Genomic DNA, 131140 nt, shown 5'->3' with positions numbered 1-131140 from the left:
CGACATAAGCACTGTCCTGTCTGCGCTGAGGCAGACCCGGGTGTTCTTGTCAGGAGTCCCCGGCTCTAGGTGAGCTGTCGCTGTGCACACCATGGCTGCTTCCTGCATAGTCGCTGCCCAGCCAGCGCCTGCCTCCTCCCTGTGACGTGGACTGGGCTCCCCTGCCTCATGGCCGGCTGGAGGACAGCATCCGCTTGAAATCACAGGCTCCAGGCACCGGTGGGAGGTGCACCAGGGCCAAGCCCGCCGGCTGGTGTGCTGGAAGAGGGCTGTGAACGCGGAGGGGAAGGGGCCCGAGGAATAACTCCCTCAGATGACCGCGGCCTACTTAGCTTTTTAGGTTGCAGGGGGAGCGGCGCAGAGATTTCACCGACTCCGCTCTAAGGGGCACTGAATGGTGGGGCGTGGTCTCCCCAAAGACAGAGCATCCCCCCTCCTGCCTGATGCAGCTTGTGCCCTGGAAGAGAGACGGATGCCTATATTTTGTGCATGAGCCACCCCCTCCTTTACCGTATCTCCCTTCCCCCTGCCCGGGGCGCTCCAGCACCAGCGGAGTTAATCATTAGCGGCCCACCATAAAGGGATGGGTTATGGAAAGTTCCGTTTCTGGCAGGGCCTAGGAAGGGGGATGCAATAAAGATTTATGGCTGCAGCCAACGACGTGCTCTGACCTTGACACTGTTTACCCAAAACGAGGCGTCAGCGTGCAGCTTTATTGCCCCGGCCCCCCCGCCATTGGGCGAGGGCGAGGGCACCCAGGAGTGGATTGGGTAGAGGAGAAAGAGACCGAGAGCTGATTGGCTAACAGCAAGGGAACTAAGTAACGGGGCGAGGGCTGATTGGCCGGGGGAGTTGGCGGTTAGGGCACCAAGCAGGGAGTTGAACCGATTCGCTGGCCAGCTGGGGTGTGTTTGCTGGTAGAACCAGTGCAGCGAGCTCGGGAGGGGTGGGGGGTGCAGGGCAGGCTGTGGGTCACGCAATGAGTCACACACTGCGGAGGTGGCCTCTTGCCAGCGGAGACAGGCTCACACTGCTCATTCCCACCCAAGACGGGCTGCGCCCATTGCCCTACCCCCACTCTGCTAGGGACAGGTGGGGTTCCTCAGGGATGGGAAAGGCTTGCTGCTGGCTGACTTCCACAGTTGGTGAGGTTTGATTCCCATGGGAATAGGGTGGCGATGTCCCGGATTGAGCAAACACTTCCTCCTTGCAAAGGAAGAGGCTACAAAACATTTACCCAGAGCCAGGCTCACATGTCAATTAAATATACATCACTGTTCCTCTTGGGGGTGGAGGGGAGAAAGCAAATACAACATGCCGACAGCCTGCCCCGCAGCTCACACCCTCCTGTCATTTATAGCTCCAACCCAGGCATTGGTGTGACTCTGAGATCGTTTCACACCCACACATGGCTACCCACACGCCATTAACATGGGGAGCTGGACACCCAATTCGAGACCTGGGGTCCAAATCGCATAGACAGCTTTGAACATCTCAGCCCCCAAACCCACCTGACTGGAGCACCTCTGAAAATCAGGCCCCAGATGTCGCCAGTTGGGCACCCAGAACCAGAGGCACCCAAAATTACTTGCACTTTCGAACATTCTGCCCCTCGTTCACTCAGGAATAGAGCCCAGGTCTCTGTGTCCTGATGCCCAGGCCTCTGCTTTAGGCACAAGATCACCCTTCCCGCCTAACATGCACCTTCCCCCACAAACAGGCCTCTCACAGCACACCTTTCAGCAGGGAGGTCCCATTCCCTGTGGGGCAACTCGCCAAGGACCATCTAGCTCCAAGTCTCACACACAGGCACTCCCTTGTCTCTATTTGGCTTCTGGTTACAGAAGGAGGCAGCCATCAGGAACCGGATATGGGTGAGACAGAGCAGGGGAAGAAGCTCTGGCAGGTACAGACAGCTGGGTAGAGTGGAGGATAGGAGCCCCAAACGAGTAAAGTGTGGATGTCAAACGCGGTACACTTTAAAGGGATCTGAGTTTCGGGAAGTGCTGAGCACACAGAAAGTGTCTCAAGTCGGGCACCCAAAATCATGAGTCCATTTTGAAAAGCTTGCCCACGATGTCTTTGGGGAAGCTCCTCTAGCTGAATTTGGACTGGGGGCCATTTCACCTGGGGAAACTGGTTGGTGGTGAGAACAAGCTGCTGAAGTTCAGTTCTGCATTTCGCACAGCTGTGAATTTGGAACATTTGGGTCTGAGCTTGGGCTGCAGCAGGTGCAATTTTTAAACTTGTGACTTTTTTCAGTTGCAGTGATGCACAGGTGAAAACAGCAGCGTGATGCTAATGAACTCTCTGCTTGCCTCTGGAGATCAGTGAGTTACTTAGCCATCTGACTACTTCTGTTTGCAACCACGTTTCGTGGCATGAGCACAGATGCAGCCAGAATTACTGGAGGGAGCAAAACTGACCCTGGAATAGCAGAGGTGGGGAACAATCCAGGGTAATAAGACACTTCAATGACCCTGCAAGTTTGCCAATAATGAAAGAAGCTGAGTTGGTTATTGTTGCAGGGCAGAAAGCAAATCAGCACCCAGCAGGCCAGAATTACAGACCAGGTGGAGAGCATTGCACTGGGCTTTGCTCTTTATTTCTAGCAGCCAGCATAAATCCTGAGTCCCCAGGGAACTGGCTTATTCACATTTAGTTTTCAGAGTGCAGAACAAGCCCTGTCAAGTTCTGTGACACTTGGCAAGTTCTGATCCAGTGTGTTGTCCTGATTGAAGTGCAAGAAAAAGAAAACACTTGACTTGATGGCATTTGAAAAGCTAAGTGGACGGTGATTGCAGCTCCCCTGAGTCGGAGGCTCTTATTTACAACAGGGGGCTTGGACTCTGTGGGAGCGCAGGCTTAAATCCTGGCAGGGCTGACGCAGCCTCTGTCCCTGTGAGGCATGCACAGTGGGATTGGACAGTTAACCGGGTGTGGGTCTCTCAGGTGAGGCCTGTCTTCTGCTCCTTCCGGGTACTAAAAATCCCTTGGCAATTTCCCTAAGAACAGGGGGTTTGCCCCTGTGTCCTGAGTTGGGCCAAATTTTCATCCCCACTCTCCATTTGCAACCCATTCTTGTGCTGGTCAGCTGCCACGCTATACTCCAGAGGTGGCTGCATTTCAATGATGCCACGTGCAGTTGATAAAATGCTTTTGGATATTATTAATTATTATAATAATTATTTCTGATCCTGGCCAGTAACCTCTGCACGGCAGGATTCTGGGGTAACACTTCTCCCCAGACTGCCTCTGTACAGGGCCAGCACTGTAAGCACCACAGAGTGGGAGCTTTTTTTCTCCACAGGGGCCCTTAACACCCCGTTGCAAACAGGCTGGTCCGGAGTGTCTTGGCAAAGCCAGCCCTGCTGACGCTGTCATTCCCCCATGAGACAGGAAACGAGAACCTCTTGGCTAAGCGTCCTCACGCTCTGGATAAAGAGGCCAAGCAAACTTAAATCCAAACCATGCATCTGGGGGAGACCAGAGCTTCTGACGGCTCCAGCTGCCCGCTGTGGAGCGCCACACGGATGAAGGTCTATGTCCAATGGAAGATAAGTTCACTTTCGACGGAGGAGCTGATGGAGGGAAGTCTCAGTGAGCTACTGAGCGAGTCAGCCCAATTCATGGGGTTTCCAAAGGTATCAGCCCTGTCCTGATTAGCTCCTATCCCAAAAGCCCTATTGAGAAACATTCCCTCCGTTCTCCATCTTCACACACTTTACCTGTGTGAACTAGGCAGCTGTGCAGATAGTGGTCTTTCACCGCCCCCTGGCAGACAGACTGTGGTATTGCAAGCGCGGGCTGTGAGTAGCCATAATATAAGGAAGATGACACTGGGTCACTGCCAGCCTGACTGCACATGGCCTCCTGGTCCCAGGGGTGCTGGACCTAGGGGTGCTGGGGGTTCAGCAGCTCCCCTGGCTTGAAGTGGTTTCCATCATATGCAGAGTTTACAGTTTGGTTCAATGGCTCTCAGCACCCCCCACTATTGTTCCAATGCCACTGTCTGGTCCTGTCTTGTATCCCTCTCACCAGTTCAGATCTCCTGATCAGGGGACCTGCAGTCATTCCTGCACAGGGATTTTAAATGCTCTTCCTGCAGCTTTTCCTGGCTGTGATGTTATATTATAGCACAATGCAGCACTACCCTACTCCCTGCTCTGCCAGATGGATGCAGATCTAGACCTCTCTGAGATATGCACCTATGCCCTGGCTCTCACCCTGGCCTAAGGGCAGCATGTGGTGCATACAGAGGAGCCCCCCAGGGCAAACTCCACATTCCCCATGTTGGATTGCAGACATGATAGGCTGAACCCTGCCAGTCAGCCTTTGTTCAGCTGCCTTTGGCAGGGCAGTCAAAGGCCAAGGAACTTATACAAATCTCCCAGCAGCTAAAACACCCTGTGCATCACTGGGGTCCAGCTGGCCAGCAGAGCTCAAATTCTTGTTAAAATCTTGAGTAGAAGACAGAAATCCCCTGGCCTCGTCTGTGCTGAGGCTGCCAGCTCTCATGTGGGCTAAGCTGCTAAGGACTGAAGTTCTGCCAGCTCATAATGACTTTCTGTCACTACCGATCCAGGGCAGATTGGCTCTAATGATCTAGATGTGGGAGGCTCCCTAGCTCATTCTGGGAATCCTGAGCCACCTACTCCTCCTAGGGAAAGTGTCAATAAAAACTACCACGCCCTCCCACCACGTTTTCTGCAAGGGCAGGTGCAGCTCCACCAGAGGGGTGGAGGCAGCAGGAAAGATGCAGCCCCAGCTATAGGCATTCACAGAGGAAGCAGTAAGTGGGCACTGGGGCTGTACTAAGGACAGGGCAGCTCCAGCAGGCATAGAGTTGGGAAGTCCCTTGCTGCTCACTCTAAGGGAAATCAATCAGATGGAGTCCAACATCGGCTGGAGGCTTGTGCGCATCTGCCCTGCAGCCCAGAGATAGTCCTTGTACCTCTTGGAAGGCTGAAGATGTTTGACGGGGTTTCTTTGAGGGACACAACTTGCCACCAGTTTTTATCTTTAAAGCCCTACTTTGTGATGCCTGCTTATCATATCAGGAGCTCGTTACCTGGCCGACACTGGAAAATACAGTGAAACCTGCCTTAGCCATCCCACCTCCTCTAGGCAACTCCTGGTCTAAAGGGATGATTTTAAAGTAGCCCCCAGATTTATCAATGCACCCCACCCATGAAGACCAGCTGTGCTAGGTGACTGGTTTTTCTTGGCTTAATGGATGGTAGCTTAAGACAGAGTTGACTTAAAGGGACACCATCAGCATGAGCGTTGCATTTCACTCTGAAAACGTTGTCCCTGTTAGTTATGACTAGCACCTAAGGAGACTATTGCTGAAAGAAATTAGTGTGTGTGGGGGGAGGGAGAACAGGGAAGGATTCTCTATTCTGGTTTACTTTGCAGATAGTCAGGTTCAGTATTTCTCTCTGCATTACAGGGATGGGCAAAGTACAAACCCTGAGATGGAGGCACTTAACAGGGGGAAAACGGACCAGAGCCCGGAGTCAGCAAAGCACTTAAGCACATACATAACTTTACCTTAAAAGTGAGCATTTGCTTAAATGCTTGGCTGAATCGGGGCCCCACTGAAAAAGACTCAATAGCTTTGTCAGTACCACCAGGGAGAAGAAAAACTCTTTGGAACAATTTTATTTTAGGAGGAAATCGTCACAGCCAGTGGTGTTTAAAGGGAGGGGAATAAAGTCAATCTCCCATAAATAAATATTTTGTAGCAGATCGCCTCTCTTTCAGTTACCATCCCAAAGAAGAAATAAACAAAAGGAGAGCGAGTCACACTTAGGCTGTGGGCCATCAACTTCCTTTTTGTTCTCTGCTTGTACAGCACCTAGCGCAGCATTTCTCAAACACGGCCACTGTGGCTGCATGCAGCCACCAGGGAAAGTAGCACCCCCTCCCTCTCCCTGTTGCTGCTGGATGCACCACCTTGGTGGGGGTTGCTGTGGCCACGAGCAGGGGTTAGGCCCTGCCCCCAGCTGGAGTCCGCTGGGGCACAACACCATAGGAGCAGGCAGTGAGTGAGTTCCCCACCTTCCCAGAGGTGCTGGGGCTCAGGCTTTGGACTTCAGTGCTGGGGTGGTGGGGCAGGAGGCTCTGGCCGTGGGGCTCTGGGCTCCGGCTCCGTGGCGGCAGGCCCCAGGCTCCAGCCACACGGCTTTGGGCCCTGTCCCTGGGCCCTGTCCTCCGGCCATGGGGCTTCAGGCTCCAGCCCCCTGCTGCCTCCCCCAGCCGCCCACCGTCTTCTCCCCTGACCTCCACTGCCTCCCCCGACCCTCCATTCAGCCCTTAATTTGTTCCCAGGCTTGCCAGGGCTGAGTAAGTCTGTTGTGAAAAGTGATATTAACAAACATACAAGTATCACTTTTCACAACAGACTTGCTAGCTAGCAATAAATAAATGACCATGATTTGGACATGTCTATGTGCATATTTATTTGGTTTTCCTAAAGCTAATTAAATATTTTAGGGAAAAGCGTAATGGGGACTTTGTCCATGAGTGAGACGCCTAGCGGGTCTGGTAATACAAATAAAAAATAATAAAGATCCCTTCTCTCTCCCCTCTAACCTCAATCCCAGTCTCAACGCTTTGGACTCCATGAAACAGACAGATGAAGTGGCAGATCGTCTGAGTCACTGCGGGAGAAATCATCACTTTCCATGCTCAGAAGTTTGTAGCTATTTATTGCACTTGAAACACCAAGAATAAAACTGACAATTCCCCCTCCCCCCCGCACCCCAAGTCCCCCAAAAATATAGCATAAAATTTGAGCAGTGATCATTCTGTTCACAGCCACAGGTTCAAAAAAACTGTAACAAAGAATCCAACACGGAAACGCCGCTTTACAGATCGGATTCACTTACAAAAGATACCACAAGTCTTAGAGTCCAACCACACTGAGTTACAATCAGGAGAGGACACACTGCAGCCTCTCACTGGGGTTTTCATTTGTTACATTAAAAAGCTCCCCCCTTTTTTTTATTATTTTGTTTTTTGCAGTCGTGTGAAATAAATACTTCCATAGAGATTTCCTGTATGTATATATCTATATATATCTATATATATATATATCTCATTATAGTTTTTAAACCACTGTTAACATTTTCCCTGCTTGTTCCAAAAATGTTTCAAAAGCCCTAAAATTGTGCAACAGTTAGAAAAAAGTAACAACAATCCAAAAGAAATAAGTCAATAAACAACACCCCGCTTCCCCGGAACCCCACCCTCCCTCACCGGTGTCACGGTTACAAAAAGGGTGGATGGTTCACAGCCGTGCGAGAATTGAGGAGAAGGAAGGAAGCTCAGCCGAGGGAGGGGAGCCAGGTAGGTCTACAGGGAAGGGCTGTGACCACCTGGGTCCCCTATGGCACTGAATGGGAATGGGGACAGACAGCAGGCCCTTCTTTCCAGGTTCCATCCATGGCCAGGAAGGTGTTATTACACTTTATATTAAGGTTCCCTGTATCAATAGACTATAAAGCGTTAAAAGATGTTTTAATACATGGTTCATCAATTGTAGAATTCAACAGGTAGCTTTTAAGCATCTATAACCTCTTCTGAGGAAGTGCCTACAACCTTCTATGGCATCTGTTGCTCGTGTCTGTGATGCTTGTGCTGTCTGCGGTCATTTGTTAACCCTCTATGAACAGTTTGTAAAGATGCAACCACTTATTCTTTGCATTTCACCACTGCTGTTGTGTCTGTGAAGGGTTAATTGGGGCTCACACCAAGAGTGCTTACCTTCTGGGGATCCTGGCAAATCTCCTCCCACTGATCCCCAGCCAGGCAATCTGGGGGTGGGCCCAAAGCTACTGGAATGTAGGCATATACCTCCAAACAAAGAAGTTCCTGAAAACCCAGCTGAGCGTGCCCAAGGGAATATGCCCCCAACACGGCCATGAACACCAACAGGTGTATTTCCCTGGGCTAGAAACAAGGGTTAAATATGCTCCTGGAATGTCTGCAGGAGCTAATTGCGTGATCTTCTGCATCTCTGCTGTTCTCAGGGGAAAGCTACTCCTGGGGCACATGACTACATCAGGATTGTCTTAAAGACACGTCACCATCCTCCACAGGCACTGTGGTCATGGTGCCCCACTGCAAACATTAGATATAGCATTACCTCTATCTTTAACACCTGATCAAAGAGAATTTGCACCAGCTGGACTTCCACAGCACCACTGCAGAGCCATCCTGGAAACACCAGGATGGGCCGCCACCCTATGCCTGCTGCTTGCTGACCTGTCCAGCGCCCTAGTGAAGCTGCACTAGGTGATGCCATGGTGGGTTTGGGGTCAGGAACTGGTTCTTTGCGCATCATACTGGGCAGAGTGATTGTCTTCTGCTGTAGAAAAGAGAGCCTGAAATGTCCTCCCAACAACCTACAGGGTAAATTACCAGGGAGGCGACTTTTTAACCATGTAGGTCCCCATAGACCACAGAACCTTCATGCATGAGGCTCACAGGGGTTTAATGCAGGCCATTTTCTTTCAGTGATGTGGCAAGATGCAAGCTCCAAAGACATCAGAAGACGTGATAACATTGGCGCTGCTTATGGACAGGCCGGTTTATGGTGGACTGTGACGTGATACCATCACTGCATTGCTCTTGTAACCAAAATCGATGGGATGGTGTCGTGTTACAGCCTGCAGGACAGGTCTCAGGGGAACAGGTGTTTTCCACCCCTCAGAGCATAGCTATCCACAGACAGTGCGGCAATCGGGCTAGGAGGGGGCTAAAGTTGCCTGTCTCTTTCCAGGCTGAGGGAAACAGCAACAGCAAGGACATAAGAGATGCTACCACAGACAGGCTGGCAGCTTCCCGAGACTCAGAAGGGAATTGCCACCACCACCTCCTCCAGCCTAAAAAGCAGAAACCAGAGCAGCAAATGCTGTCACCACAGCTGTTGCTTGTGGTCTCCTGTGACAGACAGGGGAAGTAGGAGGATAATGGAGTGTGGCTTGGCCCCGAGGACTGGGCTACCGGGGGAGAGATGGTGCCCTTTGTTCTGGAAGCCAAAGAAGAGCCAGTCTGCTGTGACGGAGGGTGCTTTGTCTCGGAGGAATTGGAGAGTTTGGGGAAGACCCAGGAATCCACGACCTGACCAGGGATAAAGGAATTTTGATATGGCTGCTAAAGGAAGGCAGCAGCTTAGTACTGTGCCAATGCTTACTCAGACAAAGACCAGCGCGGAGACCTATTCTAGGTGTCCGGGCCGAGCTGGGGATGGAGACCGGGGCACAAAACCAATCCATTTGTGCTAGCAGGGCCCTAAAGTGCGGGTGCTAAAAGCAGACGTGGTGGACAGGATGTGAAAGGCTGGAGCGCCCCTTCCTTGTCAGGATTCTCCTTTCCAGGGAGACGAAAAAGAGCCAAAGCCCCAGCCTCTGCAGGGAAACAGCTTCACTTGGAAATGCTCAGGTGGCTCATTATTATTACTAAAGTCCCGTGGGTGTTGTATGGCATCCATCCAGCCCAGGACTGAGGATGAGCCTTCCCCTGAGAAAGAGGTCCATGGGGAAACAGTCTGAGTAGGGACCATGCACTTCTAAGAAGTCAGGCCATAACCATGCTGGAAGCAAAGCCAAACTGGGTGCAGAAATGGGTGGGGCCTAGGTGGGTGTGGCTGTTCAGCCCTAGCAGCAGAGGGGAGTGTTACCATGGCACCCAATCAGCTTCCTCCCTTCAAAGGAGGCTCTCATCTAGTGAAAGGAGAACATTTCTGCACAAAGGTCAACGTTCTTCTGAGCTCCTCTCCACGTTCTCAAAGGTATTTGTGTTCTAAGCCTAGCCTCCGGCACCCCCTCCCCTAAGGATGACCAGAGAGCAAGTATGAAAAATCAGGACACTTTTTGTAGGAGAGGGGATGGGTATAGTTGCGTATATAAGACAAAGCCCCTAATATCAGGAAGTCTGGTCACCCTACCTCCCCGTCTGTCCAGTCCAGCCGCCCTTTACAGTCAGAACTCACCATGGGTGCAGCTCCACCATCAGTCGCAAAGGTAGAAGCTATATGTGCAGGCTGGACTCAAACTACAGCCCCCGCTGGTGGATTTCCACTGGGGGTAGATTACGACGATGGAACTTGATAGGACAGCCGCAGCCTTCATGGCTGCTCCTGCAATTAAATCACAATTTGGGTCGCGCCCCGGGAATGTTCACAACTTCCAAAATACTGCCGATGCCCAGATGGCATGGTGATTAATAGGTGGATGAGACACCTCATCAGAGTTGGCTTCACAGTAGGTTCTAGAGGAGCATAGTAAGCTGTGAAAGAGCCAACGCCCTCATTTAGACACAAATAGCTTTGGCACTAAGCAAACACAGGAAGAAAAAAACGTTGTGAAAAAGCAACCCTAAAAGGCTGATCCTCTCCACAGCATGAGAGTGCCTGTTTAAGAGAAGATTCTGGGCCAGATTCTCAGCCGGCGTAAGTCAGTGTCACTCCCTTGTAAATCAGTATAGGTCCATTGAGTTTCATGGAGAGACACTGATTTCCATCAGCAGAGAATCTGGCTGATATGTCCCTGAAAAGGCACATTCAACGCCCATTCCGCACAATAAGCTCACAATGGGGTCAGTGGAATCTCATAGAACATGCCTCCTGAAGCTTGTTAAATGCCCCGGCTGCTTGGATTTCTTCCCCTCAGGTCCAACGAGAAAATATTTTTACACTTTGCAAACATGGCTGTGTTTCAGCAGGCAGTCGTCCTGCTTTGATGGTGAGCTAAGCACTTGAAACCACGGAAAAGGCAAAATACACCATTTAGAATTTACATTGAGAATACACTGGTTTTTTTTGTCCAAAACAAGCATTTTTGTTTGTTTGTTTCTAAATACACGCACCGTCTATAAAGTTAAACGTCATGCAGATGAAGAAAGTGCAGTTAGAAAGTCCCCGGCAACGCAAGTGCACTGCAGTAACCTCACATCAAAGAGTAAAGAAGTTGCAGTTTGAAAAAAGAGAATAGGAAATGGAAGGATTACCAAAAAATAACCAGATCACACCTCTCATACCTCTACCAAAAATAGACATCTTGCCAGCCCCTCCTGATGTCATGAGACTGACATAACGGTGGCGCCGGAAGAACCACTGGATGGTTGTTTATCGTTCAAGAAAATGCACAGGCTCAGAAATGACCCATGCCTGCTGTATTCCTGCCAGCTGGCTCTGATGTCCCTTGGAGATGACCACTCTCCCTGCAGAACCTGCAACTTCAGTCCAGGGATGCCTCACTGTCCAGTTGTCTCCATTCAAATGGGCACTTCTGACATTCAAACATTTCCATTGCAAATAGAAACGACCACGTGTCCCATGTATCTTAAGGGGCCTAGCGTGGTTCACAGGAAAACCAGCTATGGAACTTTCCCCACCCTGCCTTCTTGGGGCCACCTTCACTATGACCATCGCTTTGTTGCCAAGCCACTCCCACACGTAAACAAAACAAAAACAACCTCCCCAAAATCCAACAACTCCCAAAAAATTCCCCACCCCCCCAAAAACGTTCAATATTTCTAGTTATTACATAAAGATCCATTTCAGCAAATACTCAAAATCAATTTACGAAATACACAGAAGGTTTCTTTTTCCTATAAAAAGGCATGCGCTCAAAGTAGAAGAGATAGCTAAAGGCTTGTTTGTTTCTTCGAAGCATAATCAGATTCCTCAAAGTTTTATTACTAAAGTTTACATTCGCCATCTTTGCTGGAAGGTATCCTGTGGTTGGTTTATTTTTCTCTCTCAAATGAACAGCCGGCTCTATTTCCTTAAGCACCAGTGTCGTCAATTCTGTGAATTTCCTGAAGCTGATTAATGGGGAAGGGTTTTGGTTCCTGGTTTTGGGTGGCCTTTAAAAATGAAGAGAAAATTGAGTCTTGGAGGGCAGATTGGAAGAGGAATGTGGGGGGCAAAGGGGTAGATTCAACACTAGATGTTTGGAGCTGATCTCTTAAATTGGCCGAGGGTAAAGAAGACCACCTGCAAGGTGTTGGATGATGGCAGATTGCCTAAGAGTGAAACAGTTCCTATCACTGAGTCAGGAATGGATAAATAATGCTTGCGGAAGAAGAGCCAGCTACCACACCCAACCTCTAACCCTGGCTATGACTGCCCTCTGCACAGAGGGCTGCTCTCTCAACTTTAGTTGCACTTGGATACCTTATTGTGCTGATAAAGCACTTGAAATTGTTTTCTTAATCTCTCACTCTCTTTTCCCAGCATCTCTAAGCCCCGCTCCAAAGGGAGAAGGGAGAAAGAAAGGAAAATGTTCACATTTGACCAGCATGGTCAAAATTAGCGTGAGAACTCACTGGGCCATGCATACGATCCTGCCCAGTCCAGTGAGTTCGCACGCTAATTGCCCGCCCAGCCGTTTCTAGAAAGAGAAACAAAGGATATATTTTACTCACCCATCACAATAAAACCCTACTCGCCCTAGAGTAGCAAGTGAGTAGGATATTGAAAGAGTTTAAGCAGATGTCCTTCAGCTGTTGCTGCAAAGAACTGGGAGGGCAGGAGCCCTGAGGGGGAGTGGTGTGGGGAACATGCCAAGGTCAAGGGCATCAGATCGGGTACCTAGACACCAATAAGGCAAAACCCATTGGTGCTGAGAGGATGTGGCCACAGACCTTGGTCAGCCCAAAGTAGCTTGACACTCCTCTCATGCTCCACCCTTTTGCCTTGGTCCCCAGAGACTCCCAGGCAGAGGTGAGGATGGAGGTGGAGTAGGAGTCCTACCCCGTCCTATGAGAAATGTACTGAGCCGTGAGGGAGGATGCGTGGGGATCTGAGAGTTCTGGTGAGGCAGCGGGTGGAGGTCTTCGCCTCAGACACGTTCTGTGTGTTGGTCACTTGTTTTTAATTGTCTTACCACAGATGGTTTCATGCAGAAGCAGTGGGAGCTGCGTACGGGCCCCTGACAGCGCTTGCTGTGCCCAAAGGTGACAGTATGGGGGGAGAGAGAGAGAGAGAAGTCAATTCGAAGCTCGTTCGGGCCTTGTTGTCCTTTGTTTGTTTTTGGTGAGGAGCCAGGTGGGCAGGAGGAATTCCAGCAAGAGCCAAGCAGTAGACCCAGCAGCCAAGTTCTATAGGTGAAGGATGGGGGTGGGTATTCCCTTCGCAGTGAGGCAGTGACAAACCTGGCCCGAGCGGCCAACGTTTCAGCTGGAAAACACAAGTCGGGGTGGGGGGGGGAGACTTTTCATTCAGTTTGTCCTTCTGAAGGGCCTCTTGGGCACGTCTCTTGTGTCTGCCTGTGCCCTCCCCTTCCGCAGGAGCTAACCAGCAACCACCCGCAGATCAGTCACCTAACCTGTGTTTGATTTTTCCTGCAGCCGTACACTGGGCCACACTGACTTCGATTTTGCTAACTGAGAATCTAGCCCATGCACATGATCAGGAGGGGACACAGTGCCTGCATTCCCAGCAGAGAGAGGACATGAGACACTTGACTGCAGTGGGAGTTTGCAGGGGCCAGGCACCATCAGGATCAGGCCCTAAGGCTCGTGACTGGGTCATGCACAGAATCCAGACAGAATTTCATCCCACTTCCAAGCTGGATTTTCCTGCCCCTTCCCTCCCTCCCCCCAGATGCCCCCGCTCCAATGCAGAATGGATCTAGCAGGCAGAAGCCACAAGCTGGATGTGGAAAAAGAGCTTAGCAGGCTGGAGGGGGAAAAAAGCATGAGGCATTTAACAAATATGCAGGGCCGGATCAGATAACACTTCCAAACCTGCAGTCACAGGGAGACCCTGGGTCACGCTGCAGTGCGGCGGGGGATGGAGTGTGAGCTGTGTGGTGTTGCCAGAGCTCTGTGCTCAGAACCAGAGTCCCCTGGGTAGTCAGGAAGTCTCCTCCCCACCCCCATCACAGCTCCGCCCAGGGCAGGGCAGGTTCTCCACACCTCTCTTGATCAACGAGGGGGACTGCTAGGTTTTCCCCTAACTCCCTCCATGGGCACACACGGCGTTCTGGACCTATTCCTCTTCCCACCCCTCTCCATCTGGCCTCGCACAAGAGTTTGGGGCAGATCACACACTGTGCCTTGGACCTGGCTGGGGAACCCAACTGAATGGCTCCGCGCGGGGGTGGGGGGCAAATTTGCTTGAATTAGCCCTGACACTATCTAGGATAAAATTACACTGGTGTCAGTCCTAGAGCTTCAAGGCATGAGCTAGCCCCAGCTGGGGCCAGGACAAAAGTGAACTTCCCTCCCCAAGGTGGAACTCTGCACAGATAGTTGCATTCTGTGAAGCCTATTAAGCTTCTCTAAAGCATCAGGCGTCAGCCACTGTTAAGAGACAAGGACCCGGAATGACTCTTGGTCCATTCAGCTCCCTTAGTGGGCCCTTTATCCCTTCACCCCTACTCTCCTCTCCCATTCTAGTCTCCGTGCCTGGCGAACAGGAGTCAATGGGGCCGGTGGAAAGGGCCAGCCCATAGTTTCTCATTGGCTTACTGTGGTAGAACAGAAGGTGCTCCAGATCTGTGGAAGTGAACAATTTGCCATTTGCCATCCCGGCGGTGCCAGATGCGGGTCTCCTCAGACTGGGCAGTGCGTGGGATGCCGCCTGCATCAATGTACTGTGTGATACGGATATAGGCAATGCAGGCCGACTCGTCTCCCATCAGGTGGATGTGCGGGTTCAGGATGGTAGTGTGCACCGGCTTGCTGTTCCTGGACCACACTGGACATGGGGGAAGGCAGGTGGAATTACACAGAGGCAGGGGTCCCGTGTGAGTGGGGAATCTCCTCTCTGCTTGACTAACCACCACAGGCTGTAGCCATATAGAAAGGGGAGATACTTAGCAAGCAGACTTCCTGCCAGTGCCATGGAGCATTGGATCATTTCTGCATCAACACAGCTCAGACTGGGAAGGGGTCGCTCTATAAAAAATTTACAAACCAACAACTAACCAAAACACCACTCCATGAGCCAGCCGCTCCCCATTTCAAATTATTTAACAGATTTGTTTTGCTTCCCGCCTAGATCTTTTGGGATGGCCAGGAGACAGCAGTGAGAACATCCCATCCGAGGAGATCCAGAGATGCCCCAGCCCCGCCGCCCTGCTCTTCCAAGCAACATAAAAGCACATCAACACGAGAGGTCAACAGCCTATTGGGGGGAAAGGAGCTGCTTACAGTTTTCAAAGTAGAATCGATGGAACTCCAGTCCTTCCACCAGGTTCCCCAAGGCCTCGGGCTCAAAAGCAGTCATTCCAGGATCACACATCTTCCTGAGGAAGCCAAAGCACAGAGAGAGGGGGGAGATTATCTCATTGTTTCAAACTGGAAGGTCTCCAGGAATGTTGCTACATAACAATAAATTCATCCCAGCTCTGTGGGTCTCTTCTGGAATATAGAGCACAGCATCCCCTCTCTCTGTCCCAGTTCTCTCTCACTTCACCTAAGATCTGCTCCAGCTGAGAATGACAGTTCTCTGATAGCAGGAACAATGTACCCCACTGTTTCATCTGCATGGCACCAGAGCTACACAGATGCATGTACCACCTAGCAACCTTTTAAAAGACATAGTTAAAGATCCCCAAATACTCCTCTGGATTATCCTCACATTTCCAGGATGAGAGTTAATGGCAGGAGCTGCTGGAATAAAACATCAAGAACTTTAGGGAGACATGAGTCTGTTTCTCATAGTGTTAGCTTCAGAGTCCCTGGCACAACTGTACAGAAAAGCAGCAGGGCAATATGCCAGTCACAATTCATCCCTGTGAAATGGACATAAAATGTTACCTGGGAGATAGCTTGTGGCTGGCACCAAAACCAAGCAGTGGGAAGTTCCATCATGCAGATGGGCCCAAGTCAGATCCATTTACCCAAATCCCCCTGAGCTGCGAAGGGTTCAGATAAAAGGCGCCAGATCTGCATTATGAATATGCAGAACAACAAGGTTTTGCAACACCCAAAGCACTTGTACTGAAGCTGCTAGCTGGCCCCTCCGTCTGGACCCAAGCTGGCTTTTGCACATCCCCCTTAATGAGGGATAGAAGGACTTAGCTGAAAAATCGTGTGCTCTGAGCTAATCCCAAGAATTCAGGGAGAGAATTACGGTACCTCCCTCACCATGTGGAACTGGATCTTTGTGATACACTACCTAAGCTTTTGCAGAGCTAGAATAGGCTTGTGACCTCTTTTCTGAGACAAAATAAAACCCAAATAAAAACCTAACCCTGCTCCATACCAGTAAACCCCTGCTCTTGGTCTCTGAGGCAGGAACTGAAATCTGCGTGAGCTCGGTAGTGCCTCTTAAATAGGCTTTGGACGCAGGAGCTTGTAGGAGGGAATGTCTTTGAGTAGTACTTACTCAGCGAGTAGAAACTTGCTATGTTTCAAAGTACCACAAGGCAATTCTGAGTAATAATGTGTGGAAATAACATTCCTCCCTCCATTATAAATCACAATTACAATTATTCATCCTTTAGCAATCCATAAGATGCACCCATCCATTATAGTGAGGGGAGAGCGGCATGGTACAGTGGTTTGGTTTGAGTATGGGACTGGGAAATCAGATCTCCTCTGGAGATCAGACCTCTGGAGTCTTGAAATAGTTACTTACCTTTTCTGGGTCTCACCATCTTAGCAATCTGACATTTCCCACCGAATGGCCACACAAACCAACCGACTCCTTTCTCACAGCTGAGAGCACTTGGCAGTGTTGCGGCTAACTGAACCGCACTTAGCTCACTGAGCCAAACTCCCCCTCTCCCCATTGTACAGTCAGAACCCACCCCAGATACACTCACGTGTAGGACTCAAAGTCTCCGTTGCTTATTGCTTCGATCAGTTGCTCTGTTACTTTAATAATTTCTTGTTTTCGTACTGTTGGTTTTAAAAAAAAACAAAAGCACAAATTTCAGAGGGGTCGCTGTGTGAGTCTGTATCAGCCAAAAAACCGAGGAGTCCTTGTGGCCCCTTAGAGACTAACACATTTATTTGGGCATAAGCTTTTGTGGGCTAAAACCCACTTCATCCAACGAAGTGCCAAAATTGTGCCAAAAGCACAAATGTTGAGGTCCCCATGAGAAAAAGGGCATCCCCATTCACCCATTCGCTTGAGAAAACTTGTCGGGGGAGAGGGGCCCAGAGGATGGAAAGCAGGGATTCCTGTCTGGATGGATGGGAGCAGGAAAGGGCCTGGGAACGATGAGATAGAAAAGTTCTAACAACAGCAGGTGAGGAAACTCCTTCAGAATCAGGGACACTTACAGGAATTCTTAATGTTCATCTCTTGTTACAAAAGTAGAGGGTTAGTGACCGATCTGTGGTATAAAATGGTGGTCTGGAGTCTTGAGTGACCTCAGCATCACCATCTGGCCAGTAAATCTCCACCAGTTTAACCATCTCTAAGCAAGTGAACTTTGCTCGACTCTCCCAAGACTTTTTATCCTGCTCACTAGCCAGAATGTTGTGCTGCAGACCCCTAGCCAAACACTAGGGTGGATGGAATCAGCTAACAGGTCCCTCATCTGGTGGCTGGGTGTCCATCTTGCTTGTGATCACAGCTGAGACTTAAATTGGGATCATCCTAGTCTGTGGGTGGCACTTCTCCCACGCGAGCCAAAAAAACACCCTTGCCTCTGCCCCACGGTAGGAGGAGGTGGGGTTCTTGCATGTCTCAGAGGGAGGTCTGACCTCGGAATCTCACCTGCCTCCATTCCATCGCTCACAGAAAACTCCAGGAGAGAACCAGCAAATGTAACTCTCAGCGGGGGTCAGGCTGATGTTTTGCGTCTCCACGCCTGTTCCCAGCTGGATCTGGGATAAGCCTAAACCTACTTGGGACGAGTCCAGTGATACTCGCTGGCACTTCCGAAGGAGCCTGTCTGAGCTACCCCAGGTGCTTACTAATGAAGTCCAGTTCAGATGCAGACCAGGGGTCTGTGTGACTCACAAAGTAGAGTTAATTTTTTATTATGCCAAAGGGGGAAGAGAGAGAGAAGGTCATTAATAAAAATAAGTATCTAGCTCTGGGCCTTGCTTGCATGCTCGGCCTGAAGTGTTTCCACCCTTTGAAATGTTAATTTCCATTCCCTGTCTCCTGGGATTTGTTCCCTGTGAGGACGAATTTTCAATTAATTTTAATGTCAGGCCAGAGTCCACATCACTTGCTGCTGGGTTCACTTCATTGGGGAGACTTTACAAATTAGCGCTGAACAATTATTCCCCGGGCTATTCTTGCAAGCCAGCCCGACAGGGTGGGAGGGAGGTATTTCCTCCCTAGGCTCTTACCAAAGGCTGAATAACTTTTCAGACTGTCTCCAGTGGCAGGGACAGGATCAGAAGGGACAGGAACGAAAAGGAGCTAAGCAGGGAGGGCGGCACTTGCAGAATGGGGCAAGGGATTGCTGAGCTCAAGCACTTGCAAAGACTAGGAAGATCCCTGGTGAAGTGCTGGGATGGATTCTGGCAGGGTCAGACTAACGCAAGGGCTAATTGTATATCGCCGCATAAAGAATGGCATGCTGCAGTGATGTTCTGGAGTAAAACACTGTGCATTAGAGAGGGACCAAAACTGAGGCCAGTCATCTGCCTCTCCTACAGTGATCCCTTGGGTGTGCAGATAAAACGGGCCAAATTTCTCCCTAGTGTAAGCCTAATATGTTCACAGAGACTTGGGTACCCTAGTAATAATAACACCTAACTCTGATCTAGTGCTTTTCATCTCAAAGCACTTTCAGTATCATTATCCCCATTTTACAGATGGGGAAACTGAGGCACAAGGCACAAATGAGTTTATACTGCATAGACAGTAACTATGTCTGACTTGGGAGGGGCCAGTGACAAGGGTAGGATCCCTGCACCTCTCTCCCTGACGCCTGAAGGCCATCCACTGTACCTTTGGTGTCTTCATCTTCAATGGTGGTGTTAGTGCTCTCCGAAGATTCCTGAGCAAAGAACAGAAAGGAGAGAGGAAAAGTAAGACCCACTCTACGCTGTTTGTTTGAAGGCTCCCGTGCACTCAGAAATCCGTCACACAGGTTCTACCCAACTCTGCAAATGGACCAAAACCAGGTAAAACACCAGCTGACCGAGCCAGCCATCAATCACCACTCTAGCTTAGCAACTGCAGTGTCCTCCCTGACTTTCAACCTGGTAGCCAAAGAGAAGGGGGCTGGTGTCTGTAGAAGTGGACACGCCTTTCCTGCAGCCATCTACAGTGACATACAAGGGGCGGATCTGGGGGAAGGGAGGGAGTGTCACAGGATCCTAGGACTGCAGCCAGAAAGGGCGGGGAAAGGCTGTGCAGGGGTGAAAGACATCATGTTGACTATACAATAGGAAAAGAAATGTACAAATTAACAAAGAGAGGTAACTGCGATGAGAGAGCAAGGGGACTGTGCAGGAGTGAGAGAGACCACATTGACTGCATAATAGGGAGAGAAATGGACAGTAAAACAGAGAGGGCTTCCGAGACCCACATGGACTACCAAAGGCTGAGACAAACCGCCGACCGAGACACAGATTTGCACGGGGAGGCGCCGGGGCCGCTGAACCCATCCGCTCTCCAAATTTCCCAGGAAAGATGAGACTGCCAGGTGAGCTAGAACAACTGCTCCACTAGCTCATCCCAGCCAAGGCGTATTTATGTATTACCCATAATCCACTAGAATGGGCTGGCAAGGGCTGCCATTGCTGTTATGACTCCCGTGACCACACAGTTCCAGGAAAGCCAAGTGAGGTGTTTTTTCAAGGCTCTTTGGACTGATGCAGGCTGCAGACAGGAGGACTGGGAGAAATGTGTGATAACCTGCCAGCAGGAAGCAAAGCTGGCTTCCCCTTGGCCTTGGGCACCACCAACCCTGTTCAAGGGATCTGGGGGTGATACTGCTTTGAAAATGTTCCCTCCAACCCAGTGTCCCCTCTTCCCTAACCCCCGTGTCAAAGGTAAGCTCCAAGAATGGGGTAGGTTGGCACACGTGGAGAGGCCCAGCATTAGCGGCATTGAGGAAGACGAAGGACACTCACCATTAACTGAACGCTGGAACTGGACTTTCTTTTCTGGAAAAACAAGGAGAAGAGATGGGACAGGGAGAGACACAGAGTGAGAAAGGCAGAGAGCAGCACATGGGAGACAGCAGCTCCTGAGCCACCCTTCACAGTCCTTTTGCAGGGGGGAATTTGGGGGTAAATTTGGCACTCCAGGTGAGAAACCGATGCCACTAGCTAAGGTGAAACAGTGCAGCCAATGCTATGTGAGGTCCCCAACACAGTTCCACCAATGCCTCTCAGCCCTGATCTGCCGCAACATCTGCTCCTCCAGTTCTGGATCCATGCACACCTCTGCCTATGCAACTCAGTCCTCACCTTGCTATTCCAAAACGGAGCCTCTCTGAGCAATGACAGCCAATCATGTCAAATTGTGCAGTGGTTTTACAGGGTGGACAAACATCCACTCGGAACTAGCATGAGACCACTAAACTCATTCTACTTGTGACTATACAAGGATCTGAAACCAGGTGAGATGCTACTATTCTAATCCTCTTCACCAACTAAATTTCCCTCTGCCCTGATCCTGCACGTGAGCAAGTTGTGGTTCTAAACACTGGAATTGCTCAGTTGCGGGTCCTCTATGGAGTAATTTTTACATCCAGGAGTCTGCTTCAAAGTGCTTCTTGAACAAACCACGTCAAGGTGTCCTGGATATAAATCTAGCACCTAGGCTATCTCCTTAGAACACAGCTGAGCTCCTCAAAAAAGACCTTATGCGTATACTTTGATTCCTACCCAAGAATGCTCTGGACTCCTTGGATAAAAAGACCCCTTGAACAGATTCCTGCCTATCACCCCAAAATACTCCTGCAGATTCTTGGCTTATGCACTCAGCTTCTTTTCACCTTCTCTTTGGTTTGGAGACTTCTTCAAAGGGATGGGCAAGATGACCTACCGCCTTTTTCTATCTCTAACTTCTAGGATGTGCACCAGGGTTATCAATTCCCTAAGAACACATTCCACTTTGACTTCCATGATGCGAGGTGGTGGTGGTGAAGATGGCAGGAACTGGGAATTCCCACAACAGTAAAGGCCAATGCAAAATGCATCAGATTTGGGAGGTGCCATGCCAAGGTAACAGGCTTGGTGCCAGCACATTGAATTAGGCATAGACATACCTCCCACTGCCAACGGGGCAATGGGCAAAAGCTATGCATGCCCCTTGTGAGATGAAACTCAGTGTCCCATCAGAGCTCACGATAGGCTGTGTTATAAAGAGCCATCCAAATCCACTAATGCTCATTACCACTTGTTCCTCCCTTTGCATCCTAAATGATTGCAGCCATTTCATGAGGCTCCATCCTACATTAGCATAGCTACCACCATCCTATTGGCATCACCTAAATTAGTCTCCCGGCACAAATATACATCCTCAAATACGATGTAAGGCCAGATGGTGGCGACTGCTGTATTTAGGGTGAAACCTGATGAGAAAGTGTAGTGACAGCTACCTTGAATCAGGACATAGGAAGATGCAAGGAGGGTCAAGAGCTTTCATTAATTCAGTTTGGGAGACAAGGCAGTCAGGGTAGAAATTTCAGACGGAACATGATGCAACACAAAGCAGTGACCGCATTAATTTAGGACATACAGTAACAGGATGCAACATGGGGCAGTGACTTCATTAATTTAGGACGTAACAGGATGGGACATGGGGCAGTGATTGCATTCATTTACAATGTAACAGGATGTGACACCACAAAGGGCAGTGATTGTATCGTATCCTCCAGGAAAAGGAGGACCAAAAATGGCCTCCATGCATTGTGGGTAGGGAAATTCTGGCCCTGTGAAAACTGTTTCATGGGTAAAGAACCTCTGGGGGTCACAGGTTTCCAAGCCCACAGGGCCACACTGCTGGATGTCTCCACTAGTGGGATGGGGGGGTAGCAGAAGTGGGCGGAACCCTGCTTTCAACCATTTGCAAGATAATGTGATGGCTGCATTAACTCAGGGATGGGACAGTAACTCAGGAATGGTGGGTCTGCTGCCTGGGACCAGTGTGTTGTCATGGGATGGTGAACCCCATGGGTTCCCTCAAATGAGGACACAACCCATCCAGCACCATACCAGACCACATGGCCTGAGTTACAGTGATGTTCACTGATAAACAGCACTCCCCCTCCCCACTTAGAGGGGGAAAGGGTACTCACACTCCTGTCCCCAAAGACCCCCTGGAGTTTTCAAGACACTGTCCCACTTTTGCAGCTAAGTTAAAACCACAAACCAAAGAAATGAACACATCCAGCATGTGCCCTGATTTCTGCAGATTGCTCGCAGTCTGTCACGCCAGCTTCGCCCCAGGGCATGTCCAGCTGCCAGCCTGAACATTTCACTCCTCTGTGCCCCGGAGGCTGCTGGGATGGAAGCCACAACCCCGAGAGAGAACCGTGCCTCCAGGCTGGCCAGGGCAGCGAGGTGTGAGGAATGGTGCAACTGAACGGTCCATTGGGAAAGAACTAACACCTGTGTTGTTTCGGCAGGAGCCCTTCCTCTGCCCTGCCTCCCACCTCTACCCCTCCCACGAAGTTAGTACTTCTCCCATCTTCCTGTCAAGTTGTATCATGGCACGGGGCCAGGGAGGAGAGGCTTCCAGCCACCTACCCAGGCTGTCCCTCCTTGGTGCCCAGAAAATGCAGTCATGGCAATCCAAAATCATTAAGAACTCTTCCCCAGAGTTCTCTCTCTCAAGAGCTGGGTGATAAGGTGGGGCAGACGAGCCCATTCACAGGGCCCTCGAGACAAGGTTCAGAATTGAAGGATACAAACCTAAGTGACTGATGCGGTACTGGAAATCTAAACCCTTCCCTCTTGATGGTTCCGAAGATTTAGTTGGTGTTGGTCCTGCTCTGAGCAGGAGATTGGACTAGATGACCTCCTGAGGTCTCTTCCAACCCTGATATTCTATGATTGTTTTCCTAACAATCTACCCACAATTACCCTCGAGCTCTGCTGCATACCTAGGACCGCGTTCACCCTTATGGCCACCACAAAACCAACATGAATAACCTTTATCAAAGAGGTTTCCCACCAGCACAGCCACCTTTGTGAAGTGACAGGTCTAATTCAACACTGCCCCTTAGGGATGGCTAAGGCCCTTTGTTTTCAGTTTGTAATGAATTTTAACAAAACACATTCCCAGCTTTTACAAAAGTCATTATTTTGTAATTATTTTACCATTTTTCACCCAAATTTCGGACGACTCAAGTACATGGAAATATTGATAACATTAAGCAAATCCAGTGCATTACATTATGCAGATGTGTTTAGGTTAATCAAAAGTTAGTCTAAGGGTAAATGTGAGGCTGTCTGTTAGAGTAAGGCAATGTAGTAGAAGATACACACACGTGTGTTAATATGTGTACACACTGTTAAGATATAGTTCATGAAATAAACCACAGCATTAAACTGCTTTTACTTTCAATACTCTTACTTTTCTCTATTTGTTGCTTTACATCTGTTCCCCCATCTCCCAATATTAACCCAAATATTTACCCAGAAAACGTTAACGTTATTTTTTGAACCGATTTTCATCTGTTTTCAAATGTTTGTAATAAACACCAATAAATTCCCAGCAAATTTTAAACAAACTAAAACCCAAACATGAAGGCCTTGCCCGTGGGCAATCTAACCGAGGAACGCCACTACACAGGCTTCCCGGTCCATCGCCCTCTCTTTCCACAGCTTTAGAAAGCTTCTTTCAGTTTGTCCTACTCTCCCCCAGCCCCTTGCACTGCATCAGCAATGCCTGGGGGGGGATTATTTCCCCTGGGGACCATCATAAGCTGCTGGCAGCTCTGGCAGCGCCAGAGTAGCAGAGGAGAGGCACAGGCTGACAGTGAGGTGCCCATGGTACAATCATGACTCTCCTGGTCCGCGGCCTTACTGTGTCACATCCCACAAGACTAGTGTGCAGGAGGTTAACAGAGAGAGTTCTGACCCAGGGCACCCCTACATGTGTCATGACCTCATGACACAGTGCGGCGTCTTCACGTCATGAAGCAACATTACCTCCTGATGGCAGCAGACCAAGATACAATATTCTCTGGCCTGCAGGTGAATCTCAAGAGTTAAGGAGAGAGGCTGGCAGCAGAGGTAGAATAAGCTGAGCTCATATACAGCATTTCTGTGGTTATAAATGCTCTTAACACTGTGGGCTTGGCCTCCTCCAACAGTAGCAGGGAGAGAGGAAGCAATCCATTGCCAGAGCTTCTTAGCCCATCCAGCAACTGGGTCAAAGCGGGAGGAAGGCCGGCCTGATTCTCTGGCCCTCCCAGAATCCTGGGGCCCTGCACACTCGTAAGTTTGCCCCCGGAGAAAGCCCCAGAGAGAAGAGGTCCCCATGGCGTCTGGTCCCAAGCCCTGGTGAAATCAGTGGAAAGACTCCCAATGCATCAGGCAGAGAGACCTTCCCACAGATCACATGCCCTCCTGTGGGGAGGAAGGATGACGAAGGCCCCTCTCCCCCGCCCCCATGCACACACACCAGAGGCCATTAGAACAGGTGATTAATGGAGAGAGCTGATTTCCACTGGGCTCTCACCCCAGGAGACTGCCTGGCTCTGGACGCGGGACTGAGCTCGGTAGGTACCACAAGCACATGGGGCCCCGTCGCTCACCCTGACATGTCCATACTCTTTTTAAGTAAAATGGGATTTTTTTCTTATTATTTCTAACTCTTGAATTTGGGGTAGGAGGGGGAGGGGTGCCCCCCCCCCCCAATCCCCTGGGACCAGTGCCACCTGCTGGGGAAGTGAGAGGAATGGAATTGGCAGCTGTGAAACTCTCTGCAGAGAGCCGGCTCATGCTGCTCATTTATTCATTTGAATACAGGCAGCCCCTTCCAGGTTCTTGCGCTCAGCCTCCCTTGGGTGACCCTGAATTTGCATGGGCTCTCCTGCTAATGAGCGGGGGAGATTCTGGAATGCCTCTGCTTTGAATTCCTGCTGCTCGCCTGAACCCTCGGCTCTCCCCACCAGGCATAAATTGCAAGACTGTCTTTCCCCTTCCCCTCTTCCTTTCCTGATCCCTTCTCTCCCCTTCCCATCCATTCGACTCCTCTCCTTTCCCCATCCCTCCTGCCCTCATGGGGAGAGAGTGGTGGGGGCGTGTGGAGAGGGCTGCAGGCAGCTGAGCAGCAGTAAAATCCTCGGGAGCAGGCGAATTTCGGAGTTCTCCTCATGCCACCTTCCTGCTGGGGTGTTGGAGGGGTGCATTATTCAAGCATGAGCCTGTGCATCCATTCTCTTCGCTCACGGATCTGCAAGCTGCAAGCTTTTCCCTAGAGAGCTTTGCACATTTTACAGTTTTTCCCTTTTGCTCTTGTTGCAGCTCTGCTGACTGACAGCGGGGATTGCGGGGGGACAGGGGAGGAAGGGCCCTCTGACCTAAGGACAAGGGGATGGTGGCCAAGGAGCCGGGCCAGCAATGCATGGCTACCAACCGCACTTTCAAACAGAGGAAGGCCACGGTTGGGCCCTCAGCAGAGCCGAATCCACTGCAGCCCCAAGGAGTGGCCCCCGGGGTGCTGTCCCGGTCGGGAGGGAGCGCTTACCTTCACGCCGTCATTCTTCTTGTTGCCTCCGCTTTTCCCTCCTGCGGAGACAAGGTAGGAGGTTAGCAGGGCCAGGCAAGGCGCCAAGGCCAGCAGAGTGAGGATCAGTAGCATGAGGGACGATGGAGTCAGACAAAAGAGGGGTGGGGTTCAGGAGTCCTTCCGGGTTGGCGCGCTCCAGACCCAGAGCAGAACAGCCCCAGGTGCCGCCTCTCTCCACAGCCCCTTGAGCTGCAAGGTGAACGCCTCAACTCCAGCCCTTCCTTCTCCTGCACAGAGACAAAGGCCCTGGCCGCCAGCTCCGTGGAGGAACCTTAGCAAGGGGCAGTGTTGGAAACAGCAGAGGCCTGGGCAGTTTTCTTCCTGCCGGGACTCAAGGGTCATGCAGTAGTATGGCCAGTGAGGATCCAGCGTCCTCCACGGCAGAGCATGAGCCTCAGTCCAGCCCCAGGGCTTCCCCTCCTGCCTTTGTCTTGGGGAGCTGAGTATGAAGCTCTAAGCAGTGCGCCGTGGCACTGCCTGCCTGCCTCTCTCTCTCTCTCTAATTTTAGCCCCATGCTGCCGGGGTCATGTGCTATGATTCCCTGGACCTGACAGCTGCAGCCCACATTTTGACTATGATGAAAAGCAGACGGCCTCCCTTGAGCCCACCTATCACCACAGGCCTGGCCCCATCCCCCAGGGCCACTCTGGCGCTCTCCCAGCTCGCTGCCTTTGGCAAACAGATAATGAACTTCCAGCAGCCGCCCTCCCACACGGTAGGGTCAGATGAGTGCGCTGAGGGGAGGAGACCCCTGTGAATTCCCGGGCAGAATGCGGGAAGGGAAGTGGATATGGGGTGTAGCTTTGAACATCCTGGCCTTAGATGCTCAAGGACAGCCTCTTCACCCTTAGTAGGGCCTGACAGAATATCCCCCCTGGGTGTTTAACTCTTCCAACTCCAGCACGTATTCCCACAACTACCACATGTCCGCAAAACTCTAACTACCCCCATGACAAATGCCCGGGGCTGACCCTGACCCCCAGCCGCTGGACAATCCCAATGCCCCTTGCAGGCCCCAGCGGTCCTCGACCTGACCTTCCTCCCAGCTCACCTCCTGCTCCCTCTTACCCACCCGACAAGCACCCTGCTCTGACTGTCTGCAGCTACTTCACAAACTCCCTGTGCCAACCATCCTCTGTCCAGCTCCTGAGACTTCCCTTAAGGCCCCGCCCCAGGCAAGCTTAATCACTCCTCCATCCTCTTTCAATCCCACCCTAACAGTGCCCTGTCCCAGCCCCCATCACTCCACCTGTTCAGAGAATCACAGGTTCCCAGGCCAGAAGGGACCATTGTGATCATGTACTCTGACCTCCGGTACAACCCAGGCCAGAGAACTGCCCCAGAATAGACACTGGCTCCCCCCATCCCTCAGGTGAACACCTCACAGTTCCTCCACCCTAGACCAGCGTCCGGATTCCTCCTCCCCTCCCTCACAACTTCCCCGGTTCTCCAGCTCTCCTCTGATATGCACAATCCCTTTGGCACCTGCACACCCTTCGTCCTCCCTGCCTCTCCCTGCCCAGAACTGGCATCCAGCTAACCCCCTCCATCCTGGCCTTGATTCACCCTTTGCCCTGCACCTTGTGTCAGCATTTACACCAGTGCAGAGTGTAAATCGGCCGGGCAGCATTTTGCACTGATGCAAACGACTGTGCAAGGAGGAGGTGTTGCAAACAGCTGGGGCAGGGGCACACTTTGTTAGGACTTTAAAAAAGAAAGTTAAAATGCCCCCTGGCCACTCCCAGCAGCTGCAGAGGCTGGGACTCAGCATTACGCCCCAGGGGCTTTCACAGCCCACATCATGTTCATGCAATTGCCCCTTCACAGGCCTTCAAAAACACAGATTAGCTCCAGGTATGTTTTTAGGGTTTTCCCAGAACACAAGTGATTAGCGAGAGCTCATCTGCAATGCTATTTAGATTGTCAAGACTTTAGGGTAGGAGCTGTGACTTCTAATTGCCTTTAAAGCCCCAAGCATGCTTCGGGTGCTGTGTAGCTAAAAAACAATCAAACAAGAACACTAATAGATCAGAAAACTCTTTGTGATCCCTACCCACCCGTTATCAATTTTCCAAAATTAAGTGTCTTTTCAAACGACAATCCTGCTAATAATCAGCTACAATGACCTCCGCACTGTCTGAGATGGAGAATGAAGAGGCCCCTTGCCTGGAAGAGTTTACAGTCTAGCACGGAGAAGTGGTCACCTGCTTTACCGTCACCAATACGTTGTTTTCCTAACAGAGATTTTTTTTTTTCTTCATATTGAATGAGTGTGGAACAAACCTGAGACTGGTCCAGGTCAAAACACACCTGTGGCCACAACAAATCTCACCAACCCCTTTTCTAGGCTGGCTGGGCCCCAGGGGTCAGAGACTCGCCCCACTCTGGGGGACACAGCCAGGCCAGGCCTGCAGCCCTGCACATTAAGTACCAGTGCCCTCCTCCGCCTTTTCTGCTCGGGCTCTGAGCAGGTTGCAACAGGGAGCTGCAGGGGCCTGTGATGGAGAGGGGATGCTCTCAATCCCAGTTTGAGGGTCGAGGTTCAGACTTGTTGTGAGAGATCTCGTTGGGTACCCCACACTCAGGAATCATCTGGGAATTCATGATTCCTTCATGTGAATTCCCACCTGTAGGGTTTGCTTTAAGTCTGCTGAATACCCCACGAGACAGGCGCTTTGAGAGAAAATGCTAGCTAGTTATGTCTGTGCATCCCACAGGAGTAGACAGTAGGCTACAAAAACCCCTCCCCAACTCCCTTCTTGTCTGCTTGTGTGTGCTAGCTGTGTTGTAACACCTGGGAGTAAGGGAAGGAGGTGGAGCCTTTGGGCACAGACCAGACTTCCCAGTAGCTTGAACCCTTCTTGAAACTCTGACCACAGGACTCTCCCCTAGAGAGGGAGAGAAGAAAAGGCAGAAAAAGAAAGGAGGGAAACAGACAGAGACTCCAGCCTCCGGGGGCTGCTGCGGTCTAGTTCTGACCGTACCTGGACGGCTTCCAAAGGGCTTCAAGGCAATTTTTCCATGACTCTCTAACATGCTCCCCCACACAGAGAGAGATCTTTTCAAGTAGGGCTGCACTCCAAGATCAGCCTTCAGGGAAAACAACCTAATAGCTCGCATGCCATGATGGGTAGAGTGGTGTTCTCCCCCTCACAGCAGGGCCCTCTCTTTCAGGGCCAGCCATTCGCACCTGAGGCTCTTGGGATTGCAGTTCCCATCCCAGAGGACCCTCAATGGAAGGGGAACTTACTGGGGGAACTTTACATAATTAGGTTCCACGTCTTTGTATTGATGTCTGCAGAGAGGCCCACATGACTTGGGCCATATCTGCCTCTCATTATTCACAACCTAGATAGAGGCTGAACCTAGGACCCTTCCCAAAAGGCTTTTTCTCTTTCCTTCTGCTCTCCTTGGGGCCCATCCTGGCATGGCTGCCGGAGGGGTTATTACAGTGACAGGAGCTTTCCCCTCTGGGCTGAATCTGAGCACCAGCCACTCGCCACAGAACTGTGAAACGAGAGGCTGCACCTTCTCCGCCCCAGCACCTCTCCAGGATGTGAACATGTCTGCCCGTTAACTGTGAGTAAGCAAATGCATAGAAAGGCCCTTCAGGACCAAATCTCCAGGAACTGTGATTTCCCACGCCCTCAATTCCACTCCCCTTGGACATACATCTCTCCCGCTTCCCTTCTCCAGGTCACCTTCCCCACTGCCAGCCTTGTGGTGCTTCCCAGAATGACATCCATTACGAACACGCAGCATGCGTGTTCAGCTCCCACAAGGACATGGATGGTGTAAATGCAGAGGGGCCAGTCTTTACCAGTAAGGCTTCTGGGTTTGGCTGGCTTTTGTGAGTACAAATCAGCTCCCACCTAGCACCCGAAACCCAGTGTATACAATAAATGCAAAGCAACCGAGTAAAGAGCGTGAGGTGCCAAGACAACACCTACCAGAGAAATTCCGGGTTGCCAGCATCGTAGTGAGAATAGCTCCCTGAAATACACAAAAGGCAGAAAGGAAAGAGAGATCACTGTGCTCAGAGTCAGGTCCATCTGTTTGTCCTTCTATTCAAAGGTATCCGGTGGAAAACAGAACCAGGTGGAGCTGGTGGGAGACTGCATGAATGGAGTCCAGAGATGATATTAACAGAAACAGAAACCAGTTTGTAGAAACAGGTCCTGGGTAGGGGTCCTACAATCCGAGTCTCTGGATGGTAATGGGAGGGACAGGATGATTTACAACCTTCTTGCGAAGACAATCTAGATCTCTCCCCTGGGGCTTTTTATGTGCCATGCAATGGCATCATTTCTCTGGCCCTGTGTTCCAAAGGCATCGAGACCAGACCAGCAGAGAGATTTCTATTGGGAGTTTCTGGGAAGTTTCCTTATCTTGAGATTTCTCTCAGAAATTCCCCCCACATCATCTGCCTTTCTGAGATTCTGCCAGAGTGAAAATGGCCAAAACGCCAGAACTCTGCTCACTCCAGTAACACACACTTTTACTTCTCAATAACAGCTTATTCTCCTGTACCTGCCTCCCTAACCACAGTCCCAGGGTTCCCACTGCAGGCCACTAAACTGCCTATACCCGTGAGATTAAAAGGAGTATCAGACATGCAGGGCCGTACTCTGATTTCAGATTAGTCTGTGTAAATTGTAACAAGTGGAATTACTCCAGATTGAAATGGGTGTAACAGAGGTCAGAATCAGGTTCAATGCTATTAAAGTAACTTCTTATACTAATTACAGCTGGGGGAGGGAATTGCCATCAAAACTAAACTTTGACCTAAAACAGGAAAAAAAAGTACTGCAAAAATGTTCGCCAGAAATGTTTTCCGTTTTCCAGTCGACTCTACTAGCTAGTCAAGTAGCATATAATGAGATTTGAGTAATTAGTTACAGTAACGGATTACTACTTAAAAGTGTAGACCTGAACTAATCTGATTACTTGCTGAGATGAACAGTAAATATAGATTATTGCCAGTTTCTTTTCTTGCCAATCTTGTTACCAGTCTGGAGCCACCTACTTTATGCTGCAAAGCCATCAGCCCTCCCAGGATAATGAAGGGCAGGGTAGATCCCTGCTTAGATTGGAGACCCCCATGAAACAGACGCCCATCTTGACAAGTCCCTGGCTGGGATGATTTAGTTGGGGTTGGTCCTGCTTTGAACAGGGAGTTGGACTAGATGACCTCCTGAGGTCTCTTCCAATCCTAATCTTCTCTGATTCTATGAACAGTAATACGCTGCTGGAAGTTGGTGTTAATGACTCAGTATTCTTCCCAGTATGGAAAATCAAAGTTCTGACTCCTTCCGATCCCTCGAGATCCAATAGCACTTTTTGTAAGTATATTGAGGCGTTAGCCCCAACCGCTGGGTGACATCTCTACTTCAGTATTTTGGCTACCTATAATTCCCCCGCTGTGGTGGGTAGCACTGCCATACACCATTAAAAGGGCTGCCCCCTAGTGGCAGATGTAGACACCCTGGAGCACTGTTCAGCTTTGGCATCCCTGTGGCTGAAAGGTGCTCTATATATGCCTATCACCGTTCCTACCCCAGGTGGGAATACGGATTTCCCAACTTGCTTGCAACACACCCAACAGATGACTTCCTCAAAATAATTAGCAACCCTGGTCAGACATCCTTTTGTGCCTGGTTTTTAATGTTCAGCCCCTCAGCTCAGCCTCTCCTTTCCCTGGCCAGTCTGGCTCCCCTGAAATCCAAACTCACAGAATAACACGGATTCCCACCCGGTGACACATCTCCTGTTCAGGAAAACAAACTCATCGTGCATTTCCCAACTGGTTCCCAAAGGTACCTGGGCGGCGGGGATGGGCCCTGTGAATTACCTTTAGCTTTCTTCTGGCGTTGAACTTCTTCAGGCAGTCCACTGTCTCTTGTCTGTGCATGCATGACGCCACGGTGGAGCGGTGCTAGAAGAGAGAAGGAGAGCCCGCTCAGTAGTGGTGGGAAGGGAGAAACCTGGAGACCCAAGGACCTGGGGAAGGGCACACATGTACACACACACTCTGTTGCTCTCACATGCACACATGCATGCAGTCTGGCTCTCCTGGCTGAGGCAGGCGACCATTGCTGCATGCAGCTGCGTGGGCCTCTCTGGAAGCAGCAGATAAAACTTTAATGGGTAGCGTGAGTTAGCCACCCTCTTTGTTCATTTGTTTCTCGTTCTGCTGTGCAGCGGGCTGTAAATTAGCTTGCAGAGAGTTTAGCTACGCCCTGGGCTGACTGATTTGTCTGGATGATTAACACTGCAACCCCTTGCTGTGAAGGGATGTGATGAGAGGTCTCAGGCGTGGACTATATACATGGCAGTGAGGCTAAGTTCATGGACGATTTATCACTTTGGTCGTTGATTAGACTTTTATGGGATGAAAGGTGTGTCAGTGAGTCTCAGGCTTTGGTACAATCTCTGCCATGGAAAGGAGCTCTGTTACTGGCCCCTGCCCGGGGGACTTTCCTGTTTCTAAGGCCTGGTCTACACTACACAGTTAGGTCAACGTAAGGCAGCTTACGCTGACGTAATTAGGTCAGCGTACGCACTATAGCCTTGTCCTGCTGATGTAAGTGCCCTGCTACACTGACATAATAACTCCACCTCCATGAGAGGTGTAGGACTTATGTCGGTGTAGTTAGGGCGAGGCAGTGTCTGTGTAGACACTGCGTTACTTACATCTACTTACAGGCTGTTGGCCGTCTTATCAGTTTCAGGGTTCCATGCTGGAGCTGTGAAATTGACAAGAAAGCTGGGCAGCTACAGCCTAGCTGCCCCCACTCTCGGCGGGGACAAGGGAGGCGAGAAGCCTGCGCAGCTGCCCCCAGCTCCCGGCTGGGAGGTGAGAAGCCCAGGTGGCTGCCCCCCACTCTCAGCTGGGTGTGGGGAGCTGAGAGACCGGGGGAGCAGCTGGGCTCCCAGCGAGGAGCTGCACAGAGCTGAGCACCCTGGCTCTCAGCCCCCCACACTACCCTATCTTCAGTTAGTGGAAGCACTCCTGGTGAGGACACGTACCACTGACAAGAGGGTAGTGTGGACGTCAGCCACCACTGGCTGTAAGTTGACCTAACATAGGTCAACATACGTTCGTCTGTAGACATTCCCTAACTGTTGTTTCAGCCCACACAATAGGGCCCTGTAGCCGGGAAGTAAGGGAGCATGTTGCAGATCTGAGATGAAGCATTAAAGATCCAGAAGACACTAGAGAAAGCGTATTTTTGCCATGTGAAGACAATATTATGACTATCAGAAACCTAGCTGTAAACAGAAGACAGCAGAAGAGAGTGCAGGGCAAGCTGGGGTTTGCATTTACACCAGAAGGTGCAGTGCAGGGAAGAAGAGGAGCAGCAGCGGGAGGAGGAGGAAGAAGGCATGGCACAGCCAGCAGCAATGGCAGAGCAGAGCTTAGAGATGATCTCTATGGTCAACGCTCTCAGGGAGCTGGGCAGGTGAGTCTGACATAGCCCCCCTCAAAGAGAGAAGGAATTCCCACCACCCTCCTGCAAAGGAGCCAAGAGCAGCAGGGCTCCAGCTGCCTGAGGCTCCTACGGGAGGGCGGGGGGTGAGACATTAATGAATTCACAGCATTTTTCTTGGTTTGGCTAAGATGGCACATTTCCTCCCATCACCAGGCTGTCTGGGCTCAAGCATTTAATGTGAGTTCGTATTAATGCTTCACTTGCGCTAAGGCTTAACGACACCTAAATGTCTCGTGCTGATTTAGATAAATGCCTGTCGCTGTATCAGAGGAGCGAGACCCGGGAGGAGGATTTCATTACACATCAGATAGACAGGCCACGCTCAAGGCGATGCCTATTCACCAATATGCAAAGTGAGGTGCCTCATCATTTGCATAAAACTTCCTGATTTCTGGACCTTCATCCTTAACAGAAATGTTCCTGCATCACAGAACAGGCCACATCTCCCAGCTGCATGCTAAGCTGCCTGTCCTTCTACTGTCTGGCTAGCGCCCTGAGTAGCCATGCTTACCGATATCCAGGGATGCTTCAGAGCCTCTGCTGCCGTGATACGCTTGGATGGGTTGATCGTTAACATCTTGTTGATGAGGTCTTTTGCTTCAGGAGTGACAGTATCCCACTCGGGTGAAGGGAACTGCAAAGGCAAAGGGGCCGGATGCGAGCGTGCTATCAGCAATGGCATCAGGGGCATTTCTGCTGCTGCCCAGCCCCCCAGATAAAGTTTGGCTCATTCCCGCACACTCCTCTTACAAAAGGATGAGCCTCTTCTCATGCTGGGAGGCTCTGGTGGGTTTTGGCCAAAGGGAGAGTGAACGGTTAGTTCTGCCAGCTCAGGGAGCGCGACGCCTGGAACAGTGGACACTAGGAGAAAGTCTATCCTCTACTGGAGAGGATCAGACCCTGTCGTTTTCCCCACTGTAGCCTGGAGTAGCAGCTTACAAAGAGAATATCAACTCTAACGCTGCTCTGTTGCATGGGAATTCTCCTTTGGCTCAGGTGGGGAGGGCTGAGGCAGAAAAGACTATGATCTTTGAGCTGATGACCCCAGCGTCAGTTAGATTGTCCGTAACTGTCCCCAACAGAGACTTCAGGAGCAGCAACGGCTCCAAGAAGGACTCCGGAGGAAGATCTGTCCAAGCTGCCCCACAGCTGCCCTAGCCTTTTGGTGTTGTGCTGTTTCCTCAGGGGAAACCAAACCGCACACCTTCCTCCGCACGGCCTTGAAATAGGCGTGTTGGTGATTGGTGGATATGGTCTTCCCCATGGCCACTCACAAGCACAGAAGGAACGGCGCTGTTGGTTTCCTTCAAGCCAGCAACTGGTCTCAGCTACTGGTCCTATTTGTATAAAGAGTCAAAGTGATGACTTGGAGGCCAGATGGGTGCCGGAGAGAGGAGGAGAAGAGTGTGAGAGAGACGAGTGGAGAGGAGAGAAAAACAAAGCTACTCACATCATAGGCCCCGGCTTTGATCTGCTGGTAGAGTCGGTGTTGATCCTCATCCCAAAAGGGAGGATACCCAACCAACAGAATATAGAGAATGACTCCTGTACAAGAGAGGGATAGGAGCATATTATTATCAACCTCCATCAGGCGGAAGTGGGAGAGAGTTTAGATCACTGACTTAGGAGATCTGTATGGGCCCAAGTTCTGTGTTGGTCTAAATTAGGGAAAAGAAGTTAGAGGTGAGGGTAGATTTTTATTAAGTAGGGCTCAGTCGCCTACCCAATTTCAGGCTGACATTCACACACACACAGAGTCATGATGCCTGTGCATGCAAATGACTGGTTAGACGCCATGCATGCGTGCAGCTCTCCGATCTGTGCACGCAGCCACAGCAACTGTGCACAAAAATGTAGGCCCACACTGTGCACAGGCCTCCTTGAAAAGAAGAGAGATCTGTTTCAATCTACGCCATGTGACATTCTGGAAGCCCAGACGGAGAGGAGTGCCTCTCCACGTGCCTGCGCCGTGAAATCAATTTGAAGGTGAAACTTTTAATTAACTGGGTCACTGGTGCATTGTGCTCCAGATACATGAGGCCCACTGGGTTTGGCCTCACAGGCCACTGGCACGTCCCAGGGAGAGCGCTGGCTTTTCACGAAGTGCTGGCATTATGGAGAAAACTGCCACCCAGCAGCATTTTCAGAGTTGGTCTGCAAGGAAAGGAGTCACTGCTGGAGAGCAGCCTATTCCTGAGCAGTGGTCTCTCTCGTGACATGGGTGGCCTGGAAAGCCAGCATCACACGTTGCTAACACAGGGCCGCTCTAGCTTCACTGGTGGTTTAATGTTCAGAAGAATGTAGCTGTTCAAGACTTAAGTTAACCGTACCGCGGTGCCGTCGGGTGCTAGGAGCGATGGCACATGGGCAGGGAAGATGTGGCTTACAGCATGGCAGGGGTACGTTCTGATAGAGGCCGCCCTGGCCCCCGCAGCTTCAGAATGAGCGTGCTGAAATATACACGTCTCTGATACGCTGGTGGGTGGGAAATGAGATACTTGGCTGCTTCTTCCTTCTCCCAGATGTATCTGTCCTGTTGGCTCACCTCAGTCTGACTTACCACATGCCCACAGGTCCACAGCTTTGCCATAGGGATCCTTCCGGAGCACTTCTGGAGAAAGGTACCCTGGTGTGCCTGCAAAACCTAACAAACCAAACAAAGGCGCCGACTTCCTCAGTCCCCAGGGGGTGCTCGACCCCCCGCTCGCCCCCGGCCCTGCCCCCACTCCATCCCTTCCCCCAAGCCCCCACCCCCGCCCCACCCTCACTCCATCCCAGCCCCATCCCTACTCCATCCCTTCCCCCAAGCCTCCACCCTGCCTCTTCCCGCCCCCGCCCTGCCCCACCACTTCCCACCCTGTTCTACACACTGTCCCCCACTCCTCCCGCTTCCCCCCAGCGCCTCCTGCACGCCGCTGAACAGCTGATCGGCAGCGAGCGGGCAGTGTTGTGGGGGGAGGGGCAGGCACGGATCTGCGGGCTGCTGGTGGGTGCTGAGCATCCTTTTTTTTCCCCCGTGGGTGCTCCAGCCCCGGAGCACCCCTGGAGTCGGCGCCTATGGAACCAAACCCAGACCACACTCAGTGATGTCAGCACTCGCCAGGAAGTACGGAGCTCCCAAGAGCAGACTGCGAGACAAACGTGTGACTTGGGTCTTCTGCCGCAGTTAGTCCATTGAGAACGGCCGTAACAAAGATAATTGGCCATCCAGAGGGCCCACGCTCCCATGATCTGATTACAGGTCCTCAGAGTTCAGGGCCTGTTCATGCGGGGCTGTGAGTGCACTGGGTCAGATTCTGCTTTAAGTTCTATGGGTGTCAATCCAATGAGTCAACTGCATTGACGTGGGCGCAGTTACTCCAGATTGACACTGGTGTAACTGAAAAACCAATCTGTCCTGTGGTTAGGAAGTCCTGGCCTATTTGCAGTTAATCAGATGGGTTAAGGAAGGATAGGAAAATGAGTCATGCAAGGCACGGAGCCAGCCTGCTGAGCCGGATGCTGGCACAGCATTAGGAAAGAAGTCTTGGGTTGGCATCCTACACCTGCCTTCTCCCTTTGTATTCATCTCTACGTTGGCAGGTTTGCTTATGAAGATGTATGTGACACCCTCTTCTGGTGAGCATGTAGCCCACCCCATTACTGAGGCCTCATTGGGTTTCAAGCGTTGTCCAGAAGACCAGTTTTACACATCCTTTCCCAATTGTCCTGGAAGACGGAAGTATACGGGGATTGCAGCAGTGCAGCGAAGAGGCACTCAGCGACTTCAACATGGTGTAAGCCACCGGTGGACTGGGAGCACAGCGGAGGGGACACTGGCTGTGTACCCGTCATGGAGTCATCATACCCTTAAAGTAGCTCCATGACTCAAGTTCCAGCTCTTCACATCCATTCATTGAATCCCCATTCAGTTACTTGGCTTATATCTTGCCTGTGCACCTCTGGGACCCAAGGGTGTATTCTCCCAATGGAATAAAATGGGTTATCCCAAGTACACAGTAGGGTGGTTTCACCTTGGAGCCATGAAGGCTGCCAAAACAGCTGCTTTGCAAGAGACTAGTTGCCATGTAGCTGTTGTCAAGGTTCCACACCCTCCCCCATCTCTGCTGGCCCGGCTTTGCCTTGGGAGCTCAGTGGAAATTTTTTAACCCTTTGGTTAGATTCAGGGATAAATATTCAAGGTACCCGCGTTGCTCATGACATCAATAAAACATTCCTGGACAGTGGGGGGGAGGGGAGCTGTTTAGCCACACACACAGAAACAGGAAATGCAGAATGATCCCTCCTCAATCCCCCACCTGACCATTTCCACTCACCAAACCAAGCCTGCTGATCCGCTTCCACCTCAATGGCTAGGCCGAAGTCTGCCAGCTTGACCGCAGCTCCCTTCAGTTTGGATGCCAGCAGCAGGTTCTCTGGCTACAGGAGGAAGCAAGGGATAGAGAGCAAAAGAAAAAACAACCTCCTGACACTGTATTCAAACAATGGGGGCACAAGCAGGACCCCTTTCCTAGGGCTCTCTCTGACTGGCCATGGGAATGGCTATGGCCAGCAGAACTCCCAGTCCGGATTCAGGGTATGGGACTGTCCCCCATCAGACGCCAGCTGGGAGACACTTAACTGAGAAGCCCAGGGGGTTGCTGTGTTATACTTAGACAGTCCTAGACACAGTGAGATTCCCTTAAAACTATTCCGCCCCACTGTGTGACATAGAAGGGAGCAGACCTGGAGGAGCTGGAAGAAGATGTAAGTTAGAATAAGTGGGTAGCCTGCCACCATTACCTTCTGACAGCCTCCTGTTAGTTGCTTTTCCTGCTGCATTCCTCTCTTCCAGGCCCTGGGCCTGTGAGTTACAGGTACACTAGCTTACATTGCCTTACACAGACTCAGTGGGCCAAATTCAGGAGTCATGTGTAGATGGGGAGGTTATGTTACCAGTGGTAAGTGGATGTGAGTCTAAGAGAGTCTGAGGGAGTGGAACATTCAAGTCTGCATGGCTGAAAGGAGGAGTAACCTAGACCAGCTTAGGCTCCCTCGGACTACTTGCTGAATTTGGCCCCTTGCTTCTTCAGGGAAGGGGAAACAATCGTATGTGTTACAGATCAGAGGTTCCCTCACGGACAGCTCGCCCTGATCTCTTTTTCTCTCATAGAAACAAGAGGTGTCTTGGCCAGTAAAGCCCTCAGTGCTTATGTCCTTATTAATAGGGTTGGTGGCTGCTGTTTGGGCTCCATCACTCCCTATGTTAGGGCTGATGAAGACATATGAATCCGGTTTCCACCTCCGCTGAGGCGCCCGACTCCGGGCTCCCTTTCAGTGGCAATGTTATTACATCTATTAGGGAGAGTGATAGTCTAGTTCTGCTCTTTCGACTGCATTAGCCAGCCTGGAATCAGGGCAGCTGGCTCAATAATCCCCAGACAAAGTGCGGGTGAACAAACTGATGACAGCACTGATTGATTCCCAGGTACTACCAGAGTTATTGCTGTCTTTGTAGGGAGAGACGACACTGGTTCAGACTTGGGAGTCACACTCCTCCAGCATTTGGGCCTGAATTAGGGAGGCATTTTGAGAGGAAGAGGTGGGATGAGCTTCCCCTTACAGGAGAAGCTGCTGGGCCGATCTGAGAAGAGCTCTCTCCAGTGAGAGAACATTATAGACCAGCATGTATTAAGCCAGAGCCTTAAAATCCCTCCTGGACTGCATGAAGGGAGGGTCTCTGCTGCAGGAGCTCAGTGTTACTGAATTGAATTCCCTGTATGGGACAGCTGGGGTTTTCGGGCTCCAAGACTATACCGGGATAATCAAGCCCTAAAGAACTTCCTGTTTCAGATGACATGAGACCATGGGTCATTTTTCTCCCCTGAACTGGAGGACGGGTTTGAGGAGGCCCAGGTGGGGACCTGAAGCCTCACAGTCACTTACCAATCTTCCAGCCACAGGGGACTGAATAGGTCTCCACGGAGCCCCCACCAATGGCCATCATGAAGCACTCCCTCCAAACCTACCCATGTCTTCCTCTGGGGCTGATCTTGCTCCCTCCAGAGCAGGAGAAAGGCTTTTTTAAGCAGACCAGCTGCATCCTTCTGGAAGGAAAAGTTGACCTGACAAGGGACCTCCTCATTGTTCCCTTCACCCTTGAAAGTCATGAAGTCAGTGATGCCTCCTGAAGGCCTGACTTTGCTTTGTATCCTGGGCTTTTGGTAGCTCCCACAAGTCATTCTTCTCACAATGTTACAGGAGCACCAGACCTCCGCAGAGAAGGTTACAGCACAAGGGTTCTAGGGCCATCTCTCTCTTTATGATGTATATCCTGGAAGCACTGGCCATTACATGTATACGTGTAGGGAGTCTCACCACAGCTCTTACCTTTAGGTCCCGGTGCACCACACCCATCTGGTGGCAATGCAGAACAGCTTCCAGGATCTGCTGAATGCAGTGGCTGGAGAGAGAAATCATACAAGTCACATCTGTGCTCTGGGAGAGCGGCAGAGATAGGACTTCCTTAGGAGTTTCCCTTCACTTTTATCTCTTTTCATCACTTCCCACACTCCCCATCCCTTTTCCCACTAGCAGCCATACAGCATGGCTCAGAATCTCGCTCTACAGAGGCCCACGTAAGTGCTGCATGGAGAAAGGTAGAACAATCAAAACCTGATTGCCAATAAAACTCTCAGTTGGGGGTCATTGAATCATTCAGCCAGACTTAGTGAACAATACAAAAGGAGCACACAGGTTACCTTAGGAACTCTCATGGTTGTCAGAGGTAATGAGCTAAAACAATCCAAACAATTCCCATAGAAACAATGTGAGCGGCTGCATGGAGAACTTGATAATGGCAGTTGGTGAAATCAGGATGCCAGCCTGAGTTTGTGCGATAATATCAAGCAGAGCAGAAGAACTCATAAGACATAAAGCTTATGGTAACTCCAGCCCCATTTCCCTAGTCCTGACTTATGCTTGTAGGTCTCATCAGATCCATTTGTTATATACAGCTCATTAAATCACGCACACTCTGTTGTATGCATGAGAAAGAAAGAAAAAGAAATTCCAGGTGCCAAGAGGGGATTATAACTTTGATCACAAAGCATTTGTCTGCAAAACGAAAGGTCTTGATTTACATTTTTTGCAGGGTATTAATAGGTGGATTGGTTATAAGCGTATTCAGTGCACGCAGAACACTCAATAAAAAGCTCGCTCCAAACAAGGAAATAAAGAGAATGTTTTCATGCAGAAGCCTTGAATCGGAAGTTTACTGCATGGCTATGTTTACCTGAAGCTTGGTATTATTCCCAGTGTTTGGGATGGGTTAGACACCGGTAAAGAGAGGAAGGATTGTTTGGTGGTTAAGGGCATGGGAGACATGGGTTCTATTCAAAGATCTACCACAGAGTTCCTGTGGGGCCTTGAGCAAGTCACCTCATCTTTCCATGCCTGAGTAAAATGAAGCTAATGTTTCCCTTCCTTTCAGGGCTGCTCTGAGGTTTAATTCATTAATATTTGCAAGGTGCTCCGATACACCAGTGATGAATGCCATCAGTACACCTTTAAATACATAAAAATAACTATTGCAACTGGTAAATGTCAAGAATTTAATTATCTCTACCATATTTTCCTAGGACTCCACAAGGTACTGGCACCCAGACCTCCTTGACTGGGATGCCAGTATGCTACTGGCCTCTCTTATCCCACACATTGGTGACTGAGGAGCGGGGCAGTCCAGCGGCTACCAGTCAGGCAGGTAGGTCGGACACTAACTACATTATAATCTGGGGCAAGGGGAATGCCTGTCTGTATTCACTTACAGCGGCCTGGGTTTGACTTTGGAGAATCGGCAGTGTGGTTACGCACAGAACCCTTGGCATGGAAAATGAGTTGGCTAGAATAAGCCACTTGCAGTGTCACATCGCGTCGAAAAACAAGAGCAGCAGATCTCGGAGCACTGCTATAAAATCAGTATACAGTGTGGAGGAAACTGATGTTCTGATACTGTAAATAAAATAAATACAGGAGTCCTTGGCTGAGGCAGACTTCAAGCTCTTGGTGAGGGCTGGGCATCTCTGCCCTTCCCTTGCCTGTCTGTGTACAGCAGCCAAGCCTTGCAGGATCATATTTGGTATGTTTCCATCCTCACCTGGCATCTGCTTCACTGTAGTATTCTCTGGCCACAATGTCCTCGAACAGCTCCCCACCCGTGACACTGTGAATGAAACAGACAAAGGAGAATGTCAGCTCGGGAAGCTCTACATGCCACCGAGCTGTGCGGATGTATACCAGCTGGCAATCTGGCCCATGGAAAGAATCGAAACACAACTGGACAAGCAGCTCAGCAGAGAGTGAGCCGGGGCAAGTGTGGCTGGGGGTGAACGGGTGCGTGGAACTGGTAGGTGACAGGCCTTAGGCACCTGGTAATTTTTTTTCCAGGCAAGAAGAGAACTGATTTCCCATTTTAACCCCTGTCCCAAGGGTGGATCCTGGGTTCAGGAGCCGGTGTGCTAGTCTCTAAGGTGCCACAAGTCCTCCTTTTCTTTTTGCAAATACAGACTAATGCGGCTGCTGCTCTGAAACCTGTGCTGATATGTTTGAGCTTGGAGGGACTGGGGAGAGAAAGATGGAGGAATGGCTGCCGCTAATTCATTTCTCCCAGCTGATCAGTGCTTCCTTCCCACCTATGGGGGGAGCAGCATCCAAGAAATGGATCCTGTGACTGGAGGAGAGCGTGCTAGGAAATTGAACCAGTTCCATGCCACCAAAAGTACTAGACTCATCTAACCCACATGCATCTGCTGTGCTCCTGTACATAGCAGGATGTCCTGAAGTTCCAGCGATTTCAGCATAACACCACTTAAACCTGGCAGCACATTCCATCCTTGAAGGGCAACGGGTTCCCAAAGACCAGGGCTCTCTTTGCCTGATGTTACGTCCTTTCAAGCCGTCTGCAAGGGTGGGAGGGTGGTTCGTTTCCCATTGCAACGCAGCTTTCAGCCAGGCACCTGGAACGGCCAGCGAGAGCCCAGCAGTCTGGCAGAGCTGGACAGAGCTCACCAGTTCCTTTCTCAGAGGAGGCCACCAAGCAGCCATCAGACGGGCTGTCTCGGATCTGCTGATTTGGAGCGGGAAGGGGCTGGCATCTGAGCCATCCTGTCCCCCACCCCAGAAGGATCAGAGAGTGAAGGGGGTCTTTGGGAAGAGATCAGATCAGATGATCACAATGGTCCCACCTGGCCCTAAAATCTGTGCATTCACACACGCTTCCGGACAGGCCCAGATCTTTATACCCTTCCAGCTCTCATTAAATTACGCTCTGCACTTTCCGCATGCTCTGGAAAGGACCCGCCCCCAGCTTCCAGCAAACCAGTCCTTCCCTGGACTGCAAGGGAGGGGAACAGCCAAGAGCAACCAGGCAGGGGAGAGGAGGGCAAGGGGTGGAGGGGATGCACCATGCAAAGTAGAGCTTCTTAGCGATTACTTGGATGCAAAGCTCCTCTGTCTCCAAGGGGAAGGAACCAAAGCTGCTGCACAAGGTAGGGTCACTGACACAAGCAGGGAGCAGCGGTAGCATCTGGACCTCTAGGGAGGCTGCATTAAATATGCTAATTGTTGCTCTGAGAAGCCTGGAGGGCTGATCTGCATAGGACATAGAGCTAATTCGACTACGGCTGGAAGCAGGCGCAAAAGGGCCTCTCCAGCCTGCCCCGTTACTCTGTGCCTTCCCCTCTCCGTGGCAGTGGCTTCAGGCCCCACAGAGAGGTCCCTCCTGGGCAGGAGTCAGGGGTGCGATGGCTTTGCATGGTGGCGGAATAACCTGGCCCTTGGGGCGGAGGATGAAACGCAAAGATCACCATTACTTACAGGTCAAATATCAGGTAGTGGTGGCCCTCCTCGGAGATGCTGTCATGCAGCCTCACTGCCGTGGAGACAAAAGGACAGTTATCAACCACAACGTCCTTCATACTCACAGACTTCTCTCGTTCCCGTATGCTCCCATTTCCCTTTAGCAGCAAGAGTTCCACAGGGGATGGCAGAGGAACAGCAGGGGAGCCCCATAACCCGGAGCGTTTTCCTCCGACAGCCTTCCACTGCCTCGTGCTGCTCACTATTGCAACAGCTAAGCGGTGCTCTCACGGCCTTACCAGTGTCCCTCACACAACAGTGATTCTCCCAGCGCCAGGAGGTGCACGGGTTCAAGGTCATTTGCAAAGCAAGGAGCTGTCTGTGGTTTGCACATAGTGCTCGTCCTTGGCTAAGGCCCTGGGCAGCTGCTTGGTTATCTCGGGCATCGAGCAGTATTTCAGCCACACACGCACTCACACACGCTTCTCTAATTCCCAGGATTAGGGTGGTTTAATCAAGAGGAATGCTGGACTGCAAAGGGAGCCCTGCCAAGGCAGCATTCTTGCAGACAGGGTTTCTCTGCTGCTGGGAATATAATGTTTTTCCTCTGTGACTTCCCTTTCTCCTGGGGGGCCCAGGTGGACCATATAGTGGGGTTGTCTAGGAGCAGCCATGGGACCCCTTTCTTATTAAACATCCCCCCTCTCCTCACCAGTACTGTTCTTTGACCAGAGACCTGAAATGGAAAGAGCAGCACCCTGTTGTAATGTCCAAAGAATAGCCTCTCCTGTCTGCTTCCAGGAGCTTGGGCTCTGGGCTAGTGGCTGTTCCTGAGGAATCCATTCCAAGTGCTACACACGATTCAGGGTGTGTAGGGACACAATGCTTTTGTAGCAGTGTTAATTTGTGCCAGGGCTTGTCAGGGCTGAGCCCCGGCACCTCTTGCATTATAAATTAAGCTCCTTTTTGTAATATTGTTCTGTGCAGAACTCTAGTCAGACTGAATGCAGTCAAGAAACGGCTCACCTCTTCCTTAATTCAGAGTCTTGAGGGTCAATTCTGCTCTCAGTTACAAAGTTTGGCATTCCAATACTACGTTGATGGAGATGGCACAGAAATAAGACGATTAGATAGATAGATAGATAGAATTAGAAGCAACCCCAATACAGTTGCACCAGTGAAAATACGAGCGTAATTTGGCCCTGGTTGTTTTGATTCACAGTCCCCTATGTCCCAGGACCCTACACCTTATTCTAGTGACATTTAGACTGTACATACAATACATTTAACCCTTTCTGCCTGTGTGTCTGTCACCTGGTCTCAGTACAATCAGGTAAGCCTCAATACTTTTGAAAATGATCTTTAGAAACTAGGGGTAAAAAGAAAAAAATTATACAAAAATGTGGGTTTTTTTAAATCCCATTTCTTGTTAAAATTGAGTGGAGTTTTAGCTACTCGCACTTTGATCACAGCTAACTTGGCCTCGGCTCATATGGAAATTTTCTTCATACTTTACGTTTACTGTCCTCGGGCTAATGGGATAGTGGGAGATAATATGCCCTGAGGCTATATCCAGCTCTGATTTTGAATGCAGATGCTTTGCATTCCTAGTGTTATTTTCCAGATTCAGTAAAATGTTCAGTTGTTAATATCACCCCCAACACACCAACGTGAAGAAAAGCTCAGCAGGCAGATCCAACAACTGATGGTGATTGCAGCTTGTGAACCAGGGTCCTGCTGGGAATGGGGAGCATGCATTGGAGGGTGTAGAATTTGGAGCAAAAGGGGATTTAAGCACCATTTTGTAATGGAAACAATATAAAGAAAGGCTAGGAAGGAATTGCTAGAGTTAAGAAAGCATATGCTCCCATGACCAGTGCTCAGACAATGACCTTGTGCCCCAGTGCAGATGTATACAGTCATAGTCATCAAACCCACGAAGACCATGCTCCCCAATGGACACCCTCCAATTTGGGCAGTCAGGTGACATCCCCAATGAACAGTCACATCACTAGTGCTCACACCATCCTGTGCCCCAGGGCATGTAGAGAGCCACTTCCAAGACCTCCGATGGAGAACAGTCAGGGGGTTCTTGGAACAGCGATTGGGTTCGCTTTACCTGCAGTCATGTATTTATTAGTCCAGCTCTTTAGATGCTCATTGCACAGAGCTGCAATTCAGAAGCCACTACCTACTTGTTCTCTTTGTTGTTTTTTGCCTGTGTTCTCTCCAGAAGAAGACTGTCACCTGCTTCGACATCCTTTCACCTTCAGTCTCCTCTCAAAGGGACGACTTGAGTCACCACTATCATCACTGCCCAGGAAGACAATGACCCACCAATGCTGATGTCTCGCTGCGAGGCAGAGTCCTCCAGGAGGTTTATTGTTGTATTTTCATTAATAATTATGAAGAGAAAGGAAAAGGCTTGTCATGCCTGAGTGGGTCTTTGCTCACAGTCCCTTTTGTGGAGCTGATCTGAGCCATGGCTGTTAGTCTAATTTATTAGTATTTCCCCCTTTCACATTGCTGGTTTATGTATTCATCCTCCGATGCTCAGAGACCTGCAGTCATCCAGTTATTCTCATGCTTAGTTACGACTTTTCTGTCTTCCTGTGATGACCACGTGGGTCAAGAGAGAAACATCAAGTACATAAAAGGTAGTTACAAGGAGGAGAGTGAAAAAATGTTCCCCTTAGCCTCTGAGGATAGGACAAGAAGCAATGGGCTTAAATTGCAGCAAGGGCAGTTTAAGTTTGACATTAGAAAAGACTTCCTAACTGTCAGGTTGGTTAAGCACTGGAATAAATTGCTTAGGGAAGTTGTGGAATCTCCATCATTGGAGATTTTTAAGAGCAGGTTAGACAAACACCTGTCAGGGATGGTTTAGATAATACTTAGTTCTGCCATGAGTGCAGGGGACTGGACTAGATGACCTCTCAAGATCCCTGCCAGTCCTATGATTCTATGATCGCCTCCTGTTCCATGAAGAAGGTATCCGATTCCTGTGAGGATCCTCGACGCATGTCTTGGGGAAACAGTCAGTGACAGGAGCCATGCCAAGGATCTGTACAGCCGGAGGGCTGGACGGCAACAGAGGCCTGGAGTTTCACACAGGGCCTCAGAACTGAATGAATTCAAAACCTGAAAGTGAAATTCAACTGACACTGCCCTGGTTTGCTCAGCGTGGGGGTCACTGCCACGTGAAACCCCCAGGTTCCTCCAGGATTCCATCCCAAACCAGAAATTCACCCAGTGTCACCCAAACCTAGGCCCAGGCCACTCCGAACTGCTCCAAATCTGTGGGTTTGGTTACGGAAGTACTGCACAAAGCTTTGCCCTCAGGGATGTTCAGCAGCCATGCTGGGGGTCATGAAGGCTTAAAGCCTCCCATGCCCACCTACATACCACAGCCTCCTTCAAGCCTCCATCCTAGTCTCGGCCACCCCTAGCCACAATGTGTGCAATGGTTCAAACTTGTATAGCTTGCCACCTGGGAATGCTTTATGTGCCTGGATATTGACCACCACCAGTAACTGCAGAGTTTGCCGTGTCCATGGGGGATGATGTCAGTGAGAAGTTGCCACAGGGAATGAATGAGAACCCTGCTAAGGGGCCCACATCTCATCAAGAAGGATTTTCCACCTCTCTCTTTTCCTGTGGGATCCAAAAGAATTGCATGTGATGGGTGTGGCCCCTGAGGACTAACGACTGTTAGAATTATTCAGGGGTAGGGGAGGATCTGACCTGTTATTTACGAAGGAGCTCCAACATCTACCAGAATTAGAGATGGGTCAGATAAAACCCTCAAATCTGGACTCCCCTGAGCAGTAGGGAAGCTGAGATCTGGATCCATGTCATGCAGCTGGTTCCCATCTCTAGAATGGGCCAAAGCAACATGCTAGACCTAAACAGCTTCAAACGTTGGACCTTTGGATCCATCTCTAATTAAAACAGGAGGGGATGGTCCAACCCAGTGGAAACGCCCCAGTCCCTCCTGCGGTGCATCCCCCCTGGAGAGGTAGTAGTGTCCCGCAGCCCATGGCTCTGGCTTCTGCCAGGAATCTGGGCTCCACTGCAGACTGGCTTTCCTTGCATTCCTGATGGCATTGATTCTTCTTTCTCCTCTTTAATTCCAGTCTGCAGCATTCTAGTTCATTCCAGATCATCAGTGGGTAATTAGGCCTGTTTGTGCTGCAGTCAGGGGAAGCTGTGCTCCCAAGTTTCCAGGCAGCAGTGAACAGTGGGGGTGCGAGGGGCGGGGAGAGAAGTGCCTTGTGGGTATAAATAGCAACCAGATTGGTTTCATTAGCATCTTGCTCTGTTAACCCTTTCCAGCCCAGCGCTCCCTGCACCAAGGCCAGCGGTGCGCGTCAGGAGTGCACGCCAAGGATGAGTGGTGAATAAAAAGGAGGCAAGACTTGGGAAGACCAATCTGCAGCATACACTGCCCTCAAAATGCAGGGGGCCTGCAAGACCTGTGAAGCCAACTCCCATTCACTTCAGTGGGAGTGGGGCCTGGCCCAGAGAGCATAAGGCATAGCGGCTCTACGCCGCTCGAGCTTATGCTGTTGAGAGGCTGATTCAACGGATTGGCCCATCCAGTTACTGATTATCTGTGCTATGGGGTGCTGGCGAGAGGGGGAGGAGAGGGCTGCATCAGACCAGCTCCCTCTTGCACCCTTCCCCCGTTCACTTGCTTGCCATCCTTGCCACTTTGCAGCAGTCACCTGCTGCCATGATGGACACTCGTGTTTCCCATCGGAGGAAGCTTCCCGGAGTTCCGTTGCTGTCCACCGGGGAGTGCATCATGTGCTCTGACTTGGACTGTTTCTTACTCCCGTGACTGGGCTGATCCCTGCACGTGGAGCCTGTCACAGGAAGGTTCCCGTGCCCTGACATCAGCAAACGACATGCCTGCAGGTGCTCCCCCTCCCCCGCTGAGCAGTGGGCAGCCTGCAGGTGTCGGGGTGGGCTGCTAGGGATGCCTGGTCTCAGGGCAGCTTTTGACAGACCTTTCCCCCCCCGCTAACGGGGCGTGGATCTGAACTAGAGAAGAGGAGGAGGAGGAGAAGATGAAGATGATGACTGGCCAGAGATGAGGACTCCCGGGCCTGCCCCCTGCCGGGCAGTGGCTTGTGGAGATAAGGGAATCTGCATCTATTAGCAGGAGAAATGCTGTGTTTCTTGTATGAACTTATACCTGCCTGGCAGCGACAGGCTCATTCCCTGGCCATCTTCTTACAAATGCCCATGGGGTCATTTTAGTTTCCAGAAGGTAGGTGCTCAGCGCAGAATGCCGGCTAGCTGTGCCCAGGACAGAGTAGCAAACCTTTGGCAAGGGGAGACTTCCCTTTCTCTGTGGTCTGTCCTGTGCAAAGGGGCCAGGAAAACGCTCTCTTTGTCCTAGGGTTGCCAGCCCTCCAGGATTGTCCTGGGGTCTCCAGGAATTAAAGATTAATTTTTAATTAAAGATTATGTCGTGTGATGAAATCTTCAGGGATTCATCCAACCAAAGTTGGCAACCCTACTTTGTCCCTGCCCCCAGATTAATTGCGTGAATGACACTTTGCACGCCTCGGGCGCTTGCCACTGGAGGACCTCAAAGTACTCTAATGAATCCAGCCTCCCAGCATCCCTGGGAGGGAGGCAGATATTGTCATCCCCATTGTACAGGTCAGGAGTGATGAGGCATGGAGAAGCACAGGTCACTTGCTCTGTGACTAAAGCTGGGAAGTGAATCTAGTGGCAATCACCTGTTCTAACTACTTACACGCAGGAGCCCTGATCTGTTCCATTATGTGCTGAGTCCAGCTATGTAATAAGTGTGATGGCTTTGTCTTCTCTGTCCTGCACCTTTCATCTTTCCTGGAAGTGGAGAGAGCAGCCTGTGTGTCCTGCAAGCTCCATGCAGGGAGCAGACAGTTCACCGCACTCTTGCCGGCAGACTTTACTTTTGTTCTTTCTTGTGTGGTTTCCCATACGATACTCCTTTCTTTGAGCAGGGAAAAGCACAGCACCCTCCACCTCTGGGGGCTGCGCTCTCTCCCATTTCCAGCCCCAGAGAGCCTGGGAGAGATTTGGAGGCTGTGTCGCTTGGGAGATACCAGGGTGGCAAAGATTAGTTGTTAAGGAGCGAAATGCCAGGGAAATTGGCAGCATTGCTGCGATGGCCATCACCTTTCCCTCCCTCCCTCTCTCTGCTCTGCCCCCCAGATTCTCGCACTGCTTGGCTGACGCCCCTTCTCATCCCTCTCCTGTTTGCCTTCCCTTTGCCCAGGAGCGTTGTTCCAGCTGGAACGAGGGGAAGCAAATGCCTCTGTTGTCACGGCAACAGCTTGGTCCAGCGTGGTCTGTGACTCGAGCTGATGCAGAGACGACCTGACGCTGCTGCACTGGCTATTTGCCTGAGACAGATTGAAGCTGACAGGCTCTTTATGAGCTGAAATATTTATGAAGCAGGCACCGTGTGTGTATGCATGTGCGGGGGGGGGGGGGGGGGGGGCAGTTCCAGGCAGAGCAGACAGCGCAGGGCAGATGGAGTCTGGTCAGCGTGGGCTCACCCACGGGACTGACTTTCTGCTGCCACTTACTGTCTCCCCCTCACCGTGGTGTGCCACAGAACTGTGGTGAGCACGGCATGACGATGTGATTTGCCAGACAGGTGCCTTGGGAGGCACTGGGGAGGGGGCGGACAGGTGAGCACGCGAACCCAGACCGGCCACGGCTTGCAGCGCTCTGCATTCTGTGGCTTCAGTGCGTGGCTTGGTCCAGCGGCCCTCCCCGCCCGGACAGCGGCCGACTTCACCTCGGCCTGGACAGGGAAAGCCAGGCAGCAGCTAGACACGCCGGGGGAAGCCCCAGTTTGGAAGGAAGCTGGCTCCATCTCAGCACGGTGGGCCGCTCTGGGGGGGATACCATTGCGGAGCACCTGCTCCCGGCGTCGCAAGCCATTTCCTTTTCAACATGGTGCAAAAACCCACCGACGCTCCTGCCTGGGGGCAGAGTCCCCGTGGGAGGGAAGGCTTTCCCTAGCTCCCGCCCTGAGAGCCACGGGCCTTGCTCACCACGTTCCCCGCTGAGTGGGGATCTTCCTCTGGCACAGCCAGCATCAGCTCGGGCTCTGGGAGAATGGGGAAAGTGACAGATTGAATCAGCATCACTGGCAGGGCTTGGGGCTGGGTTTTTTTCCCCTCTCTCTCTCTCTTCTCCTGGCCTATTTCTGTCTTTCCCAGAGGCTCAGGAGTTTTCCTGGAACAGCTTTTCTGAAGGAGGCTACCATCAGATGGACGTTTGATGGGAAAGCCCCCAACCCCCGTTTCATGTCACCCGCCTCCGCAGCCCCCACCCCTTCGCTGGTCCCTGATGGGATCTGCTCTCCCTTTGGAGAGCCCTGAGGAAAGGAGCACCTGGGCAGTGGGAGGTGGGGAGGGGTAAAAATGGAAGCACTGCCCACTTAATGGCATGCTCCTGCTTCTCCTTATGTGGCCAAGTGCTATGCACAGGGCCCGATCCAAAGTCAATGGGAAGCTGTCCGTTGATTTCAGTGGACTTTGGATCACACCCTTAGACCTCATTGGAGGAAGTCACCCCACCGAGCCAGCCACTGAACGTTCATGTCCCATAGGGAGTGACTGCTGGCCTCTGGGAATTAAGGCCCTTGGCACCTTGTTCTCTTGTCACTTACAAAGGTCTCCTACTCCAGTTGCACTGACCTCAGGGGAGCCATTCCTGACCGGCACAGCATGAGTGGGAGGAGAACAGGCTTCTGCCCCTCAGGTACGCCTTTCAATACCGACAGAGGCCTCAGCTTGTCCAGCCTCTCTCAGTGGGAAGTGGAGGTGGGTGCAGGGTGTGACTGGAAGGAAAGGAATGCAGAGGGGTTCCCGCTCCCCAGACACACACATCCCCAGCATGGAGAAAGACCCTACCTATGTTTGGATGCTTCAGAAGACGGCAGATCCGAGCTTCTCGCTCCAGCTTCTGGTGATCTGGAAAGAAACAAGTCAGAAGTCAAGGTTGAGGGAAAGGTCATGCAGGTTCCCTTCATCAGGAGACATGGCTATGGCCAAACCCGCCTCCACTTCCTCTCAGGCTCTAGAAAATACAAAGGCTCCTGGTGGGACTTGATGCTGCCCATGCAGGGGACCCCAGCGGCATTCTAGGAGGCTGTTGGGGGGAACCAGTCACTTTTACCCTTTAGGAACAGGGTTGAGGATATTCTTCAACACCAAGAGGATCTGACATATGTATATTTCAGCCAGGATATCCTTGAGGAGCACACCCCCGGCTAACCTCACAAGACCCTGTATCACTTTTAAATGAGATACAGGGCCTCTTCATGGATAGCCTTCTGCCTCTGTCCCCACCAGCCTGTCTCTGCCCCAGGCTCCTTGCCCCAGTCTCTCCCCATGGCTTCTCATCCCAGTTTCCTTTCCTAGCTAATCCCAGTCTCACACACTGAGCTCCTTGTCCACCCATCATGGTTACCCATCTCCGCCCAGGTCCTCAGGTTCCTCGTCCCTCTCTCCTTCCCCAGCCAGCCCCAGTCTTCCCCATTCCAGGCTCCCCATCAGATCTCAGTTTTGCATTCACTCCATTCCCAGTTCCGGTATCCTCACCAGTCTCAGTCCCAGCTTCTCATCTGATCTAAGTCCCACCCCACCCCCAAGACTGGCTCCGAGTCCCCCCCCCCCCCGGCCATTTCCCACCCTGGCTTCCAGTCCCAGTCTCCTTGCTGAGACCATCTCAGCCCCCACCCAACTCCTAGACCCCGCCTCCCTCCCCATCCAGCTCTTGTCCCCCCTGCATTTGAATCAGGCTCCCTCCTCCTTCCCCTCCTCACTGCCTGGGTGCCAGCATAGGTGAGACTCTCTGCTCTCAGTTCTGGAGCCCAGCACCACAGCAGCCTGCAGCAGCCCAGAGGAGCAATTGCAGGGAAAGTCCTGCTTTGGTCCTGCAGCCCCAGGCTGGTGCATCCTTGGTAGCTCTGTGGGGCTGGCAGTCCGGTCAGCAGGTAGGAGCTGGGTGGGGATGGAGCGTGCGCAGGGCAGATAGAATCTTCGAGAATTTAGCTTCCAAGCTCTAACAAGTCTCTACTGAGCATGTGCAAACTGAGATTTTGCAACAGTTTATAACTTGTTCCGATTTGGCCAGTTTCCCCCTTGATAACAGCAAAAGGCACATTCTTGACATCAGGGTGACCTCTCTGCCCAATCTCAAGCCCTCTCTCCACAGCATGGAGACGCTAGTGCTTTTCACCTAAACGGCTGTAAGAACTTTTTAAGCTGGGCAACGCGATGTATTTTCCCCTAAACTAGTTCTTGAAAATGGCTGAACCATTTCCACGAAGCCCCCCACCCCCAAAAATCAGCCTAAGGCAGACACACACCATCAAAAATGGCAGCGCTAATGGTTAGAATCTGGCAAAGTTACAAAGCAACAGAAAATGGGCTCTTATAATGGGAAATGACAGACAATCTGCCTCTCTCTTTTTTCAGCCTCTCTTTTTTGTTTTGTTTTTTTGTCCTGCCCATTCTCTGCTCCTCTTTTCACTGGATTTGTTTCTTCTTCTCTCCTATGACCCCTGGTGCGTGCGTGTGTCTCTCTCTCTCTCACTCAGGAAAAACACAAACCTCATATGGTGGAATTTTGGAATGCAAGATGTACAGAATTAGGCAGCCTGCATTCTCCCATCCCTAGTGGACAGAGTGTGTTTTGATGTGACGAGAAGATCAGGGACAACAGTCTCACACTGCACCAGAGGTGCCATTAACATCAGACTCTTAAGCTCCAGCAGACCATTTACTGCTGTGTGCTTGTGAGCACAGGACCAGCCTCTCCCTATCTCTCCAGCATCTCTTTCAGTCTCTCTCCAACACGTGCATGTTGACACAAACTGCAATCTAATTCTCCTCTAGCGTCCTTCGGCCCTGATAGTGCTTTGCAGTAACACTGTTGAGGAGCATGACTCAGGCACTAACATAAGACACCCATGAACCACCGCGAGAACATCTCACCCCGTAAGGTCACCCTGTGTTCAGCGAGCATCTCATTCCACCCAGGCTGCTGCATACGGCTTCCCTTTCCCAACTTCTCTTCCCTTCTCAACACCACTTCAAATATACCTGGTTCAGGAATTCCTGGCCTCACAGTTATCCCTGAACTTTGCAGTTCTTTGAAATCCAGTACAGGGAACCAGATCCAAATGGCTCCTGCGTTCCGTTCTGGGATGTTCTGAAGTGATTTTGTGTTTTTTCCTCTGCATTTTACTGCCTTCTCAGTCCATGAAATGGACTTCCTGGGAAGAGACACGTTCCCACAGCAACCATTTGTGAATGTATTTCATGGTATCAGGCACTAAGCAGCAGCAAGAAGAAACAGGGTTATTATTAGAGCTGGGCAAACCTCAGCCATGACTATTGCCATCCTGGTTCACCCCCTGGAGTTTAACTTTTGAGTTTCAGTGAATCCTGCCTGTCAGACTCCCATGCAAGATCCTCACCAATTCCTCTCCGCTCCTGGTGTTTATACCCTTCCAATATTTGTAGACTATTATATGTCTCCCCTTTAGCCATTGCTTTACTAAACTATACAAGTTTAGTTCTCGGAGTCTTTGCTCAGAATTCCTCCCCCATAGGCCCCTTGTACTTCTTGCTTATCTCTCAACTCATAGACTCAAAGACTTCAAGGCCAGAAGGGTCCATCACGATCATTTAGTTTGACCTCCTGCATGTTGCAGGCCACAGAACCTTGCCCACCCACTCCTGTAATAGACCCGTAACCTCTGGCTGAGTTACCGAACTCCTAAAATCTCTCCATTTCATCAACTTCTTTCCAATTATGTGGTGGCCAGACAGTAATGCATAGTCACATCACTTAACGCACTGCAGGAATGGGCTCATATACTCTGGTAATATGCACAATATAAAAATCTACACAGAATAGAGCAGAACAGAGCATTCCAGGTGCAGTCACAGAAGGCCTGTACAGAGACAATCCACACCACTCCCTGGGATACTTTTGTATGTACAGTCCAGAGCCACAGTAAACTTTTTCATGGTCTTTTTCAGCACAGCCAGTGAATTGCCCTGAGAAGCACATTCCCACTGGCTTTTCATAGATTCATAGATTTTTAAGGGAAACATTACAGTCATCCTTGTCTGATCTCCTGTACAACACAGGCGAGAGAAGTTCACACTGTCATTGTTTGGGTCAGTCTGAGCTAGTTCCTCTTCCCTCTGTCCACCTGGGCTCTCCGTTATCAGGCATCACTCATTGAGGGTGTCTGCCACGCCATGTCACGGAGGAAGTAGCCAGCACTTCCCCTGGCACATGTGGCAAGAGAGGGCCTGCGATGGGCTACATGGAGAACATTGCAAAAGCCAAGGACTGGGCAGGGATGCCACTTTGCTCAGATAACATGATCACGGGCATGGTATAAGAAGCAGACAGGACACAATTTGCTCTGACACGTGGCCTACAGTGGGCCCCTCCCTCTATTTGTTTAAGGAAGAAAGGAGTGGCAAAGCCCTGCAGAACACAATAAGCCCTAGCATACCGGAGGGCTCCTCCCAGCCAAAGGCAATTCACCAAGCACAGCTGCTTTCCCTGCCGTGAGCTGCTCAGCTCCAGGCCTGCTGCTAGAGCCCGAGGAGTACTGAGAAAGCTGCATGCATGGGCGAAGCAGCCCTGGGGGCATTCTCCTAGCAGGATGGAGGCCCCGGGCTAACTCACAGGAGAGTACAGTTCCACCCGTCACAGCGTAAGTCAAAGGCTGCGAAGAGCAAGAGTCACCTCCAATCACAGGGCTGCACAGAGGGGGGGCTGGGTTCCTCTCCTCCAGCTGGCAGGTGACATGAGCTTCACTTCTCAAAGTCTGTGCTCTCACTGCCTTGTAATGCCCGAACAGCAGGTCAACAGCACTGATGGGAGTAGCGCACGGGTCACACTCAATTCCGTCTCTTCCCCAGCACATCCTCCAGCTACAACACAAATGCTTCCTCGGGTCCAGGCGGCATCTCATTGTGCACACTGTACTAGCGAGACAGATTTCACCTCTTGGATTCCCGCACACTCCCAGCAGAAGATGAATGTGCTGGGACAGCTCCGGCGCTTTCTCACTCAGTTTTTTGATCCTGTGTTTGTACTTTGGGATGGGGAGGTAGCGGGGAGTGAGGCAGGAATAAAGGAAAAGGGATTGGATAGAGCAGGGGACTGGGCACAGGAGAGCTGGGTTCTGTTCCTGTCTCTGCTGGGTGGCCTTGGCCAAGTCATGTCACTGCTCTGTGCCTCAGTTTCCCCATCTGTAAAATGGGGATAATATGATACTGACCTCCTTTGTAAAGTGCTTTCAGATTTACTGATGAAAAACACCATAGAAGAGCTAGGTACCATTATTATTTTGGTAAAGGACCTTGCTTATTGAGAAGAATTCTTTTGGGAGGCATGGAGTGCCCGTGAAAGGAGAAATGATTAATGCAAACAGCAGTTGACTTGACTGGTCATTTTCTACGTTTCCCTTAGCTAGGGTCCTAAGAGAGGATAGCACAGGAGTGGGAGGCAGGACACCTGGGCTACCTTTCTGGTTCTGCCTCCAGTCTTCCTGTGTCTTTTGACCTGTCGTGCCTCAGTTTCCCCATCTGTGAAATGAAGATGCTAATACTTCCCTATCCCCCATAGGGCTAACTTCATTAATGCTTGCAGAGTGCTTTGAGATCCTGAGAGAGACAGCTGTGCAAAGCATTATTAGAAGTGAGACAAAATGGGAACCATTTATCTGAGCTCTGAGGCCATTAATAAATGGGATGTAGACCCAAACAAACCAGGTTTGGATCACTTGACTAATGAGATTTTGCAAAGCAAAACCCCCAGCCCTGCTCCTGCCCATCCCAGTCATTCTGAGATTCAGAATAAATGTCTCTCCCCTCACCCCCAGCTTTTCCTTCTGCCTGGTCCTGCATTTGTACCATCACAGTCTGTCACCATTGAAGTGACTGCAAGGTCACAACTCAGGCGTTTGACAGCAGAGGCGGCCAGGAGGGGGTTGGCGCTAACTAAAGCACAAAAGGTACCGAGAATAAATAGTGAGAAACAAGTGCAATGGATCCGAGATGGCGAGAGGAGATAAAGCAGCAGCCCTGGAGCCTGGCTGGCACTGGACAGAAGAGTTACATCAGCAGTCTGATTTCCCCCGGGCCACCCCAATTTTGGCACAGAAAGACCAACTGTGGGGGAGGGAAGGGGAGTTAAATCTTCATGTCCCATTCAGTCCGTGGCCTCCCTCTAAGATTGTAACCAAAGGCATCAAGCACTCCTGTTGTTTTGCCACCAGGAACGGGACTAAAACAACAATTGAGTCCACATATAGTAGCCACCGAAGGGTCCAGCTATTACTAACTTGGGTACATTTGATCCAGTAGCCTAAAGGTTAAAGGTTTGTTAGTCCAGTAGGAACCCTTCAGTCCAACTATTCACCACTAATGGAATTGTGTGGAAACCTTGAGATGCTTGAACTGTTTACCCCAGTCTGTTTGACTGACCCCGCACGGGGGGAAAGTAAGTACAGCCTTTCCTACCAATCCTGCAGTCGTGCATGTGTTGGGATGGGCACTCGCAGAAAAGCGCTCCGAAGTTATAACAGAAAATCTTTTTATACACACCACAAAATATGCAGCATCAAAACGAGAGGTGCATAACTGAGAAATGGCTGTGTCTGTTGAAATGAGACACCACCAGCCATCAGGTGCCTGGGGGAGTGAATTTATCATTTGCCTTCTGAGCTTCTGATGTTGTCAAGCTATATCCTGCTGTCCTTACTCAGGCAAAGCTTCCAGTGAAGTCACTGAGTAAGGAGAACTGATTAAAAGTGGAGCAAAGACTTCAGAATTTGGCTACTGGCTCCTCTGATATTTACCAAAGAGATACAGACTAAAATGTGGTGGTTTTAGAATAACCTTACTTGGGCCTGTAGCAGGATTTTAACTGATGATCTTCAGCATTAAAAGTAGAATCTCAATTACCTGAATAATAGGGTAGCTAAAAGAGTAGCTCCATTAGCTGTCGGCTGTAATGGACTCTTATCCTCCCTCACTAGAGGGAGACAAAGATGCAACTTCTAGTATGCGTTGCCCATTCTTTGCTATTCAAATCGACATGTGCTGGACAGTGAGGTCAGGAGACAGAGGGTGGATTCTACGGAGATCAGCCCCCAAATCACAAGGCAGCCTAGCACTGGGACAGTACATCCAGGTTGATGGCAAGCACTGAATCCCAGACCATCCGACACTGGAGAATATTTCAGGAAGTGCATATTAGGGAGATTAACTCTCAGTCCTTGAGTCCGGCACTGGGATGTTGATTGCAGGGAAACAGAACAGATCTGGATTTGCGATTAACATAGTTGTAATCCCTGGCTGGAGAATAAGAAGGGAATGGTTTCCGCAAATTCTTGCCAGCTACATTCCAGTGGCTCCTGGGATTCATGGGGTAGACAGACTGTGGGAAGATTAGTGATATACGGAGTTTTAGCAAGGAGCCTGGCCCCTGCATGAAAGGGAGCAGTGGTGATTCACTCCATCCAGCCCCTCAGGGAGAAGAAGTGGTCCTCACAGCCAGCCACAATGACGGTTCAGTTTGGATAAACCCCGAAAGTGCTGGATGCTTATCTGCTCCTTACAGGGCTTTTGGAGCCACAAACGCAGGTTGGAAATCTCAGGAGGATAGATATTTTCTGCCTGCTGTTGAGAACAACCTGAATAAGGGTGGGAGATTTTGACAGACATGGTCCCTATCCCAGCTGAAACCTAGGGCTGGGATTTTCAAATGGACCTAAGTGAGGTAGGAGCACAAATCCTATTGACTTTCATTGCGACTTGAGCTGCTAAGTCACGCAGGCCTTGTTAAAATCCCACCCTAGGAGGGCGAGGTGCATGAAAAGGAAATCTAGCGGGCTGTGAAAGGTAGTCAAACTTCTCCAGGGCTCCCCAGCGGCGTCATCTGAATTTGGAGTTCTGTTCCACCATCTCTCCAGGTTTCATTCTTCGCTGCTCCTCTCACACTACATCTCAAAGCTTCTCCTCCCAGCGCTGGCAGCTTTCCGACTCTGGATACTCCCTGAGCCAAACCTAGCCCCATTCTCCACACCTGCAGGAGCATCAGAATGAAAACACGCGTGGCCTTTGGATGAATGAAAAGGCAAGAAGAACAAGCCACTTCCCCTCCTTGGGCCTCGCATTCTGCAGCTATCCACCACTGACCTGCCTCCCAAGGGTGCCCAGAGGCTTGTTTTGTTAGTGGTTTAAAAGGGCTTTGAGATGCTCAGGGCAGAGGTGCTGCAGAAGGACAGAGAGTTCAGATCAAGTGGGGAAGACTGTGTTTAGCTCAGGAAGGCTAAGCAAGCAGTCTGTAACACACACGCAATATACGGCACCCACTCACCTTTCCAGATACCTGCACAGAAACACCACCACATACACCTAACCAGCAGCAGAGAGACACACCCAGACACTTGCCTGTCTCACACAACTACCTGCATGCACTCACAGCCCTGCAGGTGCCCTTACACACCCAGGCACACACCTGCTTGCAGGTGTGCACTCTCACAAAATCACTTGTCATGCACACCCCTGCAAGCCTGCATAAAGTCTCCTCCTCACAGCTGTGGAGACACCTGTACACTGAGGAATGCATGTCTCCACACTCACCTACATGCATCCCCGCAGACCCAGCCTACGTGTACATAGATACCCACTCCTGGCCAGGCTGCTGCTTGCACCCACTGGCACCCACACCTATGCAACAGACACACAGCTCAGTCTTTGCTTCCTTCCTCCCTCACAGGCCACAACCCTCCAGGAATGTAGCAGAGAATTGGCAGATTTCCTGTTCTGGTTTGTTCAGGTTCTTATAGTGCATCCAGCACCATGGCATTCGACACCTGACAGTGATGCATTAACCAACACAGCTAGCTTGGCCCTGGGTAGGAACTCTGGGTTCAGAGACACACAGGGAGCTGAGAGGGCTCTGGAATTGAGCCGGGGCGTGAGAAGGAAGCACAAGAGAGATGAAAAGCAAAGGGAGTTTCAGTGCAGTTAAGCACAGCATGGGTGCCGTGCTTTCACGTGAGCTGCAGAGGCCAGGAAGGGGGAATTCCTCCTCCTACTCCCAACAAAAGCCGGTGGCATTGAAACATGGCAAGGAGCAGGGAACCTTTGCAAGTGATTTCTGTGTATGGCTGGAGGGGATCTGGATTTAAATCAAAGTCATTGCTTTCAAAGGCCATTGGCTCTTGGGGGTTTCACCTGAGTTGTGTGCCCAGAAACCGCCGATCAGGACACCCCTTGGACGTGGAGAGAGAGAGAGGCCAGATTTGGGGCTAAAACGTCTCCTGACTCAAGAAGCAATGGCTGAAGACACACAGCCACACAACTCACTCTCAGTGTCTAGGGATACTGGGCCTCTGGTATTGCCCCCACCCTTCTGTACCTCAGCAGCAATGTGGGGGGGCTTTGAAGAGGAGCATTCATCAATTCTCATCCCCTTTTCCTTCCCCTCCCCCTGTATTCCAGGGTGATTCGCATCCATCATATGATTCATCCTCATGGGAGGCAGACAGCCCATTGAATTTGATCTTGACCCCGGGGCTCTAACAGTTTTTTCATAGAATATCAGGGTTGGAAGGGACCTCAGGAGGTCATCTAGTCCAACCCCCTGCTCAAAGCAGGGCCAATCACCAATTTTTGCCCCAATCCCCAAACAGCCCCCTCAAGGATTGAACTTACAACCCTGGGTTTAGTAGGCCAATGCTCAAACCACTGAGAGTTAGCAGCTATGCTGCTCCTCCACCTATCCCAGGTACGCTTTGCTCCTGGTAGAGGTCTTGGTGGAAGGATCAAAACTAGCTTCCTGACACTGGTGAAATAGTAGCAGTATCAAGACTCTGCTGGGTGGATGGCTGACAAAAGATGCTGGTGACTTGATCCAGGTCAGCCGGCAGAGTAAGGCTGCAGGCTCCTCTGCGTATTTAAGGATGAAGATGCTGGGCTACTGCTGGAGGGGTAGACCAACAGAAGCCTGAGAAGAGCACAAAGAGGGAACCAATGAAGACACAAAAGTGGGTGGGGAGGAGGGAAGAGAAAGAAAGTAATTCAATCTGGTCTTTCAGGAAGCCCTGAAATCTGCAATGCTTCCTGGCTGGTGGCTTCTCTGCTGCCAACTTCGATCTGCATGGAAAAGCCAAGCATTCAGCCCTCCAGAAGAATCCGACCATCTGCTCTTGATGGACAGTGGCTTGCTTATTTATTGTCCAAAGGATAAAAATTCTGTTGGGGGGTGGGGTAATTAATGCACTAGCCTTCCACCTCCTTTAAATGAGGCTTGTATGAGGCAACAAGACGGGTGAGTTTCCCCTAGACCCTACTGGGTAGTTGTCCATTTCATAAACCCAACCAGCAGCTCCACCTGGTTGGTGGCCTCAATTCAGGGAAAGCCACCTAGGACTGGAGCAGCAGTGGAAGTTGACAAGTCAGGAACAAGGGGCACTGGCAGAGCTGTGCAACGCTCCAGTCCTGGTCTATAATGGTGCGCTGCAAATTAAGGTACGCCACTAGATTTGTATGAGAGTCCAGGTCCGGAGTCGCAGGGGTGCTGTAGGTCGAGACTGAGGAGACTTGGTAGAGCTGGGGCTGGGGGGTCTGGGACAGAAATATTAGGAGGTGCTGCAGATTAGTAAAGAGGTGCATTGGCAGAACTTTGTGGGAGATCAAGCCTGGAATAGCTGTGATGCTTCAGGTCGCGATTGTGGTATATTGGCAGAGCTATGTGTGGGAAGCCTGCGAAATGCTGGTCTATTTTAAGATTTGAAAGGAGATGATTGGGGTTGGGTTCTTTTTACCTTGAGAGAGATGAATAATGGTGCCAGGTAGAAACAACATGAGAGTTTTGCCCATTTTCAGGGCTCTCATTCAGACTAATTCAAAATCACACAGATTGAGGGCTCTGCTACAGGTGACAATGCCCTCCGAAATGCCAGTCAAGAAGAATTCAAAGGCAACTTGATCAGTACTGTGCATTCCCATCCCATCATCTCCCTTTGTTCAACACAGTGCATGCTGCGCCCAGAGCTGATGCGAGGAATGGCTGCCTGAGCGCACACAGCAGCCAAAATGAAAACACAAATTCCCTTTTTCGGCAGCTCAGAGAGAGGGAAACATCTGAGGAGAGGGAGAACACTGCTGCCAGCTGCAGAACTCGATTGCCTTGCCCAGGCTGAGGTGGCACCTGGCCAAACCAAGGCAACTCCCCCAGCCCCTGGTTTCAGATTTGGTGAGGTTGTCTCAGTCAGAGAGAGGGAGCTTTGCTAACCAGCCCAGGACCTGAGCGCTGCATCCCCCGGGCTGGCATCTCAGTGTAGTACCAGATCAGTGCCCTCCTTTGGAAGGGATACTGAACCAAGGTTTCCCACCTCTGGCTGTCCAGGGGGGGAGTTAATGATCCCTTGGCACTTACTGGAAAGAGTAGGGGGTAACCTAGGTGTCCTGGCAAACGCTCCCTCTCACAGCCAAACAAGTCCTCGTGTCCAAGGCTGAGCGCGAGCTATAGCTGAGTGCACAATGGCTGCTGTGTTTGCCTACACATGCACTGCACCTACACACTGCTTTATAAAGTGGTTTAGCACTTTGAGTACAAATTACATTACATAAAACCAATTCTATTTTCTTTACAGTATGTGAATGCCATCCAGTTATAAAATATAATACAGCGCTCCCACTTGGATCAAGTGCTTGGCAATAAATCTTCCCTTGCTATACGCCTTTTGTCCTCTGCCTCCCAGTTCCATCAACAACGCATTATAGACTTTTCCTTTATAACACACAGCTCAGTACATACACAACCGAACATCAGACTAGGCCCCTGGTAGAGAGGTCTGTGAAAGGAACATCACCGGTGTAGCTCTCAGAGGCTATGGTAGCAGATTAAACCTTCAGCTTTTAAGAACCCACAGATGGGAATCATGCATCGACCCCAGTGGGAATGAAAATATAGCCAGCTCATGCTCTGTTGTTCTGCATTATGTATAGAGAACCATAGGGATGCATGCCACTCTGCAGATATAATATAAACCAAATTCATGCCCCAAGGAGCTTACAGTTTTATTTATGCAGCTAACTCGACTAAAGAAATCATCAGCTCTTGAGAGGGGGTGTCGGGGAGAGGGGACTGGTAGGTGGCAACACAAGGGAAAGGGGGAATAAAAGCTCTCGAGAAAACTTTCTTGTCGTTTAAAAGCTTCAGGGGGGCGGGTTGCAGTCATTTGAGTCATCATGTCACTTCTAGTAACCCTACTACAGGAGGCATGTGAGAGGGGAACTCCAGAGAAGAGGGTACTGGAGAAAGGTCAGGCCAAGAAGCACAGCAGAGGAGTGCCTGAAGGGGAGTGAAGTCACTAGGCTGTTCCAGGGTGGGTGGGGTGGCAGTGTTGAAGAAGGCGATGAAGTCTGCGTGGGAGGAGATGATGGGAACATGGAAGAGTTAGCGGGGGAAGGCCCATGGGGGGGAGCAGTAAGAAATGGGAGAGGAGATGCAGAAGAGCTTTGAAGGTGAGCACAAAGGAGTATGAATATGATACAGGAATTACAGCAAGACTGGAGGAGGGGGAAAAGCCATGGCACTGCATTGGGAGAAGAAGGGGACTTTTGCAACGGAGTCTTCGTAGGTCGGCAGGGAACAAAGTGAGGTTTGGAGGGCAACCAGAGGTCATTAGCTTAAAGCCAGACCGGCCTGGTGGCCCCTCGGAAATAGTTTGGAAATCTCAGTCTAGTCCCCCTCACAGAAACCATCACCCCCTTTGGGACTTGGTTGGCATCAGGGCCGTCCTTACCCCATAGGCAAAGTAGGCAACTGCGTAGGGCATCAGGAAATTTGGGGCACCACATTTCCTGGTGCCCTGCGCAGTTGCGTGCTGCTCCGGCCCTTGCTCTGGCTCTTACCCATGCCCCTGCCCGTGCTCCGCCCTGCCTGTTCCTGCCCCGCCCCTTCCCCACCCCTGCTCCGCCCCAGCCCCGTCCCCACTCCCCTGAAGACTGCAGCCAGCCCCAACCCTGCACTCACCACGTGATAAATGGAGTGACCCAGTCCCAGCCTGCTCCGCTCCTTTGGCTCCCAGCCGCGCCGCCGGCGAATGATGGGGGCAGTTTCCCCCTCCCCCCAAGCCCGGGAGCCAGGAGAGCAGAGCAGGCTGGGGCCGGGTCACTCCACTTCCCGCAGGAAGTGACCAGCCCCCATCCACCGCGGCGGCTTGGGACCAGCCTGCTCCCGCCCGTGGAGGCCTGGTGCCCCACACAGCCCCCCCACAGTGGGGGGGCTGCCTAGGGCACCAAAATAGCTAGGGACGGCCCTGGTTGGCATAGCGACAACAGGGAGCAGGGTCGGAAGGGGCATGGAGAGCTAACCTCTCTCCCTTCTAGGGGTGTTTGGTCCCAGAGGCTGTTCTGCCATCAGGGCAGCTGGACCATCAGAAAAATGGAAACCAATGAATCAAAGCTGAGCAGATTTCCCTTCATCCCATCTCCATGGATCATTCACAGCTGCTAAGGTGACAGGAACACGGCTTCCATTACCAGGTGTGAGATCCAGGCCACAGCACCCCTTCCAATGCCTGCACCCCCAGACTGTACAGTGCACCTTCCCCTATGCAGTGTGACCAGCTCTCCCGTCCATCACTGCTTAGTCCAGGCTAGGACTTTGGGTGATCAGGGCCAAGATTTTCACAAGAGGCCAGTGATTTGAGCTGTCCTAGTGTTTGGCTACTCAACCTGAAAGGTTTCAGAGTAGCAGCCGTGTTAGTCTGTATTCGCAAAAAGAAAAGGAGTACTTGTGGCACCTTAGAGACTAACCAATTTATTTGAGCATGAGCTTTCGTGAGCTACAGCTCACTTCATCAGAACCTGAAAGGGGCCTGATTTTCATAATTGCTGCGTGCCTGGCCCCGGGTGAACAAGTCCTGTTAAGGCATCTCAATTTGAGCACCTAAAAATAGAGGCACCCAAAATTATTAGCCCCTTTAGAAAATCTCAGCCCCTCTGTGTAGTGACACTAGGCAGCGCAGATTGGCTTTAGGCAGCCTGGAAGCCAGAGAGAACCACGGGGGCTGTCTGCGTCCAGCAGCTTCACTAACGAATCCCTTCCATTCGTTACTGCTGAACCTGGCCTCATGACTCCCAGGAAGGACGCTCAACCCTGCAAAGCAGCGGGGCTTCGGAGAAGGCGCTCGCTCTTCTGTGAACAGCTTGCCAGCCACGGAAGAGGACTGAGGGGTACTTTCAAAAGAGCGAGTGTCTCCACGGAGAGTTATAGCACCCTGCCTAAAACATTTGGGGATGTCTGCAGTGCAGCTCCGATAGCCATATCCCAGCTAGCTTTCACCTGGCTAGCTCGGGCACCGGTAGCCGCGGCGCAGGCCGCAGGAGCACCATCACAACGCTGGGTACCTGCTCGGGGGCTAGCATGCATGGAAGCTCGTGCTGCCCTGGCTTCACCATTCCAGCACCAGATTAAAGCCAGCTCAGGGTGTGTCTGTGCGAGCTTCACCCACCCGCTGTGATTGCAGAGCAGACACATCCTTGGCCTGTAGCGAGCCCGGCCCCTCCAGGTCAAAGCTGAGACCCTGGAGCTGACGTTGTCACTTCCAGCTCTCGTAGACATATATGCGCTAGATCTCATCGAGCTAATGGGCTGAACATAGAAGCACGGCTGTGACACAAGCCGCAGCAGGGGCTAGTTGCCCGGAGGACGGACCTACAGGATCGTCCTCGGGATGGCTAGCTGCTGCGGCTACAGTTCTCTTTGGACCGTGCTCGCTCAGTCGGGGCTAGCGCGGGTATGTCTGCTCCAGCTGCAAGTTACACTTCCCAGCCCCAGTGCCGCCATGCCCACGGTCACAGTCGCCATACGGATACATACACGATATCAGTCGCGAATGCTTTCCGTCCCACACCTTTAAAAGTGACAGCGGGCCACTACATGCCATGGAAGAGCTGGCTCCATGGCATGGCCCCATTCAGCTTGGGGCAGGCAAAAGCAAAAGATGAAGACGGATGAAAACCTTTTAATACAGCTGGTCAGTAGCAGGGCAAAACATTCCAGGGCAACGAAGCTGCCAGGCTCACCCAGGTGGAAGGTCTGCTCTCAGTCTGCTTTCAGGGCCAGAGAGCCATGCAGAGCAGCAGGAGATTGTCAGGGACTCACAAGTTGTTATGGCTGTGAAGAAAAATGGTTCCTACATTGTTCTTGACAGTTTCAGCTTGGGGCAGGCAAAAGTAAAAGATGAAGACGGATGAAAACCTTTTAATACAGCTGGTCAGTAGCAGGGCAAAACATTCCAGGGCAGCGAAGCTGCCAGGCTCACCCAGGTGGAAGGTCTGCTCTCAGTCTGCTTTCAGGGCCAGAGAGCCATGCAGAGCAGCAGGAGATTGTCAGGGACTCACAAGTTGTTATGGCTGTGAAGAAAAATGGTTCCTACATTGTTCTTGACAGTTTTGGGTCTCGGAGACCCTGACGATCCCTTGCGCAGCCAGTTCCACCAAGAACAGCAACAATCAATTATGCAACTTTTTGCAGGCAATTTGCACCCGTGTGTGTGGCTGGGGACAAAGGGGGGGGCAGGGGGAGGAGGAAAGGCGGAGGGGACTGCATGGAACAGCAGCTGGGACCAAATGCAATGAGCCACGCTCTTCTGTGGAAGAGGTTTTCCACTCTGCAAAGCACAGCCGTTGCCCATGGCAGGCTACAGGGGCTAAGCAGCAAGGCGGCTGTGACAGGCACCTCTGAAGAGAACTGGGAAAGAGGACATGGGTGGAAAATAAAATAAGTTCTTTTCCCATTGCTGGCGGGCCATGTTTCTCAGGGCTTTTTGGATAGAGAGAACAGAGGGGCTCGGGGGTGGGGGAATTATTGAAGGGTTTGATCTCTCCTGCTAATATTCTCACTCTGTTTATCATCGGCAGCAACCTGTGGCACCTGTCTGAGGTCAGTGCATGGTCACTGCTCCCCTGGGTCTGATTCACTTGGGGCAGCCAGACACAGGCTGGTTGCGGGTTGTAGCAGAGTCCCCAAGTGGAAGAGCAAAGCATGATTGGAGCCCTTTGAAAAGAGAGGGTACCCTTAGGGTGCTGGCTAGAAAATAAGAATGGCCATACTGGGTCAGACCAATGGTCCAGCTAGCCCAGGAGCCTGTCTTCCAACAAAAAAGAACAGGAGTACTTGTGGCACCTTAGAGACTAAAAATTTTTTTAATTTATTTGTTAGTCTCTCAGGTGCCACAAGTCCTCCTGTTCATTTTTGCGGATATAGACTAACACAGCTGCTACTCTGAAACCCATCTTCCAACAGTGGCTGGAGCCAGATGCTTCAGACAGACTGAAGAGAACAGAGCAATTATCAAGTGATCCATCCCCAGTTGTCCAGTCCCAGCTTCTGGCAGTCAGAGGTTCAGGGATACCCAGAGCATGGAGTTGCATCTCTGGCCATCTTGGCTAAAAGCCATTGATGGACCTAGCCTCCATGAACTTATCTAGTTCTTTTTTGAACCCAGTTATATTTTGGCCTTCACAACACCCCCTGGCAATGAGTTCCACAGGCTGATTGTGTGCTGTGTGAAAGAAGTACTTCCTTATGTTTGTTTTAAACCTGCTGGCTAGTAATTTCATTGGGGGAGCCCTGCTTCCTGCGTTATGGCAAGGGGTAAATAATACCTTAGTCCCTAGTCACTTTCTCCACCCCCTTCATAGTTGTGATTACTCCTTAATATGGAGGTTCGCTAATGAGCACCTCCCTGTCTACGGCCACCACGGCCCCCAGTGACATGGAAAAGGCATCTTGGGACAGCACTGAGGAATGAAGGTTAAAGTCTACATCTGTTCGGTTATAGCTCTCCTGTTTGTATCTGTGCTCTGTGTCTCCTTCTCTCATTACTACTGAATCTCCCTCGGCCACACTCCCTGCTCTCACCTGTCCAGGCCCTTTTGCTCTTTGGTACTCTTCTGTGTTTGCTACTCCCCCAGCGCTGGCTGTGTGTGTGAACGAAGTTACCTGGCAAAGACTGACACGGAGCAGCCACGCTGGGTGCAGAGAGGGGCTTAGTTTCTGAGTTCAGCTGGCTAAAAAAACCATCTAGAAATGCCAACAGACTCCTGGCCCAAGCTGCAGCGAACAGGAAGCATCACTGCTCAAGGCCTGATGGCTGCTTCGCCACCGGGAAGGAAACAGCTCCACAGGCTCGGAACCACACTTCAGAGAAACTGAAGTGAGAAGACGATTGCAGAGGTGGGGAGAATTCCCACGCGGGACAAAAGCCATCACCACCACTCAACATGAGGCTCCAGAATTAGCTCCACGTAGAAGGCCCAATCCTGGCTGGCGCTGAATGTTCCCCATTCCCACTGAAGTCAATGGGAGCTGTGGGCGCTCAGCCCCTGGCAGGCCTAAACCCACAGAGCTGGAGTGTTAGTAGGCCGGGGGGCTACCTCAGGGTATGTTTTTCATGCAGGTAAAAGCTTAGCGTGGCTAACTGGCTTTTCTGTGCTCTGCCTCTCTTCTCTGCAACTCCCCATTATCCAAATACAAGCTGGATCCCCCCTCGCATCATGGCCCCAGTTCCATGCTGATAAAGGGGATTCAACTGTTCAGGAAAACATGCCCATATCTCTTCCTTCCTTCCTGCAGTTCCCACCCACAGAGCAGAATCAGCAGGAGGTATTAAAGGTTAAGGCTCACCTTGGTCCAAGCAGAGGAGGCGTGAGGTGGGCAAGGGCAGTGGAATCAGTGGAAAGGCACCTGCTCCCAGGAGGTATGCCACAAGACTTCAGCGCACTTACCTCTGGCAGTGAGCTTCTTGGTGTTTATGATCTTGGCTGCGTACTCCTGTCCCGCCAGCACCTTCACGCATCTCCGGACGATTGAGAAGGCACCTCTGGGGGAGACAAGAGCCCAGAAAGAAAGTGAAAGGGGTTGGACTCAAAAGGAAAAGCAGGAGCGCCACACGGCACCTGCCAGCATTGGAGACTTGAAAACAGAAACACATGTATGAACTCTGGACAAGGAGGAGAGTTCTGGAGGGACAGACTCAATAGTGGTAATTAGCATGATTGGAAAGATAGGGATTCATAGATTCATAGAAGGTTAGGGTTGGAAGGGACCTCAGGAGGTCATCTAGTCCAACCCCTTGCTTGAAGCAGGACCAATCCCCAATTTTTGCTCCAGATCCCTAAACAGCCCCCTCAAGGATTGAACTCACAACCCTGGGTTTAGCAGGCCAATGCTCAAACCACTGAGCTATCCCTCCCCCCCGATTATCCTGTCCAAACTGAGCTAGATGGCATGGGCAAGACTGTTAGGAAAACGCTCCCATCCTGAGAGCTGATTCTGGGAGGGCAGGGACCAGGGCTCTGTCAAGGCTGAATCCCCACTCTGTCACTCCGAGTGCAGAAAGTGGGGGCCCACAGGGATTCTAAAAATTAGTACTTGCCACTCCAGGTTTCTATTACACTTCCAAGGTTACAGCTTTTCTCTGACCTTGGCTTGGTAAATGCTGCCACCACCCAAATGAAAAAAAGACAACCTTGGACCCAGGCAGGAACACTTGGGAATTCCTCCCTGTGAGGTACCCTCAAGCCCTTTCACCCACCTCCGGGGAAGAGCTGAGAAGGAAAACAAAGGAAATTAGCTGTGCTACCAGCTAATCAAACAGCATATGCACAAACCACTTAGGACACCAAAAATCCAATCCTGTTCTTAAAAAAGGTAAATTTTATTAAAAACAAAAAGAAAGAAAATACATCTGGAACTTAGGCTTTTGCTAGATTTTAAAAGAGCAATTCCAAAAATCAAGCACTCAAAATAGCTTTCTTGGGGGTTCAGCTTAAAAGGTTATAAGAAAACAAAAGCATTTGGGGTTAGCACAGAGGTGATCCACAAGCCAAAACAAAAAAATCAACCTGATTGTGCCTTACTAAACATTTCCTATCCAAATAATTCCTTCTAGGTATGGAAGATGAATTTTCATACCTGGTTCAAGCCTTACATAGCATTGCTGCTCCATCCCTGCAGCCCAGAGAACAACAGACAAACGGAAAGTTTCTTTCCCAATTTTAAAAGTTCTAGCCTTCCCATTGGCTCTTTTGGTCGGGTGCCCACCCCTTTTCTTTTACCTGTGGTTTGTTAACCATTTACAGGTATAGCAAGCAGAGAACAGACACCAAGAGGGATTTTACAGCTAACTGGCTGGGTGGGTATCCATCAAAGGGAGCTACTCCCCCCATCCCCTTCATGTATCACAGGCTCTGAGACAAGCAATTCAGTATTAGAAAAAAGACCAGTTTATCTCCCCTCTTTTACCTGGTTTGCTGGAAAGCTCAAAACCAAGTACATTTACTGGACTTTTTTCACATTTTCTTCTCTCCCAAAAAGGCCAGTCTTTGATTGGTGGAAACCACTTTCTGTCTTATCAAACATCTTGCACTACAGGTTGCAACCTTTGTCAAAAATATTGACTTAGGAAGGGGTAACAGAAATGAAAGTGGCTTTTATTCACAAACTAATTGTGGCTGCTTTTTAGTCTTTTGATTGTGCTTTCTACCATAAAATTACTGTAATAATACACATAGGCAGATGCAAACATGGTATCAAAAACCCAGATCAGCAACAGGGAATTTATGGCACAAGAAGCCCCTTCCACTAGCAAACACTCAGAATCCACTCACGGAGAAGTATCTATTACAAGCAGCAGCTCACAGGGTATTTTAAGATGATGGATGAATGAGTAAATGTGTCTTGGGATCACTTCATGAGTGAGTGTGTCTTGGAATCACATGTGCATTTCAGGGCCAGGTAGAGGAATCTACGTATGGCATCTTGGGAACACATGGGCAGGTTGGTGTGTGTGCGTCTCACTTGGGCACACGTGGGTACTTCAGCTTGGTGAATGCATGTCTGGGGTGAATTGTGGGTCATAGATCTTCAGATCACAATTGAGTGAATGAACATGTGTGTTTCCTGGGCGCATGCAGGTGACTAGTGAGTACATGCATCTCACGATCGTGCACGTGTATTGTGGGGGATGATACGAGTGGGTGACTGAGCATATATCAGGTATTTCAACCTTAGGTGCCGTCCATCACACTTGGTCTGCCCTGCAGCATCCTCTACCGTTCCCGCCCTTGGTCTCTCCAGAGCGGAAGCCGTGTAGCATGTTGAGCAGTGCCAGACTGCGTGGTACTTTTATGATGTGTATCTATGTCCACTTGGCAACAGAATGAAACCTGCCAATTTCATTGCACTTGTGGTCCAAACGGATTCTGAACCCAGATCTTAGCTGGGAGCTGCAACAACTCGTACGCTCTGTGAATCGGCACAGAGGGGACCTGCCACACACACTCACCAGTGGGTTACAAAAGGTTAATCCACTCGTTCCCAGCATCACTGAGCCCCGCCTCCTCCAGTGAAAAGCCCATCTGTAAACAGGGGGACCCACGTATATTTGGAACATAGTGAATGGAAGCCACCAGCGTGGAGAAGTGCTGAAGAGTTTGACAAATGACTCTCTTACCCTGGCTGCCACAGTTCACTAACAGCTTGGACAGTGCTCTATGCCCAAGGAGGTGATAGGTGAGCAGAGTTCCCTCTCCTTTGCTGAGAAGGGGACAGATCCACATGGCATTCTCCTCTTCCTGCCTCCACCCAAAGGGACCACAGAGCTCAGCACTCAAAGAGCTTTTCCAAGACACTGACCTCACTGTCCCTTGAAGCAATGAGCAAAGCAATATTGGAAACCGAAGTCCATCAGAAAACTGAAACAGCATCTCCCTGAACCATCACCTGAGCAGCCTCCCCTCCGTGTGGGATGCAACGACCAGCAACCTCCCTAACAGCTCAATCTTGAGTCTCTGCACCAGATTCTGCAGTGTGATTTTGGAACACTGACCCAGCTAGACCAACAAACTCATTGCACTTTAGGAACACAGTTTGGATTTGAGCACCGTCTTTCCAAGCTGCAAGGCAAGGCACAACCCCACCCGCACCAGGCCTGCTAAATAGGAGCTAGGACTCTGCATTTAGTGATCTTTCTGCCAGATCCATTCAAATCAGTCAACAATCAAAAGCAATCCCCCCTCCTGCCCCCCTTCCTTCCTTCCATCTCCCCGCATAAACGGGAAAGGAATAAAATCAGGAAACAGGCTCTCTGCTGAACAATGATGACCAATTGATTTTCCCGGTGGGAGAAGGAGGAGGTAGGCAATTTGGGTTTGAATATGAATCTTTAGTGAAATGGGGAAGCAACGGGGTGCGAGAAGCTGCAGTAAAGAACTTATTGAAATCCCAATGGAGAAGCCAACCTATGCACCCGGAGCCACAGCTGGAAAGTACTGCTCAGGGTCACGTGGCTGCGGCCAGCAGGGCTAGCCACAGGAGACTCTTCTGGAGGGGTTTGAAAGACGAGAAAGCCAAACAGGAACTTTTCCTGCCTCTCTGTCTTGTGGGAGCCTGAGATTTATTCTTGGCCTCTGTAAGATCTGATTTCAGAGTAACAGCCGTGTTAGTCTGTATTCGCAAAAAGAAAAGGAGTACTTGTGGCACCTTAGAGACTAACCAATTTATTTGCGCATAAGCTTTCGTGAGCTACAGCTCACTTCATCAGATGTGTACTGTGGAAAATACAGAAGATGTTCTTATACATACAAACCATGAAAAAATGGGTGTTTACCACTACAAAAGGTTTTCTCTCCCCCCACCCCACTCTTCTGCTGGTAATAGCCCATCCAAAGTGATCACTCTCCTTACAATGTGTATGATAATCAAGTTGGGCCATTTCCAGCATAAATCCGGGGGGGGAAGGGAGGGAGAAAACCTGGATTTGTGCTGGAAATGGCCCACCTTGATCATCATACACATTGTAAGGAGAGTGATCACTTTAGATAAGCTATTACCAACAGGAGAGTGGGTTTGTGGGTGGGGGGGGAGAAAACCTGGATTTGTGCTGGAAATGGCCCAACTTGATCATCATACACATTGTAAGGAGAGTGATCACTTTGGATGGGCTATTACCAGCAGGAGAGTGGGGTGGGGGGGGAGAAAACCTTCTGTAGTGGTAAACACCCATTTTTTCATGGTTTGTATGTATAAGAACATCTTCTGTATTTTCCACAGTATGCATCCGATGAAGTGAGCTGTAGCTCACGAAAGCTTATGCTCAAATAAATTAGTCTCTAAGGTGCCACAAGTACTCCTTTTCTTTTTGTAAGATCTGAACTATTCTTATCCCCAGAGCCTGGAGGGCAAGGGGTTTAACTGGAATGTGGGGGGCAGAAGAGAGAGAGAGGAGTAAATGCTGCATTTCATGCTGCATTTCTCCACTGAGGGGCCGCCCATCCATTCTGGGTCCTTGAGGCTCCCTGTGTGCATTTGTCTTCATCACGCCTGCCTTCCTGGAAGTGGGGGATTTGGGCACCGTTTGCTGCGCCTATTTCCACATCAGAACCCCACGCTCTGGTACCTGGATGGGAAGAAATCAGTGCTCCCATGCCTGGGAAAACCTCCCTAGCTTGCACACAGAGCTAGTCTACAAAACTGTCCATCTGTCACTGTCACCCACATCCTCCCTCCTCCTCTGCTGCTCTTTGGTAGTTACACCTGCGGAACATGTCTTACCTTAATTTAGACGGTGAACACTTTGGGGCGGGGGTTGTCTCTTCCTAGGTGTTTGCCCAACACCCAATCCCACGGACTAGTGCCATGCAAATAGGGCTAAGGGTGCCATCCACTGCTGCTGACGCTCGTGATTTTATTGGGAATCTTATATTTGGAGGGTTTCTGAAAGCCCCGATTCTGGATTTGGGCTCATTCCTGGAAATCTCAGCTTTCCTTTGAAAACAATAAGGAAGTGTCTAGCCCTTGTGGGTGTGGAGAATAGCCTGAAAAGGTGGCCTGAGTGCAACGTAAAGGCTCATACACCCAGAAGGCAAATGCCCAAGATTGCTTGGAGTTTTTTCAATCTTCTGCTTGTTCAGGTCCAATGATTTTTGGCCCAACTAATTGGGGTTGGCGCTAGTGAGAGTGCCCCCAACTCCCACTGCTTTCAGTTCTTGCTAAGGGGATTGAGATCATGCCCTGATATCTAAGTATGGACAGAAAGCCCATGCTCTGAAATCTATGGGAGACAGAGTTCTCACACTGATACCTGGCCCTCTTCTATACCCTGGGAGCAGCCAGAGATCCCCCATGGTTCTGCCAATACATCGTGGACTGGATTGCTATAAATCCTGTAACTTTCCACTGGCTAAATAAATAAAGGAATTAATTCATTTCAATTCAAATAAACAATCCAGAAAGGGGAAGTGTCAGGAAACCTCAGAAGACCACAATCAGGAAGCTGGAAATGTATCCGTCTGGTTCACTGGGGCAGGAACATTCCGCCAACACACTTGATTGTTCAGCTCTTCTTTGTCTTTGTAATAGATCACAGAAATACCATGTGATGAATTAAGAAGAGTCCAGAGAGTGCAGCAGGAGGAACAAGGCACTGGCCTTTCATCACAAGAACAGCGAGTTTCAATTTGGCTTAAGTAATAAGTGAAATGAGTCTGCAGGGCTCAGCTGAGTCCTTAGTGAATCTTTATCAATGTCACAGAACTGCCACATTACAGACTGTCTCTCTGGTTAGGAGAATCTGGGACTGAGGGTAGGAAGGGAGGAATTGCTATAGTGGATCAGACTTGAGGTAGAGATGCCTCAGGAGACAACTTAAGAACCCTGGCAATGAGTTCCACAGTCTACTTATACATTTTGTGAAAATATTACCTTTGATTAGTTTTTAATTTCTCATCTTTTAATGTCATTGAATGGCCCCTTATTCTTGTCAGGGAGAACAGAAGTTTCTGCTCTATCATCGCCGGACCATTCATTATTAGATATACTTTTATCACATCCCCTTTTCTTCATCTCCTTTGTAAGGTAAACAATCCCAATCTTTTCAATCTCTCTTTCTCAGAGAGTTTTCTCTGCCTTGATCATTCTTGTCTCCCTTCTCTGAAATCCCTTAGATATGCAATATCCTTTTTGAGATGGTTTGACCAGGACTGCATCCCAAAAGAGGCCATACCATTGTTTTCTATAAGGGCATTAGAATATTCTTCATATTACTCTCCATCCCATCCCTTATGCAGCCTAATGTCTTGTTTGCTTTTTGACCATAGCTGCATACCGAGAAATTGTCCCCACTGGGCTGTCTGCAGTGATGCCCAGGTCCCTTTCTTGTGTTGATATGGTCAATTCAGAACCTTGGAATAGACTGGACGAGCAGGGCGTGGTGCAGGTCACACTTTAGGTGCACTAGGAGAGCTGGGTGAGGAGCCTGTATCAGCTGGGGCTGTTGCGGGTCAGCACCGAGGTGCATTAACAGAGCTTTGCGGAGACTGTTCGAAAAGCAGCAAGTGCCACAGCTGTGGATGGAGCCGAGTGGGACAGCCTTGCATAAAGGTGTGGCTATGCGTCGGTCAACATTTGTCTAGACTAACAGTGCCTGTGTGTCTGGCGCAGGGAGCAGGTGTGCGCGTGTGTTTCCGTTGGATGGGTGCTTTACAGGGTGCGTGCATTGTGTGTGCACACGTGTGAGAGTCAAAATGACGTGGTATGGGCGGTACCCAGGTTGGCTCTGCGTGCACGCTGCACAGGGCGCTCACGCGGTCAGCACGCAGCTGCTCAGAGGGAATCAGAGGCGTGTTGCATGGTGTTTTCACAGGTCTTGGCGGCAGCAGGAAGGTTACCCATTGCTGGCACTGGAGATTTACATTGAACTGTAAGCGTAGACAGCACCCAGCTGCTGAACCCAAGAGCCGTGGGCAGCAGCAGCTCAGCTGCGCAGGGCGCTGATGCCCATTAACGATGGGGAGATTCGCTAGGTTTCAGGACTGCGCATTGTGAGGCGTTCAGAGGGCCTGTGTGCGCACATGGGGCATGGAGCGTTCTTAAGGACAGCACGCCTTGTCCGGTATTCAGAGGGTCCTTTGTGCAAAGGCTGCAGGGGAGGTTTGCAATGTGCAAGTGCTGGAGGAAATAGAAAGAGGACCTCTGTGTGCATGCTGCAGGGAGCATTCACCGTCTGCGTGCTGCAGGGGGATTGAGAGTGGCAATATTTCAGTCTGTGTGTGGGTGGGTGAGTGGGTGCATGGATCCGTACATGCATTGAAACATGTGCACAGCTAGAGAGGAAGCATGTATTTACTTTTCAGTGCTTCCCTTCCTTGTATTTACGAGCCCAGCCCTGCTCACAGCCCACTGCCTTCTGGGCTCCTGCTGATCACACACAACCTTTAAACACAGGACAGTGAACCAAGCCAGGGCCAATGCTGGCTGCTCGCTGGGCAGCAAACTCGGCAGAGTTTAGGCATCAGGCCGAGCCCTGAAGCAGAACAACCACCTGTTGCCGCAGGACAGGGGCACAACTCCAGCCGTGGCAGAACGTGGTGCTGAGCTGGGAGAGCCTCTCTCCTGCCACTTGTTGCCTGCTTGAGAGACAGGCTGGTTGCAGCAAATAGCTCCCAGGGAAGCAATGCTCAGGTCCCTCAGGGCACCCACTCTCACAATGCGATTCCATCTGAACTGCCTTCCCCAGCTCCCACGGACCTGGGGTGTCCCCCTGCCAACTTATAGTGTGCTGTACTGCCTGGACACACTCCAGTTCCCACAGCCAGAGGCCAGCACTCCCTGCTCCCCACAAATACAGAATGCCCCTCCCTGCCCAGCTCCCACAACTGGGGGACATTCACTCTCAGTCCCCCCTAGTCCACCACAAACAGGGGTCACACCCATCCGTTCCCCACTCACAGCACACATCACTCTCAGCTGCTCCCCTCGCCACAGCTGCCCACACACAGGGGATGCCTCGCCCCTGCTGTTTCCCTCACACAGACTCAAGCAGCTGGGGGGGAGGATTTGGGGGGTGGAGGGTGCGTGAGCAGCTCAACAGTACCAGGAACACAGCCCTGCACACATGCTCCTAGGAAAAAACCCCTTCCTAGAGCCACGGCTAGCCAGGAAGGGGGACAGATTGCAGCATAGGGAGGGAAATCTCCACCTGTGAGCAGCCAGTTCTCCCACCTTGCTCCAAAGCACAGTCCACACCTGCTGACAAAGGTCAGTGCTCCCTCCCTTCCTGACATTAGGTTTTATTAACAAAGTAACTCAAAACGAGTCCCAGCCTAAGCTTCCTCGCACAGCTGGGCAGCTACTGCTGCTAGGGCTCCTCCCTAAGGACTGTTCAGCCCAGCCCCTCCATTCCCAACAAACCGCTTCCACCTCCCTTATATCAAGGGTGGAGTTAACAAGTCACCTGCAGCAGTGAGTCAGCCGGATTCACTTGGCATCTCCCAGCAGACAGCTCAACACCTCAGACCACTGCGAGCATGGCCCACCACCCTCGCCCCCAGGTTACCATGCGCCCCCCCTTGATCTGTGATGCCCCCATCTTGATACGTTTGGTGATGCTGGCACCAACCCTTCAGGTCTTGAATAGACATGGGAGTAAGCAAGGTGACGGTAGAAGGGGAGGACGGTGCAGTTATCTTTGCCAAATCTGTTAGGGCAGGTTTTGGTTCTGATAAATAAACACAGGGTGAGGTTTGGATCTGGGCCCTGTTTGAGGGAGGGTGGAGAAACTGTTCCAAGTTAGAGTCAGGAGGCAAGAACTGCTCCAGTTTCATGAATTCATCTTCACGGAGGTATGAGATTCAGGCTGAAATTGGTACAAAGGATCCTGCTTCAACAAAAATGGTTCTTAATCCAGAATCTCTCTCCAGGTAGCTGGTAACCTACCATCTTCTCTCCTCTCAGTCCAAGCAGCAGCTGGCCAGCTCTCCCTTGTGTAGCAACTCATGCACGTTCATGGGTTCAGTCCCTCTGGTGGAGGAGGGGAAAGTGTCACCATCTCCCCCTTGCCGCCTGTCTATATTTGATGGGTGGCATGTCCTTGGCCCCGGGATTTGAGGAGGCAGCTGGAACCCATCACCTGAGGGGGTCACGGACACAAATGCACTCCCGTTTCCCCTCGCTTCAGCCAGAGTTGGGTCTTTCTGTAGGAGCCCCTCCACTGAGAGGTCACCAACACACAGCCCCTCTGTTCTGCCCTGTATCTGCTATCCCAGCCACGCAGACAACGTGTAGGGTCAGCTTTAAGTGTAAGCAAAGCAGGAGGCCACACACGGCCCTGCACCCCACACAAGCTCAGCAACACTCAGGCCCGCCCTGGGCGCCAATTGCCATTAGACCATCCCTACGGCAGCAGACGGCAGGCAACTCGTGGCCTCCTCCGCCCTGGCAGCTTGCAGGACCTGGCTTCATGAGCAGTCACTCTGACACAAGGACACTCTGCATCTCCGTGTTTCACACCTTCCCTGCCAGCACCAGCCTGCTATGCTGCCTCCCTTCTGCACCTCCTCCTCCTCCCAGTCCGTTAAAGGATTTCTCTCCTTTCTAGAAAGAAGAGGGTGGGTGGTGGGGGGGGGGTGCTTTTTTTTTTTTTTTTTTTTTTTTAATAAAGTCATCTTCTCCTGCTGCTCTGGGAGTGAAGGGGCTGATTATACAGTGCTGCATGATCATTTCCTCCAGCCCCTCCCGTCACCTGCCGTGGGGGCGGACTCAAAGAGTTGAGAGGAGCCTGGAGCCAGAAGGAGACATTCTTTCTATTTGTCTCACTTCAGTTCCCTCCCTTGCCGACTGCCTCCCCCCCACCCTGCAACTGCGTGCTCCCCTTGTTCTTCAGCTGCTTGTTTTGTTCCCCAGCCTCCTCGGGGAAGATAGAGTTAGCGATCCCTATGGTGACCCGCAGATGGAGAATGCAAGGTTCTTGTTTCTCCAGTCAAGGTGGCAAGGCCGCCCTGGAGTATAGTTCTTCCAGAAGGAGCCGGGTTTTGTCTTTCACTCCTGGGAGGGAGGCTGGGAGCTCAGCCATGCTGGGAGGAAGGCAGACTCTGGAAATGCTTCCTCCTCCCTCTGGGAGATCTTGGGATGGTGCAAATGGACTGATCCAGCAGCACCAGAAAATGCCCCAGAGACAAGGATGTCTTTGTCAAGCCAATTTCCACCTCCTGCCCCTCTCTACTCCTGGCCATCCCCATCCCTCAGACCCCAAAGTCTCTCTGAGCCTCACATGAACCGTGCTTCAGCTTTCCCTTGGGTGGCGCTCTCCTGTACAGACAATGGCTCACCTGGCTGGCAGGAGACGTGCTCAGGACATGAACTCTACAGCTAAGGCTGAGTGGAGAGATGAAAGTGCAAAGACACACTAGTGCACTGTTTAAGATGAGACATCCGAATAAGAGCCAGGGTCCTTCACCTCTGTTATCTCAATGATCAATGCCTGATACTTCTCAGGGATATGGGGAAACCCCCATAATGCACTTAGGCAACTATGTAATATTTTCCATGGAGAAGGGGAATTCCTTCTCAACTCCAACGGTGATCCTCTTACACCCTAGATTTGATTACCACTCCCTTAGCAGGAGTAATGACAACTGTTGTTCTTGGCCATCAAATTAACCACCTACCATGATCTGGCCCCCTGCATAGAGGGCTCCCTTCAACACCATTACCCTTGGGCTGCTAGGGAAGGGCATCAGTGTTCTGTTATCGGTCCTCTTCACTGGTCAGTCCAAAGGAACGCCATCCCCATCCTCTGACTCATCTCCCCACAGCCTGGTTCAGGCCTGGCTCAGGCCCGGCTCAGGCCCAGCTCCCTGCACTTGGGGAGTGGGAGACCAAGCCCCAGACAGCAGCATAACCTGTTGCTCTCACAGTGCACTGTCGTCTCTGCATCATCATTCAGCAGCTTCAGGGCAATGACATGAAACTGAAGATGTGACCCAGGAAATCCAAGCTTTTTAGCACCTTGAGGGCCTTTGAGTCCTTCCTGGATTCTGCCCCCCATCCCCACAAGAAGGGAGCTGCACATTAAGGACTGTTGCTCCGGATGTAGCTCCCGCCAGAGTCTGTCATGACCGTGGGATGGAAGACCATGTGAAGAGATTCCTTCTCCTTCCTCTAGAGGCAGCGCTCACATCTCCAGAGCTCCCAGCCAGGATAAGAGATGAATGCAGCTCTCCCAGAGTCAGCACTGAAGCTGAGCAAAACTCAGAATTTCCATCCCACATGAAAGTCCCATATTTGAACATTTGTTTTCGTCTCAAATCGGGACAAAAATTAATTGTGGTTCAGAAACGTTGAAACGTTTCTCTTTGATGTTCCTGAAATTGAAATATTCATTTTGGTTTGTTGAACTGACTCAAAATGAAGCATTATGGGTCAGTTCAACATTAAACTGGTTTGCTCCATTGTAGAAGTGGTAGTTCTGGACCTGGATGCTCCAATGCTCCCCTATCTGCCAGGCTCCCTGGCAAGACTCCATTTCCCATGATGCACCACGCAGCAGGAACCAAGAGGAGTTCATGCTGCATTATGGGAGATGTAATATCCAGGGAGCCCAGCCATAGGAGAGAATGGGGGCATGAATTACAAGTCCCAGAAGACAATGCACTGATAGGGAAATGCAGTTTAATGTTCTGTTGAACTGAATCAAAATGAAACATGTCAGGTCAGTTCAACAAAACTAAACATTCTGATTTGGGCTGAACTGACCTGACTTCATTTCGATTTTCCCAACAGACAAATGTAACTGGCAAAATTGTAATTTTCCCAACAGAAAAATTTGATTTTTGCAGGAACTCCAATTTCCACTGGAAAACCATTCCAATGGAAAAGTCCCCATAGCTCTAGTCTGCATGTTGTGACTTACTGGGTTGACAAGACAGCAAGGCCCACAATGCACTTAGGAGCATACCCCAGAGATGCAGCTCTGCTCCAACCTCCACCCCCTTCGAGCTCACACACAAGTTATAATCCTTCTGGAGTAAACTAGATCTCTTCAACACAGGCAAACAAAGAACACTGTGGGCGAGTGAAGAATAGGGTCCAGCCTGCCTCTGAACTACCTCCCTTCAGTCGGCTCAATTCTCAACATGAGCAATACCAAGGGGTAACCTTCCCATCTACTCAGTGAAAGGACAGTCTGGGGCGCAGGCAGGAACATGGCCTTCTTAGAACCGTGGGTTCAGATCCTAGCAGGGCTGGCTCAGCCTGTCATCTATCCAACGCAAAGAGACTTGGAGGTGCCGTGAAAAGCCAAGGTCCTATCTGTCGCATGTGAATGTTATTGGTTTATTTTTGGATTTGGGAAAACGCATCCATTGAAAATGCCTCTGGTCTAGCATTACAGCAGAGCACAAAACCAGCTAACTCAGGCTTGGATCCCAACAGATGTTCACATCTGAAGATCAAGCCTAAAAGATATTAATGATCCACTAGTCCTTTCCATCAAGGGAGGGGCTTGCCATAGTGTCCTAGGCTACAGTCTCTCCTGTACACACGGCTATGCTGGGTTTCTGCCTGTGCAATGTTTGGCTGCTGCCTACCCTTCCCCAGAGGCAGCTGCTTTGCAGCATTGTTGTGTGAATCTGTGAAGAGCTTTGGGATCCATCATGATGGAGGGTGATACACAAACAAAAAATGTTAATACCATTAAATAATAAAACAAAACATTCTCCGGGTAACACTAGAAAATGTGCCTTGGTTACTCGAGAGACTGTGGAGGAAACACACTCTCGGGCTTGTGCATAAGGCATGTGCCCATGCAGAGTTGTATCCCATCCTGCCTATGCCTCACCCTATTATCCTCACATTTCCTATGTCGCACCCCATCCCTACCTTTTCTGTGCACCCCCCCTGCCATTTAGAACCATCCTGGCTGTGCCATGTACCCAGTTTTATTCCTTGTCCCCTCCAGCCATGCCCGCAGCACCTGAGAACACTTCACATGGTTGCAGTCCCTCCCGCCCCACTCCGCGCAGCAACCACGCAGCAGCGTGAGCGAAGAGATGAGAAGCCTCTGGAAGAAACAGGTTCAAAGCAGGTGTCTGAGGGGAAAGAATAGCTTGCCCCTCTCGGGCCAACCCACCAGCTTTATCTCCATTTATCGCACAGACCTGGTCACCGACTCAGTACTTCACTTCAGTCTGAATCACAGTGTCCCAGGAGTGACGCAGTCACCAAACATTGGTGAAAAATAAATACAGTGTGCTGTGCGCTTCACAAGCCATCTAGGTACACACGCATATCCCAGAGCCAGCTGGACACGGACTTCCTTGGAGTTGCACCTGCTTCAGCGAGCAGCAAATTTGGCCCATTCTGTCCTCCCCTCTCTTTTGCACAGGAAATACTAGTCACTTTCAGTCCAGAAGAAAGCACCCTCCGCTTTCACTCGATTTCTCCATCCTCGCCCCCAGTTTTGTATCCCCACCTGCCTGCACATAGTCATAGACAAACCCAACACCTGTGCACACACACATTTAATGCTATACAAAATACATATGTGCATGCAGGCCATGACGTATGTACTGGAACAAATAGGCACTCCTACAAATAGGCACAACTTCACATTCAAAACAGATGCACACAATCGTACACAAGATGCGAGGGCAGACTCAAACAGCCAAACAAAACCATATGCCCACGTATACATCCAAAGATGCCTGTAACTGTGTGCACAAAATTCAGATGGATGTACACAAATGTGAAAAATTCACTCAGAAAGATGCACCCCCTTATACACACACACACACAGATGGATGCATGCACGAGGGCACTCACACACAAAATACACACCAACAGGCAGTCATACCCCAGCATAGACACATAAGGCTCCATCCTGCCAGGTGCTAAGCACTCTGAATTCCCAGAGATTTCAATGGGAGCAGAAGACATTCTGTACCTCACTGGAATGCTCAGCACCCTGGAGGATCAATCCTACAATGCACACACATTTAGACAGATGCACACTAATACAGACCTACGTGTGCATGCATGACAAGTCAAGACAGACATCTACACATATGCACACAAAGAAATACCCAGACATGCAAAACCAGACACAGCCCACCCTATACATGACAGTCTCATGAAACCCAACTGTCAGCCTCGCTCTCTTGGGCTCCTGGGCACACAGGTTCCTGTCCAAGGAATCAGGAGCAGCGCTACCCATAAGAGGTGTCTAACTACTCCGAGCTAATCAGGGCAGCACAGAAGATGGATGAGGGGGTGGCTGCTGTCCTGGATTCTTCCATGAATTTCTAAACCCCAGTTCTCCTGGGAGACAGTCATCACCAGGCAAGTTGTTTCCTGCTGGCAAGCAAAGCCCTGTGAAATCCAGCACAGAGCATCTCCCAGTAAAAAAAACTTAGTGCAACATACAACGGAACAAGAACTCAGACAGCTGCCCAGATCAGATCCTTCATCTCCCTTGACGCAGCCGGACAAGTTCCCAGGCAGAATTAGCAGCATCGCTTTGGGGGTTTGCTTTCTTAAGCGAGGGTCATTTCGCAGTTGCCCCCTTTTGCAGAGGCAGCAGCCCCCGAAGCGCGCACAATGCAAGCCATTCACACACCCAGCCCTGGATGCTTGAGCCGCTCTTAGCCTTTCCCAGGCTGATCCCCTTTCCTTACAAAAGCGGAGGGCAAGGGAACCTGGTTTTATGTGCCACTGCGTTCATTCTAGGGGAACAAAGCAGGGAAGGTCAGGGGCTGTTTCCCTGGTCTCTGGCTCTCCGATCCTACCCTAGTGCGACCCCTTTCACTCTTGACAGTTTGCGTGACCCCGCTCCCTTGCGAGTTTGATTTTTATGGTTCACTCCGTTGCCTTTTCTTTCCTCCAGAATCCCAGCTGTTCCCATGTCAGTTAATTTCCCCCCACCCCCGCTGCCAAAGCCTCTCTCACTGCCGATGCAGCACCACTACATTCCGAGCCCTGCTGTCTCCAACTTACTTGCCCAGTTCTTCAAAGAGCTGATATTCCTCGCTGAACCGGGTGCAGGTGATGGTTGCCATCCTGGATGGTGATGCTCCCTCACCAGCGTGGAGTTTTGGACAAGCGCCTCTCCTCTCGTTCCCTCAGTCTCTTTTTGCTCCTAGTGCTCTCTCCTCTCCGAGGTAAATAAGGGAACGTGTTTGATTGACAAGCCCGAAGATAATGATGAGGGCAATTTGTCTTCTCAGCCTCACAAGCCTTCGTCAGCATCCAAATCCCCATAGCAACCACCTCTGGAACGCCCTGTTTCTGTTGCCCAGGCAACTGCTTCCCAAACACCTTCCTCTGCTGCTACTTGCAACTCTCTAACGCCCTGACTCTGCGGCTCTAGAAATTGCAGCCCAGTGGAAAACAGCACGCCACTTGCTAAGAGGGTCCCCAAAGTCTAAAATATAAATATTAAAAGCAAATTAAGCCAGACAACATGGTTAGAATTAACTGGGGCAAAAAAGGGTTACCCTGGAAACTGCAGTTTCCATGTTGCAGGACAGTCCCTGGAAAGACAGGATGATGTTGCCATGGCAACTGCATCTCATTCTCCAGAAAGACAGGTATTGCAGAGTTGCCCTGGCAACAGCATAGTTCCAAGGTTTAGAGAGAGGATGCCTCATTCAGCCAGACCTAATTTTTTTAGGTGCCTGCTTTATTAGGCTGCTGAGCATCATTTGTGGATAGAAGACAAGCAAAGCGGGTGCACTTGGAGGACCAAACCTCCTTTCAAAATGAATAAATAGGTCAAATAATGCAAACTAAATGGGTTCAGTTCCTCGATGATTCCTCCTGGGAGAGCTTCCCAAAACCACCCTGGTAGAAAGAAGCCACTGAGCTTTATTCCCAGAAGACCATCTGGCCCAGATTCCACTGCAGTGGGGAGCGGTGTGTTTGCCCTTGGAATTTGTGTTTGTTTAAATCTCACGAGAGATAGGGACTGCATCTCGACAGCCATGCGATGGAGCCAGTATGCGTATGTACCGTTGAGGAGAAAGGACAGGACATAGGGGCAGCAGTCGCTTTATAGCACTGAATGGCAGTGCTAGAAGAGGCAGTTTATCCATAGCATCAGCGCAAGCCTTGGATCATGCTGCTGACTCTGAATCCTGCCTCTCGGGTGGCTGGGAGTTTGAGGCTGTCATTTCTCTGGTGGGGGACTGTCTTTCCCTTAAAGGTCAGCAACCAAGGGAAAAGTTTGTGCCTCCCCACTATGATTTATAAAGAAGGCTTAAAAGGGGGGAGGTTTCAAGGGATGTGTGGTTTATCTTACAAATATCAGAAGTAAAGTGTTATCTTCACTGATGTGCTGGAGGACTCTTTGGAGGAGCTGAGAACTGGAGTGGGAGCTTTCTCAGCCCTTAGCTGAAAAGGCAGAGTGCTGATCCTTTCACCAAGAGCATATTTCTCCCAAGAGTTTCTAAAATGTTTGAGTTAAACAGGTATTTTTTAAAATACAGATTTTTAATCTGGCTGGCAAGAAACCTTTTCCCTGCTCAGATCTGTAAATCTTTCTACAGCTTGCCCTTAGGGACTACTGTTGAAGTGGTAATAAAATCTGGGGGGAGGGATAGCTCAGTGGTTTAAGCATTGGCCTGCTAAACCCAGGGTTGTGAGTTCAATCCTTGAGGGGGCCATTTAGAGATCTGGGCCAAAAATTGGGGATTGGGTCCTGCTTTGAGCAGGGGGTTGGACTAGATGACCTCCTGAGGTCCTGTCCAACCCTGATATTCTATGATGTTACAAATCCATCTGTTCTAAAGTCCTCCAATGCTTCTTCCACAAAAAGCAAGTCATGACCGCTCTAACAAAACAAGCAGGAAGAAAAATAAAAACACTTTTTTTTGCGGGGGGGGGCTGGAACGGGAACCTTTGAGGTCTTGGCTTGATGGTTCCACTTTTGATCCAGTTCTGCTCTTCACCCCATGAATTAAATAGTGTGGCCCTGCTCTCACATGATGCTGAGCACTCTCAACCCCCACTGCCTGCAGCACTTTGCAGGAGGTTCTGTCCCTATATCCTCACGGTACAAATGGTAAGAGGTTCCGCAACTTGCTCCAGGTCACAGGAAGAGAACCCGGGTCTCCCCTCTGCCAGGGCTGTGCTTTGGCCTCCTTCCCCCTGTGCCAGTCTTTGAATTTCAGCAGCTTTATCATCTAGATAAAGGGGGGGCGGTGGGGGGGGGTTGTCACAGCCTGAAATATTTTCAAAGGAGGGCCTAGCACAAAAAAGTTTGAGAGCCCCCAATCTAGAGCACTTAAAAAGCAGCCTCAATGAGTTGCATGGACGCCAAGAAAGGAGGAAATCAGGGACTGAACTGGGGCTCAGAGAGTCTTGCAAAGCCTGCTGAGGAAGGGTCAGTGTAGGCAAATGGGAATAATTTCCCCTTGTGGTTGACACGGAAGGGTTAAAAGGGAAAGGAAGATGATTTAACCATGCAAAAATACCAAGCAATCTTAAGACACAGCTGCTTCTTCAGAAGCAAACGAGAGAGAAGGAGGAGCAGAGAGAGGGAGAAGGAAAGGAGGTGGAAGTGGAGGAGGACAGCGAGCGAGTGAGCGAGGAAGGGGAGGGGGAGGAGAAGGAGAGCTCTAATGGCTTTTCAATTAATTGTGCTATTACCACCTTCATAAAAGCCACTCCACTTGATTCCCTCGCACGCTGTACTTCAGCTCCCCACTCCCGCGTCCCCAATTGGATTCAAATCAGAGCGGCATAAATTACAGCCCTGCCAAGCTGCGAGCTCCTGCTCTCCTCCCAGGGAGGGGAGCGTTTCTCATGCAGGGAGTCTAGAACGCAAGTGCCTGGGGAGGCAGAAGAGGCACCCAGAGGTGGGAGAAAGGGTGGGCAAGGGCAGCTCAGCACCAGGCACATCCCACCATGTGTGTCCTTGGCAGGCTTTTAGCTCCGAGCTGACTAACAAGTGAGGTTTGTTTAAATGGCAGTGCAGATAATGCAGAGAGCGGTTTGTCTGCCCACACTGCTGCCTGGCTCCTGCTCTCTGGCCCTAGGATGTCTCAAGGAGGGAGGAATCTATGCAGGGCGGGAAGGGAGTGCCAGACGTCCAACACAACAAAAGCCATGTTGCTGGCCCGCCAGAGGGGACCCCAGGGCTTTATTTGCCTTGTATCCTGGGTCACTGTGGTGCAAAGCTGCTCCCTCTCCCAAATTCCTGATCACCTGTACGAGCTCCACCCTAGGCAGATGCAGAGCTCTGTTCAATAGACTGGAAAGCCAGAAGGGACCATGACAACAGCTAGCCTGACCTCCTGCACACAAGGCCAGAGAATGCCACGCAATGGTTTCTGCCCAAGCTCATTCCCCTCCTCCGCTTTATCTCTGCTCCTAAATAATCCAGGCTGAGAGCCCTTCCAGAGCTACGCTGGGCGCCCACTCAGCCTCCACTCCCGAACTCTAACGGAGAGTGCTGGTGTAGAACAACATGTGCCGATGAGGGCGTGACAGCAGCCCCTTCTTTGCGTATGCCCCTGGGGGACCAAGGGTTTGAGAGAAGCAATTTTCTTCACCTTGGAGCAGTTTGTTGTAGCGTGTACTTTACTACTTATAGACTTCTCCATGGAACTGGAGCCCCCCACAGAGACATTGTCTGCTTGCCATCAGCAGTCACTCTAAACTAAAGGGCTTTATCAGTGCCTGCCGCAAGACACTGACGTTTGAGCACCTGCCATGGTGATACGATAGCAGGATCCTGCAATGCAGGAGCCAGGCTCTTGTGGAATTCGATCCTCATGCATGAGGACACCCATGGACATGCTTGAACAAACATGCCAGCATCAACGTGTACAGTCTCCCACACCGAGCTGTAAGTGGGAAGAGTTGCCATATACATCCCCGGCAGCAGTTGTATTTCCAGAGTACAGCTGGGTTGACACCCAAGTAATGTTAAAGGACACAAACCCCACTCTGGGGGCAGCCCCTTTGAAAAGGGAGATGGCTGGAGCGTTGAAGCCTGGAGGTTCCAGAGCAGCTGGCTTGGCACCGAAACAGCAAAGCAGGTTACAGACAGCCTAGCTGGCCTCTGGAGTGACTCGATGAGTCCTCAGGCGCTGGAGTACTGCTATGTTAAGACTGAGGAGGAGCATTCCCCCAGCCTGCACTGAAAGTGTGGCTAACGGAGAAAGAATGGTGCCCTAGAGAGCGGGATTTGATGAACCACACAAAAGGCTCTGTGGTGGACAGAGGGAAACGGGAGCAAGATCAGAAACAGTTTCCAGCAAGTGGATGTCCGAGAGCAGTGTTTCTCCTGTTATTGCACTGGCCCCTAGCAATCAAGGGAGTAACCCACACGGCCTCCCCCGCCCCCCCCGCCCCCCCAGCTGCTTGCTGTCTTTGCAGCTGGCCCAGAAGCCCCGCACAGAGATTTGGGCTCACTCCTGGAAGCTGGGCTGACCCTCAGAACTGGAGTTGGCCTGCCAGAAAGGCCAGCTTCTAGCTGTCAAACTGAAGCCCCTTCATGCCCGTCTCGGAGAGCTGCCAGGCTGGACATTAGAGCCCCGGTGACCGTTTTCAGACAGAGTCAGAGATGAGCCCGGTGTCCCAGCCAGCCAGCGTTCCCTCTTTCCATAAGACGGGGTTTAATGGCCAAGGCTGCATGTGAGTTACTGCTGAGCACATAATGGCTTCTGTGTTTGCCTACATAGTCCCTGCACCATCTGGATCTCCCTTGCTGCTGTGTGACGTGTCAGAGCACTGTGCTAGCAGGACGCTGCTGTCAGGGAGGAAGAGCACAACTCATCCCACAGCAAGCAGGTAACGGCAAGGGGAGAGCGAAGCATCTACCACAGCTGAGCTTTAGCGGTCACTGACCGCAGGAAGGCCGTGAGTCACTGGACAACACCTGGCTCCAAGCAGGGGCTGGATAAAGCTAGGAGCCATAGCGAGACGTTTGTACATGGCTCTACAAGCTAAAATAGGGGTAATCGATCAGCCAGCTGTCTCAGGCAGGGCAGAGTCCTACCTGACACCCCCACCCCCTCCATACAGGATTACACAGCTGAGCCTATGCCAATTACTCACAGGTTTCTTCTGCTTTCCTACGAGGGGTCGGCAATGAAGCTGGTGGGAAAAGGAGGTGCTGCCCTCCCCCATGAAAAATATTGACCACCCCACCCCCTCCCCAAAAAAGAATGCTCATTGTTAACATTTCCCCCCGGAATGGCTTTGGTTTTCAGCAACTGAAAAAATTTTGGATTTTCAATGAAAGTAAAAAAAAAAAACAAAAAACAAAAAACCCACCCGAATGTTTCCTGCAGGAATTTCTTCAACAAAACTCAGCCATTTTCTGTCAAAGAGACTTTAATGGAAAGTTTCCAGCTCGCTCTGTTCTGCAGTAATCTATGGCTGCAGTCAGGACAGACTTGCTGGCATGATAAACCCAGCACTTCCACTCAGATTCCTCACAGCAGGGTCCCTTAATCCTCACTAGCCCTTCTCTGCACAAGACAGCTGACCCGCTGGGAACTGACCCAATGGGGGTAATCCTGGTGTAAGAGCCAGAGCTAGCTGTACAGCGGGCCAAAACAAAGTGAGGGGCAGTTTTCCCCCAGGTCCGCACCATACCACACTGCTGCAGCTCCACTGCCCAGCAGGTCCCCGGTTTTCAAAGGGCCTTCTCAGAGCCTAGTAGAATGGCAGGAGAAGTCAAGCTCCCAGTACGTCCCGGGACACTGGGACGAGTCCCCAGGCACTGGCATGCTTTCCAAGAGCTTTTCTCAAAATGGAGGCCGGATGAGAGTTCAGCTCACGCTCCTTGCTCACCGTGAAATGTTTCTGCTGGAGCTTTAGAAGAGCAGTTGCAAGGCAAATCCAGTCACTTCTCCTGTTTTGCTGCTGTGCCGTCATCTGGCCCCCTGACGGAGACTTTCAGCCTGTAGCGCTCTTTAGCACCATGGTTGTATCTCCCAAAATCCATTTTGCCTTTTCCCGGCTGCTCTCTTGCAGGCCTCCCTAGTTTTCTGCATCCAGGCGATAGTGTCTCGTGCACAGATGGCCCAGCTCCTTTGTTCAGCTGAGTCCACACAAAACAGCTCTGTAAATATCACCAGTGCTACAGTATCATGGCTCCTCATCCTGCATCCGTGCCCCCTTTGCTGGTATCTCTGCCCCTTGGAATTTGGGAGAGAGGCAGACACCAGCTCCCCCTGAGTTTTATCTCATCTCAGTTTGTCTCAAGGAATGATCCCAAAGTGGGTGTGATGCTTGGGAGGACGAGGTAGTGGGTGTCGCTGGGGAGCAGAGCCGGATATGGAGTGGGGACATGGGAGCATGTGACAATCATGGCCTGGATAATATAGTTTGTATATGGCCCATCTTCCCTAAACTCAACCAATGCTGTCTGGTCTCACTCCTTGAATCCAGAGCTTCCTATTCTGGCGGCAGAAGCATTAGATATATGTGTGAAAGCAGCAGCAGCAGAAGGATTCATGGAAGGGTCTCAGCACTTAGGACAAGCCTCATCTCCCCTCTGCCTGGAAGGCACCAGCAGGGTCAGAGGGGGATTTCTGTCCAGCCCAGTGTCCTCCCAGCCTGATGGTCACAGTTACTGATGCAGATGATAGGGACACGCTGCCATCTAGTGGCTAGCATTAGAGGGAGGTGAGACTGCAGAGCGCATTGGTGTTTCTTACCTAGTTAAACCCAGCGAGCTTTGCAGTGTATATAATTAGCACATAGTAACTACAAGGCCAGGGCAGATGGCCTGAGTGATAAGAACCTGGAGATACGTGGCCCAAGGCCTTAGGAGCAGTAGGGTCAAGGCAGATGGTGAGAGACCAAGGCAAGGGAAGTTGACCGTAGTAATGCCAGGTCTGGATCACAAAAACACCACACCGCCAGGGTGGGACAGCAAGCAGGGGTAGCAGCATCATGATCCTCAAGAACAGGTTCCAAACCTAACAGCTTCAGCTTCACCTTTAGCTAGGTTCAGACGGACACAGTGAGCCTAGGAATAGCATCATTGACTTGGCCAGAAGAAAACACGATTCCTCCAGCGCAGGTCCATCACACTCCCACAGACGTCAGCAACAGATACAGACCCCATAGAATAAGAGCTATCTATAAGACACATAGCTTAAATGCAAGTTATAGATTCCATGCGTTGCCAACCCATAGAAAATAATTATAGGGGAAATTTCCACAATAAGCTGGGGCCTATGAGATGCTCAATCCCTGTCCCACAGAGGCCTGCATGTCCGTTATGATTTGTAGATTATTTTCATCGGATGATCAGAATGATCATGATCATAAAACTGACCTCACGATGTTCTTAAAGTTCTCTCCCTCCAGATGCCAACTCCACTCACACACCACCTTCTCTACATCACCTAGCACACAGTGACTCTGCAGTCAGTCATGAGGACCCTTTGTCACAATACAACCCTGAAGAGATGTACAAGGAGTTCCTCAAACTCCACTGTCCACATTGCATGGGGGCATATAAAAACCCAGGGTCACAATCCAGGCCTGGTTCAGGGACATCTCTCAAAGTCAGGATGCTTATCGTAACATGTGGAAGCCCCTGCCAGGGCCTGTGGCCCTCCACCACACAAGCACCTCTCTGCCCAATAGGCTCTGGATCTCCTCTACTTTGGAGCGATCTTCCTGAGAGAAACCAGCTAGCCTACAAGCTCCTTGGTGTGTATTAGGGGCACCACCCTCAAGCACTCCCCCTTGTGAGTGCATTGCCCTTAGCTCCCTCTGAATTCTGTCAATCGTTTACTCAGACCCAGAGCCATCCCTTGGGTATGGCGAATCAGGGCAACCACTCCGGGCCCTGCACTTTGGGGGGCCCCACGCTTCAGTGTGCATTTGTTGTGCGGGGGGCGCTAGGCCAGCTCAGGGAGGTGTGGGGTTAGGGGTGCCTGGGGGGCCAGGCCAGCCCAGAGAGTTAGAGGGGGGCCTGGCACCGGGGGTTGGGCCTGCACTCACCGGCAGGAAGCGTACGTTGTATTTCTTTTTCTTGTTTGCCCGCCGCCACACCAGCCGCCAGCATCCTAGCGCCACCAGAACACGCCAGCACCAGGCTGACCCCATCCGTTGCCCTTCTGCCCCGGACCACTCCCTTTTCCGGGACCCGCCAGCCCAGCCGGCCCCCTCGCCCTTAGCACAGGCTGCCACCCTTTGACTCTCCATCATCCCTCACCCCCACAGCACTGGTGTCCCCTCCCCACACCAGATTTCACCTGTATAAAAAACGGTTACGGGGGGGCCCCTACAGGCTGATTCCTCCCAGGCCCCACACCTCCCTAGGGACAGCCCTGCTCAGACCCAAATACTTCAAACCGACATCCCCTTTTGTGTGTATGGGTGTGGAGGGGTGGGGGTTGATTTGTTAGCTCTTTTACAGAGGGCACTCGCCTCTTCTTTAGCCCCTCGAGTCCAAGCCCATCCAAGGTCTGTGTGAGGGTTCAGATGGGCTTCCTCTCCCTCACCCAGGAGTCCCCAGCCCTCCTTTTCCCACTCAACCATTTCATCCCTGGGGAGAGTCACAGGCAAACAGCCACCTCCTGGTGGCTTCTCTAGGTGCCCTCTCTCTCTAGAAGCACTGTCCTCCAACTGTGCTCTGGTAGCCTTTATCAGGCCCAGGGCTCCTTAGTCAATTAGCTGCTAACCAGCCACCTAGGGAGTTAATTACTTACTGGTGAGCCAAGATGGGCCCTGATGCCTTTAAATGGGCCAGCCACCTGGGACAAGGTGCTCTTCTCTCATGTGAGGCATGTCCTCTTCACACCTCCTTCCACTGCCTCCTGCTGTGGCCCTGTTCGTCTCCCCCTGGGGCGCCCCCACTTCAGGTAGCTACGCCCTGCTCGTCCCAGCCAGGCCGGAGCCACGCACACAGTGGTGCACGGAAGTGAGTGAGTGTCAGCATCCATGGCAACCGCCCCACTGCCCCTGGATGCAGGTGCTGCTGAAGCCCCACCTGTCAGAGCCGGGGGGTGCCTACCGCTCAGCGGGCTCTCCTGGCTGGACTAGCCTGAGCACAGTCAGTACAGGCTGCAGTGCAGAGTGAGATCGCAGGAGCCTCACCTGAAACCCCACAGCCCCCAGATGCCTCTGGGGCAAACACACCCTGGGCCATCCCTCCTCCCCCAGCAAGAGGCCAGGCTCCAGGAGCTCCCCTCAGGACCAGAGCACCACCACCTCCGGCTTCCCTGCATGCCTCCCGCCTCTAGCGCTACCCCCGGCAGTGATCTGACCAGCTGAGGAGGAAGGCCTCATCTCTCCATCAAATCCTCAGTCTCTGGCCAGTCCCAAAGCTGCAGGAGCTGCGGCCCTGCTGGCCTTCGCTCACTACATGCCTGGCCCTCCTCCCAGGGTGTCTGCTGGTTCCTTGCTTCCCTCCCGCCCTGGTGAGGCACCTTGGCAGAGATGTCTTTCTTTGCTTGCCTCTCCTCTGGGGGAAGATCTCTCCCTCCTCCCATCCCACCCTGGTACCCCTCTGGGGGTGCGGGACGGGGAGAGAATGTGCTCCCATTGCTGAGGTCTGGTAGGGGTTAGGGGATACAGTTGCCTCTTCCCCTTCCCTGCACACCCTGCCTTTACCCAGTGCCTGACTGCTCAGCAGCAGTGAGACCAGCAGCCTCTAGCCTTCACAGCTGAAAACTGCACCCAAAGCTATTTGCCGCTTAGACCTAGCCGCTTGGGGCAGCAAGGCAGGAAAACTCATGACTTTCCTGTCCCACGTGGGGCAGTTGGCAAGTATGAGAGGGAGGCCAGCTCTCCTGCTACTGAAATGCAGCTGCCTCTGGGGTGGGGTACAGCAGCCGTTTGTAGTGCACCCAGCAACAATTTAGGGAAGAAGGTGAAAGAAAACCTTATAACCAAGTCAAATGGCAAAACAGAGAGAATGTGTCTGCATGAAGAGTTGTGGCCTATTCCAGTATATGTCACATCTCTCTATCTATCCATGCCAATTCCTCACAGAGCAGAAAATCCTCATGTATCCATTCATTCTAGGTGGATTGGGCCAGGATCCCTTTGGCTAGACAATACCAGAGTACTGCCTTCTGCCTCAGTTAAGCAGAGGTCACATAGCAGGGAATTCCTCCCCACCTAGACCTATTCCAACCTTCTCCAGCGAACTGTCCTCACACACCCCTGCCCTACACAGTCATTCAGTACAATCTGGTGCAAGTTAAACTGGTTTGTTTGGTGTTTTGCTGACAGGACAAGGCCACCAGCTGCTATTTGCCTGTAAGCCCGGGCCAAGGATGCCTCCCTCTATAAATGCCTCCTAGGCCTCTGGACAAAAAGTCAAATGTGAAACCACCGCATGTCGGTGACATGCTGAAAGGTATATTTTATACCAGGAGCCACTAGGGGGCACTGCAACCCTCACTAAACAAAACAGGCGGAAAAGAGCATCGATAAATATGTGTGTGGCTGTTATGGGTGTGTGATGAAATGCAAAGCCCGTGCTCTGACAGTGCCTGGGATGCTGCCCTGTAGATGCTTATAACTCTCATGATATTTCATCTGTATGGGAAGGCACAATGGGCCCCATTCCCGCTTGCCCTGGCCCCTGTGTCGGTAGTCCGCACAGGCTGAGCGCCGATCTGAAATGGAGGTTGGCTTGTCCTCTCCCCACTGGGGGTCAGCCCCTCCAAGGTGGGGCTGAGCGGAGCAGACACGTGCAGCAAGGTGCTGTCACTCACACTGCTGCTCCCCGGGCCCCGTGGATGAAGAGAGGCCACCCCAGGGCCATTCGTCTGTCCCCTTGCACCGCTCCCATTGGAGAGGAAACCGAGAGAGGGGAATTAATGAAGGAGTGACGAGTGTGTCTGAGTGTGCAAGGTTGCTCACACAGTCCGCCTCATCCTCGCCATCCCAGAACATAACCACAAAGTGCATAAAATTAATAGTTTATTAATCAACTGATGGCATCATAGAACAAAATGGAGAACGAGTAAGAGACAGGACGAGTAGGGGGCTGGGCCCAGCTGGAGACAAAGGGTGCTAGCAACACTGGCAATTCCAGACGTGGCAAACAATGGCGACAGCATCACCAACACTAATGCTAAGGACAAATAGGTGACTTGGCTGCTGCAGTGCATCCTGGGCAATGCTGGGGGTAATTGTCATGTGGAACAAACAGGCCCATTTTGCTTTGAAACCCTGTATTTTGCAAACTCCTCTCTAACCTCCTAGCAATTTCCCAACCAAGCAGCCTTTATGGAGTAACAGCACGGTGGCAGAAGAGGGGGAGAAAGGAGCAGCGCTTAGAGACAGCTGTCTCCCGAGTCTCATCTTTGCAGGCTTCCAGATCCCTGCTTCAGCGACGGAGAGAACAGGCAGGCCAAAAAGGAGGGCTGCTGGCCTGGGTCTCAGCAGGAACGTCAGCGAGAGAGAGAGGGAGACTTGGCCAAGGAGAGGCAGATGCCGTAATGCTGGGATCTCCCTTCCCAGCACTCCAATCCTCCTGTGCCAAAGCTTGTGCCTGCCGAGACGCTGCTCACTGACCGGCTTCCTCCATGGGAACCTGGCTGTCACTCGGCTCCTAGGGCTTGATGTTTTAAATATACTTTGGCTTCTGCAACTTTACAAGAGAGTGATCTTAGCATATCTGTGCAAATAGATCTCCTCGGTGTGTGGGCAGCTCCTCATGGCCACTATTGCCAAGGCAGAAGTAGAACGGCCGTGGGCTTAGCTAAATCTCACCCACGGACTTTCTTAGAGTTAGAGCCAGACAGGGGAGGAGATGGAGTGTGACAAGCACTCCTTGGGGCCTATCTTTGCAGGTTGAGACCCCTCCTTTCTTCCAGTGTTTTTTGTGGGTTGTTTTGTTTCCGCTGAGCTGTCCTCCAGCAGTTTGCACTGGCCTTTCTCATCACACCTGGAAGCAGAGCACGGAGCAAGGAAACTGAGCCAGCGTGTCTCAGTACAGGGATGGGACAACAGTGCATCTTTGGGAGTGACAGAGGATTAGCTGAGAAGGCAGGACAAAGTGGTCACTGGCTCAAAATTGAGAAACACTTAGAAAATAAGATGTAGCTTGCACCAGCTGCTGTCACCAGGAACCAATGTACCCATTCCCAGAATCAGTTGTCCCTTTCTCTCATGCCACTCAGATTTGGTCTCATGGAATTAAGCATGCTCAAAGATGGCACATGCTATCATTGTGAAGTCACCACTAGTGTTAACCAACATTACAAAAAAAGTTACAATGCTTTAAAAATTTTCCAATAAAGTTTCATTCATTTCATTGGGTTGTGAAACAAACTCATTTTTTGCTTTTCAAATTTTTCCAGAGACTTTTTGGTTCGACCTTTTTTTTTCCTTTCAGAAATTGAAAATTGTCTAAAATGAGTTTTCTGTTTCAGAATCATTTCCAAAAGCTTTGCATTAGACTGATCGCTCCAAATGGCAACAGAAAAGAAAGGGAAAAAATTTAAAACAAAGAAACAAAACAAAGAAAATCATCAAAACATGGAAAAAATTGAAAAAAATCAAAAATGTTTTCATGGAAATTTCCATTTTTGAAAAAATGGCGAAATTTGGTTAAAAATTTTCAGAGATTTTATGACCAACTCTTGTCACACCACACACCCCCAATCATGAATTTGGTTATAACAATTGCCCACGTCCAACTTCCCATTAAAGCTGTTTTCTCAAATGATCAATAATGATTTGTTTTTGCATAGCATCCCCCTTTGCTTTGATTCCAAGTCTGATCTTTATTTTAGCTCTTTTTCACCTTTTCTCTTGCTCTGTATGGATTCTTCCCAAAGGCCCTGATTCAGAAAAGGGTTTAAAATATATTGAACTTTAAGCATGTACTTAAATCTGTCCTTATTCAGCAATGCATTTACGTGTGTGATTATGTGTTTGGCTGGATACGGACACACTTAAGCGCATGCTTAAAGTTAAGTACCTGCTGAAGTGCTCTGCAAAATGGGGCCCATAAGTGAAATCTCACTTACCTATTCATTAAACGAAGCATAATGCATAAGGGGATGGAATGCTCCACTCTATTGCTGTGATGCTAGTTATAAGTGGCTTGTTAGAACACATAGTCTCTCCCCTGGGTCATCTGAGCTGGTAGGCGATTTTAGGTCTGTTATGGTAAGTGCCTCTCTGTGGCTGCTTTGTAACTGGTCATAACCCTGCCAATGTACCAGGGAGATGGGTCCAAGCTAGAACAATTGGTCTGCCCCTGGCCCTCCACTGGGTGGGGTGATGGCAGAGCCGAATAAACTGAACTTCAATCTCAGCCACCACTGCCCCTGCGGCCTTTGGTGTTGGAAAACCAATTCTGATGCCAGTTTTGCCCACCACCATTTGACACAGAGATGACCCAAAACCGGAACCATTCCCAGGGTCAGAATACTTCCCTCCCAAATGGAGCAGAGTGCAGCTCAACAGGACCCAGATTTCAACCAGGGGATGAGGAGAGAGAAACAACCATCCCTATCTGTGAGTTTGATAGGAGACTCTGCACAGTGCTCAGATGTACTCTAATCCTGCAAACTGTTCCAACTGGCCAGGCCCTGGAGCCCACGCTGAGCCCCACTGAACTCCGGGGTCGAGGGGCGGGGGGAGGGTGTCCACACGGAACAACTTGCAGGATCAGGGCCATAGTGCAATGATGGGTACTGTATAGACAGGTAGACCGATCCATGTCCTGCTGGTGGGTAATGCGAAAGCTCCTATTTTTGCCCATCTCTAGGGTAACACGGCCTCCCATTTCTCTTCCTCTTGTTGTTGGGGTTTTTTTCCCCCTCTTTCTATATAAAATCACAATCCTCCAAATAATCTAAATAATAATAGAAAAACACAGATGTCATTGTATTCCTCTCCCGTCCCCAGCCTTGTCTCTGTCTCTTTCCTCGCACACACATCCGGAGCCAACGGGAAAGCACTCCGCAAGGTACCCAGTGAAAATGCTGTCAGTTGTCACGTCCTTCAGGGACAGATGTAAAATGAATGTTATTTTGCAAAAAAAAAGGCCCGCCCTGCTCATCCAAAAGCTGACAAGCCCTAACAGGCCTCATTTTCCAGAGACAAAAATAACTATTTTCAAAATTCACAGCAGGGCTGTCGCCTACACACGCTGCACCAAGAGAAACCTGTGGGGAGAAATGTAAAACGCGTTGTGTAAATGTAAATGCACCACACGTTAAAAATGCTTTTAAAGCCGTTTACTCCCTTTCTTCCCGGCCAGCCCCCTTCCGTGGCACACACGGGTGCACACTCTCTCTCACGCATGCCACAGGAAGGTCAACAGTAAAAGGACGCAGAAGTGGAGGACCAGCAATTTGCACTCTGTCGCGCTCAGAGAGGACTGGCCTCAGATGATCTCCTCAGTTAAATTCCCAAGGAAGGAGGGCGGTATGGTATCCCCCCTTTGCTGGCAGGACTGAGCAAGCATGGAGATTCACTCGGCAGCCAGGGAAGCAGTGGGTGCCTGTTTGGTGCAAACACATCATCAGAGTGTTTTGAGTAAGGAACAGCTCTGGGAACAAACAAAAGAGATGCCTGCAGTTTGCAGCCCAGCAAGGTGTTACTACACACTGATCCCACACCTGCATTCCTCCCTACATCCCCATCGTCAAGCTCCACTACATTTGCCACCAGCTCCTTGTGGATCCTCTGGGAATCCACGCACACCCTGGAAAATAGACCGAACAGAGCAAGTGTCCGAGAGACCTGGTCCTCTGTTCCAGAGCCGGCATCAACATGGCAGCAAGGCCATGAGGCAAGCTGCTCTGCTGTCACTGCAAAGGTGTGGGGAGGGGGGGGCTGTCTGGCAGAGGACACCCCTGGGAGTTGAGAATCAGGGAGCTGCCTTCTTTCAAACCCATTGTGGTGGTGGTGGTGATGGTGGAGGGGGGGGTAAGTGAATCCACACATATCTGTCCACGTGGGTGTACACGCATGAGTCTGTACAATAGATGAATGTAAACTGGGGTTGTTCTATACTGAAACAGCTGACGCCCCATAAGTTCTCAGTGCAAACGTGTCTCCAATACACCACAGGGCCACGCTGATCCAGGCCCATATACAGTCTGTTTGCCTTTGTGTCCATTAGGGATAGTATTCTCTTGCCGCCCCCAGGCTCTGCCTGGTCTCTGAGCCAGGGACCATCAACATAAAACTAAGTGTGCCTCGCCTTCACTGTGCTGCCACCTGCCGTAAAGCCTTCAGGAGGGAAAAGCTGTCGTCGGGGCTGAGTGAGAAAGGACAGGCAGAGTTCCCGGAGCAGGGGCACATGGGGCGACATACTCACTAGGGTTCCATAAGGTGACAGCACATTTTATAGAGCCAGACAATCAGAGAAACCTGCCCTGAGAGCAGCCTTCAGCAGGCCAGCCTCCCTCGTATGAACCACTTGAGAACATCCTCATGCAGCTTCAAGTACCGTGGGTTTGATCTGCGTCTAAAGCTTTGCTCCCAGGATGGTGCGTTTGAACTGGTCCCTGGGTTGATCGCTTACGGCAAGTTTCATTCTTTTGCACTGGAACGGGCTAGACAGCTCGACAACCAGCAACCGATGTAACGTGCACTGAACAGATTGCAGGACCCCCGTCGCTCTCCCTCGCCCACCCTAACCTGGACACCTGCTCCTTGCAGACCGGATGGCTATCCCTACAGGTTGCTCAATTTGGGGGAGTCTGGAGGGAAAGACATCGGGGGGCTTTTGTGACTGGCTGGCCTTGTGCGCGGGTCCACTGGTGCAAGGGAAAGTGAGAGTGCGCTGCTGTCTCTGCGGCCATCTGCCTCTCTCCCTCCCATTGTCCTGGCCATTTGGAACACCCACCTTGAGCGGCTGCGTCTGGAGCTCTGCGGAAGTCCCATCAGATGCGGTTTGACATCAGCCTGGTGTTCAGCTTCCGGAAAAAGGAGCGCAGTTTGCAGATCTTGCACGTCTTCTTCTTGTTTTTATTTCTCAGCGGCCCACCACCTCCCTCCCAATCCTCCGCTTCCTCCTCGCTGGCCCACGGCCCCCAGGCACCGCCGTTGAAGTCCGGGTGGGCCCGGGGGTTCTCGGCTGGGTACCTAACCGGGATCGCAGTCCGGTTGTAGTGGACGAGCCTCTTCAAGAGAGCCCTGACCACGTCTGGGCGCTGGTCCGACAGGTCGTCGCGCTCGTAGGGGTCAGCCGAGATGTTGAAGAGCCAGACGGATTTGCGCACGCTATCCGTCAGCCGCTCCAGGTTCCACCAACTCCCTGGGAAGTTGGTCAGCATCTGCGGAGGGATCCAGTCGCTGTAGCCAGGGTCACCAGTCAGAAGCTTCCATTCCCTCACCCGTATGGAGGCCTGCACAGCTGTGTTCCATATGCCAAAGCCGCCCTCCAGTGAGCCGTGCTTGGCGTGGTTGTAGAGGGGGTCGATGTTGTGTAGGATTTCAGTGCGCGGGGACTCCTTGCCCTCGCTGATGGCCGGCCACACATTGTACCCATCCAGGCCCTTGGCTTCAGACACGTTGCCCCCAGCCAGGGTCACCAGCGTAGGGTACCAGTCTGTGATGTGGACCAGCGCCCAGCTGGTCCTACGCTTGCGTTTGATCAGGGGGCTGTGGACAAAGCCGATGCCGCGGACCCCGCCTTCCCAGTAGGTCCCTTTGCGGCCTCGCAGAGGCCAGTTGCTTCCCCCGGAAAACGTCTGCCCGCCGTTGTCCGTGGAGAACACAATCACACTGTTGTCATAGTAACCGTACTTCTTGAGTGCCCAGGTGATGTTCCTCACGGCCTCATCCATGCACGTCACCATCGCGGCGTATTTGCGCCGAGCCACGTTGCCCATGGTGCGGTAGCGGTAGATGTACTCTTTGGGGGACTGCAGGGGCGTGTGCACGGCTTGGAACGCCACATAGATAAAGATGGGCTCCTTGGGGTTATGGGTGGCCAGGATCTTGTTCACTCGCTGGGCATAGAGGAAGGTTGAGTACTTCCCACTCTGGTCCCACGCTACGTTCTCCCCTTCGTGCAGGTCGTAGCCACAGACACCGGGTCCGTCGCAGTTGTCGTAGGTGTAGTAATCCACGTTGCCTGTCAGGGAGCCCAGAAAGGTGTCGAAGCCTCGCCGGGTGGGCAGGCATTCCTTTTTGTAGAAGCCAAGGTGCCACTTGCCCACCATGTGCGTCGAGTAGCCGGCTTCCTGCAGCTTTTGGGGCAGCGTGACCTGATCCAGGGGCAGACAGTTGGGCTGCCGGGGCCGGATGATGGAGTGCTGAAGGCCCGTGTGGATCTGGTACCTGCAAGGGGAATGAAGAAAAACAAAAAGAGAAATTAGTTCTGATCCAGAAAAGCTCTGAGCCTCCATTCCTTAGTGGAGCCTGCCTGTGTGCCTGGGAGAGGAAACACATTGCACTAGTTTTGACATGGCAGACCCCTATTTAACAGCTGTCCCAACCCACACTCCTGTCCAAGTTGCTCTATCTAAATCCATTGCATCCACTATCATTTGGAAAGCCGGTTATGTATCCTACAGGAACAAACTGTGCAAAATCAGTTCAGTAAATGCCCCTCCAGCCAGCAGTGCAGGATAGTCATTGGGCTGCTCTCCTGTAAAAAGCTAGATTACTTGTGTTGCATGAGTCATCCCGTTGAGGTCAGTGGGGCTACTTGTGTGAGCAAGGGCTCAACAAGATGAGTAAGGCTTGCACAATCTAGCAGTTTGCTGTGTGTCCGTAGGGCGACTAAGTCTGTCCTGGGAATATTAGCTTCCTTCCTCCCATTCCCAAATTCAGGTAGTTTCTCTCTTCTAGTAGCACTCAGGTGGCATCTGTTCTATCCAGACCCTTAGCACCAAGAGACTGAGATGAGACAGGCTTCATACAATGAACACTGATCTCCAAGTGCTGTCATAGTTTTCCTGTAGACATGCAGCATACCCTAGAGACATTCAGCCATGGGCTGCCACCACAAGATGCATCTACAGTGAAAGCACGATATGGCTCAATAGAGAGTCAGCCTGCACCCTCTACAGGAGAAGACTATGGACTTAGAGGTGGTTGCACATACCTCCCTCACAGTGCCATTGTGAATAACGGCCAAGCAAGTAGGAAAAGCACTAAAAACATGTCAAGTATTGTTATTACTACTATGAGAGGAAAGCCTCCTATGGCCTCATGGTCAAAGCAAACACCACATGGACGATGCCACTCTATGACCCCATGAGTCAGTGTAAAGGGAAGAAAGGATCATATAATGCACAGCCACAGAGATTATCACATTAACACCATGGCCATGCAGATACCAGCTCTTTCTTTCCCAGTTGTTCGCAAAGGTTGCAGCCGTCTCCCTCCATTTTGGGGGTCGATGGAGGAGCCGGAGGTTCTCCCTTTTCAGGTGGTTATTAATTTGTGTTATAGCCATCAGTTTCCAAAGGCTCTGCAGACATGGGCACGCACCATTTGAGCCGCTTTACAGATGGGAAGCCTGAGGTACAGGTACAGGCTACGACTGTCAAATACAGCCAGTGATTTTGGTTGCCTACCTGAAGGCACCTTTAAAACTTTTGGCCTAAGTGACTTGCCCAGCACTCACACAGCAAGTCAGGAATAGATCCTCATGTTTCCGGACTCCCAACCTGATGCCTGGTCGCCTAGATCAGTGGTTTTCAACCAGGGGTCCAGGGCCCCCTGGGGGGCCACAAGCAGGTTTCAGGGGGTCTGCCAAGCAGGGCCAGTGGTAGACTCGTTGAGGCTCAGGGCAGAAAGCTGAAGCCCGATCTCATGGGACTGAAGCCTGGATCCCTGGGCCCTGCCACCCGGGGCTGAAGCCGAAGCCTGAGCAACTTAGCTTTGCGGGGGCCCCTGTGGCCTGGGGCCCCGGGCAATTGCCCTGCTTGCTACCCCCTAACGCCAGCCCAGGCTTTTATCTGCAGAAAACCAGTTGTTGTGGCAAAGGTGGGCCGTGGAGTTTTTATAGCCTGTTGGGGGGAAACAGGACTCAGAAACAAAAAAGTCGAGAACCCCTGACCTAGATCATGCTATATCTCTTTAAGTACTTATCTGGACCCGCATTCCCACAGTGTCTGAACACTCACAATCTTTATTATTTATCCTCACGTATCCACGTGGGGCAGGGCAGGGCTTTTATGCCCATTGTACAGGTGGGAAATGGAGACACAGAGAGATTAAATGACTTGCCTGAGGTCACACAAGTCCATGGTGGAGCAAGGGCATGGATCCCTCTCTCCCAAGTTCTAGGCTAGCACCCTAACCACTGAACCACCAGGGCTAACGGACCACATTTAGCCCTGGCATAATATAATTTGACTTCAGTGGGAGTTGTGCCTGCTTACAGAGAGCTCAGTTTGGTTCAAGATCCCTGCCCCATAGAGTCTACAGTGTAAAGTTTCAAGCAATTTATTACACAATACACAAAACAATTCTTTTCCCAGGAATTCTTCCTAAGAGAGCGTCAAGGTTTTACTACTTGGGTATTTTCCATAGGGCTATCTCATAAACACCTGCCCATAGTAAGCTGGGATTAACTGGTCAGAAGAGAAGGGAAGAAACTGTTAAGTTTCCCAGGACAGTGACAGGTGAAGTTGTTGTCTTACCTGCCCGTTATAAGTTGGCTCCTGGATGGGGTACAGATGGGCTGGATGTAATAATTCTCCAGTTTAACTCCTTCGGCTGCTAGCCGGTCTAGCATTGGTGTCTGTATGTCTGAGTCATGGTACCCGATATCATGGTACCCCTGGTCATCAGTCAGAATGAAGATGATGTGAGGCGGTCTGGAGAAGGCAGGAGGGAGCGATTTCTCCATTGGGTCCATGGAAAAGTCCCTTACCAAACTGGGTTTCATCCAGTCCCAGGACAAGTAGCCAAAACTAAGCAGGCTGACTAGTGAGAAACCTGTGAGAGCATAAACAGCCATGCTGGACCAAGCATTCAGACTTCTAAGGGTGGTTATTGTCCAAGCATCTTCCACTGAGAAAGAGGAATAGGAGACCTCTTCCTCCTCCAAAAAAAATCACAATCTACCCTCCCACCCTAGGGTCTGTTCTTTCAAATTCCTTTGGCAAGTTTTATAGAAACAACTCTCTCTCTCTCTCTCTCTTTAAAAAAAAGAAGAAGAAGAAGTAATTAAATCCACCAGTGCTGTAGAGCTGTTTCCAGTAAAAAGAAAATAATCTTCAAGCTGATACAGTCAAAGACACATGCACCATAAAGTTAATTTCCTCTGGGATATTATTTAGTTTCCAAAAGTGCTGCAATGTCTCGTTTTTAATACAACTACCCAAAACCCAGCTAGAGACCACGCTGGATTCTTGTCCCGTTCAGCTGTTGGAACGCCGGGCTAGCCAAATGGCTCGTTGAGCCCTGTCTCAGCAGAATATATTCTTTTTATGTAAACCCCAGTGCAAGATGGAGCCAAAGTTCAAGCCCCCAGCTGCTGAGTCCTCTTCCTCACGCCACGGTGATGAACCAGGCTCTCCCTTCTTCACAGTTTGCACCGAAAAGATTTCTTGGCAAGACCAGATCACCATTATTCTCCTTTCTTCCTTCCCTTGTTTTGTTTTGTTTTTCCTTTCCCCCTTCCCCTTCTTCCAAATGAGCTCCCTCAAGAATCCCTGAAGTTTTTCAAAACTGGACAAAGAGCTCTGGAAGCTCCCTGCTTAGCTTTGCTCAGACTGCAACCCGAGTGATGAGAGCAGAGCCAGAGGGTGTTCCCTCCTGAAAGTTCCCTCCTGAAAAGACTAGCGAGGAAGGCAGAAAGTTGTAACATCTGCCCAGGAGACAGGCGAAGCAGCCAGGTTTAAGGGGAGTCTGAGCTTCAGCCCCTCCCAGTTCTTTCACTGACTTCAAGGAAAAAAGCTGGGAAGCCCAGAGCCCTGCAGGGTCCTAACACTGGTTCTGTTCTCCCGCTTTATAGCTGCAGCGTGGATGTCTCCTTCTCTGATGTGTGCAGGGAACTAATTCCAGGAGCAGCACACAGAGGTTTCTTGCCCACATTCCTGGAGGCATTTTCATTTTTCTGAACCTGAAGGTTTTAAACAGGATGCTTCACCCTCCAGATGCATCAAGGCTCCTGGTAGGCCTGTCTGGCATTCCTCACCATGACCCCCAGCCAGACAAATATGTTCTTCTGGAGTCACTGCAGGGCAAATTCCTGAGACTGCAGAAAAACCTTCCCCCACCGCTATCCCTTTCTCGCCCTTGCAGAGATGTGTTCAGATGATATAAAGAGCTGGTGGCAGAGGTAGGCCTGGAATGGTGGTGGATAAACAGTGGAGCCCACCCTCAGTGCTACAGTAATATAAATAAATAAATAACAGTTGAAAGATTCCCTGTTCAGGGGAAATGGCAATGATTAGTTATAGATCTTGGAAAATTAATAACACAGGACTATCTAATGGTACTCAGGACTCTTCAACTGTAGATCTCAAAGCACTTTCCAAAGTTGAGTTAGCATTATTATTCTCATTTTACAGATGGGGAAACTGAGGCAGGGAGCGGTTAAATGTCTTGTCCAAGGTCGCATGGCAAGTGAGGAGCAATAGAATCAATGTCTCTTCCAGCATAGGTACTTAAATGGTCTGCATTATAGCAGTCCCCAAGTATTAGTTTAGTGTCCTATACAACCCTTCAGGTAGATGTCAATGTAGATATATAGGTGTTACTCCCATGTAGGTGTAGGTATATAGATGTGGCTCCCCTACAGATCTGAATATAGAATAGTTCAAAGCAGTTTTAGGAATACCTGTCATTGTTTCAATAGCTACTTAAGTGCCAGTGGTGCTGGTGTATGTCAATGAAAAGGGCCATTTTCTTGCTACATCCTATCACCAAGTCCAGGCGGATGCCCAGTCGTGCTCACCTTACTCACAAGAGTCTTCTCCTCTTGACTTTAATGAGCAGGATTTGGCTTGTAATGGGAAAACCTCAAATTCAGAATACACTGTTCTAATAACAAACGGTTGCACGTTTGCTACAGCCTAGTGAGAGCCCAGGGGCCCTGGGAAAGTCAAACGTTTGTTCAAGGCACCTGGGTTGTTATTCACTCAGCAGAGAGGAGGTGGCACTGCAGATTTCTCAGGCTCTAAGGAGGTGGTAATTGTCTCAAATTCTCTGACACGACAGCATCAATTATCTATATGTATGTACATGCATAATGATGAGGTATTCTGATTTCACTTTCTCCGGTTTACACCAGCGACTTGAGTGGAACGACTCCTGATTTCACCTGGGGCAAGGTAGATCAGAATCAGGCCCCAGACATTTCCCTCTCTGCTGTCCCGATCTTTAAAGGGGGATTCAGGAGGGTACTCTAACCCTCTTCTCCCCTCACTAGAACTAAAAAATACATGTGACAACATGGGCTGGGCAATGGGGCTCATCTCCTGCCTCCGAGATCCCATTCACCAGTTTCATCCCCTAGGCCTGTGGTTCTCAACTACGCATACCCTGGAGGTGTGCAGAGGTCTTCTGGGGGCTACATCAACTCCTCTAGATATTTGCCTGGTTTTACAACAGGCTACACTAAAAGCACTAGTGAAAGCAGTACAAACTAAAATTTCATACAGACAAACACTTACTTGTTTATACTGCTCTTTATACTATACACTGAAATGTAAGTACGATCTTTATGTTCCAATTGATTTATTTTATAATGATATGGTAATGATGAGAAAGGCAGCCATTTTCCAGTAATCGTGTGCTGCGATACTTTTGTATTTTTATGGCGGATTTTCATAAGCAAGTAGTTTTTAAGCGAGGTGAACCTTGGGGCTATGCAAGACAAATCAGACTCTTGAAAGGGGGACTGTCACCTGGAAAGGCTAAGAGCCACTGGGCTAGGTTTACAAGCAAAATGGGGCAGCTGCACTTTCGAGGGAGCCGTCGGTCTTTAGGACCGCAGAGGCAGGTGCTTCAGTTCAGCTTCTTGGACAAGTCCCCCTGTGAGGCTCTTGTAGTTCTGTTGACTCAGTCAAGCAGCTGGGTGAGTTTATTCAGCACTACTCTTCTCTCTTGCTGTCTCACTCCCTCCTCCAGTTGTGGGAAGCCATGACTGGAACTGTGGCTCCCAAGACAAGTTAAAGCTTTGTCTATTTCCCCTACAGTCCCCAAGCCACAGCTTGTAACTCTTCCCCATGAAGACCCCAGGCGCAGCCCAGAAGAAAGATTCAGCAGGCTACGGAATGCTTCTCACTTAAAGGAGGTTGGAGTCTTGGAAGAAAATGCAACGGTTCTGTCTGGTCTGGGTGCTTTTCACACAGCAGTTTCTGGATGGGAGACGGCACCGACAGACTGAGAGTGGAAGAGGAAGAGGTTGTGTCCCTGGAAACTCACTGGGATTGTGATGGCAGAAAGAATTAGAGAGTCACCGGTACCCCAGGGAGTTTTCCACCTGTCTTCCCAAGTACAAAACGTTTAAAGGAAGGGGTGGAAATTAAGTCAGTCCCTGCCCCAGCAGCGCTGCACATTACCCAAGACACTATATGGTTATATCTACATATGTTGGTGCACATTTGCTGTTATCATCTGTTTAGTAATTTAGTAGAGACTAAGGTGATGGGGTGCTATAGAAAAACCAAAAATAGATACACAGATTAGAGAGCTAGATCTATCTTCTGGACAGCAGCCTTGTGTCTTTTCACATTGGCAAACATTCATGCACGCGTAGGGAAGTACAGTGGTGTGATGTAGTGGGTGGAAAAGGGGGTTGAAGCCAGGACTCTCGGGCTCTGTTTCTTATTCTGTCACAACTTGTTGCTTAATAACAGGCATGTCACTTAACCTATCTGTGCCTCATTTGATCCGTCCATAAAAACAGGGATTCCTGCCGGACCTTCCAGGAAGCATGTTAATGTTAGTAAAACATTCTTGAGATCCTCAGGCCAGAGGCAGTGAGTTATTTCCAAGTCTAATCCTGGCACTTTCTAAATAATAAATAGCAGTTGGTTTTGGTAAATGTCTCCTAGAAACACGAACATAATGGCCTTTCCCTTTCTGATTTTGTTTTTTACATGTAAAAACAATGCTATTTTATTCCCTTTGTTTATAACAGAACTTGACGTTAACAGGAGATTTTTCTTAATGTTCTTCTTTGTCTGTGCCCTGGTACGACTGATCACATCAAAATTGCTCTGGGAATAGTATTTTTTAAGTTACCTGCTGCTGCACAGACACCACATAATTTTATAGGTCCTATACACATTGTGTATATTTTTTCTTCTTGCTTATTTTCTTTGTTGCAGAGGGGCAGTTTGGGTTTTAGAAGGCCGTCATATTCAGAATCCGTTAGACATGGGTTGTAAACAATGATTGGAACAATTTTAAGATGCAGCACATTTTGGGACTAAACTACTTACCAGCAACCCCCTAAACCAGATTATCATCCTCAACAGGAGAGCAAAAATATCAGCAGGCAGCAGACTTGGCAAAGTTTGATTTCTCTGTGCTGTCTGAGCAGCAGTGCCAGACCAAGTTGGAAGGGAAAGAGGAGAGGGCCCGGGAGGAGGAGCAGAGAGATTAGGCTGGAGCAGTCTGGAGGATGTCAGGACTGAGGCACATTGACAAGGCTTTGGGGGTGGGGAAGGGAAGTACTGGAATAGCAAGCTCAGGACTGAGGTGGGTTGGCAGAGCTGCGGGGGGGCCAGGAATGGACTAGAAGGGAGTGATGCAAGTCTGTGCATAACATCCTGCTGGATACTGAGGGTGTAAACAAGAAGAGTTGCACAACTGTAAGCAGCATGGAACATGCTTTTAACCCCAGCACAGGCAAAATAATGAGCTACCTCTGCCCCTGGGTGCTGAGTGAGCTCAGTACACATGGTACCAGAGAGGGAAGGCAGTGAAGGGCTGCGGGGGCTGAAGAGCGGAACATGCTGGGAAGGAAACGCAGTGGTATAAGATAGCGAGTGTGATTGGGAATACAGGGTGGGGAGGCAACAACTGGAGCAAGAGGGCCAGAGACTCCAGAGCTAGAGGCAGAGAGATGAGAGAGGGCGTCATGGTCTTGGGGACGGAAAGCCGCCGCTGGACAGAGCATCCATGTCTGCTGCAGGCCCTAAAGAGAAAGGAGGAAGAAATCATAGCTGGAGGCAGGAAGAATGGAAACATCTTTGGGATGGGTTGTGTTCCAGGAGCTCAGGCACAGGGACCAAATGTAGGCGGTTGATGCGCCACCGTCAACAAACGGTGACTCACTGCAGAGCAGCGACGAACTCCTAACTGTGCCATGTCAAAGTACAGAACACTGGGGCCCAGATCTTGCTCTCAGTTACCCTGGTGTAAACTGAAGCCAATGGAGTTATTCTGGATTTACACCTATGTCAGTGAATGCAGAATCTGTTCCAAAGTGTTCAATCTAAGCGGCTGGCCTAACATGGCAGAGACGCTGGCACAGATTGTAAACATAAGGCAAAGTTCTGCTCTTAGTTATACCTGTGTCAGTGGCAGGTTTGGACGGGCCTCAGATGGGACTTAGAGAGATCCAGGGACATGTAGGTTTTCCAAGAGCCAAGACTCCTCCATGCAGTGACAGGTTTAGCACAGAAAGCATGGAGCTGTACATCCAAGTCCTGGCTGCCCGGAGATCAAGGAGCCAAGAGAACTTCAATCTACTGATCTATTTGGGAGGGGGCCCCCACCACTAGAAAAGATTGGGTCCAGAAAAACCAGGAGGGTATGTGGGCGGGGGTATGGGCTGGCTCTGACTGTCCTCTGTTGCCCCTTGTGCTTTAATTTAGCATGCTACCATATTATGCATAATAGGGCATGCTCGGAGAAACCCCACAATGCCGTGTGCACAGTTCGAGCACCAGAGACAGCAAACAGCAGCAGAGCAGCACACATAGTAAGCCAAGCCGTGAGGCAGCTGGGCCCCCAGACAGTCACCACTCGAAGTTGTAGCTGCAGAGCTTTCAAGCCCCTTCTCTGAGGGGAGCAAAGACTATTGCCATGGCCTTGGGCCATAACAGCTGTGCTAGGCCCATGAGTCATCATTGCCTGAGCTGACCTCTGGGACAGATTCCCAGGGCCCCTACTCGTCCAGAGCTGCCGTGTGTACAATTAGAGGCGCTTTCTCAGTAATGCACGTGGACTCCTCCAGACACTCACCAGTTTTAGGCTGAGACATAATCACTGTAAAGGTCAAGGTTTGAGGTTTGAGGTCCAGACACACTGGACCGCGATCACTTCAACGGGAAGCAGTGGAGCAATGTGGGGAACACCGAGGGTCCTGTCCATGCAGGTCATAATTCATTATCTTTCTGCCAGGCAGTAAAATGGCCTGACCTCCTTGAGCTGGTTTGTGGGTCGGTTCGGCTCCGACCTCATGTTGCGTCTCTGGCAGTTGTTGCTAGGTAACAAGCGACCTGCCTTCCCTCTACGCTCAGCCAGCGAGGCTGTGTTGTGATGATGTGACACTTGTTATGACTGATGTAATGGAATCCAGCCCTCTGCCCGGGTGGAACAGCACAGGCCGGATCTAATTTCTAGTGTGTGTTTCATCACAGATAAATATTAATACACCAGGAGTGAGTCGGTTTTGAAGGTTCTAGACGGCAGCTGGCGCGCAGGGTAGACGTCCACCTGGAGAGGGAAGGGCGTGAAATGGGTTCTCCCCTGAGCAAGAGTAAGAAGGCGGGGAAATGGGAGGTAAGAGGAAGAATCGATAAGCTGAACTTAGTAACCAGTGGAGAAACCAGTGTAAAAAGCGGGCCCCTAAACGGCCTATTTGAAAGAGTGCAGGAGGGAGGCACGTGCAGGTTGAAGAGGAAGTAGGAGCTGGTGGGGGAAGCGGGTTGAAGCAGCAAAATGTGGGGGGAAAGGAGACATAATTAATGACAGTTATTATAAGAAGGGGCTTGACGCTGAGCCGTGCCAGCTCATGCTTGGCGTCCCCAGGGGGAAGGGGATAAAATGGCTCCAGGCCTTACTTTTATCTCCCTCAATCCTGCTGCACAGCTCCAGTGGGAGGTGTGGGAGGTGAGTGGGGGAGCTGGGTTCCAGGTTGCCATGAGAACAGAGTGGCTCACTGGGGGATCCCTCTGCTCTCCCCACAATCTCTTTGGGTGGGGCATTTTAGCTCAGTTATCTCATTTCTTCTGTCTGCCTTATCTCTCAGAAACAGCCAGGGTCACTGTCTTGGACTCTGCGGCCCATTCACTCTCCCTGATTTTCATTCAGCTGGAGAGGAAGCTGGCCCTATCTCCAGGGCACTGGGCAGGCATTGCCATCCCTCGCATTACACTAGTGTACAGCTGTCCCAAGCGGCAGTAGAGCAGGACAGAGTCACAGACCCAGTCCTTGGTGTGAGGGAGGGATTGGAGCTACGCAGCAGCCCTGGAAGCAGTTGTTATATGCAGCTGTTGCGAGTTCTGCACATAGCTGCTGCTAAAGCCAGGATCTGGCTCACTGGGGCAGTGTCAGGTGGCGATGCAGCCACACAGGAGATGCAGGCCTTGGGTAATTGCAACACTCGTCCCTGGAGCTGGTGAAGTCACAAATGATATGTTGGCGTTTCGGGATCAGGAGAGTTTCTGCCAACTGTGAGTGCCACTCAGTGGATGATTTATGCCTCATAGAGTTTAGAGGTTAAAAAGAAAACAAAAAAACACTCTGTTTTTGGCTTTCTAGTGCATCCTGCCTGCTAATGCGAGAATGTTGCATGTCAGTATGTTTTGTAGTGCTTTGTCCAATTTGATTTTAAATGTCTCAAGAGAGGGGAGTTTCACAGCTTCCCTGGAGAGACCAGGCACTGCATTCTTAGGAGGTTCCCCCCGATAATCATCTTTAGTGATCCTTTCTTTAATTTCTTCCCATCCCTTCTAATTGTGCCCTCCAATACCACCCCAAAACCACCTTCTCATCTCCCCAGTGCCTCACTTGTGGGCACTTTTTCTTATGGCCTCCCTTAGGGCCTGATCTGAATAGACTAGAAAGAGTCTATTCAGATCAGGGGATTATGGGACTTCAGTGGGCTTTGGATTAAGGCTTTAGAGACTGCTTAGCCAATTCAGCTGTCCATATTTAGGATGAGCTCCTGCAATCCTTACTCATTCCAAGCTCCCACTGAAGTTACTCACAGGGCAGAGCGATGATAGACCCTGACTCTGGGGCACTAGTGAGACTGTGGGTGGAATAATGTGTCCAGTATTGGAGACTTCAATACCAGAAAGACTGAGGCAAACTGGAGGGAATTCAGAGGTCATGAAAGGTCCTTAGAGGCTGGCAGAAATGAGGAGAGGCTAAAAGAACTGCTGGTCAAACCCTGCAGTCCTTAGGCAAAACTGTGTTGGCTTTTTCCTTGACTTTCTCCAACATGTGTTCCTATTGCTTCTGGTTATACCTCCCATCACTATCCACAGCAGTCCTCTGTCTCCTTGACATTTATAACTGCCATCACTTGTGCCCAGTGCAGCTGATTGGCCCCTGCATTATGCCAGTTGTACAGGTGTAATGTTATTAAAATCCCCAGCTGAGACTGGGAACCTTAAGAGCTCAGCTGGACTCTCCTTCAAGTCAGGGTCAAGTACTTTAATTGCGGGGGCAGGCAAATCTTACACTGGGAGAAGCCGGCTGGCGGGTGAGGAGCAACATTTCAGACAAAGCCAAGTGACATTTTTTAGCTTAGTGAGCTAGACAGAAGCCACGTGCTTGGTGCCCTCCTGCTGCTGTACTAATTGTGCAGAGATGAACCTTGGCCTAGCTCTAGGTGAGTTCTCTCCGCAGGGCCGCACTTGACACACTGCCTGCCATTCGCTCAGCTGTTTCTCTAATTTGAAAATTAGCTTTCTTTTTTTTTAAAAAAAAGAATTGTTACGTGGCCTAGAGCAAGAATGAAAATAATCAAGGTTCTTCCTGCACTGGCTGCCACTACCCCCTAGTCCCAGTCTCTGCACACTAGTGTTTTGATGGGTTACACACACAGGCTTTGCATATTTTTTGCAGCCATGCTTTACCGTAAGGGCCACAGAGTGAAATTTAAAACCAAGCATCAACCCGCCCCCCCCTTTTTTTTTTCAAACCCTTCTTGGGGACCTAGCCCCTCAGCCTTTCAATACTGCCTTTCTCTCAGCACTCAATGGGGCATTATTAACAGCAGGATTATTGAAAGCAGAACTCCCTGGCTTTTCAATGGGAGCTCTGTGAAGGGCAAAATATTGCACAATCTGTTTGCATGGGCTTCTGGTTCCCTTTCCTCCTCCACCCCCGTGCCCTCCCCACACACACACCTAATCTTCCATCCCCCAAATGAAAATATGAAAGGAGTTTAATAAGTCCCATTTCTCCTTCTTCATAGCAAGACTTTTGACCTAAAAGGGCATCGGGGTCTAGACCAGGCCTGAAATGTAGAACGTGTTGCTCTCCTTGCCTTAGATGTTTAAGGGCTTCCGTTCTCCCTAGCCACTGTTTGATTTTTATTTTTCTTTATTGGGCTTTTGATGAAAGAGCCTAGTCTGGAAAAGAAAAAAACAGTACAGAGGTTGGTGGGAGCTTGTCGACGGGAGCAAAACTCAAGCAGAGAATCTCAGAGCTACATGGCAATGACGTTGGCTTCAGTTTGTCACTGTGATGATCGTGTGGAACTTTCCCTGTGATGGCGTGCGCTTGCTGCTGTAGATAAAGGCATCTCAGCATTTCCATGATATCAGCCCTGATTTACAGGATTTAGAACTTGGCTGTAAAAACTCCCTCCAGGTGGAAACTTGGCAACAAGCTCTTACTCAATGAGAGAAATTTCTTGTTAGCAATTTTGCGATAAAAAAAAAAAAGCTTTGACTTTTAAAAATGATGTAAATAATGGGCCAAATCTCAAGTTGTCCTAGAAATGAACCAGGTGTTCGTTTTAAGTAATCATCATTCCAAATGTAGCCCCTTTCCTGCTTAGTCCATTCTTTGTGAACCAACTCCAGTTTTTCCAAATGGAGTCCTCATTTAACAGAGTTGGGTCAGGATCCATTACCCACTGAACCCAGCAGGAGTTCAAGTTCCTTTGACTTCAGTGAGCTTTGGAGCAGACCTTTAATGAATCAGGGCTTGTCCACACAAGTTACTGTGCTTATTGTGCTCTGTAGATTCACACCCTGGTTTAACACGCAGTAGCTCACCTTGTAGATGAGCCCTTGGTCTTAGCTTATGGGTTGTTTGTGACCTGTTCACGTTGATTATTCCTTATTTATCTTGCAGTTGGTCACCTAAGTCACATGGTATTTTCTCTGTTCCCTCACTGGACAACTGCTAGATGACATAAAAAAAATCACCATTGACCTCACGTTAATAACCAGCAGTGCCCTAGACCATGTGGTTTTATACTCCAAGTAAAAGCATGGGAGGGAAGTGTGGTTGTTTCTCAGGTGCCTGGGGATGGTAGCTGTGGGTAAACGCTTACTTTCTGATGGCAACCACCATAAAACGGTTGATCTAAAGCCTGACAAAATTATACGGCTCAGGACCAGTTTGTATGTCTGTGGAAGAGTCAGAGGTTTCCAGGCCACAGTGACTCATTCTCACTGAGCTGTGGCCAGGGGAAGAATAATGAGCAAGTTCGCATGATCTTCCTCTTTCGCAATCATGATCATTGCCACACCCTATGATGTCAGACCCTGAAGCAATAAGAGGTGATGCATTTTCTACGCAGAGTGGAGTCACAGCACAGGCTGTGTCCCCGCTGCATGGTTTCTATCTGCCCTATATGAGAGATCAACTCTGCTGAGCATTCCAGCCATTGGATGACTTTCTGGAACTCACTGGACCTTTCTGAAGCCCTGTGCCACATGCATCTCATTTGTGCAGTTGAAAATAATCATCATCATAATCAATATGCACTTACAAGTTGTAGAGCAATATTATAGCACTTTTCTAACGTAAACCACAGCGCCTGCTAACACATGTTGGACTTGGCTTGGACACGCTCGGAATCAAAGCACCGCAGTTCTCCTTTCCCCACCATTAGAAAAATAAAACATAAAATACCTAAATCAAAGATATTTCCTTTCCTACGCTGTGGAATTTTTCTTCCATGTTTGGTCACTGATGATACATCTCAATTACTCTGCAAATTGCTTTCATTATATGACTTATAAATATTCCTTCACTGGTTTGTTTTCTTTCTTCCTCCTTTCACTTTGACTGATTTCATTCCATCATCTACAGTTCCTCTATTTAATATTTCGGTCCACCCGATCCCCTGGTAAACTACAGCTCAGCTTCTCTCCTTAATGACCAGTGTATTTTCTTTGAAGAGCTGACAAGCTGGAGAAGAGCCTGTGGGTTTGGCTCTGCTCCTTTCTTCACGTCTGATGCTTTCCACATGGCTTCGGCACACTCCATTCTCACTCTAACTTGGACCCAAGTTTCCAGCATTGGACCTGAAATGCATCCATGCTTGAGGCAGCATGCTGGGGACTGCTGCTCCCATGGAGAGACTGGAGGGCAGCAGGACGGCTTGTATTCTTCCTAAGGTTTCTAGCCATATGCAATTTGGTGGAAGTGGTTAGACAACAGTGCCCAGAAGAATCCTGTGGAGAGGATTAGGTGAGGAAGACCTGAATTCTGGCCAGGCTGAAATGCTATGGACTGTTAGGCGGTTCAGGGAGGAATCTTAACCTTTCCTACGCAGGGTAACTTTTGAATATATGAGACTGACGCTTAAATTCGTTCACCTTAGAGAAGTTTTTCACGTTGTCTCACGGGGTTTTCTAACCGTCAAAGCTGTTTTTGTGCATGTGTCCCTCACTGGTCAGGCTCTATAGACAAAGGGGCTGACCCTTTCAGTAAAGAGTAAGTGGCTACTGTTGCCTGCAGGCCCCTCTTTGAACTGGAGGAGTAGGTCGAAAGGTGGCAGAAGGAAGGAATTTAAGCCTTTAGCCTGGTTGGTTCCTGGCAGTGCTTTCCATAGCCCATGATGACCCTGACACTTGGCTGCAAGGGCTTATTGATTTTGGACTATTCTAACTCCATTCCTGACATGATTATTCATGGGACAAACAGTAACATCTCACTGCTCAGAGTATGTAAGATGTTGGTGTGACCTCCAGCCTCGTCTTGGCTGAGCACAAAAGAACAATTCTTCCCAGCACCAGCCTGGCAAATTTCCCTCTGCTACAGGTAGAGGGGCTAAGAGCCGCCTGTCATTGACTTCAGATGGGCTTTGGATAAGCCCCAATATGTGCTAACGTTCTTCTCTCAGTTGCCTGCTCACACCCTCTTTGTGGACTTCTGGCCCATATTACCAGACAAGACATGCTCTGCCGATTCACCCGTTGCACCATCCGGACCCTCTATTGCTCAGGCACCCTCAATAGCTGTGCTCTGGGATAAAGACTTGATGCTAAGTCGTTTTTCCCTTCTCCTGCAATTTTATTCTTAAGTAACTCTGATGCTAGCAGGCAGCCCAGCCACAGAGCCAGGGCTTAAATGGTATGTACACATTATTGATGCATAAGGGACGCATGCCACCTTGAGTACTTTGGCACTTAACTTGCCCAGTGTATTAGATTTTTCTCTCTCCAGGCTGGAAAAAGAAAGGGCTCACTTTATGTTTAGTGCTGTTTCAGGACTGAGCACAAACACTCTATAGTTCACTCTGGCTACCATCAATCTTATGCTATTTACATCCAGGCTGGGCACCAAATTCTCTTCCTACGCCTGGTGAAGCAAGGGGGCCAGCCCACCCATTTCTTCTGGCTCAGCAGCCTGCAGGCTCCTTAGAGCTCTCTCCTTTGCCAGTTTCCGTCTCCCCTTTCAGATGGGACTACTCCAAAAGCAGTCTTTGGGTTTTGCCTGACAGGAGACCTGAAGAGCCCAGCGCACATGTGGATCCCAGGAGCTCTGCCTTGCAGTGAGGTCTGCAGCTCCCTGTAGGCGCAGTCAAGGCACAAAGCGTTAAAAAAACAACCCCCCTCAGCTTGGCTCGCACCCCTGCCTGAAACAAGGAGGGCTTTCTCGCTTGGGGACCACTCGATGGAGTATGGCAGAGGCAACAGAATCAACTGATCTCTCTGTTTATTTATAAGCCAAGTCCAGTTCCCAGAAAGGAAAACACACCTGTCTGCATTGGGCCCATGCTAGCACCTGTAATGTATTAACAGGAGCCTGTTTCTCCACAACATGTTTCCCTTGTGTCCCTGGTAGCTTTTGCTGGGGGTGGGAGGTCATTTCCAGAGATAGGAGTGGGCATTGTTTCCCTTTGGTGGAGCAGGATGGGAAGGCCCCAGCATGCCCTTTTTAACTTGATCTTGGAAAGTCAGTATCTAGGACAGAGAGATTGGAGGATGGGGTACAGACTCCCTGTTGGCATGGAGACACCCCATTCTGAACCCCCTGATTAGTGGTGGAAACACTGGACCATCTGCACCACTTCTTTATCCAGCTGCAATGAGAGGACATAGTAAATGATGCAAAATCCTCCTCTTGGAGAAAGCCTTTCCACCATTAGTAATGTTCACAATACAAACACCCCTTTCTAGTCCCCCCAAAAAAGTCAAACAAAACCCTACCCCCAAGCAGAGTTCTGGCCCGGAAAAGGGAAAAGTGCCACAGACTCCAAGAAGTCTGCTAGAGACTTTGTGGTGGGTGCTAAGATACTCTGGTGATAGATAGATAGATAGATAGATAGATAGATAGATAGATAGGTAGAGTGGGGGAGGTTATGGAGGAGGGTCAGACTGGGAGGAATGAGACCCATTCATGCATCTTCTAACTTCCAAGTCTGATTGTGATTAGACATGAAAAACAACCTGAAGATGGGCCAAAACCAGCTGGTCCAACTGAAAGGCCCCAGGCTCTATTTCCCCATGGCAGTTACAAGGAAATCCCAATAACACCAGTATTCTGAGGCAGGAGAGCAGAGGGCTTGGACTTGAGGAAGAAAAAGGCTTGTGTGTGATGACTCCCGGCAGGTTAACATCCCCGCCCCACCCTTCCCTCGGCGTTCTGCCCGTCAAAAGCTACTTCATGCTGATCAGAATGAGTTGAAGGTTTGACTAGTAACTAGTCCATGTGACCCCCCCCTCCCCCCCGGCTACCATCAGGTCCTGCACTTTAATTAGCGGGACTGTATCTACAACGTGTAGGCTAGCTGTGCTGTAGGGTTTTCATTCTTTTCAATAAGAGTTTCAATCTCAGGGTCCTCGACTTGGATGGAGTGGAGTGCATGTGAGGAAACGAGAAAGGGGCTAAGCCACTGACATCTTCTTGAAGGGTCACTGGTCCACAGATCACTGGTAGGGAAGTATTTTAGAATACACAAATAGCCAATTCAAAAGTTGTATTGCTTAATGTGCAAGGTATTAATAACCCAACTACAGCGATGAGCTCTTTCCCCACTGAGAATACCAGGAGCACAAATTGCCTTCTTGTAAGAGAACAGCTTAATTTCCGTGGAGCATGACAGATTAAAGGGCGAGTGGGCGGGTCTGGTGTATTATTCATCCTTCTACATTTCTAAAAGGAGAGGAGTGGTGACAGCAGCACACAGGATTCTTTGAAGTCTCTTCTGAGCCCCAGAATACCCAGGGCCATTGTACTGGAGGGAGAGAAGGAGAGAGAGAGATGGAGTTTTCACTGGTTATGCTTGAACTCCCTGCTGTCCTGATTTTATAAGGAACTGGCCTTGCTGCTTCTGTTACATCCTCACTGTGGGTCAAATCCTGAGGTCCTCACGTAAGGCCCAACTCTCCGTCCCACAGCAGAAACCACACGTGGGGCCTAAAGAGGTGGAAGCCTCTATGAGGTTTCCAACTGGGGGAATTCTCCCCAGTTGGGAGGGGTGGGAGGAGGATCCAGCCCCATTATGGAACAAATCGAAGGGCCAGCCACTGCCTCTCTCACACCAGATCCTTAGTGGAGGCCAGAGCCATGGGTGTGGAGTCATGGAGTATAATTCCACTACTACTGCCAATTCATAATGACACCTCCCCCCCCCCCATACTGTTGGAGCATCACTTGGTATCTGTGCAGTGAACCCTTCCAGCAACTAAATCTGGATTAATGTATGGAGATTGGATTCTTCACTCCTGAGTGGGAAATGGACCAACACCTCCCTCCCGAAAAATCAGTTTCCATCAGATGAATTTAGCAGAACACGTTAGAATACTTTGCTTAAATGGAAAACTCTAATAATAATTCTTCAGGGGCAATATATTTCGTTTGTAGCTAAACCCTCCAGTATGAGAGATATCCAGGGAAATGTTTTATGTGGAGCAACTAAGAGTCTGGAACAGCATCATAACTGGACAGGCAAATCAGGGTAAACTTTATTTAGTAAACTGCAGGCAGCCAGAGGCTGTCTGGCAAAGATAGAAACTGCTGATCTAGAAAAGAAATATGGCTCTCCACAAGAAAAGTGTGGAGTTAAAGGAGCCAAAGTGAGAAAAGTACCCACCAGAGCAAAACCAAATAAGAGAGAAATTTTGGAAACTAAAAATCAAAATGGTCCCTTAGAAAAAATCTTTTTAGATACCTTTCTAAAGTCCTTGCTGCCATTTACCTGGGTACCAAACTCTAAAGGTAATGAGATTTCACTCTCTTGGAGTGTTTGTCCAAGCCCTGAAACCAGGACTCCTTGTGCTTTAAATTGGAATCATACTCATAGACCATGTGACCACTGTACTTAAGCCAAGTATTAGCTGTTGGGTTTTTTTTTCAACTTGCAGGTAATGGGTATAGGGAATAAAATGGATGCATTCTTAAAGGACTTACGAACTGAACTTGAAGTCAGTTGCAAAGCTCCCATCAACTTCGGAGGCTAGCTCTACATCCTCCTTCACTAAGTGGTGCAGGCAGCACGAAGCCTGTAGGTGGGGAAAAGCCTCTGGCCCCCTTGAGTGTTCTACAGAATGCTTTCACAGAGCATAAATGTCTCCACTTGAGGCATGCTTATAGTGATGTTCAGAATACTAGTCCTCCTTCCACCAGAACTGAAACGTCCATTGCTGTTAAAAGATCCTTCACCCGTCGGTACAAATGGCAGAACAATTATGACTGATCAGACTGGATTACTCTGGGGAGATTGCGGCAAATCAGACACCTGGGCCAAAATTTTCAAAAATGGCCTCTGGTTTTGAACTTGAAACTTAAAACACCTAGAGAAGTCTCTGTCTGCATTGAGTTGGCATATTGGCTTATGGTGCTTTAGAGGTTGGCTTTGGAGAAATATATCTGCCTTGGATTAGGGCTTTACATGCAAACCGGAAAGCTAAGGCTAGTGGCAAATTGTTTTGTTGTCTCCTCTGTTTTCCTGGGGTGAAATCCTGGCTCCATTGAGGTAAATGGCAAAACTCCCTCTACATTTCACTGCAGGTGTGTTCAATATCCGCTGCATAGATGAACTCCTTGGCTAAGCTACAAGCCAGTCTAATTTGATTCAAAGCCATCCAGTGGTTGCCTGTCAACAAGAGAGCTCTCTCTACCAAGAAGACAATGTGCTATATTTAGTGTCCCTGGAAATTTCAGTTCCCTTTCTTTCACATGTCTTGAAGCTCATGTGGAAATATCAGGATGTATATGAGAGAGCTGTGGGGGGCACTTAGTTTTGTTCTCCATCCAGGTTTGCCTTTTTAAGTCACTACAAAAGAGCTTTTATTTAGGATTAAAGGTTACTCCTACTGTTTGATTTATAGAAGAATAATTACCTTGAGGTTTTGGAAGGTGTTGGGAATGATGTCACTTCATGGTCTCAAGCTGCCAGTTTCTTGGATGGAGGGAGAAGAACTGACTTCTTATAGATGGAAATAACACAAGACTTCTTACCTTTTTCAACACCTGCCTGCAACAATGCTGGAGAGAGCTTTTAGAATGGTCAATAAGTACTCCTCCAGATGCACTGGGGTGAGTTACAGGACTCAGATTTGTCTCGCTCATTAAGACATGGATTCAAGCACTATCAAGTGTATTGCTGAGAAGATCTGAAGTTGAGTCAGCGTGTATGCACTGGGGACTCCTGTTTGGGATTTCCCATTTATCTGCTGTCAATATGTGTCTCTGGAACAGGCTTGAGCTAAGCACAGCAGTGAAACATACTTTCCAGATGTGGGATCTGTTTTCCAGGTATATAATAATAACAATTCCTAGCACTTATATAGCACCAACCAGGGAGTTGGACTAGATGACCTCCTGAGGTCCCTTCCAACCCTGATATTCAATGATTCTATGATTCTTTCATCCAGATATCTCAAAGTGCTTTGCAAAGGTCAGTTTAATTTTTCCCATTTTACAAAAGGGCAAACTGTAGGCGCACTTTTCAGAGTAACAGCCGTGTTAGTCTGTATTCGCAAAAAGAAAAGGAGTCCTTGTGGCACCTTAGAGACTAACGCACTATAAACCCATTTTAATTCCATCTGAGGTTTTCTCCACCGAAGTCCAAAGCACAGTTTAAAGTTTGGTTGTTAGCAGGTTTAAAGTCCCTGTATCAATAGTGCAGAAGGTGATTCGTTATCATCTGCAGCTTTACAGAGGTGATATACATTTGCTAATAATAGGTCCTCAAATCCGACATTTTATTCGAGATAAAAAATTAGCGGAACAAAATCCAATCACGCTTCTGACAATTATAAATGGAAGGATATAACTCATGTTCATATCTCATAAATACTGTTATATAAATGAAGGCATGAGTTCTGGTTTATCCCACACAGGGACCCGTGGAAAAATGGAAACCATATCGTTAGTTAGAAAATAGTGAAGGGAGTGCGGGGATGGGGGGGGGTGGGGACCTTTGGTTAAGTGTTAAATTGATTTCTGTCTTCCAGAAAGCAAAAATGGATGTATAAATTCCCAAATTAGAGAGACAAGGTGGATAAGGTAATATCTTTTATTGGACCAACTTCTGTTGGTGAGAGAGACAAGCTTTGGAGCTTACACAGAATAGAGCTCTGTCTCTCTCACCAACAGAGGCTGGTCCAATAAAAGATATTTCCTCACCCACCTTGTCTCTCTAATATCCTGGGACCGACATGGCTGCAAGAACACTAACTTCCCATATAACACACTTATCTCCTGTATTGTGGGGGGATAAAGGGATCCAGGAGTGGGGATGTGCATTTGGACATGGGTTTTGTGGTACTTGTCTCCATACCTGGTAGTTAAGCTATTCCGGTTACCCATGAATGCCCAAGGACTGATAATTGCAGAATAGTCAAATCCTGGATTCACTCTCTGGGGTGTTGGGTTTGTGATTATTTGCCCTATTAGGTACAGTTTGTTTAATCATCTCATGCAATAAGACGTGGTTGCTAATATTCACCATGGATCCAACCATATTCAGGATATTGGTAAAACTGAGCCCTCTCTAGCAAAGTGTGACACTGATTCATTGCCAAGAACATAGGGTACTTTTCTCAATAGACTAATGGTCTAATTGAACTATTTTGTTCAGGTGTTGAGTATAAAGATTGTGTGTCTGTGTCTGTGTGTGTGTGAGAGAGAGAGAGAGAGAAACAGAGAGACAGAGATTTAAAGGAGTTAGATACGGTTTGTTTCTATCCCTATATCCGTTCATGGCACACCTATCACCCTGGTATTTGAACAGCCTCTGGTCACTGCATGCCCTCCAGCATTCTGTTCTGTTTAATAAGCCCCAGACTGTATGTACTGTGTAATTTCCACTGGATGAGCGGTCAGTGTGCACTCCCCTGCACACATCTCGCCCACCTCCTCTCTCCCCAGCCAATCCAGTCCTCAAGCCCTTCCTATGCACTGGTCTCAGACAAGTGGAGAGAATACCTAGGTCTGAAAAAAAGGGGAAAGGTGCCCTGGAGATAGCTGGCCCCATGCCCTTTCTGAGCATATGGGAAGAGATCCAGGTGTGGAGTGTTTCCCCTATGCATGGATCTTGGGGCACAATCCCTCCCTTTGAGAGGAACTGTGCTGGCTGCCACTGTGTTTCCCTGACCACTGCAGACAGGGGGTTTTGTGAGGCCCATGCTAGGTACCAGTGAGACTGCTCCAGGTAAGAGCATGGGAGGCTAGAGTATGGTCTTAGAGCATGGCTCTGACACAGCACTCCGACACAGTGCTCAGGGAAAACATCCATGATCTGTGTGAACAACACTCGGGATTAAACATGGTTGCAGCTAGCAGGGCACTGCTCCTAGCATGAGCAGGGTTTAACAGTAACACAAAGTCCTCAGGCCCAGCCCTGAGCGAGATGAAGGAACCAGGAAGCGAATTCAGAGGCAACTCCTGTAAACATCCCTTGTAAAGTCATCTGCCTCGGGATCTGACCCGGTGCCAAGCCCACACTCGAAGAGAGACAAGATTTCACTTTCCACCCATTTGAAATGGAAGGCTTCCGCCCTTTCTGGTACATTTGCTTCTTCTTTGGCAATCCCAACAATAACACAAGGGAGGCAGAGTGTCTTTCATAAAATCAAGCCCTACTCACTGGCCTCTTTCAAGCTTCAGACACATGAGTCTGGCCCAGGCTGTTCTGCCTGGGCTTTCCAAACTTCCAGCATTATTTCCTCCCATCGATTCCCCCCACCAGAATCTTCTTACCCAAGCAGGAAATATCCCTCATCTCCGATGTTCAGTGTTTCATCTGCCGACGTACCGCTTACGCCGATAAAATCTGCTGACTACACCAAATGGAATCTGTTCCCGCCACGCTTTCCCTGCCAGATGCTCATCCAAACCAGCCACTCCATGGCGAAGGACTTGAAAATCTCCTGGCCATTAACTCTGTGGGGTGTAGCAGAGTGAAGCATTTCAACTGCCAGAGTCAACAAGAAATTTGCTGAGATTTTTTTGCAGCATTAGGGCAACTTACTGCTGAACCCAGAGCAAGTTTTACTGGCACTGTTTTCACTAACAATTGTAAAATTCAGGGGTTCACTGCTCAATCGCTAAGCTTTCAGACTTCCCAGGGTTTGGCTCAGGAATTTGGAGTGAATTTTCATTCACACATTGATTTTGTAGTGTGTTGTAAATACAAATGAAGCCATTCCCCATTGTCCCATAAGCCTTACCCAGCCTCCTCGTCCTGCCCAGAGGAGGATGACCATCTCTGCTTCCTCAAGGCCCTGTGCCTTGACAGGCCATTGGGCTGAGGAGACTGTACCACAGGGTTCATGGCTGAGGGCTGAATCCCTTGAAGTGCTCTCTCCATCCCAAGGGAAATCTCTGCAGCAGCCCCAGCCCAGGGCATGAGCGGGGAGTCTGAATCTTCCCAGGAGTGAGCGGCTTAAAACTGTCCCCACCCTCCCTCCCCATAGGGCACCATGACAGGCTTGGAGTGGAGTGCTTGTAACAGATCTGGAGACATTTCACTTTGGACCATTTTAAAGTTAAATTAAACAGCAGCCGTTGTCTTAGAAAACGCCAAGTGCAGCATCTAATCGCTGCTTATATTTAAAGAGTAAGTGACCTCTTGAGCCTCCCCTGAGGAAAAGGTTCCCCTCGCCGGCAAACGCCTCACATAGTATTCCACAGGCACTCACCCCACACCCGTCTCTCTGCACACACACACAGATCACACTGAATACCAGCACACCTACCAGCACAACGCACACACACACTAGCCAATACACATTCCACAGACACCCTCTAAATTCACACAGTACGACACTCGCGGATACCGCTACAGCAGCAAACATACCTCACCACGCTCACCGAACAATACGTGCACCGTTCTACATGTGCACACACACCAGGTATGCCCTCAGTACACTACACACGCGCCCAGCAATAAACACAGCCACTGCACACAACCCCTCACGCACATGATAGTGGACGCACATACCCAGCGATGTTACGACATACTTACCAAGCAGTGTTCTACCCGGGGGCGGACGTGATGGTACAACCCAAATGATGGTACGAACCCTCCCCTACAAGTAACGTTATGCTGCTACATTTTCTCAAGTGTTTGTCCTTTAATCAGCCAACGGTATGGGAAAGGGGCAGGTGGATGGAAATCGGCAAATCTACATTCCTGAATACCCATATCACTATACATCAGACACACTCACACTCACTCGCACACACAGGAGCGATCATTAAAACAGGACACTCCAAGGTTTCACAGTAAAGTCTCAGTATCCACCCCGATTCACACACTGTGCCATTCCCATCCAAACAACAAAGCCAGACCCAACCCTACAGCTTTTGGTCAGATGCTAAGATGATGGCTTTGACATTGGGGGCATTACTTCTGTTTTCATCCAAGTGACACATGAAGTTGTAACAGAGCTGGCTGGAGCTGTTGCAGGAGATCCCGTCAGAGCCCACACCCACCGGCCTGGCCCCTGGGAAAGGAGGAGGAGGAGTGAAACTTAGTCCTGGAAACTTCCCAAGCTCTTTAATCTTCGGATGGCGCCTCTGGCTGTTGTTTAGAATCGCTGTGTTGTCCCCTATGAAACAAAATAAAAAACATCAGTTGGCAACAGTCTTTCATTCCCCGCGAGTGTCCGCAGTGTGTGTGGTGATACTCCAGCCTGGGAAGCACAATGGAAAAGCAGCAAGAGACAGACACACCACAGATCTTTGTGTTCCCCAAAGAAAGACCCAGGCTGGATTTGACAGCAGTGAGGAATATGCAGTTCATGAGCTCCTGGACTCCAAACATAAATGGGGCAGGCTCTGGTGTCTTGTCGACTGGGAGGAACCCACCTGGGAGCCTGCGGAAAATGTACACACTCCCACACTTGTGCAGGCATTCCATAAGAATCCCCCCAAAAAGCCTAGTCCTGCATCGCCCTGAGGGGACCTCTTGGGAAGCGGGGATATCAGGGACTTCAGGTCCTGAATGCTGGGCCACAGGACTCTTGGAAGCTAGTACGCTCCAACCTGCCATCCAGAAGCTGAACCCTAACAGAGGACTCCAGTTCTGGGACCCGATTGGCAGGCTGCTGGGGGTCCTGATTGGTCCACAGCTACTATATAAACCCAGAACAGGTACAAGAAGTTGTCTGTGCAGCTGGGATTCACCCTGCATTGGACTGTGTGCCTGGTAGCTCCCGTGACTTGACTTCCTGCTGTTCGACTTGAGGTTCTGATCTTCTCTTTGACGCCTGTGTCTGACCCCCTGATATCCCAGCCTGGCCTGACTCTGGTTACCAATTCGTGGTTGTGCTCTCATGTTTGTCCCCCACTTCTAGTCTCCCGGTATCCTGACCCGGCTGACTCTTGACTCTGTCCCATGACTGTGGACCCTGGCTCTGACCACTAGGTCTGGCTGGTTTCAGAGTAGCAGCCGTGTTAGTCTGTATCCGCAAAAAGAACAGGAGGACTTGTGGCACCTTCGAGACTAACAAATTTATTTGAGCATAAGCTTTCGTGAGCTAAAACCCACTTCATCGGATGCATGCTGTAGAAAATACAGTAAGAAGATATATATATACACAGAGAACATGAAACAATGGATGTTATCATACACACTATAACAAGAGTGATCAGTTAAGGTGAGCTATTACCAGCAGGAGATGGGGGGAAAAACAACAACAAAAAACAAAAAAATAAAACAAAAAAAACCCCTTTTGTAGTGATAATCAAGATGGGCCATTTCCAGCAGTTGACAAAAACATGTGATGAACAGTGCGGGGGAGGGGGGGGAAATAAACATGGGGAAATAGTTTTACTTTGTGTAATGACACATCCACTCCCAGTCTTTATTCAAGCTAATTTAATGGTGTCCAGTTTGCAAATTAATTCCAATTCAGCAGTCTCTCGTTGGAGTCTATTTTTGAAGTTTTTTTGTTGTAATATTGCGACTTTTAGGTCTGTAATCGAGTGACCAGGGAGATTGAAGTTTTCTCCAACTGGTTTTTGAATGTTATAATTTTTGACGTCTTATTTGTGTCCATTTATTCTTTTATGTAGAGACTGTCCGGTTTGGCCAATGTACATGGCAGAGGGGCATTGCTGGCACATGATGGCATATATCACATTGGTAGATCTGCAGGTGAACGAGCCTCTGATAGTGTGGCTGATGTGATTAGGTCCTATGCTGGTGTCCTCCCAAGGGGGACCATCATAGGACCTAATCACATCAGCCACACTAATCACATCAGCCACACTATCAGAGGCTCGTTCACCTGCACATCTACCAATGTGATATATGCCATCATGTGCCAGCAATGCCTCTCTGCCATGTACATTGGCCAAACCGGACAGTCTCTACGTAAAAGAATAAATGGCCACACCTTCATTCCACCCCTCAGCTGCCTGGCTTCCCTTTGACTTCTCCTCCCTTGCTTTCTGGTTCTTTTCCACCCTTCGTCTCTCTTCTTCTCTCCTGTTAGGCGCATTTACAGGGATCCATAATCCCCAGATACCTCTTTCTTCTAGAGCCCAGCTTGCGACGCAAAACCAGTTGCATCAGGTTTTGAGAAAACTGACAGCTGCAATAAATTAGCTTTTTCTGTTTAAAAAAAAAAACTTCAGCAAAATCATAAAACAAAGCCCAGTCTGGATGGTGACAGGTATCAAAGCTCCCAACCTGAGCCAAACGCTGCAGCAAGGGAGCAAGCCGATCCTGCTTCCATGCCAGCAGGAATTAAGAACAGACCAGGGGAGTGAGAAATCGCAACACACAGGGCAGGACTATCTCCTCCATCAAGGGCTAAGCACAGAAATCCCAAATTCTACCTGCATTGCTTCATGTTAACCCTCCCGATCTCAGGCCAGGGCTACGCTAGAGAGCTTACAGCAATGCCGCTGTGCCTCTGTAAGCTCTCTAGTGAGCCACTCGAAGCCGGTGGGAGAGAGCTCTCCTGCAGATTTAATGAATCCACCCCCAACAAGCGACAGTAGTTACATCAGTGGCAGACGCTCTCCCACTGACATAGCACAGTCCACACCGGCGCTTAAGTCGGCCTAAGTTATGTCGCTCAGAAGGGTGGCTAATTCACACTCCTGAGTGATAACATGTATGTCAACTTAAGCTGCGGTGTAGCCATTGTCGTTCTCCTAAAAGCCATGGCAGCCTGCGCCCAGCTCCCTGCTGAGCTGATGGGCACTGTGCATCCTGATTGCTCTTTTCCAGTTGGTTTTGCCTGTCAGCTGTCCTTTTCTCTAAAGAAATGCTGCAGAATCTGCCCCTGTGTTGGTATCCACCAGCACCTGACCTTTCATTGCAAATGACTCAAGACCCAATGTTGTTTGCAGAGGTGGTGTAGAAGTGTCAGTCCCAGGATTTTAGAAAGAAAAGGTGGGTGAGGTAACATCTTATATTGGACCAACTTCCAATGAAACATATTGCCTCCCCCCCTTGTCCCTCAAGATCCAATGTCAAACAGCTGGTGGGTAAAGGTCTGATCCATATCAGCAGGCACCTAGACACCTCTGGGAGGCTCTTTCCTTGCCCCTTTCCATCTGCTGAGCCTGGGTGACTTTGCACACAACTCATATCCCAGTTCCACTCATTTCCCCTTTTTTCTTCTCTGTATAGTGGCCTGCCCAGAGCAGAGTCCCAGGGAGTACACAGTACAGTATTCGCCCTACAAGTACAAAGGACGCTTACTGATTAACTATACTTGTTCTTACTGATTACTATGCAATATGGCTATCACGTTATACCATCCCTGGAGGGTGAGAATGAGTCTCTTTCTCTGACTGCTACAGCAATCTTTGGGAGTTTTCATCCTTCTACTCTTTTGGCAAAAAGACAGATTTTGCTGAGGCCGGTTCTGGGATTAACTAGAGCCAGGAGAGATAAAGACAAGTCCTAAAGATTTAAATAAAAGAATTCTGGTTCCAACTAGTGCTCTCCCAGAGCCATGACTCCAGCCAGGATTTTCCAAACTCCTCAGTTATCCAGACAAGCTCAAATACTGCGGAAGCATTCTTGTAGGGGTTTGTGTGAGAGTGATTGCTTCAGCTGGTCTATTCAGTGTGGTGCTGATGAGTATATATTTGGGCATGATATTGCTTATAATAAACATGAGACCCAAGCCAACAGTGTGGGTATTTGTTCCCCTCTTGTGGCCATACCATGTATAGAGGTTTGAGAGTCTACTACTGCCTTGGAGCTAATGATTCTCACCTTTTATTTCAAGCAATCGAGGCTCATGCTTTGAGACCCAGAGATCCCAGGTTCAATCCCTGAAGACTACCCAGCCATGGGTGTCATTACACTGACACTCTCCCTCCCTGACTCCTCCAGTGAATGTAGTGATAGGTATCCGCCTATCGACACGCCGAGAGAATAAAGTTTGCTCTCTGTTCAAAGACCTTGCACAGGCATTGGCAGCAGTAAATTAATTACCAGGTTCCTGCCAATATGTCTTACTCCTGATCCATTCCAGTCCCTTAAGAGCAGAGGCGGATCCACTCTGGCCTTGGCCTTGCCAACCAGACGGCTCAACATTCCTTTGGATTTGGTTCTTTTGAAATGCCACCTTCTTCTCAGCTCAGGTTGCTGTGTAGCACCCAGCCCCAAACCTCACTCCATCAAAAGCTGACATTCTTCAGCCGGGAAATCTGGCCCCAGAGGTCTGACTACTAACACAGGTCAACAGACAGAGTCAATCACTGTTACCCTAAAATCCTTTTAAAGTATGTCCATGTTTTAATGAAACTTGGAAAAAACCCACAGATTAATAACAGGGGTGGGGAGGGGTTGGACTCTCAAAAGTTTCTTGCTTTTTCCAGATAAATATATATATGATTTTGATGGAATGTTTGTGTGTGTTTGTTGGCAAAAGGCAATAAATCCCATGACTGCTATGTCCCTTGAGCAAAACAAAGCAAGAATCTGAGTGCAATTCCCTTTTATTAATGTCCCACGTAGATAAGCAAGCTTATCCCCCTGTCCTGGGCTGTCCCAGCAGCAAGACAGAGAGGAAACTTTTTGCTTTGTCTCAGATGCCGAATCTCTTCCATGGCAATCTTGAATGATGACAGAGCATAACAGTCCTCTCCTTTAAAAGTTAACCCTGTGTTTCTCCATTAGCTCCAGCTAGTTGGGAGGGAGCTGGAAGTGCTGAGGCAGCAGAGACAGTATGGATCTTGCTGCCACTCTAAGAAGGCCCCTTTGTATGTCTTGCTCCTGTATGAAACCTGAACGCGAAGGCTTCACCAGGGCCAAACAATGAGGTTGGATCTGGTTACCGCAGCAGGTGTCTGTATCACACCTGAACGTAGAGCGATAGTAAAGAAACATTCCCCAGCAAACGGTGAATCTACAAAGCAACTACCTAACCTCTTTGCCTTATCTTTGGGTCCCACCAACCCTCCTGCAGCAACTTCCAGCCAGCCAGTGATAGCAGTGGTTAGACAAAGGAATAATAAAGGACCATGTGCAATGAGTTCTGTTATGAAACAGTAGGTCCACCCATTCAGCGGTGTCCCCTTTCTACTATGATAAAGAGGGACTGGCACCACAACCGCGCAGGGCACTGCGAGCAGCCTTTGGCCCTGATGGCCCAGCATCCCTGCAGTAGGATTGTCAACCTGTCACTTGGGGATGCCAGGGGAGGTTTCAAAAATTGCCTCCAAATGAATCCAGAGTGAGGGAGCCTCCTTCCGGAGGAGCGAGGGTTGGCCCAGGCCAGCTTCTCCCAGTCACACAGGGAGAAGCAGAGCGTTAGAGGATGGCTAGCTCAGACTGTCTGACTGAATAACAACAGCTCTCCTGGAACATGGAGGATAAGAGTCCCGGAGTAACAGCCATGTTAGTCTGTATTCGCAAGAAGAAAAGGAGTACTTGTGGCACCTTAGAGACTAACCAATTTATTTGAGCATAATAAATTGGTTAGTCTCTAAGGTGCCACAAGTACACCTTTTCTTTTTGAGGATAAGAGTGTTGGCTGTGTGATAAAAATGGATTTCAGGTCGCACAAAACCCATTTGGCTGAAGGGAATCCAAGATCAAACCATGCCGGGGGAACTGGCTGGCCCGGGGAAGCTGGTAATGGGATGTGGAGGTCACTGGGATGAGGTGGCCTGTGTGAAATGAGCCGGTGATCACAGCCCAGTCCCTAGTGGATAAACATCCACGCCACAAAGAAAGAAACCCAGCACTTGCCATCATCACCTTCACGGACAGCCTCCGGGAAGTCAGCCATGTGGAGGATGAACAGCCCTCTCCGACCTATGGGTGGTTCCTGCAGATTAGAGATGAGGCACATGGCAGGGCAATGGGAGCAAAGCCCATTCTGAACCTGTTCTGTAGCCAGGGGCTTTGGTCACCAGCCATGTCAGACCAGGTCTGACCTCACTACGGTCACTCCAATAGCAACAGCCATAAGCCATAGCTGGGGATCCAAGCAGGGGCAAGCATCTCCAAACCAATGGCTGACTTCACAGGCCCCGGCTTTGCTCTCGGGCCCTGGGGAGAAGACAAGGGAGCAAGACAAGGCCTAGTCTGGGCCCAATCCTGTTCCCACCCAAGTCAGTAGTAAAACAACCTTGTGTTAAATGTGCCCCATGTAGATTCTCCAAAGTGTGAATGCGTCCAAATTCTCTCCCTCAATCTCTGCCCGCAGTCTCCCTTTAATGATCATGTTTTGTTTCTTTCTCATTAAATAAGGGGAAAGCAATAATCATCATTAATGAATCACTTTCTTTATAAAGATCCCTCCGTGGCACCTAGGACGCCCCAAAACAGAGTAAACACACGTCAAGAGTCCATTAAAAATTACTTTTATCATTCAAGTAGCTAAAAGCAAACGGGAGGCTCCAGTGGAAAGAGGAGAGAAGGAGAAGGAAGGAATGGAAAGACACAGAGCCAGCCATGCTCATTCTAACAAACTCCTTTGGAAGGGAGGCCCAGCTTTTGATCTCCGTTGCACCAGTGTAATTCTGGAGGAGCTCCATTGGACCGCTAGGTCCTTTGACTTCAATGCAGCTTCTCTGGATTTGCATCGGTGCAACAGAGATCAGAATCTAGACCAAGCGTGTTCTGAAAAGCCGCTAGAGATGGACTGGGCCACATTTCAGAGTATGGTGAGCCCCTTGCCCTACCATACAGCACAGCCATGGCAGGTGTGAGGGCAGAAGCCCTACGCATCTGGGGGCCTCAGGAAGATGCAGATGCAGCATTAATGACCTCTACAAAGCGCCTGCCCCAGACTCACTCTCTCCCACTCCCCGACCTGCCTTGAGGTATGTGTTTTCACTCTGTTCCTGCCAGCGCCTCTTCCTGCCACGCAGCGTTTGACAGAACTTAAATCAGCCAAGTAAGCGCTACAGGAAATGCACTTCTTGAACATGAACACCATTCGCCTTTGCAACCCTTCTCCCTTCCATCAACACCGAGCTTCAGAAATCTGTACAAACACAAAAGTGCTGTTGGAACTATTGGTGTTGGCCTGCGCTCGTCAGCAATGCTGCCAAGCCGTTTAATGAGGATATACTTACAAAGCTAGCCCTGAGCGA

The 131140-nt window shown here is 50.1% G+C and overlaps 2 protein-coding genes across 4 annotated transcripts; both read right to left on the bottom strand.

The window, feature by feature from the left end:
- Positions 1-14483: 14483 nt before the first annotated feature.
- On the bottom strand, positions 14484-82932 carry CAMK2A (calcium/calmodulin dependent protein kinase II alpha). 3 transcript variants are annotated; one of them, XM_077823500.1, is made up of 18 exons: positions 82871-82932; positions 67828-67922; positions 50887-50946; positions 42977-43031; positions 41259-41324; positions 39494-39566; positions 37441-37543; positions 35685-35768; positions 34575-34669; positions 33636-33758; positions 31483-31566; positions 29582-29624; positions 25589-25629; positions 20014-20046; positions 18884-18932; positions 16791-16866; positions 15172-15266; positions 14484-14716 (listed from the first exon to the last, which is right to left on the bottom strand). In XM_077823500.1, exons 1-18 carry the CDS (start codon positions 82930-82932, stop codon positions 14484-14486), a joined length of 1470 nt encoding a protein of 489 aa, XP_077679626.1. The 3 variants fall into 3 exon arrangements, with proteins under 3 accessions (XP_077679626.1, XP_077679627.1, XP_077679628.1); XM_077823501.1 differs by lacking the exon at positions 20014-20046; XM_077823502.1 differs by lacking the exons at positions 20014-20046; positions 41259-41324; positions 42977-43031; ... (1 more) ...; positions 67828-67922; positions 82871-82932 and having other exon boundaries at positions 25589-25614; positions 29573-29624; positions 39494-39520.
- A 15780-nt stretch (positions 82933-98712) lies between these two features.
- On the bottom strand, positions 98713-102749 carry ARSI (arylsulfatase family member I). The gene is made up of 2 exons (XM_077825103.1): positions 102430-102749; positions 98713-100114 (listed from the first exon to the last, which is right to left on the bottom strand). Exons 1-2 carry the CDS (start codon positions 102747-102749, stop codon positions 98713-98715), a joined length of 1722 nt encoding a protein of 573 aa, XP_077681229.1.
- Positions 102750-131140: the final 28391 nt, after the last annotated feature.

The sequence above is a fragment of the Eretmochelys imbricata genome, chromosome 8 (assembly GCF_965152235.1).
Source record: "Eretmochelys imbricata isolate rEreImb1 chromosome 8, rEreImb1.hap1, whole genome shotgun sequence".
In the NCBI taxonomy this organism is placed as follows: Eukaryota; Metazoa; Chordata; order Testudines; family Cheloniidae; genus Eretmochelys; species Eretmochelys imbricata.
Note: the sequence above shows the minus strand (reverse complement) of the source record. Positions and strands in the feature narration are given on the sequence as shown.

Bases quoted from the DNA above. Each gene is read 5' to 3' on its own strand.
- CAMK2A (XM_077823500.1), bottom strand. From the start codon at position 82,932: ATGGCAACCATCACCTGCACCCGGTTCAGCGAGGAATATCAGCTCTTT. The intron at 43,032-50,886 runs GTAGGGTCTTTC...TCTCCACGGCAG, and splicing joins TCTGAAGCATCCAAACATAG to TGAGGCTGCATGACAGCATC. The intron at 34,670-35,684 runs GTAAGTCAGACT...TCTCTTGTACAG, and splicing joins TGTGGACCTGTGGGCATGTG to GAGTCATTCTCTATATTCTG.
- ARSI (XM_077825103.1), bottom strand. From the start codon at position 102,749: ATGGCTGTTTATGCTCTCACAGGTTTCTCACTAGTCAGCCTGCTTAGT. The intron at 100,115-102,429 runs GTAAGACAACAA...TTCCCCTTGCAG, and splicing joins AGCCAACTTATAACGGGCAG to GTACCAGATCCACACGGGCC.